Here is a 121,295-nt window from a genome sequence, read left to right as displayed (position 1 = left end):
ATTCAAACACTTCCTCTTGATGATGATGATGATGATGATGAGATTGAAAATATTTTTAATACATTATATTAAAGTTCAAGAAAAAGAAAATAGGAGAAAGAATTTTCAAACAAAAATTAAATTTGAATCAATATTTTATTACTTTTTCTTAAACCAATTGAAAGTTTGTGATATTGGTTTTAATTAAGATGTATATTATAATTTCATGGAAATGTAATGATCTTTAAAATTGTTTAAAATTTTTATTATTTTATTAGAATTAAATTCTATATCATTTACGCTCATTTTTTTTTTAATTAAGTCATATATTAATAAATTATAATATCAAATGAAGTGATTGAATTTATATCATCTATTTTAAAAGTTAAATCAATTAAGAATTTAAATATATAATATACACATTTTATTACTTTCATTAATTTTAGCTGTTGGATATGAATTTTCTTGATTCCATTGACAACACTAAAACAAATATTAGGTTGAATATTGGTTATGTTTTGGTGGGCATGTGTAAATAAAAATAAATTAAAAATCCTCTCTATGCACGTGTGTATAAAGCAAGATTAATCAGTAAGTAATGAGGATCATCCTATGTATTTATGATCTGTGTAATAAATCTCTCACATCAGCATTTTGATTTGGATTATTTATCATTAGGACATGAGTACTAAATCAACTCGAAGCACTGGCAGCACGACACCTTTAACGTGAGGGTGTTAACCAGCGATACAATTTCTGAAGACAGATTTTTTTTTACTAGCTGAAATTTACTCTTGGTCCAAGTTTTCTGGAAAGGATGTCTTAAGAAATCAGTCCAAGTTTTCTAACCTGGTAATATGATCACATGCAGTATTTCAATTATGGTGTTCCGTTATCTGAAATTTACTCTCTCTATTTTTATTTCTTAATTTAATGTTCTCTGTTCAAGAATATTTCTTCAATATTTTTAATCTTTGTGCTGGACACTGACCCTTTGAAGAATTAATAGTAATTTGGAATAAAGTTGGATGAAGTCAGGAACCAAATAAACCAAAAAATAAAAAATAAATTAAAAGAGTAAAAGAATTATATATATTAAGTGATATGTAAGAGATATTTGTAAGGTTTATTAAAGGACCTACCATATTTAATATCTTAATTATTAATAACATATAAGAGATATTTGTATCTCATTAATGTCGTCCAAAGTAAATGACTTTTTATTTTTTTTCTCTGAAAACGATAAAGTTTAAGGAATAGAAATATATTTTTAACCATTTAGGTAAGGATAAGAACTTTTTATCTTTGAAGATAAATTTATATAAATGTCAACTTAAAATTCAACAAGAAACATATTTGTTCCTTGAATTTATAAAGTGGCTGCTATGTATCTTATTCGAGGAGTACTATAAAAAGATGGATAGCAATACTGTTGATCCATCAAGAGAGTGTAGATTTCATGCGCAGAGAGAAACATAGAGAAGTAAAACTGAGTTTTTAGTGTTGATTGATACCTTTTTTCCAAGATTTTGTCTTCCCTGCATGGATTGATATCAGTATACAGAATCTTGCAGAGCTCTTAATATCTGGCAAGGCAAGCTCTTAATTCCCTGCATGGATTGACGCATGCATCTAGCTTGGGGATTTACGTAGATTAGTTGTTGTTCAAGTTAACTTGTCGTATCAAAGCACCGGAAACAATGGAGTGAAAGCTTTAAAAATTCAATTTGATGGAAGCGCAAACCTAATCAAAGAGCTTGGATCTATTAGGAGTGTAGTACGTGAGTCGGGAAAATTGACCTCAAATAATGTAAAATATGGAACTTGATCCAAGAGATTGCCTGAATTGGTCAACAAAACAGAATGAGTGGACCGGATACCTTAGCCATTTCCACGTGAATGATCATGATTTTGCAATTAAATATGATTCACGAGTATCCACGTTCTGCTATTGTAATGAAATCCAAAAACACATTATCCATTATAATTAACGTTAATGTTAAAACTGAATGCACGCTTGTGCCTTTTTCTTCATGAGAATAAGATGTTCATTATCCATTGTATTTCTACCGTGTAAAATTAGATGGTCCCACCTAAATAAGGTTTGATTTATAGCAACAATATCGCTTGACACCAACAGTACTTTCATTACAATTTACAAAAAAAAAAAAAAAACGTTAGTTCTCACTATCACGTGGTATACCATGAGGCTTTTCTTTCGTTAAAAATTGATATTTAGGTGGTGCAAACAGGCTTTAAAAAATTAAAAAAAATTTGTGACCGGAGCTATAAAATCAATTGGATTAAATAAATTGGTTTTATTTTAATCAAATCATTAAAAAAAAAGATAATAATAGCAAATTAATCAAATTAAAAAAATAATAATGATAATCTGAAAAAAAAAATGTAAAGGAGTGCAAATAATGTAGCTGCACATTTATAAATACAAAAAGGTGAAATTGAGTAAAAAAACATAAAAAATAGCTTGAGACAATCTAATTTAGTATTGAAGCATCATATCTGGAAAAATCACAAAACTCAATTTCTAACAAATTAAATATTGAAGGTTTAACTTGGAAAAAAATTAATTACACAAAATGATCCAAAACAATAACAATTAAAGTAATGGGGATCAAAATTGAAATACTAAAAAAAAAATATTTTTTATTAAAGGGTGAAATTAAAAAAGAAAAATTAATTGACCAAGAGGACAAAAAAAACAATCAAAATAATGAAGATCAAAATTAACATAAAATAAAAATTATTGGAGGGTGAAATTGAAAAAAGTAATCAATTTAATAAAAGGCAAAAAAAAAAAACAATCAAAAGAATGAAAACTGAATTGAATAAAATAAATCACAAATTGGGATTGAGGGATGTAATTGAAAACAATTCAAAAGTTTATAAAAGAGTTAAGAAAAAAAATAGAAATCAAGAGAATAAAAATCAAAATTGACCACAAATCAAAAGACAATTCTAAAATTTTTCTTGGGTAGTGCGGTTTCCAAGGTGAAGAGAAAGGTGGAACGAGAAAAAAAAATCATTGACATTACTTCATCAACCGAACACCACCACGTGTCGTGTCGTCCTAACAAGAAGATGACGGTGTGACACTTCCAATTACACGGTGGAAGCTAATTTTGGCCAACAGGAGGTGTCATATACACTGCCCAACGGGGTTGATGACTCCACATCCACATGTTAGCACGTGCAACTATTTTTTTTAAATATATTTTATATTTATTTAAAGATAAGTTACCTCTTACCCAACTTGATTATTACAAAAAAAAAAAACTCGTATAAAAAAAGATAAAAGTACCATTGGACCCTATTTTTAGATTTTTTGCATCAAATGATATTTTAATTATTTTATTGTGCTTCTAAAATGAAAAAAAAAGACTAACTTACCCTCAAACAAATTGATAATAACCAAACAAGCCTTGTGCAATGACGATCATGCCTCTAATAATCAATAGAATGATTTTTTGTCGAAAGAGCAAATTTGTCATTACAATTTTCTAGTGTTTATAAGTCTGCATAAATAGTATTTTTCCATTCCCTATTAGCTTTTTGTTAATGAAGACGGGTAGCCCAACAAACGAAAATCCGGTGTGTGGGCTAGTACAGCCTCATATAAGGAAGAATCATTGCAAAACAAAGTATGCTTAAAGGAAAAATAAAAAATAAAAAAAAAATCTAATTATCATGATTCGCACGTACAACTTCTCTGTGCCCCATGTCCATAACCTGCAGATATTTTCAGAAAATCTCCGAATTGGAGAAAATTCAGGGTCGGAGCTTTAAAAATTACGAGTACGAGTTTGATGATGATAAATGTTTTCTTTTGCCCATTTGCAGGTAAGAGTTTTTGAAGATCCATAAATATTTTTGGATAGAATAATCTTTGTCTTGAATCAAAAGTTTATAATAAAAGTGAGTAAAAATTTCAATTTAATTACATGTAGCTGGATAAGGATCTTGAATGTCATGAGAACTGATTTTATTGATATAATAAATTAATTAAGTTTTTTTAATTATAAATTGACTTGAAATAAAATAAAATTACAAGTTATACGTGTTGGATTTGTTGTGAACTGTGTTGAATATGGTTTATCGAGTTTATTGATTTTTTTTTTCTGAGAGTTGAAAGTTTGAAAAATAACATTAGATTTTAATTTGATTGTACGCGAAGTTGTATTACGCGTTTAAGGGTGTGTTTGGCTTGGAAGTGTGGTGATTTTTTATCAAAGGTAAAATATCTTTTAAGCACAAACCACACCTCTAAAAGCTATAAAAATATACTTTTTACTCGAAAAAGCATAAGTTACCTCCCATTCAAAGATCCTCTAAATAGATTATATAAATGAGATCAGTGCGTCTCATCTAAGGTGTTATTTTCACAAATAAATTTCTTGCAAAAAAAAAAAAAAAAAAAACTTTGACCACTGCGGTATTTTTTTTATAAAAAAAACTTAAGATTGTGTGTTAGTCCGTATTCTTGCATAGAGCTACAAATCCCAGCCCAATACAATGAAAGATTATAATTATATATATAAAATAAAATAAAAACCTTCATTCAAGTAATATTTTAAAAAGCCCATCATGTTATTTGTTACAGATCCTCCCATGGTTAAAATAATTTTTTGACCCAAACCCAACTGAAGAAGGCGCGCATATCCTCTGAAAAATTCCCACTTCGTAGAAATGTTTTCCTACTCCTCTCACTGCCGTCTCCCGCCATCCACTCCTGCGAAAAAACATAAGCTTCCGCTTTTGGTCTCCACAATTTCATCGAAAAATAGACCAACTCAAGACTCCCTGTCAAATTTTTTATTCTATCTCCTTAATTCCGTCTCAGAAAAAAAAATTATGCTCCGTCTCTGTCATAGAAATCGACGCTACCTTCGTCTTCCTCTCCCTCTACCTCGCTTGTTCTCCTCTTCTTAATCATCTTCTAAAAACCCCATCGAGCCGCCAAACAATCGCAAAAATTCCCAATATATCCCTACCGCCTCCTCTCTTTTTCGTAGCTCCGTACTCGCTCTCTCTGCCACTCTCGTCTCCGCCGTACTCGCATCCCTCGCTTATAATAATTCACAATCCGCAAACCCCAACCCTAACAGCAACAATGATCACAATTCTCTGTACGCTGCATTTGAGAAGAAAATTTCAAAACCAAATGAATCTTTTAAAAGAATCGTTTATCACGTGAGGCAAACAGGCGTTGCCGCGTCGGTCTTATGGCAACCTCTAAGGTCTGTGCTTTCTTCTGCCAATCATGAGGTGAGGGTTGGATTTGAGCTTCGCGTGGCGTCTTTGTTGGTGGATATTGCGGCGGCAAATGCCGCACGCAGGGCAGCTTTGGTTGGGGCGGGTGGTGGTGCGGTGGTGGATTGGTTATTGGAGACAGTTGCGGTAAGTGGGAACGGGTGTGGTACCCAGGCTGAGGCGGCCAGGGCATTAGCGTATTTGATTGCGGATCCTAATGTGTCTGCTGATGTTCTTGGGAGGCCTCGTGCTGTGCCTTATTTGCTACGGTTTATATTTTCGTGCCAGCCGAAGAAGAATGTGAGGTTTTTACTTTCTATGAAGTTTGGTGTTGGTGACTGATTAAATGGTGATTAGTTTCAAATATGCTCATTGTTGAATCCAGTGAAGTTTGCAATTTCTTGCCATCTGTGGTCGATTAGTTGTGCTTTTATATATGAGCGTCTAATTTATGTGTATGAATGATGTCTGGAGAATGGTAAATTAAGATTTTAATGACTGGTTTTTATGTCAATTTTACTTCACTGTTTCATTTGGTTATGTGCAAGGATATTTAGGCTTTGTAGTCATTCTAAGTGTTTTATTTTTTTACCATTGATATATTCCATTTTCGTGGGAGCAGCAATCGAGACGTAGTTCATTCGATATTTCTGATTCTTAGAAAGGTAGGAGCATGCTTGTGGCTGCAATCATGGATACTGTCACATCCAACTGTGATAGCTTAGAAAAGGTTTCTTTTAAGCCACCCTTACCAGGAAATGCAGAAATGAGGGACATTGCTGCAGCCATTGAAGTTGTTGAGGAAGGTGGTTTACAGATGGACAATGCAGGTGAAAATGAAGACGATGACGACGGTGGGAGAGGAATGGAAGGTATTGGAATTAAAATCCTTGAAGGTACAACAGTTTTAGGTCTTTCAAGGACTAGTGGACTTGTGGAGTTGGAGCATTCTGATGCTGTTCATGTTGAATCATTTGGCCACACTCCTAAAACAGTTGCCTTGCTTCATAAGCTTGACCATTCGTTTGCAAAAGAAAAAATGTCTTCTGCCGTTGTTTCTGGACTCTGGGATGACCTGCGTTGTCAGCATGTTGCTGTCCCCTTTGCAGCATGGGCATTGGCATCTGAGGTAATAGATATCATATCCAAGAACTGGATCAAGATGGACAAGCTGTCATGACTGCTTTAATGGCACCTGAGAGATCTGTTAGATGGCATGGGAGCTTGGTGGCCCAATTGCTGTTGGAGGATCGCAATCTTCCTTTGAATGATTCTGTTTCTGATTGGAGTTTCAGTCTTCTGGCTACTATTTCACAGGCAAGCAAAAATGATGATATCCCTTTGGCTCAGATGGCTTTGTCTGCCCTTTTGCTTTCTGTTGAAAGAAGTCCAGAGGCAAGAAAGATAGTGATAGAGAAAGGTCTTCTGCTCATGAGAGACACAGCTAAGCGGACAACAAATCACAAGCAGGTACAAGAAGCATTAGCGAAGGCATTAGAGTTGCTTTCTACCAGTGATGTTCACTTATCTCTTGAAGATAGTCAGAAGTGGTCTGGCATTCTGCTATCTTGGGTTTTTGCAAAATTTTCTTCCACTGCTATGCGATCTACATCTATAAAAATTCTCTCATGCATTTTTGAAGAACATGGCCCATCTACCCTTCCAATTTCTCAAGGCTGGTTAGCCATTTTGCTAAATGAAGTTTTAGTTTCGAGCAAGGTGTCCTTTGGTAAAGGAGGAACTCAGCCTAAAGCGGACAAAGTGAAGGTATGGAGATGTTTTCCCCCCCTCATTTCATATAATAGATGTCGTCGATTTAATTGAACCTTTTTTCTCGTGTCTTTTAGAATGTATTTTATTTTCCCTATTTGTGCACTGGCATTTATCAAGCTCAATTAACTTTTGCAGACTCAAATTGATCAGTCCAACATTGCTTTTGCTACACAGACTGCTAATCAATTGGCAGGTGCTGCTGTGGATCAAGCAGGGAATCAGATAGGAACAGACATTGATTCTGTTGATAGTTTCCCTCTGGCAGATCTTCTTTCCATGGATCCTTTTATTGGACCACTTAAGAACATGAAGAAAGACTCTGCACCTAAATTTAATGTGGAAGATTCTGCTTTGGCAACTCTTAAGGGGATCAAAGCACTGACAGAGCTCTGTTCCGAAGATTCTTTATGTCAAGACAAAATATATGAATTTGGGGTGTTATGTTTGCTAAGGCGCTTTCTGTTGAGTGATGATTATGAGAAACTTGCTGTGATGGAAACTTATGATGCTTCTAGGGTCCCTGAGCCACAAGAACAAAGTGCTAATACTGCTGGTGAGTCGTCCAATGCAGATGGTAATGATCCATCTAGTGTTCGAGTTCCTCCGACAGCTCACATTCGAAAGCATGCGGCTAGGCTATTGACTACTCTTTCACTGATTTCAAAATTCCAAAAGGTTATTTTAGCAGATAAAGCCTGGTGTAAATGGCTAGAGGATTGTGCTTATGGGAGGATCGCAGGTTGTCGTGACCTTAAAACACAGAGTTATGCTAGGGCAACTCTCTCAAATGTGCTGTGCAACCATTATACTGGTAATAGTGATGGTAGTGAGACTGAAGCTCGAAATAGAAAAGGTGATTGTGCTCGTTATGGTGACATGATCTTTTTGGTTAATCCAGATTTGCCACACTGGAAGCATTGTGAAAAAAATAGATGTTATGATGATTCAAAAAAATAAATTTTCTTCAACTGAGGATTCTGTCAACAGCATTTCAATTGGAAATAGTGATTTAGATGATTGTACCAGGTCATCCGGTTGCAAGGAATTTCCCAAGGACTCTAATTCAGAAGTTCCTGAGATAGATGTTGTCTTTGTACATGGTTTGCGTGGTGGGCCTTACAAGCATTGGCGCATAGCTGAGGACAAACACTCAACTAAGTCTGGCTTGGTTGAGAAGATTGATGAGGAAGCAGGGAAGTTAGGAACATTTTGGCCAGGTCAATGGCTTTCAGCAGACTTCAATCGAGCTCGTCTTTTTACCCTCAAATACAAGGTTTGTTTTAATTTCGATACTTCTATAAAAAAGTGCCTGATTCAAAAGAATGGTATTCATCTTTTTAAGCCTCTCAACTGGGTTTTTCCTCTATCACAAGCCTCATCAATGTCTAACTCTTGTTTGAATGTCAATGCAGACAAGTCTTACACAGTGGTCCGGAGCTAGCCTGCCTGTTCAGGTTTGTACCCAATTTGTTGATATTGTGGTAGGATTAGTGCATGACTTTATGTCAGGGGTGTGATTTGAGGAGTTTGATTATCAACAATTCAAAAATATTAATCAAACTATTTTGGTGAATAATGGTGATCAATCTATCGATGGCTTTAAATAGATTAAAAATATGCAGGTCAAACTTTGAATTTCAGGAAAAGAAGTTTTTGCAGTTCAGTCATTTTATATACTAACATTTGTAGATTTGTCAAGTTTAATGGTCCAAGACATAAGATTGAGGATTTACACGCATGTCAAGGTTAATGCTCGCATTGCTCATATACATTTGAATTTCCCAAATTAGATGGACAATCCAATTTATAAAACTGGGTCTAATATTTTTATTCATAACTTGGATGATCATATAATATCATCAGTGAAAAATTGTCATTTTGTTGTGAATGTACTCGTGGTTTCTAATCATGCTATGTTAGTGACATCTTGTTTGCTGTGAACATCATTTCCTTCGGGCTTTTAGTATTCCACTTTGTTATAAGATTTCTGATTAAAACTCGCAGGAAGTCAGCTCCAAGCAGTTAGAGCAGCTTGTTGATGCCGCCGTCGGAAATCGTCCTGTTGTATTTGTGACTCATAGGTAAGCTTTATGGTTGAAGTCCTCAGTTTTTGTAAGGTAATAAATTCGAACTTTCTCTTTCTTTTTTGATACTCGTCCTCTCCTTGTGTTCGGATCAATGGACAGCCTGATGGATGCTGGGCACTGCTTTGCAGACCAAGGTAACTCCAATTGTTGAGGGATATGGAGGATGGAAATTGTGCCAATCGAATCAGCTTACCCTGGATTTGGTGAACTTATTGTACGTGTGATCTGGAAACTCTTCTTTCACCTTCTACTTTATACCTTTTAAGATGGTGGATGAGTTTATTGGATTCTATGACTTCTGGAAGGGTTGGGGTTGGTTTTACCAAACCATTGCATATTTTATGACTACGTACTTGGAGGCTCAAATGCTTCTTCTTTTTTCCCAGAATTTTCCTAGCTCTAGCCTTTTTCAGAGGCCAAAACATGCTGTCAAAATGCTATACGTGTTAGACTTCTGTAGAATTTTGCGATTGACTCTTTTATCACAAAAACACTGAAACAGGTTCTAGAGTCGACAGATCACATAAATTCATGCAAGCCAGTGTGCCGCACTGATCCTTCGTATACCGAGACATTAAAATTCTTACAGAAGCTGAAGACCCGTTACTCATGAAGATGAAGAGATGTTCACCGTGAAATTGTTGTCAATAGCCACACCGAACTTTGAACACTGAGACTTGATATTAGCGATGATTAGATTTCAAGGAAGCTGCGGGATACAAAATTTGACTTTGAAGAGAGAGACCGATTCCAACTTTGATGGGCTGTTGGTTGGATTACTAACTGTAGAGATGAAGCTTTGGGACCTGACAGGATGCAGCATACAGATGTTCAATTTGTTCTCTAAGCATCATCTCAAGAAAGTTCTAGGTTTTTGGTCCCCATATTTTTTAAAAAAAAATTGTACACTAGTCTTGTATATCGGACATTTCTACCTCATTCATAGATTTATCTGTAAATAAACCATTCATGCGTCTGTATATAAAAATACCGTTGAGAGGAAGAAGAGAAATAAATTGAGAAATGGAGAACAAACTTGTTATTTATGCTCTTCACATACCTTTGATTTTCCATGGAATGTATTGGATAATACGTCTAAAGTAGTAGTGGCCTGTTACTGTAGGGCTAAAGGAGTGGGATGAATGTGGTCGAATATGCCACGTGTGGAGACAGCTATCGTTGGAATTAATTAGTAGCCGGTAACAGTTGAAAGAAAAAAGCAGCAGCCCGTTATCCTTGGATAATTTGGGTGGAGTGTATTACTTAGTTACAGCCTTGCAGCCCACTAAGCAAAGAATAAACCTCATCATCGTCTAATAGTAGCAGGAGAGGAGAGGAGAGGTTTTTTCCTCTCTCTTTTTTTCAAGTTTTTTTTAATATTCTTAAATGATTTCATAATTCTCATTGAATCCAGATTTATAATTTAACAAGTTACAAGTTTTATATATTAGATCAAGTTTAGAAGGTTAAACTAACTTTATTTTTTTTTTTTTAAGCTGATTTTTTCTTTAGCATTTTGCTTCTTCTTCTTCTTTTTTTTTTCTTTCTTCTATTAAGTTAGTATTAGGTTGTTCGGTAATCTGGATAGTTTTAGATCTAGTTCTTTTTATTTTTTTTTTGTCAAATTATTTATTGTTGTTATATTTTTTATATTATTTAAATTACTAATTGAATTAATAACTCGGAACTTATTTTTTTTATTTGATCCGCAACGAAACGCAATAAATCTAGTTTTGTATTGAAAAGAAAGTCTTTAGTAATTTTTGCCCTTTTCACCTCTCTAATTAATGGTTTTAAAGAATTCTAAATTTGAAACGATGTCACTATCAATATTTTCATTATATATTTGTTCTTCTATCTTCTATTTCTGCTGTTTAGATTAAAAACATGTAAAACGACGACAGAAGTAACATCTTAGACAAACATACTTTAATATACTTTAATAGTTCAGGCATCATTGACAATTTCAAATCATTTGCTTTTTCATGAAGTTGCCATTAATTCTATTAAAAGTAGGACTTTACGGGTAGAAAACTTATGCAAAAAGTTCTTACCAGCATTGTTGAGGTAATTAATTTTATGTAATGATTTTATAAACCATTTATATGGCAAGGAAATTAGTATTTACATAAACCTGTCTTCTTCTTCTTTTGTATGTGTGATTTTTTTTTCCTTTAATTATACAGTCTAATATACCTAAATTTTTTTCACACTAATTTTACTTTAGATTTGGGAAACGATGGAAAACCACATCTTTTCCCAATCATGAAAAACCTCGGCGTTTCGTTTTCACTTCATTGTCCTATAAATCCTGGTTTGCAGCAATAAGGAATATTTTCCGAATGGCAGTCGATGACTCACAAAAGTTATAATATATAAAAAATAAAAAACAATAAAATGTATTTACATCCGCTGTTAAAATTAATGCTATATTAATTTTATTTTTATTTTTTAAAGTTTATTTTTAATAAAATAATTAAAAAAAACAAAAAAAAACAATTGAAAATAAAAAAATTCAAAAAAACACCACACTCCAAAAACACCCAAAATAAATCCAAAACCAATATAAAAACAACTGAAAATATCCCTACAGTACCCAAAAAAGCAAAGCAAAGGCAGCTGGCGGCGGATCCATGAGGGCAGCCAAAAACCAAAACAGTATCACATGCATATCCCCTGGTTTTATCAGAATCAACGGCTGTGATCAGAAGCCTCCCCTCAATCCGACGGCCGTAAACATAACCGCGTTTCCAACTCCATCCTGATAAAAGAAAAGAAAAGAAAAAGAAGTTGACACTCACAAATCCTCTCTTCTCTCAGACCCTAACCGTCTCTCTCTAAAACTTCAGATTCGTTTCCTTTCAGCTCATAAAAACCTATTTCTTTTTCTACAATTTAATTTATAAAGAGAGAAAAATAAATATTAGATCTATTCTTACGCCATTTTTATCCAATAGAAAGATGCAATCCAGGGGTTCCGACTCACAGCCACAACAAGAGCAGAATAAACGGCAGCAGCAGCAAGGACAACAACCGCCGCCTCCACCGCAACAACAACAGTGGATGCCTATGCAGTACCCGGTGGCGGCTATGGTAATGCAGCACATGCCGCCTCAACATTATGGACTGCCGCCTCCACAACACTATATGGCTGCTACTGCGTACCACCAGTACCAGCATCACCACCATCTCCCGCATGTACAGCAGCAGCAGCAGCAGCAAAGAGAAGGATCCAGTGGAGATAATAAAACTATATGGATTGGTGACTTGCATCACTGGATGGATGAAAATTATTTACATACCTGCTTTGCTTCTACTGGCGAGGTATGGATATGAAATATTTTTGTATTTTCCCTACATATATAGCAAAATTCATTTTTTTTTAAATGCGCATGTTAGATGATTGTTTTCATTAATTTCAATATTGTTTGAGGATTACAAAGAAGAAATCGTTGTATTAAATATACCTGAAAGTTTGAAGAGCATGTAGGGAATGGCTTGTAATTAAAGCGTTGGTGGTGTTTGTACCTTAAGAACTTGTTTGAAAATGATATTCTAACACTAACAAATAAGAATCACTGAAACGTGGATCGATGAACAGAATATTGATGATGATAGAATTTGTTGTGTCGAAATAACGTATTTGTAAGATAACTATTAAAGGCATAAACTTTGCTACTTATATTTGATAACATGCACTTAGCTTATACAAGGAGCTAGTGCTTTTAACGTGGATATTCTTATTGTACTTGTTAATATAATGCAATGCATTACTGTACTGGTAGGCAAAGGAATGATTTTTCTTTATAATTTTAATGAAAGAATTTGTTTTTGCAGTTTGGTGACTGTGCTCTTTCGTGTCTGACAACCAGTGTTGTATATTGACAGATTGCTTCTATCAAGGTTATTCGCAGTAAGCAGACAGGTTTGTCCGAGGGCTATGGGTTTGTGGAATTTTTTACACATGCCACAGCTGAGAAAGTTCTACAGAACTATGGTGGCATTCTGATGCCTAACACAGAACAGCCTTTCCGCCTCAATTGGGCAACATTTAGCACGGGTGACAAGCGATCAGATAATACTCCTGATCTTTCTATTTTTGTAGGAGACTTAGCTGCAGATGTTACTGATAGTTTATTGCAAGAAACTTTTGCGAGCAAATATCAGTCTGTTAAATCTGCAAAAGTTGTATTTGATGCCAATACTGGTCGTTCAAAAGGTTATGGTTTTGTGAGGTTTGGAGATGATACTGAAAGAACACAGGCAATGACTGAAATGAATGGTGTATATTGTTCGAGCAGGCCTATGCGTATTGGTGCTGCAACCCCCAGGAAGTCCTCTGGATATCAGCAACAAGGTATTAGATTACTGTTCTTTCTTTGAATCTTTATCATACAAGTTCTTTCTTTGAATCTTTATCATATTGAACTCTTCTTGTCTTATTTTTAGGCGGATATGGATCAAATGGTGCTTCTTCCCAAGGCTTCCAATCGGATGGTGATTCCAGCAATGCAACAGTGAGATTTCCAGCTTCTTTGTGCAGTTTTAATCTTTAGGATGCCCATATTTTTTCTTTGAATAGACTATGTTTCTGTGTAGATATTTGTTGGAGGGCTTGACCCTAATGTCACTGATGAAGATCTCAAGCAGCCTTTCTCTCAGTATGGTGAGATAGTGTCCGTTAAAATACCAGTCAGTAAAGGATGTGGGTTTGTACAATTTGCCAACAGGTAAAACTTTGTGGCTGTAACTCTGCTTTGCCTTAACAATATGTGAATAATAATGTATTGGTTGGTTATTCCTTCATTACAGAGTTACTACATGATTCTCTATCTAACTTCAATTGTCAGGAATAATGCGGAAGAAGCATTGCAGAAGTTGAATGGAACAGTAATTGGCAAGCAAACTGTGCGTCTTTCTTGGGGTCGCAATCCAGGACATAAGCAGGTATTGATTCTCCCTCCCTTTCTATCCACAGCCACCTTACTTCATATCTTTCTTTCATTACCTTACCGGATAGGATGTGTTTAGAATAATTACGAACTCTTTTTGGAAAAAAAAAAAAAAAGAGTCCGCAGTATAGAGTTCAAGTGTAATTAGCTTGCTCAGAACTGTTTTTATTTTTAAGTTTGGTAGGATAGCTGTTTATTTACATCTGAAGGATGTTTTGGCATATTTTGTAAGAAAGTGTTGACAGCTATTGAAATTGTAGTCTTATCAAAACTGAGAATCTTTACAACTTTCTCTGAAGTCATATTCTATACTATATGTCCAAAGCAACAATTGTTAGAAATCATCTGTTTAATGAGTTCATATTCTGTTTCAAGCTCTCTCTTTTTTCTTTCCCTTTTGTTTTTGGTATTCAAGCTTGTTTATTGTGCTGGTATTGTTGGGATTTGGCAGCATAGAGCAGATTTCAGCAGTCCCTGGAATGGGGCATACTATGGAGGGCAGGTTTATGATGGTTATGGATATGCTCTGCCACCACCTCATGATCCAAGCACGTATGCTGCGGCATATGGGGCTTACCCTATGTATGGCAACCACCAACAGCAAGTAAGCTGAGTGAATTGTACCCCGAAAGAGCATGATGTAGCTCTGGTAATCAGTATTAATCATGAAGGGGAAATTCGTTTCATTTAGGGGAAATTCGTTTCATTTCTCTTCAATTCCATCGGTTCTGTAAAATTCTTATAAATCTCTACAATTTGTGGAGTGGAACTGAATTTTGATGACTTGAGGTAGCTTTATAGGGATTTAATTTATCATTTGTTTAGGATTATAGTAGTTGAAGAAAAACTTTATCAATTGGAATAGATTGTTTTGCAGTATGCTGTCTGAATAAAGTTGTGCTCCAGAGCGTGAGTCTGCCAAACTCTTTTCTAAATCTGCTCTAGTATGAGTTAATTTCCTTAGTTTGTCCAATATTTATTCGAGTAGGATGAATGTTTGCAGAGGTGCTCGATACTTTCTTGCTATAATATCAGTTTGTTAACTATTGAGCAGATAAAGAAAATGTGAAAACTATGCTCATTTATCATATTCATTTTATTTTTATTTTTACAATGAAAAATTGAAAACTATGTTTATTTGTTTAAAATTTGAAGGATTTTTCTTCTGATAAAAACCAAAAGAAAAAAGTTCAAGATCATAGCTCCTATAAAAAAATCGAAAACATAATTTACAATATTCACCTTGACCTTTTGTGTTTATAGTAATTTACTATAAAAATATTACTTTTATATTATTTAAATTAAGAACTATCATAAAAGAGTTCAGCTTAAATTAAAAAGATATTATTTTATATTATACTTAATTGTATAAAGAAATATGAAATTAATGAAATGCAAGAATAGAAGCGGTGGCATGATAACGGTGATAAGTAGATAAGCGACCAGTGGCCAGCAACCTAAAAGGCTTTATTGGCATCTGAATCAACACAATTCCATGCCGTTGGCGATCTAAAAAATAGAAGCATGGACCTCCCCATACGGCACGTGATGCCCAAATACGATGATGTTAAGACCTTTTATCCCAAGTGGTCTTACTGTTACAAGTCAACATCATTAACGGTGGTAATCAGTGTTAGTGGACCCCAGAAGCAATCACGATGTGAGGTTCCTTCCAATCGTCCATTCGGGCCCAGAGGTCGTGCTGGTCTCGTGGTAATACAGATTTATTTCCCGTCAAATAAATCTGTATAGTAAATCAACTAAAAATAATACATGAAATACTTGTATTTCATGATTTTTTTATTTGAATTAATGGTTGTGCTGTACTTGGGTTCTAAAAATGATACATGAAATACTTTGATCCTATAAGCTTCTATTATTATTAAGTTGGGTTATAGTAATTTTTTTAAATGATTTTTTTTTCATAACCCAACTTATTAATAATAATAATAAAACTTATAGGAGATAACAAAAACACCCTTATTTTTAGAAATTTTGATTTAAAAAACAATTTAATCATTATTATTTCTAAAATAAAGCAAAAAAACCTAAAGGGTTCATCTTACCATCCAAATTGGATGGATTGGATTTTATTCCTCTATTTGTTTTTATAATTTTAAATACTTTGAACATGGATGAACTAATTATCATATATGATTATTAGATTATTTAGTTTCAGTTTGGATAAATTTGATTCTATTTTTAAATACTCTAATTCAAATCGAAATGCTATTTATTTCTTCAATTTTTATTTAGTTTTTTTTTTATCGGTAGAATAGTGTTTTTCTTTTAATATAGAAATTGATTTTATGAGTTCTATAATTCTTTGAACACCTTTTTTAATGCGTAGAAAAGAATTCCGTGATTTATATTCAACGTGTTAATGAATTAATTACATTGGCCAAGTATATACCGTGTGGTATCGTTATTCCAAGACTTGTAAGATGTAAACAATGGAGAATTATTGACTCCAAACTCATTTTTTTATTCCTCTCTCCAAATTTATTCGAATCCAATTAAATGAAATAATAAAATTGATTCTGAAAAGCGTATTTAATCTCGTACGTAATTAAATTAAATAATTAAAAAAAAGAAATTAATTTAAGAGCAACAATCAACTTCATTTCGGATTAGCATCATTTCCAAGTGGTGACCTGACTAAACGAAGCTGTTTCTGGTGTGAAAGTCGTTCAGCAAACCTACAAAAACAAGAGGAAATTAAATCAAATTAAATAACTGAAGGCATAAGGTGCTATTAATTAATTATACGCTGAGAACAGATTTATACTTTATGAGAGCCTCTTCATTTGTCAACTTATTAGCAGGCTCAAAGACACCGGTATCCAGATTCACCCTTGATACTGGTTTCTTCAACAATCCTTCACCCACTTTCACAAGATTTTCTAAATTTTCTTTGGTGGCAATATCCACGGATGCAAGTGTTCCAGTCAATGTATCGTCCTGCATTTTTAGCACAAGTATAAATTACTTCATTACACAAGTCTATATATATATATATATATATATATATATATATATATATATATATATGAACTTGAAATATACCTGAATTCGGAGATAATTTTTTTCAGAAAGGAGGGCTTGAAAAACAGTTCCAAGGTGAAGGTCAACCATGTCACTGCTGGCTTGCGTAAAAACATCCACCAATGGAGTAGAATTGTCACTAGTCAACCATCCCAAGACACCCCACTTTGCTGCCTTATTTGCATCGTACTTTTCTTCTGTTTTTGCTGTACCAGTCCCAAGAGACAGTACCAGGAATCGCCCATAGTCCGTGGGCTTCACGGGGAAGAAGTCAGGGCTGTCCCGATTGATTTCTTTGGATACTTCACCTATAGCAACTAAAGTCTGATCGATACACCAAATATTAATTAAAAAGAAGCATTTTGTGCAACAACTGTAGTTATACAAGATTAATTAAGATTTGTGATATGGATTAGTATAGATTACTATATAAATAGATATATATATACCGGATTATTAGCAGCCACACCGCCATCAACAAGATTGAAACCCCTCACTTTGCCCTCCGAATCTTTGGTTTCAAAATAATGGGCTGGGAGATAAGTTGGGGCAGCTGAAGTTCCAATGCATATATCAGATAGAAGAGCATCGGTGGATGGATCATTCTTCACCTGAACCGAAAAGTCGTATTGTGAGGGAATTGTTATTTCTCCTGATCAGCGTTGATATGACTCTTTTCAACTTGCAGAGTAAGAAAACAATATTTAGAGATAAATACGAACCTGATAGCTAGAAAAGATGGTGGGCTGGAGGTATTTGATGTCAAAAGTTGGGATCACAACATTTGTCAAGGTCTGATGCAATCGCTTTTCTCCTAATTTCTCCTTGACAATGCTATGTAAATATTTGCCATCATATTTTGGCCCGCTGAAAGCCTTGATCAGATTACCAGCAGCTGCAAATGGAGACCTATTGGAAAAGGAGTATAATTAATTAATATCAAGGATACTGAAAATAGATTGAGAAAACAATATTCTTCATGCAAATCTAATTAATTCACTATTATGATGTGATCATCAAAGACTATTACCCATCCTGGGGGAAGATTCTTGGGCTGTGCTTAAGATAGAAGTCATTGATATCTTTGGCAGCAAACAAAGGGCGATTTTGCTCGTTTGGGGCAGTTAGCATGGCAGTGACCAGGCCACCAGTGCTAGTCCCTGAAATCACATCAAAATAGTCCGCGAGTCTTGCATCTTCACCATCCAGCTTCTTCACGTTTGCATTAAAAAATGAATGAACATAAAATTATGTACTTGAAGTCTTTGAATCGACAACACACATTTGATTCTTTTTATCATGAACATTAATATTGGAATTGGAACGTGCAAGCAGGTAGCTAATCAAACGAGCTGTGTTAATTAAATGCACATTGCCATGCATGTGGTAATATAAAGTTCAAATAAAAGTCGAAGGTTACAACTTAACCCAACTTATCACCATGAGCGCGCAAAAAAAGTACGATTTCTACCTGAAGTTCGGACTCCAAAAAGGCAAGGATAGTCCCTGGTATGATCCCTCTTATTCCACCTCCATCAATGCTAAGAACAGTGATTAGGTTTCCATAAGTTGGTGATTGATGGGGTGATCCTGGAGTTTCCATATGAGCGATAAGATAGGTGCTACAAAATTTAAAAAGGAATGACGGGAGAACTAGGATATGGAAGAGATTGCTAACTAGCTGGAGAGGCTTCGCTTAATTAAAGTTTTTGACTGTCTGGGAGTCCGCACTCAAATCAAATCAAGTGTTAACCTTGAGATCTCCAAAAGGAATGTGAAGGTATAATTTATAGACTTGATCAGGACTTCAAAAGTTGGAAGCTTTCAACAGGTTGAAAGTTGAAACATACTACTCATCCAAATTAACAATTCAACGCGTCTGAACTTTCCTGGATGGAGGGGTCCCGTTTTAAATGGGAGGTTTTCTGTTACTGTCTCTAGTTCCAAGTTGGATCACATGTATACGCACTTGTGATAAGGGGAATAGTAAGTTATTAAAAACTCTGAAATTACAAAACGGTTCAATTACGAGATTGATAAGGTCATGAAACCTTCCACATTGGATTATGCTTTTCATTATTATGTTTTAGGCTCAAGCGTGTGTTTGAATGTAGACTTTGTTTCTAAACTTGGTTGATATTTAAAAACTTTCTAATGTTTAATTCAGTAAATATAAAAAATATATATATATAAAAAAATAAAGACGTTGGGAATATGTGTATCAAATGAACTACTGTAAAGCCTTTGAATGAGCTTGAATTGTCGGTGACCAAAGGCATTTATAGGTCTCAATCATGTTAATTAACCTTATGAAGAGTGGTGTTACAAATACCTCATGGTAAGTAGAGTTGCAAGTGTCTAGTGGTGCGTTGAGTTGTAGGTGTCTCGTGGTGCGTGGGGTTGCAGGTCAGTTGTTGGTTGCTATACAATTGGTGGAGTTAGTGCTTCTACTTCTACACAGAATTTGGTGTGCACCAAGAACATCGATGGGTGGTTTAGTATTGCATAAAGTGCGCTCAAAAGGGTGGTGTGTGACACCGCTCTAACTTCTTTGAACTAAAAAACATACATTAAGGTGTGTGCTTGAGATAAGGGTACTGCGTTAAGCCTAAAAATATCGCGATCAACCCATTAAGGCTTAGATAGTGTTGGGCTAGGGTGTTTGGTTGTGGGCTATACCTAAACGGATGGTTAGGATTCCTAGTTGTTTGGTTTTTTTTTTGCATATTTTTCATGCACCATCTCCCATGTTTGAAAGACTTAACAATCACAAGAAAGAGGGGAATAAAAAATATATTTTTTAGGTTATCTTCTCGCAACTTTTGTTAACATGCTTGTAGATTAGATGAGAGTTTGCCTGCAAGAGAGATGAGTGTTCAATGAGTTTTCTTGTTCTTTTTAGTGTACATGACATTATTTATTTTAAAAAAATAAAGGATGCTTTGTGATCGTAAAAGTAATGTTAATGCATTGTGTACGGAGACATTGTATGGATGGAAATTTTAATTAGAGATGTGAAGATTCTGGTGTGGAGATTTTATTAAAGACATGAAGAATTCATCTAGAGATGTGAAAATTTCAATAAAGATATGAAGATCTCGTTGTGGAGATTTTATTGAAGACATAGAGTCATTAACTAACGAACAATTTTCCTAGTTACTTTATCTTGTTAATTAACAATACTACTTTATTTTTTTTATAAAAAAGTTTTGGTTAATAAATAACAAGATTACGAGGCGACAAAAAAAAAATCAATGGCAAAGAAACAACCTTTGTTTATATCAAACGAGGCTTTTGCGAAACCTGATATTTAGTTATTGTTTAGTTATTGTCTCGAGATAAAAAAAAATATATAGTGGATATAAAAGAGACAAGAAAAAAAAGAAGATAGATGGAATTGTGTTTGATAGTGATATACAAGTCAAAGTAACTGTCTCTGTATCGTATTTAGTTATAGTGGATAAGATAAAATAAAATGTGAAAAAACTTCATTTTATATTTAATATGTATTGTTGTCAAACTAACATTTTTTTTTAAATAATTATATATATATTTACTTTAGTTTATATTGAGTGTTAAAATTAACAATATTATAATAACTCTTATTATAAAACCATGATCGACTTGAACCTTGCCACCGATCTCTGGTCGGCTATGATAATAATCATTTTTATCTATAGATTGACTTGAGTCAACCCATGTTAACTCTCCCGACTTGTGACTTAGGCCTTGCCCTGATTAACCTCTCTATTCGGGTTTTAAAACTATGATAATATTTTATGCTTACATTGACTCGGGTCAACTCAAGTTAAAGCTTTTGATTTGTGACCCTAGCCTTTTCTCGAGTTGACCCTCAAATCAAGTTGTAAAATTACAATAACAACCACTTTTATTTTATGTTGACCGAGGTCAACCCGAGTTGACCCTCCTAATACATGACCCAGGCTTTAACTCCGGTCGACCCTCAATTAGGGTCTAAAACTATGATAATAACCATTTTTATCTTTACGTTAATTCAGGTTAACGATCAACTCCACTGATGACCAGGTCCTTATCCCAGGTCAATCTTATAATCGAGTTTTAAAACTATGATAATAATAATTTTTGTTCTTACATTGACTCGGGTCAACCCGACTCGTGATCCGGCTTTGCCCGAATTGACTCTTGAGTTGGGTTTAAAAATTATGATAATAATTATTTTTATCCTACATGCCTTAGTTGAATAATTTTAGAATTAAAAGTTTTTTATAATGATATTTTAAGAATAAAAAATAATAAATATTGTCTCTAAATATATGTCTTCTCTATATCTCCTGTTTTGAAAATACAAAAATTCACTTCAAAATTATCTTAGAGACATATTTGTTTTTATGTTTTTGTCTCTTTAACCAATTATATTTTTATCTTTATTGTTTTTGTCTTTATTATTCCAGGATAGTAACCAAATACTATCATAAAATTTATGCATAGACAAGAAAAGCGATATATATATATATATATCACTTAAAATAAGAAAAGAAATGTTACTAGATTAAATTTTCATAAATATTAAATTTTAAAATCTAATAAAAATTATATAAATTAACAAGTCAAATATAATATTTCATTCATCAATCAAAATTCAAACCATGTGAATTGTCTTTGATGAATTTTATTAGATTTTAAAATTTAATATTTATGAAAATTTAATCTAGTAACATTTCTTTTCTTATTTTAAGTGATATAAATATTAAGATATACATGGATTGATTTAATAACATTACATGTGGTACATATTTACTTAATTAAATAATGAAGTCTTAAATACAACATGAGATAGTGGATATATAAAAAAATAAATATTTTTGAATATATATGTATGAATTATTTTATATATATAAAAACATCGAAGACAATTCACATGGTTTGAATTTTGATTGATGAATGGAATATTATATTTGACTTGTTAATTTATATAATTTTTATTAGATTTTAAAATTTAAAATTTATGAAAATTTAATCTAGTAACATTTCTTTTCTTATTTTAAGTGATATAAATATTAAGATATACATGGATTGATTTAATAACATTACATGTGGTACATATTTACTTAATTAAATAATGAAGTCTTGTATACAACATGAGATAGTGGATATATAAAAAAATAAATATCTTTGAATATATATGTATGAATTATTTTATATATTATTACACTAATTTTAAATTGAAATGCTGCAATAAATTGGTAAACTCTTCGTACTAATTATATTGAAAATTTGAATGGCTTCTAGAACAGTATTGATAGCTTAACCTACAATTCAACCACCTTATTAATGAGTTATCAACTAGAATTGAGTAGACTATATAATTAATTTATTTTGTTTTAATTCAATTATAAATCGAGGAAAAAATCAGCGAATAAATAAATAAAAATTGCAATCAAACATAGACACGCAACTGATTAAGGGCTAAAGATTTGTCATGTGGATCAAGACTCCACGTTTTATAATTTTATTTGAACGGAACAAACCTGATGGGCAAGAGTATTAAATAATTAGAGAAAACCTTAAGACTAGCATTAATTATTAAGATGGTCCTGACTCTTGGAGATATGAACAGACCTGTCTCCGATCCCATTTCTTGCAGAGCACACAAAAGAATAATTCTTGCAAGGAAGCTTGTCCAGTTTTCTTTCTCCGTGTTTGTTTAATCACCACTGATGTTACATGCTGATGCTTTCTTAATTTCCTTCTCTCTCTTGTTTTTCGTTTTTCATTTTCGTGGAAAGAAGATGTTTTCGTGTGTTTGGGGGCAATGGAGCAGCAACTGTTTTATGAAATTTTGAATTTTTTTATTTTAAATTAATTTTTTTATATATTTTTGATGTGTGGATATTAAAGTGAATTTTAAAAAACAAAATAATATATATTATTTTAATATATTTTTAAATAAAAAATACTTAAAAAAAAAACCTCTAAACACTTTAAAAAAACACCCCATCGTATCAACACAAACACCATTTTCCCGTATACTTGCTCCTGTCAAGGTTTTCAAGTCATCAAGACTCGAAAATACACTAAACCACGATTAAAATTGAGAGAGAGAGAGAGAGAGAGAGAGTACGGTTTATACGAGGTCACATAAGCCTAAAAAATCCGGCTGAATATCAAACCATATATCAGGCTTGTAGGTTTCGTCCTTAAAAATGGGCCAGGGCAGAATAACCTTTTCTTACGTATATGGGCTGAACAAGCCTAATTCTGCTTTTCTAGCCCATTAATTGAAAAATATGGGCCTGACAAAACCCTGCAAATATTGAAGTCGTAAGCCCATCTAGCTTCAGGGCCTAATACTCAAGAATATTTAATTATTTAACCTTTCAAGGGCATAGGAGCAAAATCTTCTCTAACAAGTTCACAATTTCCTTCTCTATTTTCTTTTTCCCTGATAAATACCAGTAAGAAGACTAGAAGTTAGCAGCCCCTATCTTGCTCAGAAAGAAAACCTCAACAATCTGTGTTTGGCTAGAGAGAAAGAAACCAAGAAAGTTAAATAATAATAATAATGTCAGGTATGGAGAGACTGCAAAGAATGTTTGCAGGCGCAGGAGGCGCGCTGGGTCATCCACCACCAGATTCTCCCACTCTCGATTCCTCCGAGCAGGTCTACATCTCCTCTCTTGCCCTCCTCAAAATGCTTAAGCACGGTACGGTTTTCTAAAATCCACAACCTATGTATTCAATTTTAGGGTTTTGTTGTTGTTCTATGTAAATCCGATTTTGAACCCTTAATTAGGATTTTGGATGTACTTATTTTTAATGAATTTAAGAATTGGGTTATTTTGTGTTTGATTTTGGTGGATGTTGATGATAGGGAGAGCTGGGGTACCGATGGAGGTGATGGGTTTGATGCTTGGAGAGTTTGTGGATGAATATACAGTTCGTGTTGTCGATGTATTCGCAATGCCACAAAGTGGTACTGGTGTGAGTGTTGAAGCTGTTGATCATGTGTTCCAGACTAACATGCTTGACATGCTTAAACAGACTGGAAGGTATTATTTTCTATTTCTGTCAAGTTGATTTTGATGAAAATCATGTGGTAGTTTTTGGGTATAGTTCCGCTAATGATTTTTTGATTCTTTGTTTGGTGTTGCAGACCGGAGATGGTTGTGGGGTGGTACCATTCACATCCTGGATTTGGCTGTTGGCTCTCTGGTGTTGATATAAATACCCAGCAGGTTTTGCTTTGTGTTTGTGCTTATGGTCTCGGTATTGATATTCTTAATGGTTGGTGTCATCGGTGAACTTTTCATTGATGTTACAGGTTGTCAAAAAATGGATTGCTAGATTTAGTCATTCAGTGATTATAATTAGTTTCTTGTGTGTGTCTGGGCTTTTGAGTAGGCAATAGGTTGTGTTACCTTCTGAATTCTCCCTCACTTGGGAAAAACTACTGCCTGAAATAGGACAGCTTGATTACAAAAGTCTAATGTGAACAGTGACTGCATGGGTCAGAAAAAACACCCTTTTGAATGATGCTGTTGGACATGGATATAAATGGACTGAGGACTCTTGATTTGGGGAGTGCCAATGTGACCTAGAAGACTAATAACACTTCAAACGTTATGGTGTCTTTCTCTTACAATTCTCCTTATCCTCTTACAATATTTCGATGAAATTTAGTTTTGCCACCATGCTAAGATTGTATTGATTGAGGGAAGGGTTCGTGATTGCTATGTCTTGTATTTGACTGTTGTTTGTTTCAGTAATTGTTACTGCTTGTTGCTACTAGAATTGACTGTTTTATTGTGTTTGATATTCAGAGTTTTGAAGCTTTGAATCAACGTGCTGTGGCAGTGGTGGTGGATCCAATTCAGAGTGTTAAAGGAAAGGTGGTAATTGATGCCTTTCGTTTGATTAACCCACAAACAATGATGCTTGGCCAAGAACCACGGCAGACAACTTCCAATCTTGGGCATCTGAATAAGCCATCCATTCAAGTGAGTGCATGCCAAAAGTGATTTTTTTTCAGCAAACTATTTTTCTGTTGCATCAAGATTTAACATGGTTCACTTGAAAACTTTCAGGCTTTGATCCATGGATTGAACAGACATTACTACTCCATAGCCATTAATTACAGAAAGAATGAACTTGAGGAAAAGATGCTTCTTAACCTGCACAAGAAGAAATGGACAGATGGTTTGACACTTAGGCGGTTTGATACTCATTCAAAAACCAATGAGCAGACTGTTCAGGTGAACAGATGTTATTGGAGTTCCCTTAATCTTTGTTGTGTTGTTTTCATTCTGTCTTTTAATTGTGTGAGAGGGCGTTCTTGATATTTGAGTGTCCTATTCATGAACTCCCATGTTGGATCTAGTTGAGTGTCATTACTCATCCAGCACTAAGGCAATGCCTTTTGTGTGTTCATGGTTTGTCATCATTCATCTAGCATAGTGTTCCATTACTCATCCTCCAACATTAGAACAATTGCATCCCGAGAAACAGGCTGGGGATGGGGCTCTAATTCTGACAGGTTAGCTGAATCTCTGGTAACTGCCATCTTATCATTAAGGCAATGCCATTTGTCTGTTTCTACTCTGCTAGGTACTAGGTGCATACAGTAATATCCATTTTTGCAGTGCTATCGTGATTGGTCTTGATATTTCTTGAAATCTGCAGGAAATGCTGAGCTTAGCTATTAAATACAACAAGGCAGTGCAAGAGGAAGATGAGCTGCCACCTGAAAAGCTGGCAATTGCAAATGTAGGAAGGCAAGATGCGAAGAAACACCTTGAAGAACATGTCTCAAATTTGATGTCCTCCAACATAGTTCAGACATTGGGCACTATGCTTGACACTGTTGTGTTTTAGACCTGACTTTATGTCATTCTGTACTCTGTTTCAAGTAGAACGATCTTGATTCAGAATTTACTTTTACATTTCCTTTCCTTTCATTGTTTGTTATGTTGTACTGTACTAGTTGTCATGGTGGATATTTGGAAGACAGTTCAATCACGGGGATCAATAGTGTCATTTTATTATCTGCTTCATGATGTTAGATTATGGGGTGCTCCGCCGTGCCTGTGTCTGCATGCTGATGTTTGATTAATTTGTTGTGGAAGTTATAATTAGGTAATCTAACGCCAGTAATGTTGACCACCTACGACAACCTGGGGTTGAAGATTGGATGACCACTATCTAGTGATATCCTAGTAATGCTGACCCCTTCGACAACTTGGGTTTGACTGGATGACCACTCAAAGCATGTCCAGCCTTGGGCTTTCTTCTTCTCCTTTGGAAGTGATCCTATAAATGAATGCATAGTCAGGTGTTCAATTTTCTAAATTATCATGTCTTTTGGATGCGGGTTACCGTTCTTTCTAGGCACTCGTGGGCTTGCTGGCTCTTATGTTGAGCAAAGAGCTTAGGGTTGCAGTTGAGTAAAGATTTGAGCTCACAAAATTTTTGAATGTTTTTGAATAGTTGGAGAGAGAATGTGGTGTTCCTCTCAAGAAAAATCTTCCAAGTTGAAGTTCTTGGTTTTTAAATAATAGCTTACCCATGTTGACAATCTAAAGTTCACATATTTCCTTTCATGTGATGGTTAATAACTGTTTCTTTCATCAATGTTTGTATGATGAAATACGGGACTGTGGCGATGATTTGGCCATGGGAAAGTAAATACATGGAATTTTTCCCCTTTGTTTGAACTTTTCAGTTGGTAGATTATTTCTTAAACTGGGTGGATATTATTTGCTCGTTGACATGAAGATTGGTGCTGTAATTTGATTGCGCGGTGTTTGTAAAATGATAAATAATGTTCTGAGAACTTGTAGTGGCGGGATGAAGATCCTACATTAAATATATAGGGTTATAAGAGGGGGACTCTCGGTGCTGCTTGATCTGTAAACTACAAACGTGACAGGTATTTTTATAACCCAGAAGGTGCTATGCTGATTGCTTGATGCCTCTCTACTACGAATGGATTGCTTATTGTTATAGAAGAACTTGAAAGGATCAGATTTTGTGGACAACAAAATTGTGATTGATGCATCTGGTCTCAAAATTTAGTCTTTTGTAAAGTTTCTGTCTCAAAGACAGAAATTGGTCAAATAAGTATTGGCGTAGCAACAATGGTTTCTTCCCTGATTTCCGCACATGTCTCTCTCTCTGTGAGTGTGTGTACACACACACGATTGAACTGCCTAGCTCTTCCTTTTGTTAATAAGAGGGAGGGTTTTGGTTTAGAGCCACGGGCAAGCTCACCGAGGGGTCCGTTTTACAAGAGAAGATGCTAATTGTTTCTCTTGCTGGTAGGTTAACTAGTTTTTCCAATTTCATAAACTTCAACACCACAAACGAGAACATGACTTGTGAATTAGGCAACCACCGGCTATAATCTAGAGGAGTATAAAAACGGTTTCTCATAAGCGAAACCTTGTTATTTATTCTTTAATCTTGATGTGCATGCTTGCTTTCCATTGCCAAGGCTAAAAAAAACAAAAGGATGAAGATGCTCTTGACTCTTAAGCCATCTTAACAATTCTAGCACCTTTGCGCCAGGACCAAGATTCAGAAGGGGATTTGGGCAAAGGTGGAAGCAACACAGCCTTTCTCCATAGACCGAATGGCCATCCCTGACAGTGACAGAACTCCTGGAGTATCGAGCGCTTTGGAAAATCTGGAAAACAAAACTCGTTGAAACTTGAACATCGAGAGAAGTTTGGCTTGGCAGAAACAAATGCTTCCCTGCTCAAAGCACTTGAACAACAGGATAAACAACTCCCAACAGAGAAAAATTCCTCTCTTGTATCATCATATTCATCGTTGTCATCGTTGCCGTCATCCTTTTGTTGAACAGCCTTCGGGGTTACAAACAATTCTCCTGTTTTCGGAGAGTATACCCAGGAAAAGCTGTCTGTGAAAATAAAGGGTTTATGCCTCAACTTTTCCATGGCTCTGCTTCGAATTTCTGAAACAATAACCTGAAGAAGGAAAACACACTCAGATTAGCAAGGATAGAAAGAAAGAACATGATTTTCTATTCTTTTCCTTTTTTTCTGCGAGGGGGGTTGGAACATGAATTTTTCAATGGTGAAAAGTGAGTACTTCCTGCTCATCATCAACGTCAGCAGTTGGATACTCTTCCTCAGGGCTTGAAGTTGAAATCCGTCCACCACAAGTACTGCAATTAGAAAACACATCCTTCAAAGTTGCAGCAAGGAACTTGCATTTCTTAGAAGGATTCGGTGCCTCTTCATGGTGAAAGACGCCCATGTTGAGAAGAGAAAGTTTGGTGGTATTTCCAACTTCAATGGTATGGGACAAAATATATACAGCACTAGCATTTATAAGTCATAGTTTTTGTTGATGTCCACATTGACTGGCTCCTGTGATAGTGGCCTTGCATCTTACTGACAGCAGTGGCTTTCGATTCTTTGGGGTAAAGACGAAGTTAAAAAAGTTGAAAGACGTATTAGCAAATTACTCAAAAGTCCCACTTTAATTTCTCACTAGTGAGTTGCACGCGTGACGTGGCGGGGAACTTTTCACCGACGTTATTGGATTGTTAACTCGTCAATCTAACCTATGCACCGGACAGGTTTTAAATTAAACTGGGTGAAAATTAATTAGTCTTGTTTAACTATTTTTACCTCGATCAAGTTTGGTTCTTTAAAAAAATATTGAAAACCACATTGATTTATTATTATTTTTTAAATATTAACCTGGTTATATTTTGGATTTATTTGGATTAAATTGAGTTAATTTATCTATATTTTTTAATCACAAGCATTATTTTTAAAATAAAAATCTATCATGACTTCAATGGCAAAATTAAAAAAAAAACTATCAGAATATTTCTTTTAATAAAAAAAATCTTGGAAAACAAAACAATAGAAAAGGATTAGTCATTTGTGCTAAAGAGACTAGGCTTGCACACTTGGCCCAACAAAAAGAGTCTTGTGCGTGTGGGCTTTGCAAGGCTAGAACCGTGACTTGATCTCTTTTTTTTTTTCTTTTTTTTTTCTGTTAAAGGGCAAATGGCCTTTTTATATATATATATATATATATATAAAAAAAATAAAGCAAACAACATGTTATCTACCTATCCAATATTAGATGACCAGAGAAATCATGGAAAAAATAGGTTAGGGTTTTTTAAACATAAAAAATCATTTTAAATCTATTTTCACTTAAAAACACTCTCTAAATTCTGATAAACTTATTTATCAATTCAAAACACCTCTAAATCGATTAAATAACGCAAAATTAAACCAAAGACAAAAAAAGTCTCAACTCTAATATACTTTTTCTAGTAATATCAAAGCTAAATAAACACATTCATCTTGTGAAGAGAAATACATTAACACTAAATTTGACTTTTTCTGGTTATAGAAAATGACAAATCATTATTTTCTCTCTCTTCCACTATTTTTTGAAACATCTCTTTCTTTTTTGTAAATTTAAAGTCTAAAATGTGAATAAAATAAAGTTTGAAATAATATGTTAAGGTCTTAAACTAAATGGACAAAAATGAAATTGAAAAATTCTTTAGGCTAAGATCTTTTAAAAGAAGCACATTCAATAGTAATAAAAAATAACCCTACAATCTTGAAGGGTGTAACTCAACTAGTCAGACCCTTGAGTTTGCTCCTTAAAGATCACTAATTCGAGTGCCACAAACCTTAGGGCTACTGGAGGCTTACATGGTCATTAACTTTAAGGTTTCAGGGGATTAGTCGAGATGCGCGTAAGCTGATCCGGACACTTACAGTTACCAAAAAAAAATTACCCTACATTTTGTTTTCTTGTCAAATTTAGTTCTTAAATTTTTATTTTTTTGCTAACAATAAAACTAGATTTTTATTTTATAAAATTGACTATCAACTCAATGTGAGGATTTTTTTATATCACAATAACTCTATAAAAATAATAAAAAAAAATATGGGCAGCACAACTCTAATACAATATAATATAATATGATATGATATGGAATGGTGAATTTAAAAGAAAAAAACTAGTGGCCAAAAAAAAAGTGAAAAAATAAAATAGAGAGAGAGTGTGAAACACCATACGAGTCTATGGTGAATTCTATCTGGGTCCACGGTGTTTCAACTGCGAAACAATGATCTCTTACGGGGACCCTCAATCCTCGATTCACGGAAGCCATGTCTTAAAAGAGTGTTAATCATGTCGTTTTCAAGTAATCACTTCAGGCAGAAGTCAAAGTGAAGGAGGACATGATACCAAATCGTGAACGCAATTCATTTGATTACTTGAGAATGATGCCCTGCCGTACAAGTTATTACCGGTAAACAGAAACGTCCATTGAATTTATGTTTGTGTAACAGAAACAAAACTCGGATTTGATCCGAATTCTATATTAAGTTAAAAGAATACTAAAATGCAATTAATTAGGCGTATTAAATTTAATGAGATGGTGGAAAATGGTATGGCAAGCTTAAAAGTGGATTTCCTCTTCTCCAACTTGAGCATGAAAGTAACCTGACCACGAAAGTAGTTGATATGGAGTGTTCAGAATGTAAATGTAATTGTTGTTGTTTTAAAAGTTTTTTTTAAAAAAAATGTATTAAAAAATATATATATTTTTTAAAAAATTATTTTTAATATTAATATATTAAAATAATCTGAAAATACTAAAAAAAATATTAATTTAAAACAAATAAAAACTTTTTAATTTTTATAAAAAAAAAACTTTAAAAATACAAAAACAAACACCAGTTAGAAAGTGTTTGTAGGAAATAAATTGAAGAGAACAGAATTACAGGCAAATATGAAACTGCAAGAAATTGGAGTGTGTTTGCAATCTTCATCCACAGAAAGCAGGAATAGAACCAGAAGCAACCATTACGAATCAGAGTTCTTTGTTGATAATGATAAAGCATTGCAGACAGCCTAGCCAGGCCCAGATTTGCCTCTTAGACAGGGTTATTGAACTGATGTGCGATCATATTCACGCCAATAAGGGCAACTCATGGCTAACGTAAAAAGCAAAGCAGTTGAATTGACGAACTAGATAGTAAAATGTAGAAACTAGTGCAGATACCACCATCAGAAGACGATCTTTTAACCTGCAGACAAACTCTCCAAACACCGCATTTCACCTACTTTCAGCATGATAAAATGGAAAACTGTCCCGTGCTGCTACATCTACATCAGAGACGAATTTCTTTTTGGTGTTATCAAATATAATTTGATTGTTTACTCACAGAAAAAAATCTTCTGAGCTTGCATCCAAAAGTTTCAGACAACCAAACCCTGCAGAGATTTGGAACCCGAATTTGGCAGAGTTTTTGAACTAACGTGTGATAATATTCACAATAACAAGAGCAACCACAAAGCAATGTGAGAGCATAGTAGAATTGACGAATGCATAAACTGGAGCAGATGCCACCTCAAAAAAGTAAAAAATTGTCATCTTTCAACCTCACACAAACCCTCTAAAACGCTCAACTTGCCTCCTTCTAGCAGTGAACAGATGGAGAATCTGTCTGATGTTGCTACACCTACATCAGAGATGATTTTCTTTCTGGTGTAACCAAATATAAAGGATTGTTCACTCACAGAAACAAATATCAGATACTAAAGAGTCATGATCATCTTACACAACTATACGTCTTAGTGAATCTATCCCTTCATTTGATCAGTTGCATGTATAGAACAATTTCACAGCGAATTCAATGTCTGATCCTGAAGCCAAAACCACTGATAAGGTAAGAGCAAGTAAGGAGACCATATCAGAACCCATCTATCTTCCGCTAAGCAACCATAGATGGTGTTCGTCCTGTCTCTGTTTTGGTTTGAAATTTTACTTCCCCCGTCCCGATGGCAAAAGGAGGGTGGGCTTCTTGGTTCCATTTCACTGCTCTTATAGGTATCGAGAGGAGACATGTTAGTGAGCAGCAAGGCAGCAGCTTTTAGACTTGAAATTTGTAAAAATAAAATAAACTGATTATAAATAACCAAGCGAGTGTTTCAACTAATTGGATTGGATTTTTATCTGCATCATCTCTGTATTTAATAATAAATATAAGAAGTACAATGAGATTGTACAACTATTATCAAACTGTAAGCTTGTCATAATCAGAAAAAACCAAAACTGACTTTGATTTGTGCTACTGAGTATTAACTAAGTAAGTGCATGCTCTAACACCCCTCTGTAAATTCATGGGTGATTGGCAAACCATGAGTTTGAACCTTAGAAATTGAAACTGAGTTGCAGGCTGCCCTTTGGTAAAACGGTGAGCCCAACTAATCCTATCTGACTAGAACATCTTTATTAACTACCTTCTGTCTAACAACATGATAGTCAGTTTTGACATGTTTAATCTGGGCAGGAAGCTAGCATCTGAAGCTAAAGCTAGTGTTCTAATGTTATCACACTAGATAGTAATGAAAGATAAGTTTGGAACTCTTTCATTAACATTCCAATCTAGAATGCCTCTATCGTAGCTAAAACCATGTTTCGGTACTCTGCTTATGTGCTTGAACCCAAGACAACTCCTTGTTTCTTGGCACACCATGATATTAAATTCATGCCTTGAAAAATATTGAATCCATAGGTGCTTCTTTGGTTATCAGGATTTCTAGCCTACATGACAGTCATAGAAAACAATTAAGTTGGCAGCAGAAGGTGCATAAAATAGGTCATAGTTAATTGTGCCTTTCAAATAGCAAAGGACTCTCTTGATTGCCATCCAATGAGAGTCTTGTGGATTATGCATAAATTAACATAATTGATTTACTACATAGGAAACATCATTCTTGAAGTCGTAGGACAGACCGAGCTACCTACAGGTACCCTGCTGGATTTATATTCATTCAGTTTTGATTCGTTTCAGACCTTTGGAATTGGAGTTTCGGATTTTTGCTGGTGAACAGCATACCAAAAGGTTCTGGGTGGCTACTTGAGACCGAACCATGACATATATGTGTGTGTGTGTGATCACTCTCATTGTTTCGTTGCTGGATCCCTTCAGGCGCTGCTGGTTTCCTAGGGGATTTTGCCCAGTTGGCAATTCATTTCTTCATATTTTGCCTTGTTAACAATTTTACTTGTGTTTTACTGTTTTTTTTTTCAATTAATTTTCAAGATAATTAACAGAAGGTTCCCTCGGAGTGATCACACACGTAGCTTTTATCAAAACCAAAATATTTGGGGATCTAAATGTGGTTATCATGTGTTACCATGAACAAAGGCAACATTGATGTGTTCTTTAACGAGGGCCATACAAATGATTGTTAGGTCATACTCTTGAAAATAAAAAAGAGAAAGAAAGCTCGATCCATGTCTTGGTCCATGCCATTAATCATTCGTCTCATGATGGAGAAACTTCACAATCATTCGTTACATGATAGAGAGAGTTCATAGAAGTGCAATTTTAATTGAGCAAGGAACAGCCCCAGTGGTTCATGTGGCTCATGGGCAAAATGTTATTACTTTGGTCAGGTTAGAAACAGAAGGCCATAACATTCCTCATATGATTCATGCATATCAATATGAGAACTTGGCGCTTCTGTTTGTATAATCGAATTCGCAAATTCATATTTTGTGCTAACAATTCACACCAAGCTAGAGGGGCTAGCCATGATTAGCACATAAATATCATTCCCAAAGCCTGATGAACACGTTGTCAAGCTAGTTATTGTTGGTCTTGAATAAAAAGGAAAATATTTCTATTAGACACTCTCTCATAACGAATCAAAACTGAATGAATATAAATCCAGCAGGGTACACTTATAAATAGTTGGTTTAACTATTGGAGGGAAAGTGTCAGAGCAATCGATTCAATATTTTTTATTAAAATATTATTTTAATATATTTTTAAATAAAAAATATTTTAAAAAATAACCACAATCACACTTCTAAATAAAACTCTTCCCATAGCTTTTCTCCTTTCAAGTTTGGCTACTGAGTTGGCTTAGATTCTGGAAGTATACTAGTCAATTAATGGAAAGGATGGTGAGTGGTACAAAACATTTTAAAACCAGGATATTCTTTAGGTTTTAAACTCCATGTTTCAGAGCATGTTAAGATAACTCCATAGGTTGTGAGAGTTGAGGACTTTGAGGAGATGTAATGCTAGGATGTGTTTGATGGAGAAATGAATTTGCCTCTAGGTAGGAGTTTGAAGGATTCTCAGGAATGACAGTATCATAGTCAAGAGAGAAAGGTAAAGAATATTTTTTTTGGTAAATGTGCTCAAAGAAATACTGTCTTTTTTAATTTTTTCTGTAATTAATATAACGTGGGCTGATCCAGCTTTCGCGCTCAGCCTTACAATTTGACTCTCTTTGAGCATTGCCTCGTTGTTGTCTCACGAGAGTAGTGAGGGCTTCTAATTTTATCGAACTTCTTTCCCTAAATTACACCTTCAAAAATCACAACCGTTAAATTTATGAAACCACTTGCAATGAACGAGATTGCTTGTTTATCATGACTTGAGGATTTGCGGCCAAAGATTTTAAACCCAACCCGGTCTGAGGCCTGAGTTTCAAGTTTTGATCGGGTCACCGGATTGTTCGGGTTAATTCTTTTTTAATCAAAACAACATCATTTTAGTAAAAAAAAAAAACAAAAGTTAACGGGTTACAACCCGGCTTTTTTCTTTTTTTATTTTTTAAACTCGATCCAGTTTCAATCTCAAATCAACCAAGTCTCAGGTCGACACATTGAACCGAGTTTCAAAACTATGTCTCCGGCTAGGTGCTGTGTAATATTGGTATTAGAGATATTTCAACCTTGTAATTAAACTGATAATTACTACTTTGCCACCAAGCTATTTTTAAGCATAAATCTGTAGAAAATAACAAATTTTACAGGGAGCCGGTGAAGAAGATTGGGATGGAAATTGTTGCAATGGAAACCCAAATCCCCATTGCCACCCTTACGGAAAACTCATAAAGTATGTCTTGGTTTCTTCCACCATATCTTTTGTTAAAATCTTCCTTAACTCGCTCCAAAAAGGCAATTGGGATTTGTCTGCCAGCAGATTCAACGGCAACAACCCGGAAAAAAAAAATTTGCAGGTTAGAGACATGTATTCAAAGAAGTTAGGATGTTAATTAAGCAGAGACAAAAAAAAAAAAATAGGGTTGTTGTGAATAGTAATTCGCATAGATCAATTTGGGAGAGCAAACCTTTGGAACTCTTTCCTTAAAGAGACCTTGTAAAAGCCTTTTTTCTGACTTGGTATCAGTATTCATCAACTGTGTGATTAAGGTGGTCACTTCGACTTTCATTAAAAAAAACTACAAATAGAAACAACAATTACCATATATAAATATTTTACTTTCATTTTTATAATCTAATACTTATAAGCGCTATTTTGAATAGAATATACTTAGGGTTATATGAACCCAATAAAAATCAATTTGGTTTTTTCTTGGGTTTTGAAAAATATAATAATATTTGGGTTAAGAAGTCCAATGAGAAGGGGACAAGATCCCAACAGCTCAAGGTATAAATTGTTTCTTCTTCAACAACAAACATCACGAGAAACTAAGAAATCGAATAAAAAAACCTAGATTGATTTCGATTTAGAGTTGTCTTGAAAGAGAACATTGTATAGGAGAGAAGTAGTTTCAAATGTCAGATACAAAGCAGGTGGTCTGTTGCGTGTTGTTTTAGCAAGTTTCTCATATATTATTTTTCAAGGGTAGAAGCGTTATTCTATATAACAAAAACTATCTAATATAATTTGAAAAATAAATCTAAATATCTAAAAAAAAACCCCATTAACAAAAACTTTGAAAATAAAACATTTCTAAATAAAATAAAAATAAATACTCAATCCATTCAAATTATCAAATAATATAAATTTAATCATGACTAAGTTTTAAAAAATTTAACCCAACACTCAATCCATGTTTTTTTAAAAATTTGAACTTATTATCATCCATTTTACTCATATTATCTAACTTTGATAGGTTAACACAAATATTATAAATAAACTAGTTTTTTAAACACCCGTTTGCGAAATTCCGTAGTCCAAAGAACAAACTCTTAATTCCCATGAAGAAATTCAATAGCATGCGATGATTACAAATTTGCATACCATTTCAACAAATTAATTTTTCATCGCTTTTACAAGGAACCGAACCAATCTTCTCAGGCTAATCCATAAAGAAAGTTCTTGATGTCTAACTGTAAAAGAGGCTGCCTAGTCTGGGCACCAGATACTATATTAATATCATTAGCGCCAGGACTTCCGCACCCCGTGTTAAAAAAATGCTTCTGGCAATTAAACGAGGGATCACACTACTCGCCCGTTCTCTCTTTCCAAAAAAACCAAATGAAATGAAGTCAATATTCACCACATCTGGATGCAAGGAGTGCCTAATCGAAGGTATCAGCAGAGGCAGCTTCACATCTTCTAAAAATTGTCACAAGACGATAAAGACCGCAGCTCAAGCAATTTAACATCAAACTATTTGGGATGTTACTTTCTATCATGCACTAACAACACCAGAAACCCAGGGAACAATCAATGGCGCATTTGGGTGGGAATCTCTATATGAGTCGGAATACCTATCCTTGAAATTCAGTTTGGGCTTTTCTGCCTGCAATTTGACAAGATAAAATGTCATAATTGGATTGATTAAAGTCTTGATGAATTTTAGCTCATAATGAAACATTAAACCAATTCTTACATATTTTAGCCAACACTCTTGATTTTTATGTTGATAGATATCCGGCGAAAAGCACCCTGTCTCTGATGGGCAATAGACCCATGTGTTGCATTTCTTTTCACCAGGCTTTGCATATTTTGCCTGATCTAGGCAAGCTTGACAGCAGTCAGCTGCACTTTCCTTATGGTGGGTAAGGCCCCATCTAACAGCAGCACCATCATAATCAGTATGAAGCTCAGCATGGCATTCAGGTGGAAGTGGCCTGCCAGGTAGAACTTCTTCCTCTGTAAAAAATAAGTAATAATTAAACCAACATGTATAAATTTGTTTCATCGGTAAATGCTTAGATACTGGCAACATGAAGAATAAAATTTTACCAACAGAAACCTCAATTTAATTACCAGGCTCTTCTTCACCCTCAGGCTTATCATCGTGTTCCTGGTGAATTACTTCAGCTGGTACCCAAAGGCCAATATTTTCTGACAGCACAGCCCAATAAGACTCTAAGGCTCTTACTAGGATACCTAAGAACATTCAGGAACACGCGTGAGCAGCAGGGTATGGGAAACAAGGATTTAAAGTGCTTCCTACAGACACAAATATAATTGGTCCTTGAGGCCATTACATCAGAGATTTAAATGACACCAAACCACACCCTTCCAAGGACAGAAGCATACCAGCTTCCTCTTTCAAAATAGATGAAGTCAGCCCCTCTGTTTCACGGGCCAACAGTTTGACCTCTTGCAGTTTTTCTTTCCGCCACTTTTCAACAGCATCTGTTTACAAAAGAAGAGAAGAACAAAGATAAGTGGCAAGGTACCAGCACAGAGAAGGTCAAAAGTCATAGCTCTTATGTTACATGTCCTATATATATCCATCCACGTTGCTTGGATAGTTGGATGACCCTATTGTAGGCAAGCGAGCAATAAACTTCTGGAAATCATTGTTTAATGTTGCTAAAAATAGTGAAATGTCAGGAATGAGACTGGAAATACGATTAAAAAGAAGCACTAATCAAATCCTGATAAACCAGGACTGGGTGGTTATCAGCTAAGTAAATTATAACTGAACAGAAAAATGATGTCAGTCCAAAATCATCCTAACAGTACACTTGAACTCCATGAAACAGGAAGTCACCATTTCAAGTAGAGATGTGTTCATGAATGACAAAATTGTCAAAACATCCAAAGAATCCTTGGATAATTCTACATCGAAGAGCATGAATATGGCAGAGATTAAGAAATAGAAGAAGAAAAAATTTACAGCTTTCAGAAATAACAAATGGCTGAAGCTTTCCATGCCAAAGATACCCTCAATCAAATATTATCAGTCAACAAAATGTAAATTCCACATAGTAGCTTCTGAAAATTCTTCTTTCTTTTATCCAACTTCCAAGCTAACCATGGAGCTAATAAAATACAAAGAGATGTATAACAGACTAAGCCCACAAATATCATTCAGCACCATTACAGATTCCTTCCTTCTCTATATGGAATCATGGGGCATGATGTCCAAGGTTTCAAGAAGAACCTTATGAACAAGATTCAAAGCATAACATCAGCCTAAAGCACCAGAATTTCAATGCATTATAATTTTTTAATTGAAAAAAATTAATAGCAATCAGATGAGCTGTCTAATTTCAAAACAAGCAATACCTATTTGATTATGAAAAATTTATAGCTAACAAGTAGAATTACAACATTTTTTGACAGAGAATTTACTTTTCTAGTTTGCTATTGACAGCCAATGTGTCCCCATGTAAGAAATTAGGAACAAATTCTGTGAGCATTTGCACTGTAGTAGTTTGGGAGTGAAGTAGGAAAAAAAAGAGAGAGGATGTCGACGATAGAAAAACCAAAAAAGGCCACAGATCCTTAAATCATCAAGAGGCAGCAGAGGAATAATGCTGCAAATAGAGGTCATGATGTTTGCAGTTGTAAGACAAGAGACATGGAAAAAATATGGTAGCAACAGTTATGATGATAAATAAGAGGCCTCAGGCGGTAAAAATGTCAGTGCTGGCATGGTGCTAATGATAGATATGGTGGATTCATGGCATGGAGGTGAGCGTGGTAGAGGCATCAGGTTCTGGTCATTTTAATATTAATACAAAAAAATGGCACTTGTTTCATGAAAGCAAACAAACGTGGCTGTGACTTTACAAGAGAGACAGCATGGGAGATATAGCAGAGTTAGGGTGGATATGGGAAAAATAAAAATAAAAGTAGCATGTTATAGTTGATGGAGGGGACAGAGTTTAAAGTCGTAAACCACCATGTTTAAGCACTTCATAGAAAAAACAAAACCAGATAAATTGATACATACATACAAACATACATGTGTGTGTACAATGGCGGTAGCGAGCTCCATTGAATTCTATACCCCTTGTACAACAGTAATAGGATCTGCTTGAAATCAAAACCGAGAATGGCAACATATTAAAGAAGAAAAAATACCTTCTCTCCTTTGTTTTCCATCATTGTAATACCAATATTGGGTGGGGGCATAGGCCCGTCGTAACAAAAACTAATATTCAGTAGATTTGAGCACTCATCTTCTGTTTAGTTAAACAAGATGCAGTCAAGCAGAAGTTGTATGGAAGAGTGAGCAACAACAAAGAAACACCACTCTTGCTGTTCACTAATCCAGTGAGACAGCACAGAAAAATGTTTTCTGGTTCTCCGCATTATACCAAATTAGTTGTGGTTTGATGAATAATACACGTCAAATGCGCTGAGCCTTCAAGACTCGAACAAAGCAAGTGTTCAAACCTATCCTAATTGCATGAATCAATTTGAAATAGTATAGGCAGCTGCAAAACAAAACGACATGGGATTGAAAGATGAACGTACTTCTCTGCTCACTGATATTCGCATTCGCATTTAAGCTTCTCAATCTCTCCAGAATCTCATCAGTTATTTTATTCTTAACCTCTTTTGGCAATTCAATCACCGTTTCTTCTCTGTTAAACTCTTCCTTAAGTTCCTTCACCTTTCCAAAAACAGAAAACACTGAATTAAACCACCAACATCCAATGAAGGAATCCAGAGCTCATATTAATCACACAATAACTGAAAAACCTAAAAGGAAATGCTTACAATTTTAACAAGCTCTAAAGGTTCTTTCGCTCTTCGAATCCGAATTGATTCCTCCATTTTCCTAATCTGATCTGGTGTGTACTTTACAACTACAACATAATAATAATAATAATAATAATAATAATAAAGAAAAAGGAAAGCTCGAAAATCAAATAAACCGCTACAATAAAAAAAAAAAGGACCTAAAAAACTTGGAGAGTTAGTTACCTCTGTTAAAATCATTATTGGAGTAGAGATAAAGGGAAGCATATAGAGAGCGAAGAACATAAAGAGCAATAAAAATGTTAATAGAGCAAACAAAGAGAGTGGTTCTCTTGTACGAACATCCCCATTTCACTCCTCTCGCCATTTCCTCCTCCTCCTCCTCATCCCGCCATAATATCCAATTATTCCTCTTTCTTTTATTAGATCAACCGATAGATCGCTCTGCAACCAAGTCGTGTTTTTTTTATAAAAAAAAAATGCAGTAATGAGTTATTTTTGTGCTCTTTTTTTTTTAATAAAAAATAAAGACCGTTTTGGAGGGCGCCGATGAGTGGTGTGGATCGGGGTTTGATTGCAAGAAATTAATACAAGTGACTATTGTTTTCTTTCTTTTGATTTTAATGACTGGTTAAGAGTTAGCTTTATAAATGAACTTTGTTTTGCTGACTCTGGAGCCTGGGCTAACGTGCGCCCTTGTGGTTAGGTTAGCGGCTAAAAGATAGGAGGATGCATTTGTGTTGATCAATGCGTGCTGTCGCTGTTTAAAATTTAAATATTCTTATCATATGATTGATTGATGGATGGATTTATGAATTTGGTGTATTTCGAGGGATAGCAATTGGTATTATATAACAACTAAATATTTACATATAATTACAAATACTTACATTTCTAATTTTAAAAATAATATTGTCACCATAAGTACTTCGTTTCTTGAAAGCAGTTTGAAAACAATTGTCTGAACAGCTAAATAATAGCTTGGAAGGATATTGTTAGAGCACTTGTTCTAATTTACAAAAGAAAAGAAAAGAAAACTTTATTATTTTTTATTTATGAAATAAAAAGTCATGTATTAATTGTTTTTATTATCCATTAGACAACATCCTAAAATAACACCCAAAACACAATTAAGCATAGATGTATTAAAAATTTTAGCTCTTGTTCATATAAATAGTGATGTTGTTATTTAATTATTAAAACTATGATATTATATTAAATAAAATATTTTCAATGGTTTTATTTTACTATGTTGAAATACAATTCACAAAGGATCAATTATAGATTTAGTATGAATCTAGTTAATTGATGATATATACGACTCGAATTCAAGCATAGAGAGAGGAAAGTGAACTTCTTAACTATTGTGCCAAGAGATTGTAGGCATTTTCTTTCTGCACTGATCTTGCTATGTACCATTATCGATAGCAGATGTTCTTGAAGGACAAAAAGGAAAAGTACAAAAAATAAGAAGAAAATATCAACATGAACGTTGTCTGTCTCCAGATTTCACATTTCAAGCATTAAACAAATAAATCAAACCTCTTGTTTAAAATTCTTCAATATCTTATTTTTCACTAATTTTAAAAATAAAAAAAATACTAATATAAACTTTTTTTATATAAAAAAAACCATTTCACATAAATATTATTTATTTTGATGATCTAAATTGATATTAATGATGTATATTTTTTTTTACCGCTGAAATCTAATAATTTTTTTTCTCTTTCAACTAGAAATTAAAAATTAACCAAATAAATTTTTATAACAAAATTAAATTAAAAAATATTAAGATACTGAAATTATATATAATTTTTGTAATTCTTAAAGTTTAAAAATAAAAAATTTATGACATGTTATTTATATTTGGTTTTCTTTTCATTTTAATTTTTTTTTTAATTTTATATTTTTCTAAAAAATCAAAATCATCTTATTTTTAACTAGAACTAAATCATTAAAAAAATAAAATTTAAAAATCAAAATATAAAATTTTACGCACTCTATAATAATATATTATAGAATGAACGGTAAATTAATGTAAAACACACGTTTTGTATAGTAATACTTGATGATTACATTTGCTTTTATTTCTTTAGATTGGATCTTAGTTATCTTTAATTTTTTGGTGCCCCATAAGTTAATCAGCAAGGCACGCTAATCATCGAAGTCCATTGATAGAGAACTGAAAGCTGTTTTCGAAGGGGACATGAAGGAAATGTTGGGATTTGGAGGTAGATATTATTGGGGGAGAAGGGAAATGGAAAGAGAAGGGATAGTGGTGGTTTTTGCTTGGATGTCTAGTCAAGAAAGACATGTGAAAAGCTATGTTGACCTTTATGGGTCTCTTGGTTGGAATTCCCTTGTCTGTCACTCTCAATTTCTCAATATGTAAGTTCGGTTTTTTCCTCTGAATTGGCTGTTTTTCGGTTGTTTAGTGATATTGGTTTCTGGGTTTGACCGGGTTTATAAGAATTCGATGTTTTGTTTTTGTTGAATTTTGGTTTCTGGGTTTGACTGGGTTGGTGCTCATATGTTTTTGGATGATGCTGAACTGTAGTTTTTGTTGAATTTTGTTACTTTATATAGTGAAGCATAAGGTTAAAATGGAACCTTAGCTAGATAGGTGGAGCTGGATCTTCTGGTTCCCTTTAATGGTCCTAATATTTCTGATAACGGATGATAGCTTTATCTGAAAGTGCTAAATGGGATCTGGTAGTTGAGACAAATCAAGATATAAGCCTGTTTGTTTTACATGCTAGGATTGAATATGTTCTTTTTCATAAGAATTGAATTCAGTGTGTATTGAACATGAGAAGATGATGGGAGTAATTTAGAAGTGCAGGCTTAGGCAACCAGGCTAAAAGAATTTTCTTATTGTGCTGATCACTCTATGGTATTATCTACTCTTGCTTTAACAGGGAATCATGTACATTTCTTGCATTTACTTGCTAGTTTCATGACTCTGACATTAGTGACTATGTTTTATTAGTGGGTTTGACTTCTGCATGCTCTCTTTAAAGTTGTGTTTTCCTATATGAATGACATGTAACATCTGAGATAATATTCCATGATCAAAAAAATGTTTACGGCAGTAAAGCTTTGTATTCATTCCTACACGTGCACAATCAGTTATAATTTTAAACCTGGGGTGTAATGTCTATGATAATCTGTTCAGGTTCTTTCCTGAGAAGGCTGAAACTTTAGCATTTGACATCCTCAATGAACTTCTTGAGGTCAGTGCTATTCTACGTCAAATCCTCTGATGCATTCAATTCATTTTGCTGGTTATATTCTATGTGGCTACATTCTGGTGCCACTTCACCTGCCTCAACAGTTTTAAACGAGATCTAGTGTTTCCTTTGTACTTCACAAATCTGCTTTGCTTGAAACATGACACTCTCCCTGAGGAATAAGCCGCTGATTTTGTACTGCTCTAACTTGAAATCTGTCGAGTTTAACTGTTGGTTATCTTGTAATTTGCTTGCATCATTTTTAAATATTGCAGGAGCTAAAGATAAGGCCATACCCTATAGTCTTTGTGCCCTTTTCTGATGGTCCCAAAGCTTGCTTGTACAAGGTTCTCCAGGTAACTACCTCATGTGCCCCTGGGTAATTATCAATGATGGATTTTAACCCCTCTTTGAGTAAGAAGCAACCCCAGTTTCTTTGGATGAGTGAACACATTGTATTTTCCCATTGCAGATCATTGAGGGAAAGTGTGAAGTGCAACTGAATCCGGTATGTCAGTCTTTAGCATGAGTTTGACTTCCTCTTTGTATATGTGGTGAAAGCCATATGTTCTTATATTTTCCATTACTCAGTTTATGCATTTGACGCCCATTTCTGTTTCTGTTTTGTTTAATTCCTTTTTTTCCCGTCTATCTATAGGATGACTGTCAGCTGGTCAGAGACTGTATTTCAGGCCATATATATGATTCTAGTCCAGTGGATTTTACGAGTGATCTGGGGAGACGATTTGTTGTTCACCCATCTGTTCTTAAAATGTCTCGTCCGCCAAGAATACTATCCTGGATGGCAAATGGAATTAGTAGCAGTCTTGATGCTCTCTTCCTGAACAGATTTGAATCACAGCGTGCTGAGTATTGGCAGACTCTGTACTCCTCTGTTGTAAGTACAAAATAGCGTATTTCTATAAATTATGTTGCGCTGCTGCTTCTTTTTTTGGCATCTATTTAATTTAGTGTCACTTTATTGCAGAGCATGGGAGGGCCATATCTAATTTTGTGCTCAGAGAATGATGATCTTGCTCCGTATCAAGTCATTTGCAATTTTGCTCAAAGACTAAAAGAACTGGGTGGTGATGTAAAGCTTGTGAAAATGAATGGCTCACCTCATGTAGGTCTGTTTCTAACTACAGTTAAATGTTCAACCAAGACATACTACAAGCCATGTTGTTTGCAAAAACCTATTTTGGTGGGTTGCTTTGAATATCACTTGTATAATAAAACCAAATGGAGTTGTTTGATTTTTTTTATTTCTGGTTTGAGGTACCCATGCATTAGGATGCAAAATTTAGTTCAAGCTTTTGTAGCTTGGTGCTTTGAGTGATGCCACCGGTATCTTTTTCACTTGTGGTTTAATTCTTGAAAATCCCTTCGATTCCCATTACAGTCAATGTTGTGATGGCCATGCTCCTTTTTCTACTACACAATCAACATATTATTTTGAGACAGCAAATGGATATTCTTTAATTGCAACAAGTGCTGTCTTTTCACATAATTGCCTTTTTAGAGTTCTTAGATTGTCTCTATGCTTCTCCTCTCCTTTGTACTAACATATTCAAGTTCTCTCTGTATGAATTGTTGTAGGTCATTATCGACTTTATCCTGTTGACTACAAGGCTTCTGTCACTGAGCTCCTCTGTAAGGCAGCTGCAATTTTTTCCCAGAGAATTCAACGACTTGAAGGAGAAAAGATGGGTTTCGAAGGGACACATGATCAGATCTCTGAGCCAATTAGTGACCTGAGGAAAGCAACTGTTAATCCACAACATAGTTTTCGTGGAGTTACTTTTGCACCAAGTGATCATTTCTTTATGCCAAGCTCAGTTGAGTATTACGAGGGTAGAGATGTTGAGTCCTTGCAAGATGAACACAAGGAAAGTTTGGTTCAGTTGCGAAGCCCTCCAACTATCAATCCACATGGAGTTCTTAGTCAAATCCTTTTCGATGTGTGTGTTCCCAAGAATGTTGAAGGTTGGGATTTAAGGTCATCAGCTTCCTTGAACAGACACCCACTTAATCCCTCGCGAAGGCATGCTCCATTTAATCCAATGAAATGTATACGCCGTTCAAGACTGTAACAGTAGTTATCACTGACATCCTAGAGGCAAGATCGTTCGTGTGAGTATGCGAGATTCAAATTTGGTGTGAAGCCTTGGCTTTGAGGTTTCCAAAGAGGCAACACTTCCTTCATCCTAAGAGAATAAACGCGAGAGCCAAGGGGTGTAAGCTTGGAAGTATAGCATCTGTATAATTTCCCTGTCACCTGACTAAGTGTACAGTAATTTCGAAAAGAATGAAGAAGAGATTGAATTTGCTGAAGTAATTCTCATTGATACTGAACCATGTACTTATACAGGGAGTCCGCAATTGATTCCTACAAGTCAGGAATCAGTTGCTGCATTGTAGCTTATTAAAGTTAATAAATACAGATCTGCTATTCTATATATGTCTGCTATTCTATACATTGAAGGTTTGATTTCCTAACAAATTTTACTTGCAACACTTCAATTTAATACGAAGTTCGTTAGTTACAGCTCGGTCCACCTACTCATGCCACATAGTCATTCCATGTCAGCGAAAAGATTTTCTTCCTTCTCTTTTCATCCTTCTTGTAATGAAAAATCCTTAAAAATCACAGTCCACCTCCATCCCTCCCTCTCTGTCTACAAAACAGTCAACCTCCATCTCCTCCCTCTCCATGCTGAACACAAAAAATAAGAGACACCCAGAAAAATCACAGCCCACACAGCACCACCCTCCTCCCTCTCCAAGACTGCTGGGAATTTTAAAGGAAAATCTGCAAATCTATGAGTAGTATTTCTCCTGAAAATCCAAACCAAAACTCCAAAATCTAAGATTGCTGGAAATTTTAAGGGAAAATCTGGAGACCGAGTTTCAAGGAACAAATTTATGTCTTCAATTTGTAGTGAAGCACCTTTTCTAGCTATCTCCATTTTGTAATTTGCTTGACAATTGACACTACCACATTCTTCGTTTTCAATGAAATTCAAGAATCCTGCGTTGGTTACAATGCTTTGCAGAAACAAGTTGTTTTCAAGTATGAAACAAATTGTACTATCTACAGGTTGATGCAGTAGCTTAACTCTTAGTGGACAAGTGTTATAATTTCTTGTTTGTCATTTGATTTTCTTTTCTCTTGAGAAAATTGATACTTGGTTTTTCTTCTTAAAAAGAAAGAACAGGAGCTTCAATCTAAATAAACATAAAATCACAAGGAGCATGGTCAAGGGATCTCTATCCTAATTACATCCTGATATATAAATCAATAATAATAATAATAATAATAATAATAATAAAGAAACTCTAAACCACTGGGAGGGGGCATTGTGGATGAGTTCGCTGTTTTTTTCCATTTTGCCCCTCTCAATACAAAAATAAATGCTATCTATAAGGGTATATCATCTTTTCATAGGGACACATTTGTATTTCAAACATTCAATAGGGGCACAAAGTTTTTTGCATTTTATTTGAACAATAGTTATCAAAATAACCTTTTAGGCAAAATAAATAAATAAATAACAATACCAAATGGGATAGATCAAGACCAGCAATACCCAGGTTGGATATGGGCATCGAAGAAATCAGTGGTTTGGAGATATTTACATAAAGATTGAGGTTTTTCAAGGGATTTTCGTAATTCTCAATTAGAATTTTTTAATTGAAAACTAAAAAGATAATATTTGCTGTTTTATAAAATGAATAAATAAAATATATAAACTGATAAATTATAATTTGAAAATATTTAGAAAAATATTGCAAGTAAACGACATATCATATAGATCTTTAAAGCTTCGTTTAAATATATAAACTGATAAATTATAATTGAAGTGATTGTGATTAGTGTTATACTTAAATGCACACTTTGGCCCTTCACTCCTTATGCCTTTCCCTGAAACCAAACCAAACCCAACCCTCCCTGAGAAGAGACTATGAAGGCGCTGGTGACCGGTGCATCCGGTTACTTAGGCGGTAGACTCTGCCACGGCCTCCTTAAACAAGGCCACTCCGTCCGCGCCTTGGTCCGTCGCACCAGTGACATCTCCGAGCTTCCTCCTCCCTCCAGCGGTGGAGTCTTCGAACTCGCATACGGTGACATTACCGACTACCAGTCTCTCCTGGATGCCTTCTCTGGTTGCCAAGTCATCTTCCACGCTGCCGCTATCGTCGAACCCTGGCTTCCAGATCCTTCAAAATTCTTCTCCGTAAGCACATCGTTGACTTCAAATTTTTTCACTGAATTGATAAATGAAAAAAATATGAAATTAATTGTTGTGTTAGGTTAATGTTGAAGGATTGAATAACGTGCTACAAGCAGCCAAAGAGACAGAAACAATTGAGAAGATCATATACACGTCGTCGTTTTTCGCACTTGGTTCCACTGATGGATATGTTGCTGATGAGAGCCAAGTAATTGAAAATTATGAAGTGTTTCGATTTTAAGATTCATTAATTTTCCCGAAATTTGATTCGAGTTTTTGTGATTACAGGTGCATTGCGAGAAACGTTTCTGTACGGAATACGAGAGATCAAAGATGATTGCTGATAAGATTGCTTCACAAGCTGCGGCAGAGAGGGTGCCGATCGTGATGCTTTATCCTGGTGTTATTTATGGTCCAGGGAAGCTCACTACTGGTAATATAGTGGCTCAATTGGTAAGATTCTTTTCTGTTTTTCTTATTCATTGAATTTTAAATTTTTATTTGATTGTTGAAATCATAATCGTAGCTTGTAGCTATTGAGACTGGTGTGTGTGTGTGTGTGTGTGTGTAGGTCAATTGAGGTTAGTTGTATTCTTTTCTTGTTTGGTTATCCTTAGATGGTTTATGATATATCAAAGATGATATTGATTTAGGTTAGAAATTGGTAATTGTATTGCCGTAATGGTATTGAAAATCACTGTTGTCTGACTCTGTTGTTGTCCTTGTCTTGTATTTTGTTTGGCCAGGAGAAACGCTTTTAATAAAGTGGGAATGGTTTGCTAGGTGATATTTGTTAATTTTGATGTTCTTCATCTAAGTCTGTCAAAGTTGTGCTTCATTCTTTTTTTATTTTGGTGATTATGCATTTTTTCTTCGCATATTGGATTTGTTTTTTGCACATTTGTTGGAATACATGCTACGTATATAGCTGGGGCATCTACTTTGATGAGATTCTGTTTCGTTTAGTCTCTCTGGTTCATGATTTTCTTACGGGAATTTAAACCTGTCCTTACTATAGTAATATATGCACATCAATTCTTTTTTTTATGCCTTGGTGTCTTAATGCATTTTTGGAATTCATTGGAGATCCCACCTACTTCTATACTTTCTTGGTTTTTGGGGTCATTACCTTCAAGGCTGCATTGTTGGTTTTTGGCATCTAAATGAGGATAATCATTTAATGGGGGAGCCTTCCCATGTCCAGCGAGAGACATTTTGTGCCATAGCGTGTGTATCTGAACAACATATTTTCTCAATTAATAACAGAATTTAATGTTCTATAGCTTTGTAATCTCAGCTCATCCAATGCTTTGCTGGATGTTTACCAGGATATTTAGGCTATGGGAATGATAAATTTTCCTTGTCCAGCGAGAGGCATTTTGTGCCATAGCATGTGTATCCGCACAATGCATTTCCCAACGAATAACAGAATTTAATGTTTCATAGCTTTCTAATCTCAGCTCATCGAACGCTTTGCTGGACGTTTACCAGGATATATCGGCTATGGGAATGATAAATTTTCCTTTTGTCATGTTGATGACCTGGTAGATGGTCATATTGCAGCAATGGACAAAGGTAGACAAGGTGAAAGATATCTACTTACAGGAGAAAATGCATCCTTCAAGCTTGTTTTTGATATGGCTGCTATTATCTCTGAAACAAAAAAGCCAAGGTTTAGCATTCCTTTATGCATAATTGAATCTTATGGATGGTTATTGGTTCTTGTTTCTCGACTTACAGGAAACCTTCCTCTCATCAGTCCCCCGGTATGCCCCATTGCTTTAACCACTCAGTTCTGACCCTGTTATTCGTTTGGTGTATTGTTTTTTTTTTTTTTTATCTATCGAGTTGGCTATCGAGATAATTCTTTTGATATCTGACTCTATACTACCTTTCTACGAGCAGACTGTACATGTTCTAAGACATCAGTGGGAATATTCATGTGAAAAGGCCAAGACAGAGCTAGGTTATAATCCTCGGGGCTTGGAAGATGGACTGAAAGAGGTCCTTCCATGGTTGAAGAGCATGGGGGTGATCAAATACTGAGGAAAAATGCTTGTTGTAACATGTGTTGTTGCCTTGCACGGGTGAGATGTTAACTAGTTAGCGGGTCCGCTTAAAAAATATGATTTGCGTTTAGTTAAATTTAAATTCAATTCTTAATTATTTTGTGGTTTTTTTAAAATTTAATGTATATTATAGATTTCACTGCCATATGTGTGTTTTACATTTATAGTTTAAATATATCTTGATATTTTCTATGATACTGAGATAATAAATTTGAGATTAATACCTAATTAATACATGATTGTGGCATGTCATGTAAACTATGATACTAAAATAATAAATTCGAGATTAATACCTAATTACCTAATTAATATATGATTGTCATATGTCATGTAAATATGTTATAGCAAGTTAACATTTCTGATTTAACTCATGTTAGAAAATAACGCAAATTTTGGATGACTGGTTTAGCTATTTATCAATAATTGACTGAACCTTGAAAATGGATAATTCATTTATTTCAATTTAAGAGTTTTATAGATTTTTTAAGACAGGTCTTGAAAAAATTTAATCGGAACCTTAGAATTACCCGTGCATCTTATGAATATTTGATTAAAAAAATCAAGCTTGTAATTTATTATTTATTTAATTAAAATTTTATTTAAGGAGCCTGGTATTGGAATGGGTCTTTTCATGGTTATTAAGCCTAGTACAAAGCCCGGGTTGGGCAGATTATTTCGGGTTAAAACTACATTGTCTTAAAAAAATGTTAAAAAATTAATAGGTTTTGACCTGCTATTTTGTCAAACTTGCTTAACTTTGAATTGATTTTTTTAGACTTGGCTTGGGCTAAGAGGTGGTTGGTCGAGTTTTGGATCAATCTGTTAGGTTCAATTGAGTTTAAAATACCGTCTTTCCTTGTTATTTTCCAATTGATTGTTAAATCTTTTTAAAAAAACAAAATGTGCATTGATATAATTTTTAGCATTAAGTTTCATTTATCCAAATTTAATTATAAATCTATGCGCACAAATGATGGAATTAAGCAATAACAATTGCGACATGTGGAAGAATTATTGTCAATTTTGAATATATTAAATTGAAAATGAATTATCTAATATACTAAAACAATTAGATTTCTTGATGGTCCTACCTTCATGTAGATAATGAAGTACCTTCCCAATTATTTTTGTTTTCATTTTCATATTTTTTTTTTACTCGAAACCTTTTTTTTTTCTTTGATTGAATTTTTTTTATGATCTAATTAGATGAGATTAAGTTTGAAATTGTGATAGAAAGACCAAATTAAAAAATAGAGGATTGAAATGTAAAATATAGAGAAAACACAAGACTAATTTCAAATATGCGACAATTTTCATTTTGATTTAGCAATTTATTTTGTTTATTTTTTAATCTTTGATTTAAAAGAAAAGAAAGAAATTCTTAGGAAAACTGCTGAAGAAATAGAAAGTTATAGGTTGTCATAATTCCATCAACCAAAATTATCAAGCTTTGTGTCAAATGGTTCCATTCGACGAGAGAAGTTCGATGATAATGGTTTTTCACTGTAAACATTCTTGAAAAGGTAAATCGGGCTATTTAACTTTATTTGATTAAGTTGACTTTTGTTTTTCAAGTGATTTTGAGGGTATTTTGGGGTTGATAGGTAATTTATGAAAACTTATATTGTGTTTTAAAAATATTTTCAATATAGTTATGAAACTCGACTCGGCGGGTTGACTCAGGACTTTTGGCATCCATATTGATGACTTTTGTAAACCGCTAGAAAATATGAAATTAAAAATGAATAGAAAATAGTTTAAATTAATCAAAATGAGTGTTAAGAATAACATGAAAAAAAAATTGGGGTGAACCTGATTAAAAAAACTATAACAATATCATCATGAACCGGTAATAAGCTTGTAAAAGAAATAAATGATAAAAAAGGTAAAATAAATATATTCTGACATGAGAAAATGGTCATGAGAACTTAGTGGAATGATTAATATGGTATGTGCAAGGAGGCCACATGAAAATTTGAATTTTGGTATAAAATCACCAACCGACCAGTTTTACGCCACAAATATAACTCTTAATCTGATCGTTGAATCATGTTGAAATTTTACATGGAGTCACATGATATATTTTCTTATCTTAAGTTAAAATTTTAGGGGAATCGAAGTTCGGTAAGTCTTTGCAAGAATGTCAGTTGAACTAAAATATAAAAAATAAAAACATGGGTTAACTAAGGGGTAAAATAGTCATTTGAAAAAAAACAATCTAGCCCTACTTATTCCTTATATCCAGAGTGAGCTACTGGAAAATGGAGAAAGGAAAAAAAAAAGGGAAAAAAGCTAGGTTAACATTAAAAATCCTTGAGAGTAAATATAAATTTGTCATGGAGGGTGATGAAATGAGAGATTAACATCATCTAACATGAAATCTAGAGGGGGGGGAATCAACTGGGAGAGATAAAAATATGAGAGAGAAACTCATAGTCGAAGAGGGAGAAAGAAGAGGTGTAGAAAAATCTTGACTAGTTAGCATTTGAAACTCATTTTATTGTCCAGTAAGGAGTTTCAAACTCATTTAAATAAGTTTGAGTAAAATAAATAAATTTAATGTTTAATTTTTAAATTAGAGTTCTAATGAAAAATTAGGGTTTTGTGAAGTCTAATTGTTTAAAGAAATTGGAATGAAATAGGGTAGAGACAACTTAAAATGATGAAAAAGAGAGAAAATAAGGTGTATTGGGTGTATGTGTGATAGGCCATGTTAGGAAGAAATGAATAAATTGAGTTAGGTTTATGCTTGTTTAATTGTGTGTGATTGATTTATATTGATGTGTTAGTGACGAATGAAAAGGTAAAAGATTAATTTAGTTAATTATTATGGAATTATTAGTAAGCTTGATACAAGTACATTTACTATATAATGGAAGTTATATGTTGTTGTTGTTTTTTGGGACAAGTAAGATATTTTTGTTTTTTATAAAACAATTATATATGCAGTTTTTTCAACGCATTTTTATAATTTAAAAAATTTGAGTTCAAATTATTTTTTTATGCATACATGTAATCAAATAAATCGAGAATTATGTGTGCAAATAAATAAATAAAAAGTCATTAATGATACCAAAAATAAAACTTAAAAAATCGAGGGATATATGTAGATCAAGATATTTAATCTCGAAAGACGGGATATTTACCCGGTTGTATTTGCTAAATTTATTTATTAAAATAACATTTTTCTCTCTCTACCACCGGAATCTAGCGATCTCTTTCTATTCTCTCCCAACCAGGGACTAAAAATAACAAAAATAAAATCTTGTACCAAATTAAATTGAAAAAATATTGAGGTATATAAATTGTATAAGTTGTATGATTTTTAAAGTTCAAGGACCAAAATACATCTTTTACAAAACTTAATACTTAGTGTGAGAGGGTGAACAATGGAGACTTGTATAGTAAAAAAAACCCATGTCTTTTAGAGTTATATTTAAACCTTGTTTGATTTTGTGTTTCAAAAGTGTTTTTGAAAAAAATTGAAATTTTTTTTATTTTTTTCTTTACTTAAAATTAATATTTTTTTTATGTTTTCAGATCATTTTGATGCGTTGATGTCAAAAATAATTTTTTAAAAATAAAAAATATTATTTTAATATTTTTCTAAATAAAAAACATTTTGAAAAATAATCACTACCACACTCTCGCGTGGCGTTGTGTGTGTGTGAGGAGGGGTAACATTACTTATCACTTGATCGATCACAAATCTTAAGCTGAAAGAATCCTAGAAACTACGGAAAATTAGTGTTTTGGGTCAATAAGGTGGCTGGACACAAGAGAGAGATAGACGGATCGATGAAGGCATGGGTGGTATACAAGGTAAATTTAAAATTGGTTTTGACTCGATTTATTCGGAACAAACTTTAAATATTTAACGAGATTTTTTCCATTGTATAATATCATTTGAAACTGTCTTCTAGTTGGCTTCAAAACAATATTAAAATTAGATATGTTATTTCTATTTTTTTAAATTTTTAATTAATGTGGGTGTTCGGGTCAGCTTGCGCGTATCTCGACTAATCCTACGGGTCCTGAAATTAACGATCATATAAGCTTCTACTGGCCCTGAGGTTTGTAGAATTCAAACTAGTGACATCTAGAGAGCAAACTCAGGACCTGACCAGTTAAGTTACTTCCTTAAGATTTGTTATTTCTTTTTTAATAGATGGTGTTCGGTTTGCTAAATGTTATTTTTCTCTTCAAAATCACTCTTGAGATGGTGATTTTAAGAAAAGTGACTTTCAAGGATTTAGAGTTTTATTGTTGGTTTAATGATATAGGTTTTGTAAAAAATTATCATTTTATATTTGTTGTTTTCTTTATAATTTTAAAAATATTCGAAGTAGTTAACACCATCATAACCCTCTATCGTTGTCCTAATGACAAGTTCTTGTTAGTATTTAACTAGCTGTACTCATAAAATTTTAAAAGTTTTACTAATAAGAAGGATCTCTAAAAATATGATAATAAATTTAATATACTAATATAATAACAAAAACTAGTAATTCAATACCATGAAATAAGTTATATCTCTTACATAAAAAAAAAAACTATTTTGAGTAGCATATTGTTTATTGTCCAAAGAGAATGGAAATTTGTGAACTAGTTTGTAAATTAAATTTAGTGTAGTTTTGACTACCATTATTATTTAGTGTAGCATATTGTTTTGTCCTAAGAGAATGGAAAATATTCTATTATATTGTTAAAAAAAAATAGCTTCAAATAAAAACGTAATTATTATGAATTGAGATCCATAATTTATTTTGATTTATTTTTAATGAAATTATCGTGATCTCAGAAAAATATATTGATATTGGGTTGATGTTCAGTTTTTTGAGTATCTTTTTATATATTTATATATTATTAAATAAAAAATAATTCTAGAAAAAATATAATTATTGATAATTAGATTTTATGATTTATTTTTTATGGGGTTATTGTGATCTAAAAAAAATTGCCAATGAACCGTTTGTTTAGTGGGATCCACCGATCGGATGGTAAATGATACCTGAAAGAAATTGCTACTAACCTTAAGACCGGGAGTGATATTATATTAGAACAAAAGAAGGCCTCTTCATTATTGACGATGGAAGGGTACATAAGAAGGGTCAACTCAATAATGCTGGCCAATCAAGTCCGATCTACAAATCAGGGCAAAAAGTCTTAACAGAAACATCACTGCAAGTACACTCGTATCTGGTCAGATTTTCTCTCCATAAGTTGTCGTTGAGAATGAAGAAGATAGTTGTGACCGGTGCATCTGGTTTCGTAGGCGGGGTACTGTGCCACACCCTCCTTAAACAGGGCCACTCCGTCCGGGCCTTAGTCCGCCGAACCAGCGACTTGTCCGGCCTCCCTTCGCCCTCTACGGGGGAGAACTTTGAACTCGCCTATGGTGACGTTACCGACTATCGGTCACTCCTGGATGCCATCTTCGGCTGCGACGTGATCTTCCATGCTGCCGCCGCTGTCGAGCCCTGGCTTCCAGATCCTTCTAAATTCTTCTCCGTAAGCACGTCCCGTCCGCTCTGAGTTTCCGCTTCCACTTTTTCTATATGAAATCACTGAAAACAACACTATTTAGTTTTCTGTTAATAATTCTTGACAGGTGAACGTAGGAGGATTAAAGAATGTGGTGCAAGCAGCTAAAGAGACAAAAATGATAGAGAAGATTATATACACTTCTTCAATGGTGGCCCTTGGATCAACTGATGGATATGTTGCTGATGAGAGCCAAGTGAGCAATAATACTATTTGGTTTCGACTTATTTCGCCCAGATGGATTGATTTGAAATTGCATAATTAAATCAAAGAAAGATTCTTTCCAAAAATCTTGGGTCCTGGATTTACGGGATCACGAATCACAAAAGTTGATCCAATCATACAATGAACAAGACTTTTGGAGAGAACATTGATTTGGGATTATGGTTGTTACAGGTACATCACGAGAAGTATTTCTATACAGAGTATGAGAGATCAAAGGTAGCAGCTGACAAGGTTGCTTCACAAGCAGCAGCAGAAGGATTGCCAATTGTGACCCTTTATCCTGGTGTTGTTTATGGTCCAGGGAAACTCACAACTGGCAACGCTCTGGCTAAAATGGTAAGATCGTCAACTTGTTCAAGTTATGCTTGATCGTATGTTTTTGATGACTCGGTAATATTTAGGAGTGAGCGGTGGCCGGTTTTTGGGGGAAAAAACTCGACCATACTAAAATTATAAAAATTCAAAATTTTAAACTATACCCAACTGATTTGATTTAGATATTGTTTGAAAATGAGTGTTAACATGTTTTTTTATTAAAAATATTTAAAATTTATTTTTTTTAGTATGTTTAGATTATTTTATACATGATGATATCAAAAATAAATTTTAAAATATATAAATTTTTTTTTAATATTTTTTAAAATAAAAATATTTTAATAAATAATCACTATCACACTTGTAAATACCTTATTAATATCAAATCAATTTTGGTTTTATTTTACTATTTTCAACTCAAACTATGGCTATCCATTTACTCAGATCTTATGGAAAAAAAACCACTCCAAGATATGGATGAAAAGTCAAGATATTGTTTGGTTAATGTTTTGACATCAAGAAATTAAAAGATAGAAACATAAAAAAATAGAAACGGGTTTGGTGGAGAATTAAAAAAATAAGAAGAAGAAAAATGTGTTTTTGTCTTTTATCTAAAAATTATTCTTTTATCTAAAAAATAATTTTTAGACAATTTTTTATTTATCTAAAAAGGAGAGACAAAAGGTACAAATATAGAGACGAAATTAAGTTAATTTTTTTCTACAAATATCTTTTTAAACATTTTTATAATTTTAATTTTAATTTTTATCATAACATTTAGATCTACATCATTGAAATTGAAATTGATTAATTTAATTTTCATCATTAAATTTGAAAACTATAAAATATAGAAGCAAAAATCATAAAATATATAAAAAGAAAAGAAAAGAAAGTAGAGAGAAAATATAGACCAAGCGGAATTCAGATAAATTACTGAAAGGATCATCATTAAATGAAGGTGCTTTCATTAATTTAAACAATTTTATTGTTGGATTTGAGAGATATTTGGATTTGAAGTAATATATCTAAAAAGTTTAAAAACTGGATTTGTGTGTTGATTAGTTATTTAAAAGTGATTTTTAATATTAGATTTATTTTAATAATATTGATTAGAGTATTTTCATGTCTCTTTTTTCCTATGAAAATGAAGCTGTTTCTTAGATGGCTGACAAGCTAATTGGAATTCAACAATAAAACTTAGAAACCGACAAGAGACTAGTGAAAACAATGACAAATCACGCATAATTCAAATCAATGTGGCGTCACTTTTTAATGTTTTCTAGCCCAGTAGCGATTGCACTTGGTTTTAAGCTCATATATTTTATTTAATTTACTCAATTTCAAATATATTTTATCTTTTACACACATATTAATATTTTAATTTTTAAAAATGTTTTTTTAAGAATATAATTGTATTAAGAGTTTGGTTTTTTCATTTCATTCGTAGTAATATGAGAAAATCAATTGCTCAAAGTAAACGATAAATTATTTTATATAATTTAATAATTTGTAATAGTTAAAAAAAATATATGAATTAGAGTAAATGAGTTTTTTATGAATTAAATAAAATTAATTAACTAAAACGTGATTTATATTAAAAAGTATAAGAATAATTTTTTTTAAAGAATGAGTGTAGCTTTTCAACATTATGATTGAGAAAAAAATATCGTTATTAAAAAATCAATGTAATAATTTATATATTTATATATTTATAGAAATTAAAAGTAGACACTTTCTCACATAAAGTGAATTTAATAATGAAAAGGTAGGGGTTGACTGGTAAAAAAGAAATATGTATCTGTGATAAAATTATTATTTTATATTTTCAACTGTGTTAGTTTTAACTATCTATTGATATAAATATTTTATTTTTAAATATATTTTAAAAAATAATTTAATACCTGAGTAAATCATAATTTAATTATATTATATTATTAAAAATTAATTAACTTTTTTAACATGAGTAAAAATCTTTTTTTAATATGACTTTAATGACTAGATAAATTGCTATTTTAATTTAGTTTAAAAAAAATTAATGTCCATATTGTAAACTAAAGTGAAAATAATTATCACTATTTATTATTTCAAATATTGCAATTTTGATATTAATACATATTAAGGATAATAATAAAAACTTATATTTTGTTTTATCTTGTCTATTATCAATCTAATAAATCTAATAAAATATAAAGATATTCACTGAGTTACATATTACTATACTAAAGATAGCTTCATCTATGTTTTTATTTCATATTACCATCTCTACTTAGTTGTTTCTGTCTCTCCTACCCCCCACAATGAGTAAAATTTATTATATTACCCATAGGTTACTCTTCTTTCTACTGAGCAAGCTCCCTTCATACCCAATCATCATATCCAAGAGGCAACCTTTGAACCATTTTTTTAAAATATGGTAAAAAAACATAATGCAAAAAATATTTAGAAAAATAACACAGTTTAGAAAATCATATATGATATTTGTGACTCATAAATAACAAGTGTCATTTGCGACCTACTCAAATTGTAAAATTATTAAACACAAGATTTAATTAGGAGAGATGAGTGAGAGAAATAAAAGGAAAGAAAAAGTCTTCAAAGGCACACTGAAACTCCAATAACAACATCACTGGTACCATTAGAAAGATTTTGATGGGATGAATTCAATGACATTAAGAAAGGTCACCAACAGTGATTGAAGTGAGCTACATGAGTGACTCATAGACAAGTGAGCTTCGACATCTTTAGACGGTTCATGTAGTTCACTCCATTCATCGTCAGTGACCTTATTTGATGTCGTTGAATTTGTCTTATTGATATATTTTTTATAATGCTAGTGATGTCATCATCGGAGCTTTAATATGTCTCTGAGATTATTTATTTTCTTTGTTTTTCTCTCCTTGTAATTTGTGAAGAGATAGGAGAAAAAAAATTGAAAAAAATATTCTAGAGGTACACTAAAGCTATGAAGACCATGTCATCCGTGCCATTGTCAATATAAATCCAACACATCAAAGAATGTCATGAATAGTGAACAATTGTGTTATTTTATAAATTTTTTCTTCTTACCATGCTAGAGTACTAAAAAGTTCCCTTCGAACCTATGGCAAACCAATATCATACTCAGGGCGGTATAGTGAGATCAAATGATATCCGAGTGAACCTTATCTTACTTGGTACAAACCAAGTTTGATAGTGGTCATTTCCAAAACTATATGTCAGTTAGGTTCTATCATTTAAGCTGGAAACCAAATGTGAACAAATCGATGTATATTATACAAATTTCAACTGAGTTGACCTGACTTAAAATCTAACTAGGTTGGTTCAATTTAGTTTTGCTGGTTATTCAGGTTTTTATTGATCATAATGCAAAATGATAGAAATATTAGTAGGTTTAAAACAGGTTGTCACATGTGGTGTTTAACTCAGTCCGGTTCATGACTCAATTCAAGACTAGGGTCATGAGTTAAGTGGGTCAACTTGAATCGATTCAAAACGATAATGTTTCAATTTAAAAAAAAAAGTTAAAACATTGTTCTGAGTTATTTTTTTTAAAATAAAAAATAATCTTACCCGAGCTTTGACCAAGTTATAAATAAACCTCTCAAATCTAATTTGGTTTACATCGTAGATGAACAGGTCATCAAATTGACCCTCTAGAACGGTCGTGTTTAATAGCATTGTTTTCATGTTTTTGATCGGCCTTTCTGAACATAGTCCACGCCTTTGCAATTTTTTTTTCAGACAGGGGATCTGCTTGTGTACGTCACTAGCCACTTCAATAACCATCCGTGGAATTCCATGATGTATCATGGTCTTATTTGATGTTATGACGTTCATTTGTAGCTGTTTTCCACCCCCTCCAATGAATATATTCATACCCATGGTGCTTTTAGTTAAGAACAAGTTTTGGCATCAAATTACGTATGCTAGTTTGCTGGATTCTTCCCATAATGAAAAGTAATCTTGTAAATTTGTATATGTTTCCTTAAAATGCACAAGCAGATTGTGATGGTTCTTAGATTTGCCATTTCAGTTGATTGATCGATTCGCTGGACGTTTACCGGGATATATAGGGCGTGGAAATGATAGGCTTTCCTTTTGTCACGTTGATGATGTAGTTGGAGGTCATATTGCAGCAATGGACAAAGGTCGACTGGGTGAAAGATATCTACTCACAGGAGAAAATGCATCGTTCTCACGTGTGCTTGATATAGCCGCTATCATCACTAGAACAGAAAAGCCAAGGTTTAGCATTCCTTTATGGGTAATTGAAGCTTACGGATGGCTGTCGATTCTTATTTTTCACTTTACAGGAAAGCTTCCACTTTTATGTCCACCGGTAAGCCCCCATCGTGACCACTAGTCAGTTCTGATCATATGTTTGACGACTAAAATTGTTAATCAAGAATTCTTCCTTTGATGTCTGAATCCTTTTTAATGTGTTTTACTGGAGCAGAGTGTGCATGTTCTGCGACACCAGTGGGAATATTCTTGCGAGAAAGCCAGAATAGAGCTGGATTACAATCCCCGAAGCTTGAAAGAAGGACTAGATGAGTTGCTACCGTGGTTGAAAAGCTTAGGGGCGATAACATACTGAGTTGGGTTGCGGAGTCAAGCTGTGCCCCTATCTTATTTGTTAGATTACTTGTTTAATATCAAATTCCCCGCTTCATTTTTAAATCACTTCTTCCAAGCGTATTTTGAGTTGTGACGATAAATCTATTATCTGTTCAAGAAAGGATCAATGCATTAGAAATGCAGCTCAATTACAACATCCCCTGACGATTAAATCCAGTTGCCATGTATGTAATTACAGCTTTTATATTTCTACCGGAACAAACATAACCTTAACTTTGAAAACTCGTGTTAATTCAGAGATCCTCTGTTTTCAGCTTGGATACGTATTAATCTCTTGTTCCATGTCCTATCCCCCTTGTTTCCTGTGAAGTTAATGGCGAAGCCACATAAGCAGTGGTGATGCTAATCTGACAGGCCCAGTTGGGTGGTATTCATCTGGAGTGAAGATTAGTCATGCATGTGGAAATGGAAGATAGGAAGCCAAGCTGGATACAATACAGGATATAAACGAAACCAAAATGGCTAAAATGGAATCAGAGAAAACAAGATGCCTGCAAGCACCCCATTTTTTCTTGTGATTACTCGCATAACCACAGATGCGAAAGTGCAAGAGAGGCTGCACTCAGTCCTTGTTACATTTTCCGTTTGAAATTCGGCAACTGTTCACAAGGTTTACAATGACCTGGCTTAACCCCTTGGAGGCACTAGTCTAAAACAACCAGGAGACGAACATGCCTAGAAGCTGCAGGTATAGCAAACACGCCATGATCCCCATGTGTCCAAGTGCTCTTCAAACTGAGAACTGAGGAAGATTAGATAGTGCAAATAATTGTTGCAGAGGTTCCCACTCCATGGATAGACGGCACCGCCAATTTCTTGGTGTAGAAAAAGTCTTGCAAAAAACCATAAACCATTACAAATATTTTATTAGTGTACGTGTGGTTGATGAGCTGTTGGGTAAGAACTAAGAAGTGTGTAGTTGTTGACAGCAACACTGCTTGGCAAGCCGGACCCTTGTCCAGCTTGCATTCTTGCTGTGCAAAAATAAATGGAAAATGCTTTGAAGCAGCGTGTCAACAGCAAAGACGAGGGACACAGAAAATAAGCATAGTACACTCTCATTAGTCATTTCTTTCTCTAAAGCTGCTTGGTCAAATTGTATCGTGGGCAGCCACTAAAGCCATCCAGTGAACACTGTTATAAGTGGTTGATCGAGCTCTCTAGATATCTTGTTGTTAATCAATCATTGATTTTATTCTTTCACGCGGATCGGTTAATTGCACTAAATTAGAGATTAACTGGCGCCGAGAATTCCGGCGTCCTCCAATTCCTCCAATCGGAGGTCAAAGGATTAGGTTGTAAAGACACAAAAATAAGGCTCCCCAGCCTTGCAGGTCCATTGGCCCTGTGTCCATCCACAAAAGAAGAGAAAGAGAATCTCTCGGGAAAAGTTTGTTTTTGCTGCAAAAATCGTGATTTATAAAATTTTAATTTTTTTTTGAAATTGTATTTCTTGTTATTTTTTAATTATTTTGATATATTAATGTTAAAAATAAATTTTAAAAAATAAAAAAATATATTATTTTTATACATTTCCAAACGAAAAACACTTTAATAAACAACTACTCATAATATCAAACACTATCTTAAAATAATGTTAAACACCACCTCAAAACTATGGGACATTAAAAATTATTTATTTATTTATATATAATTTTAAAAATTTTATTAGAAATTTTAAAATATTATTAGTTAAATAATACACTTGCCAAGTACGTGTTAAAAGAACTAATTCTCCTAAATGTGGATGAACATAAACAATTTTATTTTTATTTATTGGCAAACTAATTAATAGTAAATATATAAAGACTATAATGTTGTATTGACAATAAAACATCTCCTCATTTTTGCACGTTGTATGTATGTATGGTTTTTGTCCCCCTGATTTTCTTGACTAGTTACATTTTGCGCGTTGCTTCCCTTGACCGGCTGCACCTCCAAATATAGAAATGCATACAAGTTATACGACTCTTGCTTAAGCTAGATATTTTTATTTTTTATAAAAAAATATATATAAAGGTTTTTTTAATACATTTCTATAATTTTAAAATTTTAAATTAAAAATTTTATGCATATATATAATCAAATAAATTAAAAACTATATATGTAATAAATAAATAAATAAAAAATCATTAATGATATCTAAAAATAAAACTTGAAATCGAAAGACAAGTATAGATGAAGATATTTAATCTCGAAAGATATAATATTTACTTGGTTGTGTTTGATAAATTTATTTATTATATTTTTTTATTTAAACAAATGATAATAGAAATAGAGATATAAATTAAATAATCAAATAAAATAAAAGGGGAAAAATATACAAGGCTGCACATATTAAATAATATAATTTGAAAATATATATTTTTTATTTCTAAAATTAAAGTTTATCTATACAAAAAAAATATATAGATGAATTAGAAAACATTTCAAATTTAAATGTATATATAAAAAAATAATCATCATTTTAAAAAACTCTCTAAACAAAATGAAAAACAAATGCTGTAGTAATTTAAATATAAATTAAAAAAAATTAGAAAAAAAAACCATAAAAAATCATTTATAAAAAAAAATGAATTAAAAAAAAAACAAACAAAGACTAGGCACTGTTGGGCTTGACAAGCTAGACCGACTCTTTTCTTTCAATCCCACATTTTAGTTCCTCTTCTTTTAATCTCTAGCGCGCTGCTAGGTCTGATAAGCCAAGCATGATAAACTTATAGCATGCTATCCATGTCTGATTTTTTTTTATTTTGATCTCTTTTTTTTTAACCTTATATTTTTATAAAAAATTAAAATTAATTGATCTTAAATTAGAACTAAATCATATAAATGAAACTAAAAACTAAATTAAAAAAAATAAAATTTTACATAATCCATTCATAATAATACATGAAAAAATAAACAATGGATTCTTACCCAATGACCCATTTCTTTTGAGTAATACTTGATAAATCAATCCAAGCTACTGTGTCCCTATTAATCTCTCAAGTCGGCTTGATCTTTATTTTTAATAAATAAATTTAATTACTTAACTTCGACATAACGAGTGATCTAGACCCTACCATATTTGTCCCAGAGTGGGCCATCCTACTCAATCAAAGCAAATCAGACGGTCCTGTTAGCGTCCACAAGCGCAAAGATAGTTTTTTCTGACTGACAAGCCGCTCAAAAAATGGCTATCTTTCTTGCGCCGAGCGGAACGAATACACATCAGCATTCAGCAGAGAAAGACAGCTGCATATGCGCTATGCTATTTCTTAAATGAAAACAATCCACCTCCTCTCTTTCTTCTCCCTTTCTTTTCAACAATGGAATTTTTGCAGGTTGCTGGGATCCGCGTATCTCGATCACTGGAACACCAACAACAAAAACAAATGAATTTCTCTCTCAGCTCTTAATCTCTTTACAGCTGCTAGCTAGAACTTCTTTTTCTTGTAACTTTTCTCCTCTCTTGTCTTTTTCCAATTTGTTATGCTATTTTTCATGATTTATTGTTTTTGGTCAGACATTTCCCACATTGATCTATAGAATCATTATCTCTTTATCCGATGATTAATTATTCAACCAAAGTTTCTTGTACCAGGAAATGAAGAAATAGATATTCAGGCGTTGGCGGTGTTGTTAAGAGGGAAATTTATCTGTGTAGGGGATTTTTGAAGGAGGAAACATAATAACAATGATGGCTGCTGCGAGGGAACATCATACGGTGCCGCTCTCGGTGCTTTTAAAGCGAGAATTGGCGAGTGAGAAGGTAGAGAAGCCGGAGATTTTATACGGACAGGCTTGTCAGAGCAAGAAAGGGGAGGATTTCACCTTGTTAAAAACTGAATGCCAGAGAATCGTGGGTGATGGCATTACTACTTATTCTGTTTTCGGGGTAATTTCTCTTTGACTTAATTTTTTTATGCCATTTTAACGGATTCATGATCAGTTGAATTGAAATCAACTACTTCTTTGACATTTGCATGTTTTACTTAATTTCGGCAGGTTTCCTTAATACAACAAACCTTGTTTTTTTTGTTTTTTTTTTCCAGTTATTTGATGGACATAATGGGTCTGCAGCAGCAATATACACCAAGGAGAATCTACTAAATAACTTCATAGCCGCCATGCCTCCAGATCTTAACAGAGATGAATGGGTAGCAGCACTTCCAAGAGCTTTAGTTGCAGGGTTTGTCAAAACAGATAAAGATTTTCAACAGAGAGGTACGACATGTTTCTTTTGAAAATCAAACTTCAGTTGAAAACTCGAGGAGTATTTATGTTACATTGGAGTATAAACTCAAAGACCTTTACTCACACCCTTTGATTGGATGATTTTCTTGAACTGCTCAGCATCTGCTTTAGCCTTTCCACTATTGTTCTGGAACACGTGTTCAACTCAATTTACACACTTCGGTAAATTGCATCTTTGTTATTATTAATGGAGAGTTCACCTTTCGCTTGTCATGGACACTGATTTCCATTCATTTATATGTTTTATAAGACTCAAAAATAGTGACATTGTATTGATTGATGGAACATTAATATAAATACTAAGATTTCCACACAATCCATATTCCCGAGAAACGTCTTGATGCCTTCAGACTTATGCAGACATTTTACTTATTCATCATAACATTGTGCATCCACTGATGATAAATACATTTATTGATTACTGTAACTAATCATTCATCAATGTATTTCAAGGCACTACTGTTTCTTTACACTGAGGGCATCGTGTGATGTTTGTTTCACACCAAATTAGCAAATGGTTGATTTAACAGGATATTTTACAAGACAAATATGATTGTTAAGATTTCTGTATAACAGGATATTATTGATTTTGTTTTTCTCACTCATTGATTTGCAGGACCTAGGGTGCGTACCTGAATATGATTGATAATCATAATCTTATTCTATCCCTGTAGTTTACTACATGAATCAATAAATATGAATCTTTTGCCTTGGCCTTATTATTCTACTTTCTTTAGCAGTACTGCTTTTGTTGATTGAGTTGAGTGTTGTGAGCTTTGTATGCGAATGATGTTTCATTTTCAAAATTTGGTGTTTTTTCCTTTTCAGCTCGAACATCTGGAACAACTGTCACCTTTGCAGTAATCGAAGGATTGGTCATAACTGTGGCATCTGTTGGCGATTCCCGTTGCATTCTTGAATCTGCTGAAGGTGATCTCTATTACTTGTCAGCAGATCATCGGCTTGAATGCAATGAAGAGGAGTAAGTCAGATATACAGTGTCTTGTTATACCAATAACAGATCCTGTTATTACTGAGACATTAAGTTTTAATTTAACAGGAGGGAGCGCATTACTGCAAGTGGGGGTGAGGTGGGACGACTAAATACTGGCGGTGGTGCAGAGGTACCTTTCCTTGTGTAGCTTTTTTGTTCTTTTCAAATCTCAAATTGTGTACGTTTCTTGCACTTTTCTGTTTATGTGAAATGGAATAACTCAATGATATTCTCCTTCAAGTTAATTGGTCAAAGTCAGGACAACTACCAGAACATAAAAATAAGGCATTATTTAGCTTATGAATCTTTAAAGTCTTTAGAAATAGAACTGGAACACTTCTATGGAATAAATGGCCTGTATGATATTTTGAATGGAATTCTTCCTGTGTCATATTTAATTGAACTTCTATCAAAATTTGTTTTATGTATTGAAGTAGATTGTCTAACTTGGGTGGTAGTTCTGTTTCAGATTGGCCCTTTGAGATGTTGGCCTGGTGGCTTATGTCTTTCGCGATCTATCGGGGATGTGGATGTTGGCGAGTACATTGTTCCTGTTCCTTATGTGAAGCAAATTAAGGTTTGTTCTTAAGATTTTGTCATGTGTAAATTATGCTTGATATTGTATTGGTAGTTTTAATTCTATTGCTCGCATGCCACTGTGGGCTTTAAGTACTGTTGGCAAACTCCATGCTTGTCCTATACGTTACCTTTACACCATGCTTGTTCTATAAAGTACCTTTCTCTTTCTCATCATTTTTAACAATCTGTTTATCCATTAATTTGACGATTTTTTTCCTGAAATAAGTAACAGCACTTACAAAATGGATTTCTTTGATAATTTGCTGTGAAATTTAGATTGATTATAATATCAATGCTTGTCACCCCAGAGAACAAAGGTCACATGGACTGAGGCTGTTTTGGCAGCATCTTAAAAATTTATTTATGGTCTGCTTGTAGCTTCTCATGGCATGGTTTGTTTTTTTGAAGTAACATTATCTCATTGTGCATTCTTTGCACATAGCTTGATTCATACTGAAGCACAGTGTGCTGTTATTCACTTTTTTTCATCCTTAAAAGCTTCAAATCTTTGTGATTTTCAGTTGTCTACTGGGGGTGGTAGGCTTATTATCTCAAGTGATGGTGTTTGGGATGCTTTATCTGATGAAGTGGCTCTTGATTGTTGCCGTGGGATGCCAGTGGAAGCTGCAGCTGCACAAATTGTTAAGGTGGAGTGTTATTTTTTTCATGGAAACTCCAACTGAAATTGCTTCTGGTTTAAGATGCCATGGCTTCCCTACTATGGCACATTATGTGATACCATAACCTGTAGTCTGTCTTACTCTCTGCATTCCATTTGCAGGAAGCAGTGCAGGTGAAAGGACTTCGAGATGATACAACCTGCATTGTGATTGATATAGTACCACCAGAGAAACCAGCTGCCCCTTTGCCACCACCAAAAAAGCTTGGAAGAGGAGTATTCAAGTCCATGTTTCGCAAAAGGTCCCTGGAATCTTCTTCTCAAATTGATAAGGAATATCTGGAACCAGATGTGGTTGAGGAACTATTTGAGGAAGGATCTGCCATGCTTTCAGAAAGGTTTGTGCTGTGAAGATCATCATTGTTGGCTAAAATTGATGGTTTGATCTCTATGTTAGGCATTGGTGACAGATTTGTACGTTGAGTGCTCCTTTCTGGTGCCTTTTTGCCTTCCTGTGTGGTTGTGTTTGACACCATCCATAATGGGTGGTTTGGCTGCCCGTCTTTTGACAAACAGTTATTCTGGTTTTTAGTGTTTTGACGCAATGCATTTTTGTGTGAAATGCAGGTTAGATACGAAATACCCACTTTGCAAAATGTTTAAGCTGTTTATATGTGCAGTCTGTCAAGTAGAGATAAAACCTGACGAGGGTATTTCAATACATGTTGGTTCATCTGATTTTGGAAAATTACGTCCCTGGGATGGCCCTTTCCTTTGCTCAAGTTGCCAAGAGAAAAAAGAAGCAATGGAAGGGAAAAGACCACCAGGAGGTACAAACAGCAGTTCTCTACGGGTTTTTTTTTTCTTCGCTCAAGTCTCGCTCTACTTTCATGCTGACTGATTTTCCATTTCATTTGGGTTCAATTTTACAGATAGGCATAGCAGTGATAGTGATTAGCCAGCCATCCTTGATTTTATTTGCTTTTGGCAAGCCCTGACAATTGTTTCAGAGTTCAAGACAAATGGAAAGAACTTTCTCACAATATTCAGCCCCCCCAACTTCTCATGGGTGTCTGCATTTTGACCTGTTTGTGGTGAACTTGAAGGATTCACTTGGCTCTCTCCCAATTGTTTCTGAGCTCGAAGTTGGAAGATCAAAATTAGAGCTGTTTGCTTTTTACAAATCTGTTTCTGGCTTCAAAATAACAGTTGTGCTCGTGGTACCCTAAAGATCCATTGAAGGCTTTGATAAACTTATGTTTTTCTATCTGAATCTGTTCCTGTGCGGTTCATAGAGCTAACATCAAATGACAGTGGCCTTCTGATGTAATTTTGTTGTTATATAGAGAATTTGACTGAGTGTTGAATACAGATCCATTACAAGTCAGGTACAAGCTTGTGTGATTGGCCTGCTGGATGAATTTGTTCATGTAACATCAAGGTGAACCTTCCTTGGTGAAGTAAGTAGGAAGGTGAACTTCAGAGATAGAAAACTTGGCTATCAAATTTTTTTTTTTTTTTTTAACAATTGTCTCTATAATGTCAATCAGAATCCACTTCTTGTTGCTGTATACGAGCATGGAGACCATATAATTTTATTTGTTCGGGTTCGCAACTTGATCCTCCTTGATGAAGGCACTCGAATAGTTGAATGTGTCAGATGAATCATGTACTATTATCAAGCTTCCTCGAACTCTTGTTCTGTGTTATCCCTGTTCTTGAATTTTGTTTTGGTTTGATGGTGGTGCTCTACGATGTCGCTGTGGTGTTCGGGGACCAGCTTCATCAGGACAAAATGTGGACAATTTCCTGGCTGGAGGTTTTCGAGGTGAGTCAAATAACATGTGAACTCTGTTTTACTAATTGGGACATCTCTGTATGCTTCTCTTTGTTTCATCTGCCGATGCTTCCTTTGAGACTTTTCAAGCTGGAAGTATATAGTTGTAATTATCCGTGAATTTCATTAAAGGTACTGATCTTCCTGAGTGAAGAATCCAAGTCTGCTTAGAGATGATTCTCATTGGCTTAAGAGGCAAGAATTTTTAGGCTTGGTGGTGGTGGTGAGGTATTCATTTTTTAAAAGGCAACAAGCGTGTTTTTTTTTTTTTTTCAATCGACATCTCATATTTGTCTTGCACTTCTGGTTTGTGGGACCATAATGTTAAAAGGCAGTGGTTTGTGTGCTTTATCATGCACGAAAATAAAACTTATCACCATGACTTTCATAAACAAATAAAAAGCAGATAAATAAATATCCCAAGGTCCAAATCTTTTTGTTGATTAAGGCATTGCTTGGTTTTTATCTTATGGTTTGTCTCTCTTTTATAGATAAGTTTTAGCTAATTTTTCATCCCTCGAAAAAGGAGGGACGAAGATGGAGACAAAATAACGTTGATCTATTTTTTCTCATAAATGTTCCTTTGAGCATTTTATAATTTCCTTTTTTTTTTTTACTAATTTTCTCTCTCACGCTCATTTTAATTCTTAGAAATATTTTTTAAGAGTGCGATTATTTAAAAAGCTTAGTTTTTTAATTTCATCAAATTAATATGAAAAAATTAATTGTTCAAAATATACAATAAGTTATTTTATATCATTTGATAATTTATAACAATTAAAAAATGTAATGAATTAGAGAAAAAAATTTTAGGACTTGAATAAAATTAGTTAACAAAAGAGTGATTTTATTAAAAAGTATAAAGAGAGTTTTTTTTTTTAACCAATTGAGTGAGTATTGATCATTTTGGAAGAAAACGAATATCATTATTAAAAATTTAATATAATAATTAAAAAGTATATAATATTGAAAATTAATCATGTTCTTAAATTAATTGGATTTAATGATGAAGAGGTGAGGATTGAGTGAGAACAAAAAATATGTATTTGTGGTGAAATTATTATCTTGCATTTTCAACTATGCTAGATTTTAATTTTGTGTTGGTGCAAATATTTTATTTGATAATTAATTAATTAAATTAATTTTTTTATTATTAAATATATTTGGAGAAATTATTTAATGGTCAAGTAAACTATAACCTAATTATATTGTCCTCTTAGCAATGAATTATCTCCTTTTTTTATATAATAATTACAATTTTTTTCTAACATGATTTTGATTAGTGGAGAAATTACTATTTCATTTTCATTTTCGTTTTCTGTTTTCTTTTCATCTCATTTCTTTTTCCCAATTATCTCCACCCTTTTATTTCAATGCCTAAACTAAACATTTCAGTCCTGTTAGAGCATCTCCAATAGAGAAGATAAATGGATAGTCAAAAATAAAAAAACTAATATTTTAGCTTTTCTTTGCTTGTTTTTCATACTCTAAGGGGAAAGCCAAATAAAATTCTAAAATGTCTTTTCTTTTCCACAAATGTTATTCTTACATATCTCTCAAAAGAGCCAAAACTAACAAAGTAGGGTCAACAAAAGAATAAGCCAATTAAATCTAGTCATGTGGAAAAAAATAAACATCAAAATCATTAAAAAAAAATAAAACACTTATTTATTCTGCATAATAAAAAAATATATTTATATTATTCAAAATGTTATTTTATCAATTTACCATTTTGAAATAGCGTCTCCGCAATTAGGCTATTGCTTCAAACATTCAGAAGAACTTGTCACGCGCGCGTGCATGTGTGGATGAGTGCTTGAAAGAGGATTTTTTGTCTGGTGCCATGATTTGGTTATTGCTGCCTTTTCTTCTTTTCCATGACTAGCTCTATCCACTGAAAGAAAGAATAAGATATTAGGTAGCCGAGGGCAAAGCAAGAAGAAAGAAAAAGTTTTTCTGCACCTAAGGATCTTATGGAGTTTTGAGTGTGAAATCTTTGTTTTATGCTTTGTCATGTTTTCTTTTTTTCTTACTCTCATTCCTCTTTTGACTTTAGTGAAAAAAAATAAAAGCTAGTATGTATGATACAAGTGTTGTTAATTTGGAATCGTGGTTCAAACATTATTTTATAAAAAAATTAAAATATTTTCATATACATATTAAAAATAATTTTTAAAAAATAAAAAAATATTATTTAATATATTTTTAAACAAAATAATATTTAAAAAATAATAATCCCAAAGCATACCATCCCATATAAGAAGATGATATCGAGAGGGTTATCTGGAAGTGTTGAAAATTAGCCAGTCCAACAAAATAATGCCTCCATGATTGAGATGTTGACCTCAAATAAACGAACAAAATTCTCCTCCTGGATTTGGACAGCTTTGTACACGTGTGTGTGATGTCTATCATCTTTACCTCACTGTGAAACCCTGATTTTTGTCTTTGAAATGCATTCATTTTATCACCGTCCGATCTAAAACAGATGAGTTAATCTATAAAATATTTCGTGCAATCTTTTTGTTATTCGCCCCATGAATATTAGTTAATTTCTTTTAATATATTAATATCAAAAATAAATTTTTTAAAATAAATAAAATATTATTTTAACATATTTCTTAAATTGTTTTTTCTTTGTCAGTAAATTTGATTGGTGATGAGTAAAGTGTATATAAATCCGTTTGCATGAACTGATACGGTAGAAAGTCGCGAATGTGGAGCCCGCATCGATCCCACAGTAATTAATATCTTCTTGTCATTTCTTAATTTTCAACTTTTCTTTTCCATTACCGGTAAGACAGTCAATATTAATAATTCATCATGATATTCTCCCATGGAAATAGAAATGGAGATATTGCACATTATTGACGTGCCACGTGTAACCTTTTCTCTCTCTCTCTCTCTGGAATTCTCGTTATCTCATCCTAGGTTTTTTTGTGGTGTGACTAAATCTCTCTCTCTTTTTTTTCCCCTTTATTATCTACGTTTCAAATACACAATATTAATGCCTTTTTTAAAATATTTGTTTATTTCCCATAATATTTTATAAATTTGAGCTCAAAATTCCATACCCTTCAACAATCCATGTACTACGTACTACACTGCTTGAATAGTTACTACTTTAAGAAATGTAGAGATATAGGTTGTCTTAATCATCAGCTCAGGTGAGAGAAAGAAGTCAGGACTGGTTTTAGACATCAATATTCAAAGATTGGCCCGAGTTGAATATAAACAGACAATATTAGAGCAAGAAATGTTACAAGTTAGGGCCAATTAAGCATAAAAGCTAAAGTAGAGATTTTGACTTGTTTATGTTGTCTCTAAGTGGGTCATGATTTTCACCAAACTAGCAGGGTAAGAAGAAAATGGAGGAAAATCCACACAGATAATATAACGAAACATGTTATTGATTTCTCTCATGACAAATAAAAGAAACAAAGGTTCGGTAACTTCATGAAATTTGAAAACAAACAACATTGACTCGAAATCCCATGGATTTTGGGTACACTTGGCAATTTGCGTCAAAAGTAAAAAGACTTGGTCAATTAACTTCTGGCAAAGCTACACGTTTTTAGAATATCCCGTTTTAAAACAGTGATAATTAATTGATGTTACAGTTTTAAAACATGATATATAATTAATATAATATTTTAAAATTATGATAAATAGAAGTCATAATTAAAAAACATGGTATTTATTAAATTTTATATGATATTAATTAAATTTTATTAGTCATTTCATGAAAATCTAACAATAAAATTCAGTAAAATTTATATTCTCTGTATCTAAATCTAACTTAAAATATTATAAGCTTGTTTGTTATTGTGATAATTTATTATTGTGATAATGATTGTATTTTTAAAATATTTTTTGATTGTATTTGTATTGGAATATTTTTTTAAAATTATTTTTGATATAATATATGTAAAAAATATATATAATTAATTTAAAGTAAAAAAATAAAAAAGTCTTATTTTTTAAAACGTTATTAAAACACAAAAAGAAATGAAAATTTATTTTGCCCTTGCACTGCCTCGCCACGCCCCGCCAATCCAAGAAAGGTTTTGTGGGCAATTTTGTATTTTGCATCATAGTGATTCCCAATTCCAAAATCAGCTATGGCAATAGCTGTTTGATTTTGACAAGGACCCACCAACCTTCAACACGTAATGCTAAATGTTAGCTTATAGTTCCATGGCCACCACAGCTTCTCCAGAATGATGTAAGAAGAAAAAGCTAGTTATGGGTTGTAAACTCTGCACTAAAGACATTTTAAGCCCAGCTACAGATTGACAACAATCCCCCGCCCTCTCTCCACCGCTTTCTGGTGCCCTTATCCTCCATCCATCCTCTAAGGTTTGACAATATTCATTCCTACGTTAGTGGCCCAAAAATAAGAAAGTGTTAGCGCTCCACATACTGAATCCGATCTTATTGGTCTTTCTGTATAATTCTGTGAATTATGGACACCCAAACGCAAAGGAACTCCAGAGAAAAAGTTGCGGACAAGCCTCAAGAAGGAAATTTAAAACAAGACGGAAAAGAGGGCATACAAGCAAAGCAACAGGCACTGCCAACATCCCCTGCCTCCCCATCTTCAGCATCCTCCTCTCCTTCTCATGAGTTTTCCTTCACAATCTCTCTCCACTCTGCCTCAGCACCAGTCCCTGACAAGGCCAAAACCCCTCCTAATTCATTTGCTATTGATTTGTCTCCAGCAGATGACATTTTCTTCCATGGGCACTTGCTCCCTCTCCATCTCCTCTCACACCTTCCTGTATCTCCTCGCTCGTCCACAAATTCCTTTGACAGCTTCACCCTCCCTATCAAGGAATTATTAGATGATCAAAGACCCAACAAAAGTAGCAATAACTGCAGCACCAGCAATGGAAATAGCATTAGCAGTAGCAACAACATCAACAACAACAATAACTGTAGTCGCCATCGAAGCAAAAACTATAGTGAGACGAAGGGAAGAAGCAAGCCCAAGTCTTTCTCTTTATTCGGTTGGCGAAAAGGGTGTGAAGTTAAAGAAAAGGAGGAGGACAAGGGTGAGCACAAGAAAAAGCTGAGGTTCGACGCAAGTCAGGTACTGAAGAGGTACGCCAGAATGGTTAGGCCACTAATGTTCTTCAAAGGAAGGAGAGAAAATCTCCAATCCCACAGGAAACCTTATTCATTTTCAGGTAATTTAAGTTGGGGAAATAAACAGGAGTTGCGAGGGACGAGAGGAGAATGCTCAGCACCGGCATCGATGAGGACATCTCCAACAAATAGTGGCCTTCTTCTTGCAACTGCAACTCTTCCTACTTCGACTAGTGATAGTACAATGGAAGAGTTTCATGCTGCTATTCAAGCAGCAATTGCTCATTGCAAGAACTCCATTGCTGCAGAAGAAAAGATGAAATGCTAAATGTTAGACTGGACTTCCGATTTTCTCCTGTTGAATTTCTATTTCTTATACCTGTGCATAAATTAAAGTACTATATATATATATATATATATATATATATATATATGAGAGAGAGAGAGAGAGAGAGAGAGAGTTATGAAACGAGTTTGACAATCTCAAGATGGTATCAAAAGATTACAGCATTTAAGAATAAAGTTTCATGCTTTCTTGTTCTTTCAGCTAGCTATTAAGTATTGCCATTAATTGTTTGATGAGGTCCTCAAATTTCCAACAACAAGAACTGAACTTTTTTCATTATGCATGCTCCTGCTATAAAAGATATTCATAATCATGCTATCTATTGGTTTCCTTTTCGCATTATTATTTTTTCTGTGCCCATCGTATCATTTCATTACCGACTAATTCATTGTATAGTTTTAAAATCTAACCCGGTCAGACGGGATATCCTGAAATTTAACTGACCTGGAGCTAGAATTGGGCTAGATTTATAAAAAAATAAAAGTAATTAAAAACTCAGCTGACCTGGTTGACCGGCAACCCGACAAGATCCGGTTAAAAACCTGATTACAACTCGCTGACTATTTTTTTATTTTTTACCAAAACGATGTCGTTTTGATTTGTAAAAAAAATTAAAATTGACCCGGGTGAAACCCGGGACCCGAACCTTGGACCGAGTCGACCATATGGCCAAGTTTAAAAACACTTATTTATCATATTCTAACTTGTTTTATAATTAGTATGATGTCCATGGCTTACATCATTAATCAATCCACATAGTAATATTCATCCTTTAACGAAACTCAACTAAGTTTTGATTTCAAATATTTGGTGTAGGCTATGTAGCAATTTATGTACGTAGACTACACCCTCCACTAGGCTATGTATATCACATTCAGGTTTAATGTCTCATTACAGTATCCAAGCTATTGATCAGCTGGTAGATATCAAGCTTTAAAGGCGCGACAAGATAAAAGCGTATGACTTTACTAAATTCTTTTTAAATTATGTTATTCTGACAAAAAATAATAATAATTTACTTTGCTAATTTAAAAAAAATCCAAAATTTTGTCATAATTCAGGGAGGTGTTGTTACACGAGATGGTGTCAGCAGGTCAGATGCTGTGGCTGAGTCCACAGCTTCATAATTCATGAAAATGCATGTATCAGTACAACAATCGATACCTCAACAATAACGTGGAAGGTACTTTTGGCCAAGATTGACATGTCAAATACGAGTCCAATTTAGACACCATAAACTATGACGTTGATGATACGTGGCAATGACGTATGCAGCTAACAGAGTTGTTGACTTTGCTAAACGAAGAGCATCCTTGTCATTATTAAGCCACCTGTCCCAAATAATCATATGGAAGTGCTGCCTTGCCTTTTAATCATCGTGCGAAGGGCTAAATTAAGCTACGAAAATTAGAAGGAAAGTAACAACAAGAGAACATCGATCCAATGAGAAAATATTAATGGGAGTGTGTCCTGTGTTTTATGCGCACGAGTTTTATGTGTACTGTGAAAGGCGAAGCCCTAGATCATGGCCATAAAAATTTGAGCGCCACATATTTTTCTTTTTTACCCCACCATGGGAATCCCAGGAAAAGGGCAATGGCTGCTAGCTGGGCTCAAGGAGAAAGCTAATAAACAACTAAGGTAGCCAGCCACATGATTGATTTTACTCGAAAGTGTTACGGCTTGCAATAGAAGATCAGCTCTTTTCTTAAAATACAAGTCCAGAAAAAAGAAGAGAGAGCAATGAGCACCGTATCACAGACGCCTTCAGAAGTCTCAAGATTCAAAAATCTCTCTTAAGATTTTCAAATCGAAAACCTATACCTTGTAAAGTGTAAGTGGTCTTAAAATTCAAAGCCGTGCGCATTCCTATATCCTGGTTTTTTATGGTTAATTATTGCTCTTTTTTTCCCCACTTTATTTATTATCAATTTCTTTTTTAATCGTATTATTAAATTAATTGGATTTATATATTGAACCAAATCAAATCAATAACTCATATCTCATATCTTTTTTATTTCTTTAAAAATAGTAGCATCATCCGAACATCCTTTTTATGTTGGTAGAAAAATGACCCGGCTCGCGGTGTAATATGAGTCATCTATCTAATAAAAATACTAAGTTGCGAGACATTTTAACTATGCACTTTGTACTGTGTACTCTCTAAAATATCATTGTGAATTGAAACATTGATTTTTTTTTCTAAATTCTGAATTTGATCCTCAATCTTTTTTTGCTTCTTTTTTTGAAAAAACATTTGAATTAAAAGACGAATAACCAAAGTGAAGAAAAAAAAGGGGAAATAGGTGGCAACTTTGAATTTCATAGGAAAAATTCATTTCAATCCTCTTTCTTTTTCAGTTAATAGGTAATCGATCCCTTTGGTTGTTGAAAATTCAATTCTATCACAAAATTTTATTTTCTTATTTTTCCGTCCTTGATCAAATTGTTAAATTAGCCAATTTTGGAGAAATTTGGGGAAGTTGATTTTGATTGTTGGATGTAATTGTGTTGAGAATTATGTTCAAATGCATAAGATGATTGAAATCATTGATGAAAATTAATCTATTTAGGCATTGAAACTCATTGATGAAAAATTAAGTCATTTGAACATTGAAATTCAAATTCATTAATGAAAAATTAAACTATTTAGATATTAAAATTCATTGATGAAAAACTAAGTCATTTAAACATTGATATAATATGGAAATTAAGATGAATTACGAAAAAAAGATAAAAATGCATGCAATAGCGTGGATCGGAATCCACCAATAAAAAAGGATGGGCCGGAGTATCTCAAACTGAACAGAGAATTGACTACGCAGGCCATAATCGTTCCACTCTAAGATCCAAAATAGTTGTGGAACGTGTAAAAGTGGCTTGAATACCAAGCAAAATGAATCAAAACTGCAACACTGCTTGCAACCTGGTGGCTGTATGTGGTGGAGCACATCTTAACCAAAGCTAAGGTTTAAAAATCTTGACAAAAAAATATGAGAGGAAGATTCTTCCATTTACCAAGACAGAAGTCTCACTTCGAAAAGGAAGAAATTGTTCACTAAGAATATATCTAAAGAAAAGATAGACAAAATTAAAATAAATGAGCCAGAAAGACATAGTGAGGGCTTGCTGCTGGTTGTAGTTATAGACCTAGCCAGCGGCAGCCAGCCTGCGATTTAGTAATTCAGAAGAGGAGAACGGATGCAAGAGAGGATAGTTAATCCGATCATAGCCTGTGTGATTCTTTCTAGGATAATTTCGTGAGAAAAAAAAAAACATCAGAGTTACGAAATAGCCGTCACTAATCAACACCATGTCTTGGACTTGAAGTATGCGGTAGAGCGCACTACATATATATATATATATATATATATATATATATATATATATATATATATATATATATATATATATCACTTTTTTGAAAACAGATTATCATAATAAATGCTTCGATGCTCCTCCCAAGATTTAGGGCGTTGATAAGATCTTGCTTCCGTATGCTGTATCCAATATTCTCCGTAATCTGAAGCAATAGCATTGATAAAGAAAGCTTACATATATTATCAGAATTTTCTTCTTGATTATTATATATTACATACCAGTCAGGCACAATGACACAGAGTGACAACATATGGGGAGGCCTATGAAATCATGTTACATGATTATATAATTATGATACCCAAGTGCTTTTGAGCAAAAGCAGCCAGGATATCGATTTCACTGTCATCAATAACACCGTTGCCATTGGCGTCTGCTGCCTTTACCCCCCTCTTTGCCTTCCAACCAGCAAACCATCCTCCATTACCTCGGACAGCGTCAGAGAGTTCATCCTTGCTTATCTTGCCATCTTTATCAGCATCAAGTGTTTTGACCCAAATCCTGAACTGCGCCATGGTCATTTCACGTTTGCCATCGATATTAACACCACGATACTTGATTGCCATTTTAGAGATAATGACAACTGATGTATAAGTAGTGTGCTTATCTTTTAGAGATTACAAACGTTTGTTGCATACAGGTCTATGAAGGCTTCTCATTTTTATACTACCTGATCTCCCTCCCTCCGCACTTTTTTTTTTTTTCGAGAATCAATTCAATTTAAAAACTTAAGTTTTTAAGTGAGATTTTAAGATATGATTTATATTATTTTCTAACGTACCCTTTCCGCACTTTTTTTTTTCAAGAATCAATTCAATTTAAAAACTTAAGTTTTTAAGTGAGATTTCAAGATATGATTTATATTATTTTCTAACGTACCCTCTCAGGTGAAAACTTTTTGGTCTTGAAACTTGCACAGACCCACATCATCTTGTGTTTAAATTTTTATCAAATAAATATATAAATATACATGTTGTTAAAGAATCAATTCAATTTAAAAACTTAAGTTTTTAAGTGAGGTTTCAAGATATGATTTATATTATTTTCTAACATACCCTCTCAAGTGAAAGCTTTTTGGTCTTGAAACTTGTACAGACCCACATCACCTTGTGTTTAAATTTTTATCAAATAAATAGGGATGGTGAGATTCGAACTTGTAACTGTATGATCATCAAGGCTCTAATACCATGTCAAAAAACTAATCCAACCTAGAAGCTTAAACTCTTAAGTGTATTAGATGAGATCTATATTATCTATATTACTCTCTAAAATGTGTATCTTAATTATGCTTTTTAACAGAATAAGAATATCTTATTAAAGTGATCTGAACGTGAATTTGAAGAGCCTCGTAAAGAAACAAAAATCGAGCATTTTTTTCATGACCTGCCGAGAATAATACTGTTGATTAATTACTTTTATGCGGTAATTTAGAAGAAGAAAAAAGAAGAAGAGATTATTTAGTCCATTGTAAACTTGACATACGTACTTTCAAGTTGCGAGATAAATATCTCCTTCAATTCCCTACTTTCTTCTTGATATTCTTTCCCATCCTTGATTTTATACTTCAAGAACAAGAGATGTTTATCCAGTTGGGAATAATTGTCGGAAGTGATTCATGACTCGTTAGATATCTTACTTCATTGATTGGCTTGATTACATAATTAAATATTTTGCGTAATAGTAAACGGTCACCGTTTCCCTGTCTGTCGCAGAACACGCATGTGCAGTGCTCATGATCTCTTCAACAGTTCAACATGTTCTGATTCAAAAACAATTACAGGCGACTTCGAGTAACAGGTTGGTTTTTTTTTAATCAATGGTGGGAGACATGTTACATGGCTGTTATTCATATTCGTTTTTGAGTAAAGGAGACCTAATTAGTTGAATAAATTCTGTGCCTGGGTATCGTCACTTTCAGAATCGTTGGAACTAATTTCAAAAGTGCTACAGTCTTGGGGGACTCGTAAATTACACATTCCTCCCAGGTCTCTTCCTCAACATGTGGATAGAGTCGAATATTTTTATAATATGCTGTACGTCTTTTCCTTCCATATTTCAGTTCACTCCTCTCTACTATTCAAAATCTTCCGAGAATCACCAAAAAGAGAGAATGAAAAAGAGGAGAAGCAATTAATTGGAATCTAAGCCTTCATGATGAAGAATCCTGTTCTTTGCATGGACTGGTCACAAACACAGATTGATAGGAAGGGCATCACAATCTGGTCCTAGTATCGGGTACTACACCTGTGGATTGAAGTGCCGAGGAAAATAGGACCATTATACCTAGTATCGGGTACTACACCTGTGGATTGAAGTGCCGAGGAAAATAGGACCATTATACCTAGTATCGGGTACTACACCTGTGGATTGAAGTGCCGAGGAAAATAGGACCATTATATATATATATATATATATATGTAAAGAAACTTGAGATTCTGATTCTATGAATTAAAAATCTTTAACTATATAGGATGCCATCTTGCCTTTAGAAGTACGTGAAACACGAAGCCATAGGTATAAATGAAAATTTACCGTACTATATCAAATAAAGCGTTAGAAATTTTAGATAAATCAGTTACCAAGATCAAGATCAAGGATAAAAAAATTTAAAGATATATTTAATAAGTTTATTTAAAATATTTGGGCAAAGATAAATTTTAAAAAGATTATATTTTTAACAAGTAATAATCATATTTTATTCAATTTAATTTACATACAGGAGGGGTCTGATCTATCTATTTCATGGGCTAATTAATTTTGGTAGTTAGAGACTTATTTTTCTAATGCATAGTTTTATTTTAACAAGCATAAGTTTCAATCTAAAAATTGGATTTGGTTGTAATTTTACCAGAAGTTTTCAGAGACATTATTTTATATTGAGTTAGAATTTTAAATCAATCAGACATCAGTAAGGCCTTGCAATAAGGTCTAGAAACTACTATGCGAAAATTACATTAGTTTCCTAATTGATTTTTGATTTTTTTTTCTATTTTATTTATAAATATTTTATTTTTTTCCTAGCATTGTTTATGATGTTTTTACCTATTATAAATATGGTTATTTAACTTAAATTTAATTATTTTTTGACATACTTTGATTTCAGAAAAATCTATTATGTGTGTGAGGGGAAATTCTCTTAATTTAATTCTTCATTGAACTACTCTGACTTATCAAATAATTAACTAAGTTTCGTGACATCTTCATACTTCTCGTTCGCATATCTTTATAGGCATTAGGTGAGGGTTCGATTTCTATAGTCTTAGTGTCTCGGTACAAGTTATTGTTATGTCAAGTTCTATTATAAATCTGAATTTAGCTTGTTGGAAATGATTGATTTGACTATGAGTTTCTGAATCTTTATATTTACAGAGTTCGCATTAGTTGATAATAGAGCAAGACTCTAAATTCATGTTATATCCCTTTTATCTTTTAGTTTCAATGTTATTTCATCGTTGTCATTATCTAGAACTTAGTTGCAGTAAAAGTTTTTTTTTTTAAAGGAAAGATTATTTGAGACCTGGTTATCTGCAATTAAAGAAATATAAAAAAAGATCAAAGAAATCACGTGAGGGGAAATTAGGGTTTAGGCAGCAAATTAGATTCATTCATCAAATATTAGATTCAACAGCTCAAATATGAAAATTCTTGATTCTTGAAATATCTTAGTACCATATCTTGATTTTGGGATTATTTAAACATACTTTGTTGAGTTATTTCTGAAAATTAAAAAAAAAATCATAAGTAGCTTTGCGTTAAAAAATTCTTTTGTTGTTGATTTTGGGTTTGCCACAGAAAAATCGATCCAAAAATAGCGTTTTTATGTAATTCCTGGACTAAAATTTTAGATATTTTTTTGAAAATATTATAATGAATTTAAATAGATATTGAATTGGATAGAATAATTGTAGACCTCTAGTGTGTGTGTGTGTGTGTGTGTGTGTGTGTGTGTGTGTGTGTGTGTGTGTGTGTGTGTGTGTGTGTGTGTGTGTGTGTGTGGAGGGGGGATCATTTAAAAGATAGTTGTGAAATATAAGCAAATTTAGTGAATTTACAGTGTAAGTTGTATTGGTAACCGAAAAGTTTGTTTAAAATACCCAAAAAAAACTATGCCTAATGGAAAAACTAAAAATAAACACAAAGATTTCATCTCCCTCTATATATAATGAGGCCGACTGCCACGGGAGATCGAAGGATTAAGCTGTATTCCTCTCATTTTCTTGCATTTCTACTCAAATCTTCTCTAAAATAAGGGTTTCGATGGGATATTATAAGTGTGATTAGTAAGAGATAAACACTTTGATACAAGATTTGGAAGGGTTTAAGGAGAGGGAAAGTTGGGAGTTAGTGAGAGAAACAAAGGAATCTTGGTAAAGGAATTAGAAGGACTTGAGAAGAACTTTGTAAACACTTTATCATCTTTATTCATTACATATTACACATAATCTTTAAGGCAACACTCCTTTTATATCTTTCCTAGCTTGTTTTATAGGAGTTCACGGATCTTTAACCAAGCTTTTCTTTACCAGCTCCCGAAGCTCATCAATATGCTATGGAAAAGCCTAGATATCTTTTGAAGTTAATTTGCTCTTGATTTAGTCAAACATTAATGTATACGAATATAACTCTCACTCTATTGGTTATACATACCAGGAAAGAAATCAATTAGTCAAATAATCCAACAGAAACAAGGACATGTGTAATCGATAATCTCTTAACAAATTCAGCCTTTAACGATGCCTTGGTCAACTCGGTTCTCAAATGTATTTTTTAATTTCTCTCTTTAGTTTCTGTGTTAGAAGTAGAGATAGAGTAAGTGTTTTTTTTTATTATAATTTATTTTGAAATTATTTTTTATTTGAAAAAGTATTAGATTAATTTTTGTATATGTTTTTGAATGATTTTGATATGTTGATATTAAAAAAAAATATTTTTTAATATATCTATAATTAAAAATTATTTAGTTTTGGTTTCCCACAAGAATGTTGAATTGATAATATATAAAGAGCTATGGACGAGTATTATTATTATTATTTTTAATATGAATGTTTAGGTTAATTTAAGTGTATTTAAATTAATTTTATAAATTTTAAAATTAATAATTATATAAATTTTTCATAGCCTGAGATTTATATAAGAGTAACATGTGATTTTTATGGATATGGACGAGTAATATTGATTTTCAACACGGCAATCAATTTTTTTTTCTCTGTATGTTGATGATGATGACACTGAGTATTTAATATTAGCAAGTGGCCGGAGGAAACTCGACTGTGGCCTATGTGGTCTGATACATCTATAGATTATTTATAACTTTTGGTGGGCAATATATATATTTTTTTTTACGAGGCAATTTTTTCCAACCTCCAATAATTTTAACTTTTGGTGGGCAATATCGGATTTTTATTATGTCAGCATTAATTATAAAATGTTATTCACTAGATTGATCTCTATGATCTATTTATTGGAAAATTAGTTTAATTTGTTTTTATATTTTATATCTAGTTTAAATATGTTTTAATAAGTTTAATTACGATAAATTATTATTTTTCATTCTATCCGTATGTCAAATATTGTTACCCAAACTAACAGAAATACGTACCCTCAAATAAAAAACTTCAACCTAACCTAATTTTACTAAGATAAAATAAAGGTTAAGAAAATGAAATTTAACACAATATATAAAATAAATTGTTGTTTCTTTTTCAAAAATATTTTTTTAATAAATTAGGTGGGTATGAGTTCCCAAGGTATTTGAATAATTTTGTATGAAAAAAATTGTGTACTTGAAACTGAAATGCAAGATGGTTTTAAACCTGGAAATTTACTCATTAAACATTCATGCTTAGAAACACAGTATGAAAACAATAACATAGATTCGACGAGGCATATATATTCATATCCTAATATATTATCACACAAGTAGCTTTCCATTGGAATTTGAACATTACAAAGAAGGAGGTCATCTCTTCTTAATTTCCAGTAACCTGGAATTAAGATGATGCAGGCAAACTATACGAACGATGGCATGCAGTACAGTGGCAGAACCTTTATTTTAGGTGCTTTGAATTTTGAAGTTCTAATGATGAACAGTATACCCAAGTTTATAAGCGTAGTTGACAAGATCATCCAGCTCAACCATGTCGATTAGTCCATCTTTGTCAGCATCGGCATGGCTGAACCCACGGGCAGCTCTGTAATAAGAGGAAAATGCCCCCAGTTCGTCAAAGGCTTGCCTTAGCTCTTTCCTGCTGAGTTGATTGTCGTGATTCTTGTCATGTCTCAAGAAAAAACTCTTTAACTGCTCTTTGGTTAGGGTACGATTCCCTCCCTTGGCCTTGGGTATGGCGGCTGTTTTTTGATCGTTGACTGCAAAGCCCATGTTCTAGAAAGGGTTCAGGTAGCGGATAATTTTAGTTGGTGTTTATAAGATATTGTTTCCCTGCTGCTTTTCAGAAGCGTAGAAGGAAGGTTTATATACATCTCCTCCTAACGGCCTCCGTTCGCATCTATAATTTATTCCAACTTATCTCCTTTCATCTTTCGTGGATTATATCCATAGATTCGGTCGGTTTACTGTCACAGTCACATCATATTATTAGCATATATTCCCCGTGGTCACTCAATCAGCTGCTCTCACATTTGATTGATTTTATTTATATAAATATATTTTATTTATTAATAAAAAATTATTTATTTTTAATATTTATCAAATATTCAATTAATAAATCTAGAGTAAATATAAAGTTTTTAGGGCTAATATGCTTTGTAAAAATAACATTAAAATTTGTTATATTATGATATTCTTATTGCATCAAAAAGTTGTTTCTAAAATGTTCCTCGTCAATACTCTATTAAAATTAAAAATTAATTAGAGAGAATAATACATCTTATATTTTTTTTAATGGAAAAAACAGTTGTTCTTATCAGCTGAGGTATGATGGATACTTATAACTAATATGTAGATGCTTAATGTACACTAAATTGATTTGTATAAGAATTTCATATGAAGAGATCACTTGTGTCCATGGAAAAACTCACGTGTCGGTTGTGTAAGTAATCCTTAGACTTGATATCACAAAGTTATCATAAATAAGGAGTGTTATGTTTTGATCTTGCTATATGCTGTCTTAATCAAGGGGTAACAAATGAGCATATATTAGGTATAACATGAACTATACGAAGGTATATATTTAAATAATTAAGAGATGATTCATCACCCTAAGTGAATTAGGAAAATTGTTCCATCTGTTTTCAAATACTATTGATTGTAAATCCTCACGCAAAATGGAATGGGATTTGGACAACTTGTGGTTTGCGACAACCCAACCTTAAAACAATTATTCAAAGCCAAAAAGATCAAGTAACTATTCACCTCCCCCTGATACTATTCATTATGTCAATTATAAAAGGCATCATTGACAAATTAATTCCTTCAGTGTTTTCCAAAGAGCTCTAGAATTGTTCACTTCTCAAATGCACTATTAATTATTGTTCTTTACAGACAAAATTACCGATTAATTGAAAAGTCGTCGGTGATATTTGAGGGGTTTTTTAAAAAAATTTATTAAATTAAAATTTTAAATTAAATACTATAAACGGAATCATCGAAAAATAATTAAAAATATTAATATTTAATTATTCATCAGTAAAATCATAGGTAATATACCACAATAAAAAGATTAGAATCGCTCATTCAATAATAGACGTGCCTCTTTTTCTTCTTTTTTTTATGTAAAAAATAATGTTCCTTTCTTTCTCTCTCTTCTCTTCTCTTATGTGACATCGCCTACATTTTTCTTCGAAATCTTTCATTTGAAAGTTCATCATACCTATTGTTGCATTGGCTTTGTAATTTTAGCATGTCAGTCAAAGAGCTTCAATTCGGTAAAAACTTGAGATTGAATAAAAAGTGATTAATGTGACTTTTTGGGCAAGCATGGTTAGGTCGGGTGGTGAAAATGAATTTGGAGAAGCATTTCGCGGAGATTGATTACATTTTCTCACTGAAATTTTCATGAGAAGTTTAGTTTTTTCTGTTTTAAAAAAAAGGAATTGAAAGAAACAAGTAGCTTCAATTTAGTAATAATGGCATTGAAGCAATTGTGGTCAAGTAACTTCAATCATGTAACAGTTTTGAGTAATGCGTAGCTTAAGGTTGAAAGAAATATATTTGGAGTTATGATAATGACTTTTTTTAAAGATAGGGTTGGATTTACCGATTTAGGTGGCTTGAGTGGTGAAAATGGCAACATGGGTGCATCTTGGCTTGGGGCGGTGGCTGATGTGGTCCAGCTGACGGGCCCTGATGCAGTGCGGTTAATAGCCATGTTGGGTAAAGCTGCAAGCAAGGCACGGATGACTTGGAATATATATTTTTTAATTTTATTTTGTAATATTGAATTATTAAAAATTAGATTTTATAATTTATTTTGATTTATTTTTAATAAGGTTATTTTGGTTTAATGATCTTGATCAGGGGTTTGGTAAGTTAACACGAGTTGAATAAACTTTATTTTATGTGTTATTTTTTTTAATTATTTTTTTTATTCCATCATTTAACATTAGATTGATTGAAAATTGAGATTCAAAATTTATTTCAATTTGTTTTTTATGAGGATATTATAGTGTAATGGATTTAACAGGTTAACCAAATGTCTTTTGAAATTTATTCTGATTTTTTCAGATTTCTTATTCTTTATTTGATATCATATTTTGATGATGAATTGAATGTAACATATAGATATAATTTCAAAGCTTTTAAATATTTGATAGCATAATGATGGAGTGTTTTTACAACATAATAAATAAATATACTTAATAGTCTGTAAATTGAAAATCATAAGCCCTTCAAGTTACTTAGAAAAGGCTGAAAGGTAAAATTTGTGATTCGAAATTGTATTGGACTTCCTTGTGGCAAAAAGGACAGAGGCCGGGCTCGGCTTCTAAATAAGTTATGGGCCGTATCATATTGGGGGAGGCCCACAAATATTACCATTTCGTACAGTGTGACTCGCTCACTCTCCAGGCCGCAATCTACAATAACATTCCGCGATTTCTCAGGAGACTCAAAAATCAAACACTCTTCGATTCACTGCTGTCTATTCATTTTCGGGGGGGAAAAATGGAACCCTCTGGACCCTCAAACCCTCTCTTATCTCTCTCAACCTTCATCCACCATCACTGCCTCCGTCTCGGTGCCGAATTCTCCACTCGTATCAGCGATACCACTCGATTCCTAGGCGGCAACCTCCCTCCACCTAGGCGGCTCTGCCTGGCGCCATCGCCGCCTTTCGCTTCTGTATCGCAGCCGAAACAGACAGCTACAACCGCCAATCTCAGCTCGGACCACGTCGCGAAAACTCTGGCAGGCACGGCCGTGTACACAGTGAGCAATTCCAACAACGAGTTCGTGCTCATCTCGGATCCTAATGGAGCTAAGTCCATTGGTTTGCTTTGCTTTCGGCAAGAAGACGCTGAAGCATTTCTTGCTCAGGTACAGTATTTCAATTCAGTTACACGTTACATGCATATGCTTATATTGTCTATGTTCTGTGGTGAGAGTTTTTCCCCCCCCTTGATTTTGAAGTTCAGGTTAGGCTTCGGAGAAGGGAGTTGCGAAGCCAAGCTAAGGTTGTGCCTATCACACTCGACCAGGTAATAATGTCTACCTTTAATCAATGGATTTTGATTTGTGTATAATTTTTAACTCTTGTAAAACTGGGGGAAATAGACTAATTTATTCAAATTCAAATTCTTCCTGCAGTTATTTAGTAGAAGCTATCGCATGGTCTTGGACATTGAGTTTGTTCAGGGCTTGCTCTAGAGTGCTAAATCAGATAATGTGGTTGATACTGTATTTGTATTTTCCTTTCTAAATCTTGTAGGTGTACATGCTGAAGGTTGAAGGAATTGCATTTCGTTTTTTACCTGATCCGGTTCAAATAAAGAATGCACTAGAGGTCAGTTCTGCTGAGTCATTAAACATATTGCTTGTTGACATGGAATAAAAAACAATAACAGAAGGAAAAGTTAAAATGGCTTTTAGCCATGTAATGCTGCAAAGGCCATTTTCTTCTTCTTTTGGAATGAAAGCATTGACGGGGTATCTCTATTTGTACAGAATGAGTAATCATTTCATATGAACTTTCAGTTTTTGGTGTCATAATATAACATTGTTGAAGTTGCATGTTCAAGTGATTTTTGAGTTCATTATCCTTTGATAAATCTTGTAAGTTCTGATGGGTCCTGGATGATAATGTTAATGTCCTTTTGTGTTCTTAATCTTATGGGTTTCTTAAGTCAAAGAGAAGAGGAAGTGTTGTTTGTCATTTAGAATAAGTATGGATGGTGTTTACTTTTCATGTGGGTTTTGGGCTTTTAGGAGGGGGGGAAGCTTTAATCAGTAGGGTAGCAATTCAAAATTTCAATCACATTGTTTGTACAAGCTGCATATTGATATGATTGTACAAGCTGAACTGCTTTAGACTAATATTCAATAATAGTCTTTCATGTTTATTAGCTCAAAGCTGTTGATATCAGGAGTGGCTTTGATGGAGTTCCTGTTTTCCAGGTATGCTATGTGATTGGTTATACGTATAGGCTATCTTTGTTTCTCTGAAATTAGAAGCATGTCTAAGCTGGCCTGTCGATGTGATCAATTTGTCAAATACCTATGACTTTCAATGCATCAGATGGTTGGCTAATATGTTCACATGTTTGCAAATGGATACAATACTAGGTTTGACTTAACCTTTGCTCTGTGAAATTAGTTAGAAGGGATGGCTATGAGGGACCATGGAGACAGAGGATGCACCCTCCACCTCCGTCTCCATGGAGGCTTCCTAACTTCCATACCTGCCTCCATTGGAGGCGGACTCCAATGGAGGTCCACGTGATATTTTTGTGGCCAATTTCCATTAATTACATACTACATAGGCCATGAAAAAAAATAAACAATGTGCATTTAAGAAACACAAGTTAATCAAGGTAATTTTAGGAAAAAAAAACTAAACAAATTTATCGTGTGTTTGCATTGAAAAATCTGTACCGAAATAAGTTGGGCATTTTACCCATCTCCGCCTCCGCCTTCATAGAGGCAAAAGTACCTCCGTACCCACCTCCATTTGGGTAAATGCTGGGAAGACCTCCATGGAGACAGGTACAATTAGTTCAGTAACCCTTGCCATTTAAGTGGAAGACAAGAAGTGTCGGGACCTCTTTTAGGGAACAGTAGTTTGATTTTATTGAGTATTTGATTGGTTCCATTTGCTCGATTGTTTTTTTCTACATTGATTATAGAATCTTTTGGAGATGTCAGAAAAGTTACCTCTTGGATAACTATCAAATAAATAAATAATTTTGTAACTTGTATCTTACATGAATTGACTTTCTACACTATGTTACATTACTGCCAACATAATTATGGAGATCATTCTTTCCCTGATGTTTCTGTATTTAACCTTCCGTGTAATTCATTTAGTGAAATATATGCAAACAATGTCAAATATGTTAGTCATCTGGTTCAAACATTTACTATAGATTGTTATTTATTTGGGAAGTAAAGATACATAAATCATCAAATGGTGCCCAAGCAAAAAATGTTGTAGCATATCATCTGCCTTGATTTGAGTACAGGGACCACAACTAAGAGAATAAACTTGCAAAGGAATATTGTGCCAACTGTTTTCTCATGAACTCTGTGTCTTCAGTCAGACCTTCTGGTTGTGAAGAAGAAAAACAAGAGATATTGCCCAATATATTTTCAAAAGGTATGTTTGATCCGTCGAACTCCCTGGGGATGTCATTATAGGATTTTGAGTGTACAACTTCTGTAAAATTGAGGTGCGAGTACATGGATGACCGGCTATCTTCCTCTTGCTATGCAGGAAGATATAGAAAAAGAATTGTCGAAGGTCTCAAAGGCATCAAGGGGCCCCAGTCTTTCTCAACATATTATGGTATGACTAATTTTTTACCTTGTGCTTTTCGTTTTGTAGACATAAAATTTTCTAAACCATATATTCATACCAAAGAAGTGTTGTAGCTGATATTCACTTGGCACATTTACCACGGTCCGGTTTGTTGTTTGAACAGGTGGGAAGTTTAGAGGATGTTCTTAAAAAAATGGAGGTATGCATTTAAATTTTGCATGAAGTATGGCGGCAAGAAATAGGAATTCAATGTTGAACTCTTTGATCTGATACAGATAAGCGAGAAAAAATCTGGCTGGGAAGATCTGATTTTCATTCCACCTGGTAAAAGCCATTCTCAACACATTCATGAGATAACTAAGGTATGATGCATTGCATTCATTGTTCTGGCTGACTGTACGAAGGGATGAGCTAGCAGCAGGGATTTTGCGTCTTCCATCTCATGATTATATTTATGAAGCAGGTTGGCGATTATGACTATTCATCTCTTTTCCCTCACTGTCCGTTTTATTTTTGCATGAGACAAGTAGATATGAAGTTTCACCATGTAAAATTGTTTTTCATAGATTTGGTCTAGAGTAGCTTGAGATGAAAGAAGGGATACATTTTTCGATTTGAGGAATTTCATTAGCAAACCTGCAGGATCTTGATGCCTCTTTGTGCCATTTTATTATACTTTTAAGAACTCACAAGTGAGTTATAAAAGAGAGGGGAAAAAAAAGAACTCACAAATGAGACAGTAGGCAGTATTTCCAGATTGACAATGGATTTTGGTGACAAGGTGTTAGTTGTTGTATACATGGAAAATCATATGGTGCTTAAGCTGCAACAACTGTAGTATTAGAGAGAGATGGTCTAATAGTCTAAAATGGCTGACATGGCGAAATTGTGAACGATTTTATTCCAACCCTCCTGTTAAATTCGTTTTTTAAAAATGAATTTAACCATACTATTTTTTAATAATTTTTGATCGTTTTCAATAATAATTTTGAATAAATCTAATTTTGTTGTGGACCTAATTTTTTTAGGTCCACACTTCCAGATGGTCTAATTGTCTAAAATGGCTGACATGGCGAAATCGTGATGGTTAAACATAATATGAAAACATTCTAATGAGTTGTGGAATGCTGATATCTGACGTAAGCCTGTTCTCCCATAATCATTTGGATTTGAACAGACGGACATCTTAATAAAGAAATAAAATTGATATCGGACAAGAAACAAACGACATTATATTGCATATAGGAAGTAGACAGGGCAACCAAAGAGTTATGGGTGGTCGCCTACCTGTAATTTGTGCAAATGACAGCAATCTCTCTCGATTGGAGGACTACATTTTCAGGGGGGAATGCTGCAGTAGGTTTACGATTATATTCTCAACAGGAGAAAACCCGGAAATTAACATGGCTTAGAGAGTCAATATTAAGCCAGCGGCTATTTTTAGGTTTAAAGTTGAGAAGTAAAAAGGTAGGATTCACATATTGGTAGACAGATATAGATGAACATAGTAGACTCCATTAATTAGTAGTGTAACATGATTTTTAAAACAAAAGGTAGGCAAAGGGAAGGATTGGATTTGGAGGACCAAGGCTGTCTTTTGGAGCAAATGCAGGCCACTGTTGGAGGTGTTTAGGTGAAACAGTGAGGTGATTGGTGGTTCTATGAGCCGGAGATGGCAAAGTTGGAACAGAAAGTCTCATTACCTACTGGGTCTTGCAAACTCGCTTCGCCTTTGTGGACAAAAGGTATGGTTGGTTCCAAAAATAATCATTGTATCAAGTGATATTCTTTTCACTTCGTACAAGAAAAATTATATAAATTTCATGGTTACAAAACGCGTCAGGTAGGGGTCGAACCTACGACTTTCTGCTTAGGAAACAGACGCTCTATCCACTGAGCTACAGACGCTACGACCTTCCTCATTGTTTTTTTATTACTAATTATAATATCAAGAAAATAGAAAAGGGTACCAAGCGTGACCTTATTATATTCTTCTCCTAGACAATTCCATCTCTGAACCCAAACGTAACGCTCTCGCTGCAGATAAATAACTCCACAGGAACAAATAAAAAAAAGAACAAACTAAAAAGAAAAAAAAATTATGAATTATTATTGTAATCAATAAAATTTAAAATTAGATGTGGTGGAAAAATGTTTTTTTCATATTTTTTTAATTTTTTTTTAACTAGTTATTTGACTCATACTTCATTATGGATTGAATATTTTTTTCAGAAAAAAAAATAAACATGTAGGCTTTCCAACATGTTTTTTAACATAAAAAAATTCTAATTCATAAATCAAAAAATTTATGCATGCATCCAATTAAATAAATCAAAAATTATTCATGCCAATAAATGTAAAAAAATTATTAATGATAACTAAAGACTAAACTAGAAATTCGAGAAATTGAAATAGATCAAGATATTTGATCTTGCAAAATAGGTTATATACCCAGTCGTGTTTAATAAAAAAATTTCTTAGAATAAATTCTTTATTTAATCAAACAATTATTTGTGTCAATAAAACATTAAAAAAATTGTTAACATTAACTAAACATTAAACTGAAAAAATCGAGAGATAAATATATATTAAAATATTTGATTTTTCTATACAGGTCATGTACACAATTGTGTTTCATAACTTTATTTCTTATAATAAAATTTTTATTTAATCAAATGGTAATAAAAACAAGCACACACATGAAAGAAATTGAATAAAATCAAAGAAAAAAATATATTATACAAAGTTGCATATATTAAAAAAAAGTTATAATTTTATGTGAATCAAAAAAAAAAAAAACGATATTTAACCAAAAATGAAATTGAAAAGTTAAAAGATAGATATGGTTGTAAATATCTTATTTTGAAACATGGATCATAGGCTCAGATTATATTTAATAACATTATTTGTTGGAACCAATGTTTTATTTAATAAAATGATAATAAAAAAAACACATAAGAAAGCATTTTAATAAAATTAAAAATAAAATAAAATATAAGTATAGCTATCAAGAAAGGACGTCTCCTATCATAAATAAAAAAAATTAATGAAATCTTATTTGTAAATTAGGTTAAAATTAAATCATATTCTATTTAAAAAACATCAGAAAAAATGGTTAAGAACTATTAAAATTAATAAAAAAATTAATAAAAGATGAAATTATATATAAAAAAACAAAATAATAAAAAAAAAACATAGACATGTATACTTGGCGTGGGTGGCTTAGGCGCCTGGTGTTAAAAAAAGCGCAGGCACTTATTAATGGGTGGAGGACAGTTCTTTTGAAGAAAAAAAAATAACACGTTTATTTTAGACGTGGATGCGTCACTTGCTTCTCCAGAAAAATTGACTGTTGTGATGCTCGAAAAAATCAGGGAAGATGGTTTTGCAAAATCCACCCAAAATCAATATGTGAGACAGCTAGCCTTCCTGTCCCCACAATAGAACTACGAGCAAGGAACTTTGCAAAGAGGTCATGGTCAACAAAAAAAAAAAAAACCGTGATACGGGTATTTCGGTCTTTTGACAACAACAGGAGCGTTCCTGTCTCCCAATAAAGCGATCCAGACTGTTATTGCGATTATTAACGGTATTTCTTTTCCTTGGAAATTAATTACGGAATAGAAAATCAAGTACACAAATAAATAGGAGGGGAAAATTGCGGCCAGTTGCAGAACCAAAAACTGAGTTGAGTTGAGTTGAGTTGCGTTGTTATAAGCTGTGTTTAGTTTTGTACATGTTTTTATAACTTTTTAATTTTTCTGTTTTAAATTAATTTTTTTAATTATTTTGATATGCAGTAAAGAATAAATTATAAAAAATAAAAAAATATTATTTATTTTTAAATAAAAATACTTTAAAAAATAACTTTTATCAAATATTCGAACACTCTATTAGTTAAAAACAACTTTTGATTTCTATTTTTTAAGAAAAAACTATTTTCTCAGATTCTCTCTCACTATAGAAGAAAAAAAAAATGTTCAAATAAAAATCCACCACTAGCTCCATAAATAAATAAAACGAAAAAAAAGACTAAAAAAAGAAAAAAAACAATCTAATCTTGACTTGACTTGAGGGGGGAGACAGATGGATCTAGTCTGGGAGACGAAGGAGGCTCCAGTTCACGCACGTGTATCCTCTCCGCTTCTTTCTCTTTTATTTCTATTTTTGGTTCCATTTCTATTTTTCGCTTACGTGAGAATCAAACTCCTTTCAATTATTACTCGACCACGGATGGTTATGACCAGGTATGTTTTTTCTTCCTCTGTTTTCTTTTTCTTGTCTCTTTTTTTTTTTATATTTTTTTTATATTGAACCAGTCAGACCTTCCAAATCCAGAATCAGCTTGAAATTTTATTATTCGATTGCTCTCAGTTTCTCATTTTTATTTAGTTTCTTTTCCTATGTTGACTTCGTTGAGTAAGTTTTTGTTTTTGTTTTGTTTTTGGAAATCATTTAATGAAGCTCGGTTTGATGATTTTCACATTAAATTTCTCGAGTCAAACTGAGCTTTCAATGATATTGCATAATCTTAACCAATAGTTTAGTTAGTTTTAAGGTTGCTGTTACAGTTCTATTAATTATTTTACTCTCTTTAGAACAATTTTCAGCAACCAAATGAAGAATTCGCAGAATTATTGGTCTAAATTGTTTACTTGAAAGTCGGAGATTAATTAAATCCTTGCTTGAGGATATTAGCCTGATTTCTGGCTAGAAGATTATATCTCTGCTAGGAGGGAAAAAAAAATCATAGAGCTTTTTGCATTTTGAATCTGGTCTTGCATTTTGTTTTCAATTCTAAAATGGTTATGTATTTTTGCTGCTGAATTTGTTGGAGATATTTGGTGCTGGTGTTTGGCTAATTAATTTTTTCTTCTTCTTTTTTCATTTCAGACACCGTTCTGGCTCTGATTGCTAATTTTTTCTCTGATGGAGGATGTGAAAATTACTGAAGTTATATCTCCTCTGGAACCTTCTTCAACATCCCAAGATAATGGTCCTTCTCATGGTGAAGCTTCATCAAGCCATGCGACAAATGCAAATGTAGAACTTGATCAAGTTGCCATGAAAGACGATTCAGTTGATAAAACAGAGATATACCACCAAGGTGCATTGAAGGATGATTCCAAATCAGAAGCAACACAAAATGTGCTGAATGTACAGGATGAATCTCGAGAGAAAACTGCAGGCGTCAAAATTTCCTCGAATGGTCCACAAGATCAAGAGAAAACCGAAGACATACAGAATTCCTCAGATGGACAGAAATCTCAAAGAAAAACTGAACCCGTACCTAATTCTTCTGGTGTACGGCAACCTCAAGATCCTATCAGCAGTCCTCATGTCCATGTTGATGATGGTATACCTGCTACTTCCTCTCCTATTGAAAGAGCACAATTCGAGGAACATGCTCTGCCCCATGTAAAGGTTAGAGTGCAGCAAGATGAGCTTGCTTCTCCTCATGCAAATGTTGCCAGTCCTGATTTCAGGACACCGAATTCTACTGATTCTCCTCGGCTTTTTAAGCAGAGTGACATGAACAGAGGTCTAATTGATACGGCAGCACCTTTTGAATCTGTTAAAGAAGCTGTTTCCAAGTTTGGAGGAATTGTTGATTGGAAAGCCCATAGAATCCAGACTGTAGAGGTACAATCAATCTGCCATTGTCATTGATGTCACACACCCTGTTGCATTTTCTTGATGATAATTACTTTTCAGCACTATTCGATCAAGCACTTGTCAATACTTTTGATAAAGAGAAGGGCAACAATATTTCTTGTTTCCCTATCTTCTTGTGGATTTTGCAGCAAAGAAAATCTCCGTGTCTGTGTTTAATAGAAATCTACATTGTAAATGGCATATCGGAAACAAGAATGTGTTGTTGAATTGGTGTGTGTTGAAGCCTATGGGAATTCCGGTTGCACCAGTGGTTTAGGAAAGGTTGGATATCTATTTGATGGTTTATTTATTTATTTTCATAAGAGGTTGTCATTTGAGGAGGCTTAAGATGAATGTACCCTTGAGTCTGTGATGAAAGCTTTAGTGTGATGTAGGAAGCCACTTCGCATCATTTTGATACAGCAATAGAAGAGAGTAGAGGATTTGGGTTTAGACATTCAATGTTGTTAGTTTTCGACTAAAAACATCAGCATATTCTCATGTATGATCGATCACTTACGCTGCTTTTGGTGATGCTCCATAAGGAAAATCCAAAATGTTTTCTTATCAAAGTAGTGAATGCATCATCACTTCAGCAAAGACTTCCCTTTTGCTTCCAAAAAATGATGTTAAGAGTTGCTGCTGCAAACTGCTTCTTTGCTCATTTTATTTTCAAAAATATATTTTCATATTTGACTGTTTCTTGGAAATGAAAGTGGAAATGAAGATATTCATGCAAAAGGGAATCTTATCTGACTGTGCATTTGTTGCATGTGTAAGAATCGGAAGCTTCTCTTCTTGGATTAAGTGCTGGCCTAGTGATTTGAGTTCTTTTTTATTTGCTTCCAATCATTGCATCCGTTTGATGACTGTGCTCCACCAGAAAACATTTTTTCCATCTGGATAATTATTAACTTGTAGGCCTTTTCTCTAACTTTGTAGAGACGCAAACTTGTAGACCAAGAACTAGAGACGGTACAGGTGGAGATGCCTGAGTACAAGAAACGGTCAGAGGCTGCTGAAGAGGAAAAAATACAAGTTCTTAAGGAGCTGGACAGCACTAAGAGACTTATTGAAGAGCTAAAGCTCAATCTGGAGAGGGCACAGACTGAAGAGCATCAGGCAAAACAAGATTCTGAGCTTGCCAAGCTCAGGGTGGAAGAAATGGAACAGGGGATTGCTGATGAAGCTAGTGTTGCAGCCAAGGCACAACTTGAGGTTGCTAAAGCCAGGTACTCAGCTGCGGTGTCAGAACTAAAGACTGTTAATGATGAGGTGGAAGCACTGCACAAGGAATATGCTTCTTTGGTCAGTGAGAAAGATGAAGCTGTTAAAAAAGCTGAAGATGCTGTTTCTGCATCCAGGGAAGTTGAGAAGACTGTAGAGGAACTTACAATCGAGCTGATTGCTACCAAGGAATCCTTAGAGTCTGCGCATGCTGCTCATATGGAAGCAGAGGAGCAAAGAATAGGAGCAACCATGGCCAAGGAGCAAGATTCTCTTCATTGGGAGAAGGAGTTAAAGCAAGCAGAAGAGGAGCTCCAAAGACTTAACCAACAAATTCTTTCAGCAAAGGATCTCAAATCAAAACTAAACACTGCTTCAGCTTTGCTCGTTGATTTGAAAGCTGAACTAGCAGCTTATATGGAATCTAAAACAAAGGAGGGAACTGAAGGAAAACCAAAAGCTGAGCAGCAGGAACCAGAGAAAACAACTCACACCGACATACAAGCAGCAGTTGCTTCAGCAAAGAAGGAACTGGAAGAAGTAAAACTCAACATTGAGAAAGCAACTGCAGAAGTAAATTGCTTGAAGGTGGCTGCCATATCGTTACAAACAGAGCTGGAAAAAGAAAAATCATTGTTTTCTGCAATCAAGCAGAGAGAAGGAATGGCCTCAGTAACAGTTGCTGCTCTTCAGGCTGAGCTGGACAAGACTAGGTCGGAAATAGCCCTGGTTCAGATGGAAGAGAAAGAAGCCAGAGAAAAGACAGTTGAGATTCCCAAGCAACTGCAACTAGCAGCGGAAGCAGCTGATGAGGCCAAGTCACTCGCTCAAATGGCTCGTGAAGAGCTATGCAAAGCGAAGGAAGAAGCAGAACAAGCAAAAGCTGGTGCAAGTACGATGGAGAGTAGATTACTTGCAGCTCAAAAGGAAATAGAAGCTGCCAGAGCCTCTGAAAAATTGGCTTTAGCAGCGATCAAAGCTTTGGAAGAGAGTGAATCAGCTCAAAGCACCAATAATGTGGATTTACCTACCAGTGTAACACTCTCTCTAGAAGAGTACTATGAGCTCAGCAAGCGTTCCCATGAAGCAGAGGAGCAGGCCAACCTGAGGGTAGCAACTGCTATTTCTCAGATCGAAGCAGCCAAGGAATCAGAGTCAAGAACCGCCGAGAAGTTGGAACGAGTGAATCAAGAGATGACCGCAAGAAAGGAAGCTCTGAAAATTGCATTGGATAAGGCTGAGCAGGCGAAGGAAGGGAAGTTGGGTGTAGAACAGGAGTTGAGAAAGTGGAGGGCTGAGAATGAGCAACGACGTAGGGCTAGCAATTCTGGTCTGGGAGCTGCAAACCCCAATAAAAGCCCAAGGGAAAGCTTCGAGGTCAGGAAAGAATCAAAGAGTGTTGATCGTGTACTGGATGCCGCCGTGGATTATGTTTCAAATCCAAAATCAAATGTACCTGGAAGTAACGCTGGAACCGATTCCTCTCCAGAAGTAAAGGCTCCAAGGAAGAAGAAGAAATCGCTGTTCCCGCGATTTTTATTGTTTTTTGCGAGGAAAAAATCACATCCTTCCAAGACAGGATAACTTCGATGCACTGTCCTTCTTGTCATGATTTACCTCTCTTTACTGGGTATTTTTTTTCACATTGATAGGAAAAGATGAGAGTTCGTGGTTAAATGTAAATGTTTGTGAATCGTGCATTACAAGTTCATTGGTTTATATTTTTGTCTCACTGATTCATGATATACATGTAGGCTTTTGGACTTTCGACCATCGAATCGAATCATTGTAAAGGTGTGAGATTGGTTTAATCAAAGAATTTTGTCAATTTGTAAGTTTGGTGATAAACAAGATTGGATTTTTCCCCTGTGGGTATCAAATTGCATGCTGAATATCGCTGCCGGACTTCAGCAACAGCATCTTTCAATTTCTTATTAATATGTTAAAAACAAAACAGGTTCTTCGGCTTGACGACATTAGCTCAGCGGGTAAAGCAAGGACGGTGGTGCGATGACGAAATCCTTAGGTTGCTGTTCGAATCCCCGCAGGTCGGAAATGTTCTGGTTTTTCTTTTCCTTATCTGTTAATTGACGACATCAATCGCCAAATTCAGTACCTGTACTTTCGGTAGGGAAAAAAAAAAAACAATATTGAGTTCCTAGATTTTAATTTTTTGTATTTGAGTTCTTGCACATCTAAATGGTAAGATACACTGTGCATATTGACAATAATTGTGTGGATAAAATTAATGAACTATAATTTAACTAATATTAATACCCTCCTTTTTTAAAAAAAAAAATCGAGCTTAAATCTTTTTTTATAATAAAAAAATACAATCATGTGGATAAAAGTCAAATCAAAATACATGGTGATAATCAAATAATTTGGTATTAATGAATATTATAGTTAGCTTCTTTTAGATTGAATCTTTATGGTATTATAAAAAAGCTATCAATTAATTTATATTTGTTTCTATTTCCAAATAAAAATACTTTTTTTAGTCACATGGAGTATATGCATTGAGATACTTTTATCATACATATATGTGTGTGTGTGTGTTATTTTTTATTGGCTCAAGTTCATTTGATAAATGAATTTAACTGTTATTTATACCGTTTATTTTGAAATAATAAACTCTTACCAATAGTTAAAATAATACTTTTGAAAATTAATCAAAAGTTTTTAAAATATTAGGACGATTTTATAATCAAGGATTCCTGTTTTCATTATAAAGCTTCGTATCTTTGGGACTAGCTAGCTGCCCGAACATGAGCTCTCGTAAAGCCCAATGACTAATAGCCGGGCTTCCCAACCTTTTCAATATAGAAGCCCAAATCTTAAAAGGATGCTTGTACCACGTTACAATATAATTTCATGACCACACAGGTACCCTTAGACTTACCCTAATTAATTTTAACATTTCTTAGACTAATGATTTCATAATATATACTTAGGGTCATTCTTAACAACTTCATAGCCATAATAATTCAATAATTCCTAATTGAATTCAATTAAATATATGAAAATAATATAATTATATGCATTACAATAATATATTACAACTTCCTTAAAGAGTACCAAGGAGTTTTTACATCAAACTTAAACAAAAAAAAAAAAAAGATTACAACATCTCATATATAATATTTATACTTGTAACAAAACTAGTAAATAACATGACAAAATTCTAATATTATAGGTAATATAATTTATACATTTAATTGTTTATATTTACAATCACTCAATGACTTATTTCAGCACTAGTTTTAACCCCGAGACGGGTTTTGTGTAACTCACATCTGTGAAAAGAATTCCCGCAACTCCAGCCATGGCAAAGCGAGCGAGCATGGACCAACTCTGCCTTCACATACCACTTTCCGGATCCTCTCCAAGGCCAAGTGGGTCAAACCCAAAATCTCCTGCCAGACTAAACTTAGAGAAACACAGCAAGATTAAGCAAAACATAAACAACAAACAGAAATTTTTAAGTTCAGGTCGAGAATTAGACAGAGCACAGTGAGCGGCTGACGTTCCAAGATATGGTGGAGGATCAAGCCCAGGAAGCCATGTAGGTCGCTGTTGGGCATGAACCACAATTGGTGTGCAAGGAGTGCTTCCTGGTTTGGCAGGCAAAACACATGTGCTGCACCATATGATGACTTATTTACGTTCTTAGGCAAGGAGCATAACGAAGAAGAAAAACATGGCTGAATAAGGAAAGCTCTACCCGTTGCAACAGCCATTTTTTCTTCTCTCGCTCTCTATACACGCGAGTGGTTACCGAAGGCATCCATCATAGCCACGTATACAATTACCATCCAAAATAAGAGCTCATCCATACGAAGACAACATGGTCCCACAAACTCCCACTAAATTTATGATGGCCAATCAAACAGCCAGGGAGGATGCCGGGCAGCCTAACTTCACAACAGCAAGCAGAAGGGGTAAAAGGAACAAGAAATCACGACAGCACTCCAACCTGCTGAAGACAGGAATTTGGGATTCAATGAGAAGCAATACAACAAGATAGGAAACATCAAAATACTAGCAATTTGACGTAAAACTCCAAATACAGTGTAATTAGATATCATTCTTCCTGGAAGATAAATCGCAACATGCCTAGTTAATCAAAAATTAAAAAATACAATTCAGAAATTTTAGAAAAAGCATTTCCGACACCGAGAGAGTGATCAACTGGGGAGCAATATTCAGCAATCAGCGCCTGCTGGATATGCTGAAGGAGCTGACTTTCATGGGGGTTGCAATCACCAGTGGAGCCTCAGGAGAATCGCTGACTGCAAACTTGTCATGCATGAAACGGCTATCAACAATGGAGTCATCCTTAAGGACTACCTTGTAGCAGTAACAGCTCTTCAAGCCCTCTTGATTACGATAGCACTCATGGGAACCATTCTTTACCTGCTGGAAGTTCCATATCGCACTAAACTTGCCAGCTGTTGCAACCAAATGGCGCTCCTGCTTCCCATTCTCTGTGACCTGCCAAAGTTTTTTACTCACATAATGTTAAAATTATCATGCACAGACCATCACAGCAGACACTTCAGGTGATATGCAAGTACAGTAGGGGAACAGGAACTACGCAATAGAAATCCCAGCCCCACTATTTCGTTTGACTAAAGCAAGAGCGTCTATTGACAAATATTAAAATGGATTGTCACTAAGTATATTGTTTCACAACCAAGTATATGTTGTTAATGCTTATTATGCAATTTTAGACGTGTAAGGTTCATCTGAACAAGTTTCAGTGCCATGCATCATCATTGTGGTTGCTGGAATATGACCATGGTCTTTCACTGGCGTAGGTCTCGATGAAACTTGATTGATGAACAGCTTTTTCCACTCCATAATACTTAGCTTCCAACTAAGGCTTCAGCGTCAAGTTCTAGGAAAAAATAAATTTCTAAATTTTGTTTTTGGTGAAGTTCATCAAGCACCCAAAACTGGGTGAAATTTTTATATTTTTTAATGGGAAACATACAAGTTGGGCACAGAGCATTGCTTGAAGGATTCGACACTATCAAGGATATATTAAAGAGATGACCTTAGCTAAACAATCAGGAAATAAATGTCATGAATCAAAAGCTCATGCAACAAGAAAAATTCATTGCAAAAAACCAACTAATCCCAGAACATATTCAAATCCTCATGAATTAAGTGACTTGAAACAAGTGTGCAGTACTTAAGCCTAAAAGCATTATTCCTTTACCCTTTTAACAGAAAGAGATCACATAGAACAATATTTCATCTACAAACAAAGGTGAAGCACACACTGCCGGACGCTTTTTACTTCTAGAATCTAAAAATATACATGGTTATAGACATTCTTAAATGCAACGGGTATTGTATAATTCCTTCAAAATGGTCCTGCCAGAACACTGTTTTTCTATGTTATAGATAAAAAAAAAAAAGTCACTAAGAAATCGTGTAGGAGGAGCCTGGGAGGAGCTCTACCTGAAATACATGCTAACTAAAACCATTTTCCACCTCCCTAAAACTTTCTGAAGAAGCAAATAAACATTAAAGCAACAACTCCATTGAAGTTTCTGCTAAATCTCACATTTGTCACTAATGCAACAAATCCATAACATATCATGCGGAGAAGGAAAACAAATAGTAAAATGGAGAACAAACCAAAATAAGGCAAATAAAATTAACATCCATTTTCATAATGCTTATCCAGAAAATTCTGCCCTAGGAACCTACAAAGCTTGGCATTTAAAGCAAATGAATTCACATGTTGAATTGTCTAGGCATTGATAAAAAGGTCAAGGGAAAAAAAAGAATTCAATTATGTACAAGTATCGCCAATAACTTATGCATCTCATGGTCATGGTAGGATTGCATAAGTATCATATGCATTAAACAGAAGATGCACCACAAGAATTGACAACTCAATATGAAAAGGGATACAATTCTACTTACCCAAGAGAACTGAGCCTTTTGGAACTTGTTATTAACTCCAGCTAGATGTGAATCCAGAGGAGTCAGCTTCAACAATCTCGGAGCTGCAATCCTGTTACCCATACGACCATTAAAACCAGTCTTCATCTTACCATCCTTGTCTGTGAAAAGAGTGCAGATAAGGATCAAATATGTATCGGTGGTGCCCAATATCCACTTCCCATCAAAGGTAACATCAACATGAGTAATAGGTGATCCCAGGCCAGGAAAAGCTGTTTTTGCCTGCCGCATCGAATTGCCTGAATACAATCGAATCTTCCCATCACGAGACCCAACAACAATTGATCCATCACCTGTGCTCGCAAAGCACTGGAAGTTAGTCCCTCTTGAAAACTGATGTCCTTGAGTCCAATTCAGAACAGGAGTATTAGCTGTAGCAAGATTTTGAACAATCCCATGCCGGTCACGCATATCCCACCTGCAAAGCCTATTGTCATCCAATCCCAAAAATGTAGATCCTGACGGATCCAACTGTGCTCCCTTGCTATCATTTGCAATATCCCTCATGGTAATATCAGTTCCATCCTTTTCAAACCTCCACTCAGTAATAATCTTCCCAGTCTCTATATCAAGTTGATGCAAACCAGTAGAATGCAATTTCCCTTCATTCATCGGACTCATAAGCAACATATTAGTCTCAGCCCGCATAAGAAGTGCCTTTTTAGGAGTCGAATGCACCAAATTCGAAGAACTCCTATGATTCCCACTTCCAAAATTGACATAAGCACCTTTTCCATGAATCCCGTGGCTAAAGTTCTTAACGACCTGAATCCCTGAACTACCCACCAAGAAACTGTTATCCAGCGCACCCAATGCCAAGCTCTGTATCCCTCCATTGGCTGCCTCCTCAAATCCCTCTTGCAGATCTTGATTTCCCCTCACAGGGGTCACAGATCCAGGGCTTTTCAAGAAATCATCCTCTGCATCCTCCCACATAGAATCATCTGCCTTTTCCGGGTTCGCCCACCCAACAAAATCCTTCCCGTAAACCTTAACCTTGTTTGCTTCATTGGACTCGTACCCAAAAGTATTCTCAAACAAACATTCCTGGTACTTGCTATTAAAAACCTTATAATCTTCATCACTAAAAAACTTTATAGCCCAAACACCGTCAGCAACAAAATCAACGCGGCGCTGTTCCTTAAATGTTTTCAATTGCATCTCAACAGCGACTTTCGCTCTAATTTTTGTACTAACCTTCAAAACCCACCAAGAAACTCCTTCAGATTCTGACTCCGAGTCCTCCTCTTCATCTTGACCATTAATTTTTGAGGTCTTGATGAAAGAATAAGAAGTCAACTTCTCTGAAGTAACCCATTTGGCTTTTGGGGTGTTACCGCCGATATGAAGGTAAAGTTTGACACCATTTTTAAAATTAGAGTTAGGACTCTGCTGGGTTCGGGTTATTGTTGAGGGGTATTTGAGTTTTAGGGCTTTAAGCTTGGATTCGACTTCATCAAGAGAAGATGGGGTTTTGGGTCTGTTTCTTCCTGTGGAAGATGATTTTTCTGGGGTTTCATTGCTGACATCTTGGTAGTTTTCTTCTTCTTCCGTTTCTTCTTCTTGTTGGCCCTCTGTGTCCGAGTCTGAGAGCTCCAGGTCTTCACGGCTTTGAGAGCCTCCCATTTTCGCTTCTTTTTCTCTTGAGACAGAGGAATGAGAGTTTAGGTTTTTTTGAAAGAGCACCAGAGAGGGATTGGTTAGAGCGCCAAGCTCTAAATTTGAAATTGGAGCTGTTTCAGGTTTGGCTTCTTATAGGGATTTACTTTGTCATTTTTTCATGATGCTTCGTTGATTTAAAAATTACAGGAACTTTATAAATGCAAGAAAAATTTAAAAAAAAATCTATTTTTTTTTTATAAAATTATCTTTATATTTTAATTAACGATTAAAATACTCTTACAGTATCCAAATTACAAAACTGTGTTAAAAAAACTCCTCGAAATTCATAACCCAATCCCAATAAATCTCCTTTCAGAATAATTTTCCCAACAAGTCAGATCTTACAAAAACTAAATGAGATGAAATTCAGTGAATAAATGACAGATCTCGCTTTCTTTTTCTTGTCTGGAACCCCCCTAAAAATACCACCTTTCCCACAAACCCTAAAATCATCAAATTTAGGCCCTCATGAAGACTTTTAAAACTGCTGAAATGTCTCCGGCAAAAAAGAGGGAAGTAACTTCTTTCCAACATGACATCATGTCAGAGCTTGGAAAGCTAGGAATGACATATGAAAAGAGGCTCAATTTAGGTAGAGAATTGAAGTCTGCGTTGGGAGAAATGTATGGCATTATGCCAAAGCCTGGAAAGCTGGTAGAGAATTAGAGTTTCTGTTGGGAGAAATGCATGTAAATATAATTGATTTCTTGAGGGAACATTGTTTAAGCGGGAGGGATAGTGGAGAGGAGGAAATTGATATAGATATTGATGAACTCAATGATGACACCTTGTTCAATTTCAAATAAAAAAAAATTAAAAAATCACAAAACTCTATTTCATCTGGAAAAACAAGCAGTAGAGAGTTAACCAAAATTCTCCTAGTGCATTAAATGTGTGTGACAACAATTGTCTATTTTTAGTCAGAGTTGTTAAACGAATTTCGGAAACCTTGTGAAAGAGAGGAATCTTACATTAGAAACTTTTGTTCAGTTGATTCTGGTGGGCTGTGTGTTTAGGAAATGACTTGGCCGATGGGGATATTGACATTGGTTTTAATGGCCCTTCTATCTTAAGTTATCAGAATGGGATGGTCGGGTGGGGGAATCTGAGAAGGAAATTTGAGAATTTAGGATTAGCGTTAGGATTTATAAATTAAGGATGACAGTTTATGGAGGTTTGTGTTATCTAAGCTCATCTTGTTCTTCTGCCTGTGATTTGATGGATGAATCACAAGTGAATGCTGAAGCATTGCATACACGTCTATTTACTACTCCTGCCTTGTATAACTGTGAAAACAGAAGAAATGAAGCAGAGACACCTTAAGATCATGCAAAAATTAATTCTTCGTTGTCCACAACGAATTATTCTTGTAAGCAGTCTGATACATATGTAGCTACGGTATCCTGGTATTTACTTTTTTACCCACACACAATAATCTGTTCCAGATGCAGCAACCTGGAAGTTTGAGGGAATAAGGTTTCCAAGATCCATCTTAGGTCCAATCTTCATGATCATGTTACCATCGATTGCTGCCACATAAAGATCAGCATCAGAGGCTAAAATATTCACAGTGCTTGCAGAACCAATCCCAGAAGTTTTCCTAATTGTTGCCAATTTGCCAATTTCTTCCTTTAGGCCCCAGTCAAAAAAGTGATCATAAAACTGCAAAGCATAGAAAGCTTCTGTAGTTAGGAATATTATATGTGAGTTTCCTAGTATATTAAACAGCGAAAAGAGAAGAAGAGTCTATAACAGCTGGCAGATGACATGCTAAAGAGCATGATAGTAGTATTATTGCACGGACAAACAAATTGAAAAAAGGGAGATGAAGTTACAATGGATGGGGTCCCAGGATGAGTGAGAATGTAGGCATATCCCTGCATGACTTTATCTGATGGAAATGGCCAAAGCTTTTGAGTAGACCCGGTGTCATGATTGTCAATGAAAGTCACAGCATTTTGTGGCAACAGGCCAATCAATCCTGGTGGCTTTCCATTTGAGTCCTTCAACCTCCATAACTCTCCTTGCACAGCAGCTTGAAGTATCCCTTTTGTTGTAAAATCAAATGCTGTGACAGCACCACCAGCTGCTTGAATCCAATCTTTTAGTCCACCACGGTGCGCATCCTGGTTATAGTCAGGCTTTCCATCCTGGCCATAAGCAAGAGAGTCCCATTTTTCACCAACTGCAAAATCTGGTGAAGTATTTTCCATATAAATTTTGGTAATACTAGGAGCATAGCCCTTAACAAAGTCGAATCGCCATCCATCAAATCCTATTTCAGACTTTAACCAGTTCATCCAATCTGATAACTCCTTCTGAACTCTAGGATTGAGGTGGTCAATATCAGGGGCACCTCCGAAGTCACCTCCTGTATCAGGATTTCCTTTGCCATCAGAATAGGCAGTGTCATCACTGCAAATGAGGGACGGCCCCCAGTCAAGGCGATCATCAGAAGTTCCACCTTCAAAAATGCACCATATTCCTCTCCCATCTTGCTTCTCAGCAGTTCTATGGTTTATGACAATGTCTGCCAGGCATTTAATTCCCTTCTGATGGAAAGCCCCGATTAGTGATTTCAATTCACCCTGAGATCCATATTTTGATGCACTCAGATCATACAGCCTGCCTGGCATATATCCTAGAAGAAATTTAAGTAGAGGGTACATTATGTCTTCTGAAAAGGAATTCAAAGATCAAATAAAGAATACCAAATGGTCACTTTCTGTCAGGTTTTTTTGTTTTTAAACATACTCGGATGTTCTTCGTTATTAATTGTAAATCATATGCTTCTTCAAATTAAATGCAATAACTAAATTCCTCATGCCATCGAAGTTACTATTCAGGTAAGTAAATAGCATCAGAGACAAAATTTCTACCTTGTAACAGAGAACACATGAGAACCAATTATTAAAGAAATGATACTTAAAATGAACAATTATTCATAAAGTACCTTGCGGTGCAACTGACTGAGAGGCTGGAGGAAGCCAGACATGAGTAATTCCAGCATTAGCCAAATCAGGAACCAAGTTCTTTAGTGAGTTGTACCATCCTCCTGCCTGATTACATGACTCCCAGTTGAACCCCTGCCACACGATCACCAAACCCATGAACAATTAAATTTACATGTACAAAATCGATTAGGTTTTGAGAGGGATACGATTGGGTGGTTCATGCCTTACCTGAAATAACAAAGCAGAAGAAGTGAACAAAGGGAAAACTGAGAGGAAGAGAGAGAAGAAGCAGAAAGTGAGAAATCTCATTCTCTTTGTTATGTTCTAGGGTGATGGATTTTGTAGATGGATATTGATGCTGTCTCTTTTTATAGGTCTCATTGGCGTGTTGGTGCTGTAAGAATCCAAAAGGGAAACCAAGTTGTCCATGATAACTCGTGAAAGTCATAGTCAAGCAATACTAGAAGTCGTTGCTAATTGATGGCGTAATTGATGTTGACTAAGTGGACGACTCTAGAGATGACAGAATTTTTCTTTATTGGATTCGAGCATTGTTGATGTTAGGCACTTGGACTCCTAAACTAGCCAGCCCAGCATCCGCATAACAGAAGCAACGTTGGATAATTCAGGAAACAGCAGAGTTAATTGATGGGATAGATTTAACAAAGGAGGGATCATAAGTTATTGAAGGGCAAAGACATGAATTCTAAGGTGTGTGCGCATATGTAAACTAAAAACAACGTAGGCCATAACTGAAATAGTAACGTAGAAGAAGAGAGGAAGGGCGAGAGAGCTGAAAAGACAGAAAAAGCTCATCTTTTTTATAGGTATCATCACTGCACTAGCCGGTTTGTGTTCGAGCGCGTTCACAGATGAATGAGAGTTCATAGGTATTCATTGCTGGTTTCAATTTTTCCAACCCCGTATTCTTCTCTCTCTCTTAAATTAGCTAGCTACCTGTGGTAGTCTTTAGAGAAGGTATTAATCATGGTTTAGATAGTTTAACACATGATTTGTTCGAATCAGTGTTTTGTGGATCATATGCATTTGATATTGTTTCTGTATCTTTTACACAATATATGAATTTACTGTTAGTAATAGGAACGTAAAAGACTGGTTTAAACCGATTGTTTTTTTTTTAATTAAATTTTAACAGCAACATATCAATTAAAAATATAAAAAAATTAATTTAAAACAAAAAAAAATAAAAAAACACGATTTGACGATTTTTATAATTTGAAATGGTAATGCCAGTTATCGAAAATGAAATGTGAACGGATTGGGATGGGATGGGATGGGATGGGATGTATGTGGATGCGATTGATTCTGTTAAATGTTCCTTTGACGTAAGAGAAAGGGCGGACTTCAAGTGTAAAAAGAGTTTTGCTAGCATTTCGCTTAAAGCCGGCAACACGCCCTCATTGTCGATGGAAGACAGGAGGACAGGAAAAGAACCGTGAGGCGTACAAGGCACGAAGTGCTAACGAAGATAATTAACCATGTACTAAAAGACGGGCTTTTCACACCCAAAACACTAATTGTCTGAGCTTCTTTTTTTTCACTTCAAGTCCCTGAAAATCTTACAGTTGTCAACTTTAGTCATTAAAACTTCTTTCCCTTTCAATTAAGTCCTTCTAAGTTCTGTTTTCAATGCTTTTATGCACTCAAAAACAATTGAAAGATGAAGGACCAGAGTTGATATCCAGGAAGAAATAGAGCCCTCCAACATCAAAAGGCACACAAAATTGTAATTTGGTCCTTAAAATTTGAATGTTGTCATAAGTTGTCCCTATCCTTTTAGTTTAGTGTGTTTAGGTCCTTAATTTCTTTTTTTTATTCATTTTAATCCCTAAGTTTTGAGAGAAGAGAGAGAAAGCCATCAAAAATTATAAAGGAAAGAGAAAGTTGTCAATTAGCCATAATCTAACAACAAAAAATTTCAATCTTGATGTCATTAGGTTTCTCTTAATAGGAAGAGTTTCATTGAGGTATTTTTTACTTTTATCTCCCTAAAAAGTAAATCAAGGTTTGAAAAAAAAATTATTTTGTTTAATTTTGGGTTTTTTAACTGATTTAGAGTGATTTGATGTCTGAAATTGGCTTATTTATATGCTTAGAATGTGCATAGGTATTTTCAGGTGGAAAATACGAATAAAAAATGAATTTTTAGGGTTTCAAAACTCGAAATCTAATTTTTCAACCAATCTCTAGTGGTTGAAATCTTTACTTGTTAACAACACGTTGTTTGCCATAGAAAATGACGCGTCATCAATTTATTATTTTAAAATAAAAATAAGACTAACAACGTGTCATCCCATCTATTTTTTTTTTGAAAAAAAAGTCTTGGCGAGCAACCCTAATCTTGTAGGCCTATGCACACCTAGGCTTCCTTTTCCAGCTAGGTCCGTGAGTCCAACCTTCCAAGTCCATGTGCTTGATTTTTTTTAATTCAACTATTTTTTATTAAATTTTAATTAGAATCCATTATAAATAAAATAATTAAAATTATGGTTAAAATACTTTTTATTAAATACCATTCAATTTGTTTTTGTTTTCAAATAAGATTATAATATTTTTTTATAATATTACTAATTATTTTGTTAATTATTATATATAAATATAATATGCAAATTCGTTTTAAATTTATGATATTGAATATTCAATAAAAATAAAAAAATTATCAAGATATTTTTTTTATTATTATAAATTTGTTACAAAATTTTCTCAAATTATTTTTTCTTCAATTGTATACAAAATTTCAAGACATGATTTCTAATATTTTGTAATTAGAACTTGCATTTCAGATCATTATAGGTTTTTTATTTTAAAAACAATGCTTTTGATAAATAAATCATATTTTTGTTAAAAAAAAACAATACATTGAAAAGGAAATGTTGTTTAGGTTGAAGAGATAATTTCTTACTTATGTTAAGTTATTAAAATTGTTACAAAAAATAATTTTAATTGCTTTTACTCTTAATTAGAAAAACATGCTACTGATAAAAAAAATATTTTAGTAAAAAAATTACTTGAATAAGAAAAGAATATTTCGTTTAATAAAATATATATTTTAAAAATAATTTAAATAGTAGCCTTTCTTAAAAATATTTATTTTAATTGTAAGAGATCGATGTAAAAATATATTTAAAAAATTACCCAGCGTCATCGTGGATAAAATGAAAGGAACAATCACGATAGACTATTTGCATGGGCATTTATTTTTTGCATCTTAAAGAAAAGATCAAATTTTTATTTTAGTTTTGAATTGACAATAACAACTTTTCTTGCTATTTATTCATATATTTTTAATTTTTAATTCATTTTATTAGACGTGGATATTATCTTTTCATCACTCAATTATATCAAAAACATGTATTTATTTATAAAATCAGCACTTTTTTTGTGTGAGAAATCAATTTGATGGATGTGTTTGTTTATGTGATTATGCCATGTTTTTTTAAAAAATTGTTTTTTTAAAATTAAATTTTTTAGTGTTTTTTAATCATTTTAATATGCTAATATCAAAAATAAATTTTTAAAAAATATTATTTTAATATATTTTTAAATAAAATAATATTTTAAAAAATAACTGTTATTAAACTATCAAACACAGCTAAAATTCAACTCACAGCTAAAATTCAACTCATAGCATAGCGTGGATTACCTTGTTGGTTAAACCAAACAAGCCACGTAAGAGCCCCGAAATTTGCTGAAGAGCAAGATCCTCCGAGCGTGTACTCATGGGAAAGTGGTAACTATTGGTTGGGTTGTGGCTTTTGAGAATTCAGACTTCAGAATTTGTTGATCTGCTCTTCCAAAGACAACTAATCAGACCGATAAAGAATGCGGTCAGCCTGTACGCTCAGAGAGTGAGTAAAGGACGACTATCCAGAAGCTGCTGAGAAGTGTATCAAAGCCCTACCAGGCCCTTCAAAGTTTGGCAGTCCTCCCCCCACGGATTCTAAATTAGTTCAGCCAGTCGAGAGATTTTCCTTTTTCGATATGCAGAATAGAACCAACAATTACCAAACAGCAAAACTGAGGCAGCCAGTAAGCTCGTACTAGGTGCTTTCAAGTAGCAAAAACGAAGCACCCGCTAAATTTTCCAACTCCTACCATTTAAGACCAATGGCCCCTGGTCCGGAGCACAGGCTCCGAGTTGCATGCCCCACAGATGAGACAGAGACAACTATGATCAGCACATCCATCTCTGCATCTCTTTATATTTTCTCTCAAACATAGCGTTGTCCATCTGAAACTCACTCAATAACGTTATTTGGACACCAGAAGCAACTAGGCAAGCATTGATTTTAACTCTCCCCTAGTCCCTGTCCCAAGTCCAAAAGTTCAAGGTAGTAGCTCCTACTAAAGAGACTAGTAACAAAAGTTCAAGGTGACAAACATTTCAATGTGGTTCACAGGAATATGCATATGATTAGATAATAAATTATGCAACTTAGGAGTGAACTTCAAGACACAGATGTGATACGAACAAATTAATGATTGCACAATCTAATGGTTTTGTCCGAGAGACTAGAACATGCAAATTGATCAACAGAGAGGATTGTGGAGCTTTTTATAATTCAAAGATTGCTCTAGACTTACTGCCTCCAATCTAGTCCCAAATTTTACATGACAAAAAGGAAAAAGAAACAAACAATTTATGAATTCATCAACACTAACAGATGTTGATGGACATCTTTCAAACAGTTCTACACTCCTGGTACTAGCTCACAGCTTAGCAGGCTTTGGGAAGATATCAGGAGTGAATTTCTGCGCAGCACTCAAACTGCCCTTGACCTTCAAAGCACCCCTGCTTGCATCAAATAAAGTGGGTAAATAAAAAACAAGCAGCAAATTAAATTAAGGGTAAATAAAAAACAAGCAGCAAATTAAATTAAGGCAGGATAGAATACAACAGCTAAAGTTCCCACCTCATGAAAGCAATCTGGGGATTCAACTTTCCATTAGCAAGCTTTATAAAATCTTCGTCCTTCAACGAAAATGTGGCATCAGGCTTCCCTCCTTCGTATTGCCCTAAATTTCAAAAATCTTGCACAATCAACAACTACACTTATTTAACAAAAAGGACAGTTGTGTGTGTGCGTGCGTGAGCAAGAGAGAAAAATTCTAGTATCTGATGCATTTTCTAATTGATCTCACCCAAAAACAAACAAGAGTATCAGAAGAAAGTCAAGAGAGCTACAATCACCATGCTTTTATACAGCAGTTGTTCATTCACCATCTACTATCAGTCCTGCTTGCAGTAGAGGGACCATTATACTAATTCAACATACTAAAGATCCTCTCCTTTCATCATCCATTTTTTTTTTAAAAAAAAAAAAAGTCTTTTTTAGTTGATCTCCGGTTGCACAGGTCATGAAATAAGAAATAGGGCCAAAAACATATTGGAACCTCCCATTTTATTTATTTGCAAGATGCAGCTTTGTGTGTGTATCAAAATTCCAATCGGATAGCAGAACAAAAGCAAACTTAATGGAAAAACCAATACCTTTGATGACCTCGCCTTTCTTGAGATCAATAGTGTAAATCACCTCATCAATCCCAATTTTCTGCAACCCAAACCCATAAGAAAACCACCAAGAAAAGAAAAGAAAAGAATCTAAACATACACAAACAATCATAGAAAAAAAAGGGGGGGTTACCTTGGGGGAGATATTGAATTGATAGACAAGGTTAACCTTATTTTTGACAGCAATACCTTCTTCGGTCCCAAGGAACCTCTTCAAAAGCTCAAAAATGGCGTCTGACTTTAGCTCTGTAGTAGCCATTGCCAATATGTTATGTTGCTGCTTTGATAGATTGGTAAATATATAGAATTTAGTTTTGTGGGTTATTATCTTGTTTCAACGAATTAGATGGGGTTGGGGTCGACGGATTTTGTTTATGGTAGTCTGATCGAGGTGGATGATGAGATGATGAGGTGGAGGAGGAGGTCACGGTGGAACACGCATCCCAACACCCTGTTTGTTTTTTCTTAGGCTTTACTATTTTATTAATTTATTTCCCGTAACGACGTGTTTCCTTTCCGCAACGGCTTTTGAATAGGTTGGTTGGATTAATGTTTATTTTTAAAAAAAAATTAAAATAATATTGTTTTAATAAAAAAATAAAAGTCAACGAATTACAACTAGGTTTTTAACCGGGTTTTGCCGGGTCAACTGGTCACCAGATCAACCTACCAGATCGGCCGGGTCACACCGGGTCATGACTTATTTTATTTTTTTATCAACCCGGCCCAGTTCCAGCCCCGGGTTAGCCGGGTCCCGGATCGATCCGCCGGGCCTGACCGAGTTTCAAAACTATACTTTGGGAACCTCTTTTCTCTACTTGGTTGGTTGATTTTCCTTCCTTCTAATTTAGGTCGATCTCAATTTAATCCCTAATCAATATATTCATTTTTCTATGGGATCCTGATGTTATAAATTTTATCAATTTGACTTCAAATATTTTAGGAAATTCTAAATTGTCATTCTTCATTAACTTCGACCACACTTTCTTCGGAATGGTATCTTTTTATTGCATGAAGTATGCGCATTATTCAAATAATATTAATAAAAATTGACGACAAGACTCCATTGAGAAATGTAGATAATATGTGGAACCTAATTGATAAGTTTTATAAGTTTAGGATCTAATTGAAAATATATATACAATTGAGGAATTAAAATAAGGTTTACCTTACCTTACAAGGTCGGTTTCTTCATTTGTCTGACCGACACTAACTAGTATGGCTGTGTACTTGAGGTTTAGGTGTGGTATAATTGTATTTTAAAAAAAAAAAAAAATTTAATTTTAAATTATTTTTTTATATACTTTTTTTATTTTAAAATGCTAATGTTAAAATAAATTTGAAAATATTATTTTAATATATATTTAAATAAAAAACATAAAAAAAAAATTTCCACTATCCTGAACATTCACATAGCAAGAATCTTAAACAAGTATTTTTCAATTAGTCTAGGATCAGGAAAGTAAGCAGAATCTTTTTTTTTTTTTTAAGGTTAATGAACCTAAGCAGAAAATTAACTTTGCAGTACCAGTGAGAACCGATCCGCATTTAGGCATCTTTATTTCCTGAAAAGTTTGAAATTTTTTAATGTTTGTTTGTTATTAAAAAAATTGATTAATAAAAAATGTTTTCTAGTTAAAAAAATTGATTTGATTTTTAGAAAAGTGTTTTCCTTTTATTTTGGGTGAAAAACACTTTCTGAAAGTTGTAAAAAATTTAAAAATATCATATTATTTGCTGATTATATCAAATTTGGTTCTCAAACTTTTAATTGCTATATATATTTTGTTTTGAATATTTGTTTTTAAATTTTATCCCTTAGAATTTAATTTTTATATTAATTTTGGTCCTCGTTTTTATAATTGTTATTTGTTTTTCCCTTATCATTTTTTAATTGAAATTTTTCATCTATCAAATTTGGTCCTCATTCTTTTGATTGTTACTTATTTTATTTAAAATAATTTATAAAATGTTAATTATTATTATTTTAATTTCTTCATCTTTTAATTTTTTTAATTTTTTAGATTTGATCTCTATTATTTTGATTACTATTTATTTTATTTAAGATAATTTATAAAATTATATTTTATTTCAATTTCATTCTCATTTAACTTTTTAATTTATAAGATTTGTTTTTCATTATTTTAATAAACTTGAAAAAAATAAAATATTAATAAGTTATTTTCCAACTTATTTTCCATGACATAACCAAACATTGGAAAATGTTTTTAATTTATTTTTTATTATACTACCCAACATCAAAAAATAATTCATCTTTTCAGAATTTATTTTTTAAAAATTTATTTTTTTAAAAAAAATTTCTTTCTAACAAACAAATAAGGTGTTATAATTGCAGTTATTGTTAATCTTCTAAAAAGTAAAAACTCCCCTGTGCGTTCTGTGAGTTATAATAGTGCAATCCACACTGATTTATTTCCCAAAAATATTTTATAATATAGAAATTTAACTTTATTTCTTTTGATTTCATCGTATGGGTTGTTATAGTGTAATCCATAGGGATCTATTTTTCATTTTATTCCTTGAAAAAAAAATACAACATGGATTTTAAACTTTATTTCTTTTCAATTTTGTCCTCCCACTTTACATTGTCATGTTTTTAGGATTTAAAATTTGTTTTTATCTGCATGCTCAAGCATATCCAATATGAGATATAATTTGACATTTAACATTGCTACAGAGAATAATTTCTGGTTCAGCCATTTCATAAAACAAGCCCTATGCATTACCACTCCCGCAAAAAAAAAAGTATTGAAGGAGCGAGCTATATCAGAAAAATAAAATGGGTGAGTTGTTGGAGGACCAATTGTTCTTTTGCCATACGATAGAGCATCAGTAAGATCAGTAACAGTAACCCTTGTTCATGATTGCTTAACCATTTGATATCCTGAATCGATTTGATAAGTTAATATAAAAATTTATGATTTTAAAATTTAACTTGAATTAAATTTTAATTTTAATTTTAATTAAAATAGATATTAATTCAGCCAAATCTAGTTGATTACTAGGTTGACTAGGCAAATTTGGTTTAAATTTAACCCGGTCTATACAAAATATTTTTAAAAAAGATTATAGAATCACTCCAATAAAAAAATAATTGAGCTAAATTGATTCAACAATTTAAAGATTAATTAAATGACTTAGTGTGACAAGTATGTTTGGTACTCAACTTTAAGAGGTAGCTCAATTGATCAAATTTTAAGTTTACTCTCTAATGATCACGAGTTCGAGTTTTCTCAGGATCACAGGAGGCTTACATGATTGTTAATTTTAGAGCCCGTAGGATTAGTCAAGGTACATGCAAGTTAGTCCGAACACTCACAATAATAAAAAAAAAAAAAAAAAGAGAGAGAGAAAGCTTGGAACTCTCAAAATTCTTATTCGGGTTTCTTTTGCTTGCTTTATTTTTTCTGTCATCTGTCTACATTTTCTTAATAGAATCACTCATTTGTTTTGCATTGTTATTTTGTTGGAGCTGGAGAACAAGTTGTTCTGAAACAATGTCATTATTATGGCAAAAAAATTTGTGCGCTGCATTAAAATTATCAGTACCGGGCAAAATAAATGAGAGAGGGAGAGAGAAAATGTAAAGCACTGGTCATTGGGATTTGGAAGGCACGTGCAACCAGGGTTGTTTGGTTAAAGCTCAATCAGCACAATTTTTTTTTTTTTTGGTATATCAAATAAAATTGCACTGGTCCCGACATTGTGTTTAAATTTTATTTATACAATTATGTAGGTGTAAAAACAAAGCATAGCCCAAATGGCAAGACTTTCTAATTTTTTGGGTCAGGCCCAAATAATTAGCATCCCTATCCATTTTCAATGCTATCTCGAGCAGATCGTGTATTAGATTTTTATCTCAACACAGAATAAAAATATTTAATTATCTCTTTATGCATAGTTTTTTCATAATATCTCCATGTAAAAGCTATAAAATTTGGGAGTGATATGGCAGATGCACTTATACAGAATACACGCATATTTGTTATATACAATGGCCAAGTCACAATGAGAATCGCAAGAGATAGAATTGAAGAAAAACATAGGACTATTGCTCATTAGGAGCAAAAATAATAAATACTCGGCTAAAAAGGAATACAGTATTTATTATTTGTTAAAATGAAAAGTGAATTTGGAGACAAATAGCATCTCAGCTTATTTATCTAGAGCGCCTATATCCTAGCTGGTATGTTCTTTCCAAAATCTGGCTGGAAGTCCATGCAATGGCACGGGGAACGGGCCATACTGAATCCCACTTTGAGATCCCACTACTTCCCACCTGCGAACCAAAATACAAAAAGCCCTCGTCAATGTCTTGTACAGAGATTGGGCAATATTTTTACAGGAAAAAGAGTTCCTGCGAATTGTTACAGATCTCCGACGTCCTCTGCAGTATCTTTTACATATGTTGATCTTACTGAGGTGATAAACCATTGAATCTAAGATCCAACGTATTGTTACAGGAAAAGGAGTTCCTGCAAATTCAGTGGTTAGTGTTTGGACATCAATACCATGATATAGTTTTTTTAGGAAAATCTCATTGGAGGGACCGACAGGAGGATATCTCATTTTCGTTAACCAAACAGCAGACAGACAATACATTCAATAAATAGTTGTCGTGATTTTCAACAACACCTGAACTTGGTGAGCAAATGGTGGATCATGATAAACATCTCCAACTTGGCAAGTTCATTTCCTGGACAAGCATGTTGTCCACTTCCAAATGGCATAAATGTATTGGGTCTTGGTGCAACCTACACCAATAAAAGGGGGGGGGGGAATAGAATGAAGATTTGAAAAAACAGAAATTCCCTTGGCCACAAACCCAAAAATTACCCTGTTGTTTTGGCTAAAGGGGATTGAAAAGTTGAATGGCTATCATACCTCAAACCTTGTTGGATCAAATTTTTGAGGATCTCTAAAATATTCTGGATTGTGATGAGTATTCCTGAACAAAGGCATCACCTTCCAACCTTTGGGAATCAGGTACCCTGTCACAAAGTTCAGGGTCAGTCACTTTCCCTGAATGTCAATTTCTATGATAAATGTTGAAAGAATCATTGCCAAATTCAATATAAGTTCAATTGACCACTCCGTCTAAGAAGGATTGTTTATGATTTTAATCTTGCATTTGTTCTCCAAATGTGGAAAACATTGTTGAATTTGACCAGCCCATCTGAACAGGGTGCCTTGTCATTTACTAAATACATGTGTGTAGGTCTGCAGGGATAACCTAGCGTTAGGACTTTGGGATTTCTACTGGGAGTCTTAGGTTCGAATCGTTTGGAAAGAGAGGATGGATTTAGGAATACCCTCAATGTAGTCTAAAGCCCATTTGGCTTCCAATGAAAACACAGATATGAGTTATTCTTCGTCTTACCCTTGTACTCGACATCAGCCACTGCTTCTCTAAACGTGAAGGATATAATGCTTGCCATTCTCAAGCTCTCCAACACAACCTGGCAGCACGTAGTTTCTCGCTATTAGCCGTTTATAACAACAAAATGGTATCCCACTCGGCAAATAAGTAAAACTACAAATCTACAGTTTCGAAATTCATGCCTTGTGCTTGAAAGAGTTATGAACACAGTTCTGTAACATACCTTATGAGTAAATGGCATGTTTCTCGTTTGACTCCAACTCAATGGCTGATTGCTTTCATCATTCAATTTGCGAATTGCGTCCTGTTCGGCCTATAGGAGACAGCATCACCAGTAATTATCAGCAATTAATACATTTACTGTATCTTTATATAGATAGAATTCATAGACAAAGACGAAACAGATGGGAGAAAGACTTGTTCTAGACTCTGCTGATGATTTGGCTTGTTCTTAATCGTACCTTTACAGCCTCTAGAACTTTCTGGTTGTCATGGAGATACTTGGCAATCCATGTCATGGCACTAGCTGTGGTGTCTTGAGCAGCAAAAAACACTCCAATAATGTTATCTGCAATTTGATCATCGGTAAGGAGTTCTCCTTTCTCATTTTTCGAGTTCAATAGACAACCGAAGAGATCCTTTACAAGCAATCTCTTCTCTTTTCTTTCACGAATAATATCACCAAGAATCTTGCTTAATCTCTTTCTTGCCTGAAGAACATCGATTTTTGAGAAATTATTTTGAGGAGTCGATGTTTGTCAAAGGACGTGCAATTAATGAGACAGAATTGAACAAAATCTGATGTCAAATGTACTCTTGTTTGTTTTGCTTACCAGCACTGCCTTCCTGTAAGGAGTTCCTGGGAGGCTTGTTGCAAAGGAATTATAGCCTTTATCCACTATTCTGTAGTTCCTTTTCATTTCTTCTCTATATTGGGCTTCCAAATTGCCAAAAATTGCTAGTATTCCTACTTCAAAAGAAAACTGCGAAGGTAAAGGACAAATCCATGAGAACTATAATGATTCTCGAGTAAAAGATAAAAATAATACAAACATAACCTTAAAAAGTGCTCAGTTGTATGAGCAAGGAATATAAAACTATACAAATATTCACTAAGAATAAATACTTAAAGAAAGCCATATAGGATATAGTCTGGGTGTAGCAAGATATCAAAGGTAGAAAAGTACCATTAAAAAATTGATCCAATCATTCGTGTGAAATATTGACTACATATTGAACCACACCAACTGACCTTTTTCATTTCTTGAAAGGTGTTAAGGACATGTCCACCATCCCATGAATCTAAGGTAGAGGCTGCTGTGGATGAAATATCAGCAACCAAATTTCGGATTGAATCCAGAGACAAGGAGCTCTGAACCAACTTCCTTAGACGAATATGGTAATCTCCTTGATGGAAAAAAAGAGCTGATGGACCAATCAAATGTTCCTTACTTTTGGGATATGTTGGCTTGAACAAATGAGCTTGAGTCACAAGCACAAACCGAGCTGCCTCTGGGCTAGCCAGTATAATACACGGGCAACCAAGAATATGGGTCTTGAATATTTCTCCATACCTATATCACCAAGGACACCAAATTCAATTGCATGCACAAGAATGCTCATAAAGACTGAAGAGAACTACATATTGATCAGATGATCATCATGGGAAATACTTAAAATGATAAACACACACACACAAAAACAACCTTTTTTGTTTGGATGCAAAGAAGACATTTGGGTCTTGAGAGTAGAGTTGAAGAGTCTCTCCAATGCAAGGCCAACCCATTGATCCTGGTGGGAGCTTAATTCCTTTATTGGGTTTTTTCTTTTTTCTTATCTTAATTATATAAGACACTACACTTATGAGAAAGATGAGAACGTAAGCCAGAATCCCTCCCATCTCTGTCCCAGTCTCTGTCTCTCTCCCCTTGTGAGTAGGTGTTAGCTACAATATAATACAAGGTAATGGAAATAGTTATTCTAGTCATGAAGAGAGCAGGAGAGAGCCGATTTATAGATGTGCAGAGGATATATAAAAGACAAAAACACTAATCTGGTGTCTCATTTTATTTATGGTTGTAATTTAATTCGAACAAATTCAGACAACTTTTTATCACACAGGCAATTTTTACCATGGAGGATATTCAGTTCAAGCCTATCCAGATGTTTTACAATTTTCTTGTTAAGGCTTACTATCACCAGAATTCACCATTTGTTAGCCATCGATCACTCCTACTTAATTTGTTTATATAATCTTCAAAGGGAACAAACAGAATCACAAATCTTTTTACTTTGTTGTTCCTAGCCCCCAAGTCCAGCTTGAAGAATTGCTAAACGAATAGCTGACTAGAACATCCCCTGACGAGGGCATTTTTCTCATCTAGATAGTGGTGTGGGGACAGGGGTCATTTGACAGTTTTACGTTCTTGTTTGTTTTAATCGCTACAGTTTAGAATCTTAGATTCTTTGTTATCGCTATTTGTCTCCCATATACACGGACTGCACGTAACAGATTGAATTAGGCTTTTGTGGTAAGAAAAGTAGCTTTTCGGTGTTGGTGGCGGCAAGGGTTGGTAGAAATCCTACATTCATGGGAGAATGAAAGCTCTGTATCACAGAAGAAAGAAAAAAAAGAGGCATTGATGATCATATTTCAATTTGCAGCCTATATTGGTTCTCGAAACTGTAATATGGTTGTGCAATGTGTAAAGAAAATTATCTGTGCTTAAAATTTCCAAAAAACCCTGTTTATTGTGTTTTTGTGTGGAGGAGCAACCCTGTTTTATGCGTTCATGATTTTACTAGAAGCAGATAGATAGACAGACAGACAAAATCCTGATCACGGATTGCGAAATGTTATTCCAAAATCGCCATACTGTGAAACTCAAATCAAACAGATCAATGAAGATTCGATACAGCTTCGAAAATAGATTTTTCTAGAAATTCAAGACCAAAAAAAATGATTGGATGATCAACTTATTTTATGGTAGTTTGGGCAGGTAATCTGACATAATGTAATGCCACCGTCCTATATAATCATTACAAGAAACAACTAGTGTCTTCCTTCTTGACTTCCATATAACTTCCCCTACATGAGAAGCTGTAAGGAAACGCAATTTCTTACAATAGCATTTAACAACTCACAGTCCTACATTAATCATAACTCTGTTTGATTTATCCTTTACATTAGTTGTGTTACCTTCGACTACAAAACGACACACAATCCCCTAATTCGGACCACCACGATCGGTTCTTCAATATGGCCGAGAACTGGCCGCACCAGTCCCTTAATTTGCCGAGAATGAAGCACTGCTTCAACAGCGGCATGATATATACAAGTCTTCGTTTTACTGCTGGTTTTGATAAGAACTAGACAAGGGATAAGTGCATTCGTTTTGCTTCGGCAGCAGGGGATTTGACTAAGCTGTCAAATGCTTATTTCCTAGCAAATGATTTAACTTGGACTGAGTGAGCAAAACCTAAACTTCTTAATTTTGTTTTCATGGTTCATAAAAGTAAAAACTTAACTCCTAGATATTGCTTAATCATTTCATCTTGCTATATCATAAATATTATTAATTTTTATATCATACTATCATTAATAAATAATACTCGAATTGTTATAAATTACAAATTAATTTAATTTTTCCTAAGTTTTCAGTAAAATCCATAATTAACTAGAATTAATTGGAACTCAACTAATTATTCATCATTTTTTCAATTCAAACTTGTTCAACCAAAATTAATACCTTTTAATTATTATTAATTCCACACAAATTTATATTTTTCAAATCTTCAA

General features: G+C 33.9%; 18 protein-coding genes, 1 long non-coding RNA gene, 1 other non-coding gene and 1 pseudogene across 31 annotated transcripts; 10 read left to right on the top strand and 11 right to left on the bottom strand.

Annotated features, from left to right (window-relative positions):
* Positions 1 to 4,609: 4,609 nt before the first annotated feature.
* On the top strand, positions 4,610 to 10,151 carry LOC18096304 (uncharacterized; annotated as a pseudogene).
* A 1,721-nt stretch (positions 10,152 to 11,872) lies between these two features.
* On the top strand, positions 11,873 to 14,994 carry LOC7462894 (polyadenylate-binding protein RBP47). The gene is made up of 6 exons (XM_024596288.2): positions 11,873 to 12,431; positions 12,996 to 13,464; positions 13,557 to 13,624; positions 13,707 to 13,837; positions 13,958 to 14,054; positions 14,511 to 14,994. Exons 1-6 carry the CDS (start codon positions 12,069 to 12,071, stop codon positions 14,670 to 14,672), a joined length of 1,290 nt encoding a protein of 429 aa, XP_024452056.2. The 5' UTR covers positions 11,873 to 12,068; the 3' UTR covers positions 14,673 to 14,994.
* A 1,512-nt stretch (positions 14,995 to 16,506) lies between these two features.
* LOC7476076 (patatin-like protein 2) lies at positions 16,507 to 18,841 on the bottom strand. Its single transcript, XM_002301158.4, has 7 exons — positions 18,576 to 18,841; positions 18,135 to 18,316; positions 17,827 to 18,013; positions 17,554 to 17,715; positions 17,126 to 17,428; positions 16,848 to 17,020; positions 16,507 to 16,758 (listed from the first exon to the last, which is right to left on the bottom strand). The coding sequence occupies exons 1-7, from the start codon at positions 18,705 to 18,707 to the stop codon at positions 16,680 to 16,682; spliced, it is 1,218 nt and encodes a 405-aa protein (XP_002301194.2). The 5' UTR covers positions 18,708 to 18,841; the 3' UTR covers positions 16,507 to 16,679.
* A 4,654-nt stretch (positions 18,842 to 23,495) lies between these two features.
* LOC7462893 (26S proteasome non-ATPase regulatory subunit 14 homolog) lies at positions 23,496 to 26,130 on the top strand. Its single transcript, XM_002302408.4, has 6 exons — positions 23,496 to 23,790; positions 23,958 to 24,135; positions 24,240 to 24,321; positions 24,907 to 25,083; positions 25,171 to 25,338; positions 25,766 to 26,130. Exons 1-6 carry the CDS (start codon positions 23,649 to 23,651, stop codon positions 25,955 to 25,957), a joined length of 939 nt encoding a protein of 312 aa, XP_002302444.2. The 5' UTR covers positions 23,496 to 23,648; the 3' UTR covers positions 25,958 to 26,130.
* Positions 26,131 to 27,495: 1,365 nt separating this feature from the next.
* On the bottom strand, positions 27,496 to 28,417 carry LOC7462892 (uncharacterized). Its single transcript, XM_002301157.4, has 2 exons — positions 28,196 to 28,417; positions 27,496 to 28,071 (listed from the first exon to the last, which is right to left on the bottom strand). Exons 1-2 carry the CDS (start codon positions 28,361 to 28,363, stop codon positions 27,613 to 27,615), a joined length of 627 nt encoding a protein of 208 aa, XP_002301193.1. The 5' UTR covers positions 28,364 to 28,417; the 3' UTR covers positions 27,496 to 27,612.
* A 7,677-nt stretch (positions 28,418 to 36,094) lies between these two features.
* On the bottom strand, positions 36,095 to 40,447 carry LOC7472696 (uncharacterized). 4 transcript variants are annotated; one of them, XM_024596152.2, is made up of 7 exons: positions 40,045 to 40,447; positions 39,838 to 39,926; positions 39,592 to 39,724; positions 37,417 to 37,515; positions 37,141 to 37,263; positions 36,761 to 37,023; positions 36,095 to 36,670 (listed from the first exon to the last, which is right to left on the bottom strand). In XM_024596152.2, exons 1-7 carry the CDS (start codon positions 40,184 to 40,186, stop codon positions 36,560 to 36,562), a joined length of 960 nt encoding a protein of 319 aa, XP_024451920.1. In that variant the 5' UTR covers positions 40,187 to 40,447; the 3' UTR covers positions 36,095 to 36,559. The 4 variants fall into 4 exon arrangements, with proteins under 4 accessions (XP_024451920.1, XP_052306735.1, XP_052306736.1 ...); XM_052450775.1 differs by having other exon boundaries at positions 39,592 to 39,730; positions 39,838 to 39,933; positions 40,046 to 40,447; XM_052450776.1 differs by having other exon boundaries at positions 39,838 to 39,933; positions 40,046 to 40,447.
* Positions 40,448 to 41,879: 1,432 nt separating this feature from the next.
* Positions 41,880 to 45,508, top strand: LOC7472695 (uncharacterized). The gene is made up of 7 exons (XM_024594496.2): positions 41,880 to 42,207; positions 42,995 to 43,052; positions 43,325 to 43,405; positions 43,522 to 43,557; positions 43,708 to 43,947; positions 44,038 to 44,179; positions 44,649 to 45,508. The coding sequence occupies exons 1-7, from the start codon at positions 42,026 to 42,028 to the stop codon at positions 45,140 to 45,142; spliced, it is 1,233 nt and encodes a 410-aa protein (XP_024450264.2). The 5' UTR covers positions 41,880 to 42,025; the 3' UTR covers positions 45,143 to 45,508.
* Positions 45,509 to 46,911: 1,403 nt separating this feature from the next.
* LOC112326478 (uncharacterized) lies at positions 46,912 to 49,545 on the top strand. 2 transcript variants are annotated; one of them, XM_024594322.2, is made up of 5 exons: positions 46,915 to 47,287; positions 47,364 to 47,492; positions 47,573 to 47,737; positions 48,745 to 49,050; positions 49,190 to 49,545. In XM_024594322.2, exons 1-5 carry the CDS (start codon positions 47,015 to 47,017, stop codon positions 49,328 to 49,330), a joined length of 1,014 nt encoding a protein of 337 aa, XP_024450090.2. In that variant the 5' UTR covers positions 46,915 to 47,014; the 3' UTR covers positions 49,331 to 49,545. The 2 variants fall into 2 exon arrangements, with proteins under 2 accessions (XP_052306613.1, XP_024450090.2); XM_052450653.1 differs by lacking the exon at positions 47,364 to 47,492 and having other exon boundaries at positions 46,912 to 47,287.
* A 4,859-nt stretch (positions 49,546 to 54,404) lies between these two features.
* LOC127905005 (uncharacterized) lies at positions 54,405 to 55,183 on the bottom strand. Its single transcript, XR_008058569.1, has 2 exons — positions 55,037 to 55,183; positions 54,405 to 54,920 (listed from the first exon to the last, which is right to left on the bottom strand). It is a non-coding gene; the product is annotated as an uncharacterized LOC127905005 (long non-coding RNA).
* LOC7472693 (uncharacterized) lies at positions 54,589 to 60,231 on the top strand. Its single transcript, XM_002302405.4, has 5 exons — positions 54,589 to 54,864; positions 54,965 to 55,093; positions 55,294 to 55,458; positions 59,471 to 59,776; positions 59,894 to 60,231. The coding sequence occupies exons 1-5, from the start codon at positions 54,589 to 54,591 to the stop codon at positions 60,032 to 60,034; spliced, it is 1,017 nt and encodes a 338-aa protein (XP_002302441.2). The 3' UTR covers positions 60,035 to 60,231.
* A 3,078-nt stretch (positions 60,232 to 63,309) lies between these two features.
* On the top strand, positions 63,310 to 68,192 carry LOC7472692 (probable protein phosphatase 2C 12). 3 transcript variants are annotated; one of them, XM_002302404.4, is made up of 10 exons: positions 63,310 to 63,512; positions 63,662 to 63,955; positions 64,113 to 64,284; positions 65,143 to 65,296; positions 65,375 to 65,438; positions 65,778 to 65,885; positions 66,409 to 66,534; positions 66,669 to 66,904; positions 67,134 to 67,336; positions 67,439 to 68,192. In XM_002302404.4, exons 2-10 carry the CDS (start codon positions 63,755 to 63,757, stop codon positions 67,462 to 67,464), a joined length of 1,290 nt encoding a protein of 429 aa, XP_002302440.3. In that variant the 5' UTR covers positions 63,310 to 63,512; positions 63,662 to 63,754; the 3' UTR covers positions 67,465 to 68,192. The 3 variants fall into 3 exon arrangements, with proteins under 3 accessions (XP_002302440.3, XP_024451314.2, XP_024451313.2); XM_024595546.2 differs by having other exon boundaries at positions 63,311 to 63,512; positions 63,725 to 63,955; XM_024595545.2 differs by having other exon boundaries at positions 63,311 to 63,512; positions 63,649 to 63,955.
* A 4,354-nt stretch (positions 68,193 to 72,546) lies between these two features.
* LOC7462891 (BRI1 kinase inhibitor 1) lies at positions 72,547 to 73,972 on the top strand. Its single transcript, XM_002302403.4, has one exon. It carries the CDS (start codon positions 72,809 to 72,811, stop codon positions 73,757 to 73,759), a length of 951 nt encoding a protein of 316 aa, XP_002302439.1. The 5' UTR covers positions 72,547 to 72,808; the 3' UTR covers positions 73,760 to 73,972.
* A 3,342-nt stretch (positions 73,973 to 77,314) lies between these two features.
* LOC7462890 (phosphatidylserine decarboxylase proenzyme 3) lies at positions 77,315 to 77,827 on the bottom strand. Its single transcript, XM_002301155.4, has one exon. The coding sequence runs from the start codon at positions 77,719 to 77,721 to the stop codon at positions 77,440 to 77,442; it is 282 nt and encodes a 93-aa protein (XP_002301191.1). The 5' UTR covers positions 77,722 to 77,827; the 3' UTR covers positions 77,315 to 77,439.
* Positions 77,828 to 86,202: 8,375 nt separating this feature from the next.
* Positions 86,203 to 89,739, top strand: LOC7472690 (protein TIC 22, chloroplastic). The gene is made up of 8 exons (XM_002302402.4): positions 86,203 to 86,648; positions 86,747 to 86,809; positions 87,040 to 87,114; positions 87,675 to 87,725; positions 88,864 to 88,923; positions 89,041 to 89,112; positions 89,249 to 89,284; positions 89,361 to 89,739. The coding sequence occupies exons 1-8, from the start codon at positions 86,277 to 86,279 to the stop codon at positions 89,451 to 89,453; spliced, it is 822 nt and encodes a 273-aa protein (XP_002302438.1). The 5' UTR covers positions 86,203 to 86,276; the 3' UTR covers positions 89,454 to 89,739.
* Positions 89,740 to 90,920: 1,181 nt separating this feature from the next.
* Positions 90,921 to 90,993, bottom strand: TRNAR-CCU (transfer RNA arginine (anticodon CCU)). Its single transcript has one exon. It is a non-coding gene; the product is annotated as a tRNA-Arg (tRNA).
* A 2,141-nt stretch (positions 90,994 to 93,134) lies between these two features.
* LOC7462889 (protein WEAK CHLOROPLAST MOVEMENT UNDER BLUE LIGHT 1) lies at positions 93,135 to 97,795 on the top strand. 3 transcript variants are annotated; one of them, XM_002302401.4, is made up of 3 exons: positions 93,135 to 93,332; positions 93,979 to 94,728; positions 95,683 to 97,795. In XM_002302401.4, exons 2-3 carry the CDS (start codon positions 94,015 to 94,017, stop codon positions 97,549 to 97,551), a joined length of 2,583 nt encoding a protein of 860 aa, XP_002302437.2. In that variant the 5' UTR covers positions 93,135 to 93,332; positions 93,979 to 94,014; the 3' UTR covers positions 97,552 to 97,795. The 3 variants fall into 3 exon arrangements, with proteins under 3 accessions (XP_002302437.2, XP_024451558.1, XP_024451560.1); XM_024595790.2 differs by lacking the exon at positions 93,135 to 93,332 and adding an exon at positions 93,353 to 93,504; XM_024595792.2 differs by lacking the exons at positions 93,135 to 93,332; positions 93,979 to 94,728 and adding an exon at positions 94,744 to 95,022.
* Positions 97,666 to 99,828, bottom strand: LOC127904957 (uncharacterized). Of its 2 annotated transcripts, XM_052450208.1 has the most exons (4): positions 99,692 to 99,828; positions 99,494 to 99,607; positions 99,262 to 99,391; positions 97,666 to 98,083 (listed from the first exon to the last, which is right to left on the bottom strand). In XM_052450208.1, exons 1-4 carry the CDS (start codon positions 99,705 to 99,707, stop codon positions 98,077 to 98,079), a joined length of 267 nt encoding a protein of 88 aa, XP_052306168.1. In that variant the 5' UTR covers positions 99,708 to 99,828; the 3' UTR covers positions 97,666 to 98,076. The 2 variants fall into 2 exon arrangements, with proteins under 2 accessions (XP_052306168.1, XP_052306167.1); XM_052450207.1 differs by having other exon boundaries at positions 99,494 to 99,777.
* Positions 99,829 to 99,991: 163 nt separating this feature from the next.
* Positions 99,992 to 104,787, bottom strand: LOC7462887 (protein CYPRO4). The gene is made up of 2 exons (XM_002301152.4): positions 101,908 to 104,787; positions 99,992 to 100,461 (listed from the first exon to the last, which is right to left on the bottom strand). Exons 1-2 carry the CDS (start codon positions 103,570 to 103,572, stop codon positions 100,180 to 100,182), a joined length of 1,947 nt encoding a protein of 648 aa, XP_002301188.2. The 5' UTR covers positions 103,573 to 104,787; the 3' UTR covers positions 99,992 to 100,179.
* A 146-nt stretch (positions 104,788 to 104,933) lies between these two features.
* LOC18109585 (alpha-amylase) lies at positions 104,934 to 106,958 on the bottom strand. The gene is made up of 4 exons (XM_006387809.3): positions 106,791 to 106,958; positions 106,562 to 106,694; positions 105,444 to 106,249; positions 104,934 to 105,270 (listed from the first exon to the last, which is right to left on the bottom strand). The coding sequence occupies exons 1-4, from the start codon at positions 106,869 to 106,871 to the stop codon at positions 105,019 to 105,021; spliced, it is 1,272 nt and encodes a 423-aa protein (XP_006387871.3). The 5' UTR covers positions 106,872 to 106,958; the 3' UTR covers positions 104,934 to 105,018.
* Positions 106,959 to 111,045: 4,087 nt separating this feature from the next.
* Positions 111,046 to 112,580, bottom strand: LOC18096303 (sterol carrier protein 2). The gene is made up of 4 exons (XM_006386446.3): positions 112,229 to 112,580; positions 112,075 to 112,135; positions 111,497 to 111,599; positions 111,046 to 111,375 (listed from the first exon to the last, which is right to left on the bottom strand). The coding sequence occupies exons 1-4, from the start codon at positions 112,352 to 112,354 to the stop codon at positions 111,294 to 111,296; spliced, it is 372 nt and encodes a 123-aa protein (XP_006386508.2). The 5' UTR covers positions 112,355 to 112,580; the 3' UTR covers positions 111,046 to 111,293.
* A 3,581-nt stretch (positions 112,581 to 116,161) lies between these two features.
* On the bottom strand, positions 116,162 to 119,509 carry LOC7462884 (abscisic acid 8'-hydroxylase CYP707A1). 3 transcript variants are annotated; one of them, XM_024595000.2, is made up of 10 exons: positions 119,203 to 119,509; positions 118,749 to 119,070; positions 118,330 to 118,479; positions 117,958 to 118,206; positions 117,720 to 117,809; positions 117,497 to 117,575; positions 117,001 to 117,107; positions 116,752 to 116,870; positions 116,488 to 116,591; positions 116,162 to 116,395 (listed from the first exon to the last, which is right to left on the bottom strand). In XM_024595000.2, the coding sequence occupies exons 1-9, from the start codon at positions 119,394 to 119,396 to the stop codon at positions 116,531 to 116,533; spliced, it is 1,371 nt and encodes a 456-aa protein (XP_024450768.1). In that variant the 5' UTR covers positions 119,397 to 119,509; the 3' UTR covers positions 116,162 to 116,395; positions 116,488 to 116,530. The 3 variants fall into 3 exon arrangements, with proteins under 3 accessions (XP_024450768.1, XP_024450767.1, XP_002301185.1); XM_024594999.2 differs by having other exon boundaries at positions 116,162 to 116,591; XM_002301149.3 differs by lacking the exon at positions 116,488 to 116,591 and having other exon boundaries at positions 119,203 to 119,505.
* Between the last annotated feature and the right edge of the window lie 1,786 nt (positions 119,510 to 121,295).

Source organism: Populus trichocarpa, chromosome 2 (assembly GCF_000002775.5).
Source record: "Populus trichocarpa isolate Nisqually-1 chromosome 2, P.trichocarpa_v4.1, whole genome shotgun sequence".
Classification (NCBI taxonomy): domain Eukaryota; kingdom Viridiplantae; phylum Streptophyta; class Magnoliopsida; order Malpighiales; family Salicaceae; genus Populus; species Populus trichocarpa.
The sequence above is the reverse complement of the archived record's forward strand: the minus strand, read 5'-3'. Positions and strand labels throughout refer to the sequence as shown.

Excerpts from the sequence above, each read along its gene's own strand:
- LOC7462884 (XM_002301149.3), bottom strand. The coding sequence starts at position 119,396 with ATGGGAGGGATTCTGGCTTACGTTCTCATCTTTCTCATAAGTGTAGTG. Across the intron at positions 117,576-117,719 it reads ACATGCCATTTACTCATAAG|GTTGTGTTGGAGAGCTTGAG; the intron begins GTATGTTACAGA and ends ACGTGCTGCCAG. Across the intron at positions 117,108-117,496 it reads GGCTGATGTCGAGTACAAGG|GGTACCTGATTCCCAAAGGT; the intron begins GTAAGACGAAGA and ends ACTTTGTGACAG.
- LOC7462894 (XM_024596288.2), top strand. The coding sequence starts at position 12,069 with ATGCAATCCAGGGGTTCCGACTCACAGCCACAACAAGAGCAGAATAAA. Across the intron at positions 13,625-13,706 it reads GTGATTCCAGCAATGCAACA|ATATTTGTTGGAGGGCTTGA; the intron begins GTGAGATTTCCA and ends GTTTCTGTGTAG. Across the intron at positions 13,838-13,957 it reads TTTGTACAATTTGCCAACAG|GAATAATGCGGAAGAAGCAT; the intron begins GTAAAACTTTGT and ends TTCAATTGTCAG.
- LOC7472693 (XM_002302405.4), top strand. The coding sequence starts at position 54,589 with ATGAAGAAGATAGTTGTGACCGGTGCATCTGGTTTCGTAGGCGGGGTA. Across the intron at positions 54,865-54,964 it reads ATCCTTCTAAATTCTTCTCC|GTGAACGTAGGAGGATTAAA; the intron begins GTAAGCACGTCC and ends AATTCTTGACAG. Across the intron at positions 59,777-59,893 it reads TTCCACTTTTATGTCCACCG|AGTGTGCATGTTCTGCGACA; the intron begins GTAAGCCCCCAT and ends TTACTGGAGCAG.
- LOC7462893 (XM_002302408.4), top strand. The coding sequence starts at position 23,649 with ATGTCAGGTATGGAGAGACTGCAAAGAATGTTTGCAGGCGCAGGAGGC. Across the intron at positions 24,136-24,239 it reads ATGCTTAAACAGACTGGAAG|ACCGGAGATGGTTGTGGGGT; the intron begins GTATTATTTTCT and ends TTGGTGTTGCAG. Across the intron at positions 25,339-25,765 it reads CCAATGAGCAGACTGTTCAG|GAAATGCTGAGCTTAGCTAT; the intron begins GTGAACAGATGT and ends TGAAATCTGCAG.
- LOC7472692 (XM_002302404.4), top strand. The coding sequence starts at position 63,755 with ATGATGGCTGCTGCGAGGGAACATCATACGGTGCCGCTCTCGGTGCTT. Across the intron at positions 63,956-64,112 it reads CTACTTATTCTGTTTTCGGG|TTATTTGATGGACATAATGG; the intron begins GTAATTTCTCTT and ends TTTTTTTTCCAG. Across the intron at positions 65,439-65,777 it reads ATACTGGCGGTGGTGCAGAG|ATTGGCCCTTTGAGATGTTG; the intron begins GTACCTTTCCTT and ends GTTCTGTTTCAG.
- LOC18096303 (XM_006386446.3), bottom strand. The coding sequence starts at position 112,354 with ATGGCTACTACAGAGCTAAAGTCAGACGCCATTTTTGAGCTTTTGAAG. Across the intron at positions 112,136-112,228 it reads AATTCAATATCTCCCCCAAG|AAAATTGGGATTGATGAGGT; the intron begins GTAACCCCCCCT and ends TTTGGGTTGCAG. Across the intron at positions 111,376-111,496 it reads CCCCAGATTGCTTTCATGAG|GGGTGCTTTGAAGGTCAAGG; the intron begins GTGGGAACTTTA and ends TGATGCAAGCAG.
- LOC127904957 (XM_052450207.1), bottom strand. The coding sequence starts at position 99,707 with ATGGCTGTTGCAACGGGTAGAGCTTTCCTTATTCAGCCATGTTTTTCT. Across the intron at positions 99,392-99,493 it reads CCTCCACCATATCTTGGAAC|TCTGGCAGGAGATTTTGGGT; the intron begins GTCAGCCGCTCA and ends CTCTAAGTTTAG.
- LOC112326478 (XM_024594322.2), top strand. The coding sequence starts at position 47,015 with ATGAAGGCGCTGGTGACCGGTGCATCCGGTTACTTAGGCGGTAGACTC. Across the intron at positions 47,288-47,363 it reads ATCCTTCAAAATTCTTCTCC|GTTAATGTTGAAGGATTGAA; the intron begins GTAAGCACATCG and ends TTGTTGTGTTAG. Across the intron at positions 47,738-48,744 it reads GTAATATAGTGGCTCAATTG|CTCATCGAACGCTTTGCTGG; the intron begins GTAAGATTCTTT and ends TTCTAATCTCAG.
- LOC7462890 (XM_002301155.4), bottom strand. The coding sequence starts at position 77,721 with ATGGCAATCAAGTATCGTGGTGTTAATATCGATGGCAAACGTGAAATG.
- LOC18109585 (XM_006387809.3), bottom strand. The coding sequence starts at position 106,871 with ATGAGATTTCTCACTTTCTGCTTCTTCTCTCTCTTCCTCTCAGTTTTC. Across the intron at positions 106,695-106,790 it reads CTTCTGCTTTGTTATTTCAG|GGGTTCAACTGGGAGTCATG; the intron begins GTAAGGCATGAA and ends ATCGTGTGGCAG. Across the intron at positions 106,250-106,561 it reads TCAGTCAGTTGCACCGCAAG|GATATATGCCAGGCAGGCTG; the intron begins GTACTTTATGAA and ends AATTTCTTCTAG.
- LOC7462891 (XM_002302403.4), top strand. The coding sequence starts at position 72,809 with ATGGACACCCAAACGCAAAGGAACTCCAGAGAAAAAGTTGCGGACAAG.
- LOC7472695 (XM_024594496.2), top strand. The coding sequence starts at position 42,026 with ATGAAGGAAATGTTGGGATTTGGAGGTAGATATTATTGGGGGAGAAGG. Across the intron at positions 42,208-42,994 it reads CACTCTCAATTTCTCAATAT|GTTCTTTCCTGAGAAGGCTG; the intron begins GTAAGTTCGGTT and ends TAATCTGTTCAG. Across the intron at positions 43,558-43,707 it reads GTGAAGTGCAACTGAATCCG|GATGACTGTCAGCTGGTCAG; the intron begins GTATGTCAGTCT and ends GTCTATCTATAG.
- LOC7472690 (XM_002302402.4), top strand. The coding sequence starts at position 86,277 with ATGGAACCCTCTGGACCCTCAAACCCTCTCTTATCTCTCTCAACCTTC. Across the intron at positions 86,810-87,039 it reads TGCCTATCACACTCGACCAG|GTGTACATGCTGAAGGTTGA; the intron begins GTAATAATGTCT and ends TAAATCTTGTAG. Across the intron at positions 87,115-87,674 it reads AAATAAAGAATGCACTAGAG|CTCAAAGCTGTTGATATCAG; the intron begins GTCAGTTCTGCT and ends CATGTTTATTAG.
- LOC7472696 (XM_052450775.1), bottom strand. The coding sequence starts at position 40,186 with ATGGCGAGAGGAGTGAAATGGGGATGTTCGTACAAGAGAACCACTCTC. Across the intron at positions 39,934-40,045 it reads CCAATAATGATTTTAACAGA|GTTGTAGTTGTAAAGTACAC; the intron begins GGTAACTAACTC and ends TATTATTATTAT. Across the intron at positions 36,671-36,760 it reads AAGAGTGTTGGCTAAAATAT|GCAGAAAAGCCCAAACTGAA; the intron begins GTAAGAATTGGT and ends GTCAAATTGCAG.
- LOC7462887 (XM_002301152.4), bottom strand. The coding sequence starts at position 103,572 with ATGGGAGGCTCTCAAAGCCGTGAAGACCTGGAGCTCTCAGACTCGGAC. Across the intron at positions 100,462-101,907 it reads AAAAGGCTCAGTTCTCTTGG|GTCACAGAGAATGGGAAGCA; the intron begins GTAAGTAGAATT and ends AAACTTTGGCAG.
- LOC7462889 (XM_002302401.4), top strand. The coding sequence starts at position 94,015 with ATGGAGGATGTGAAAATTACTGAAGTTATATCTCCTCTGGAACCTTCT. Across the intron at positions 94,729-95,682 it reads ATAGAATCCAGACTGTAGAG|AGACGCAAACTTGTAGACCA; the intron begins GTACAATCAATC and ends CTAACTTTGTAG.
- LOC7462892 (XM_002301157.4), bottom strand. The coding sequence starts at position 28,363 with ATGGGCGTCTTTCACCATGAAGAGGCACCGAATCCTTCTAAGAAATGC. Across the intron at positions 28,072-28,195 it reads ACGTTGATGATGAGCAGGAA|GTTATTGTTTCAGAAATTCG; the intron begins GTACTCACTTTT and ends TTCCTTCTTCAG.
- LOC7476076 (XM_002301158.4), bottom strand. The coding sequence starts at position 18,707 with ATGGAAACTCCAGGATCACCCCATCAATCACCAACTTATGGAAACCTA. Across the intron at positions 18,317-18,575 it reads TTTTGGAGTCCGAACTTCAG|AAGCTGGATGGTGAAGATGC; the intron begins GTAGAAATCGTA and ends GCAAACGTGAAG. Across the intron at positions 17,716-17,826 it reads CCATCTTTTCTAGCTATCAG|GTGAAGAATGATCCATCCAC; the intron begins GTTCGTATTTAT and ends TTTTCGGTTCAG.